Genomic DNA, 144,179 nt, shown 5'->3' with positions numbered 1-144,179 from the left:
ACTCCAGCCTGGGTAACAAGAGCGAAACTCCGTCTCAAAAAAAAAAAAGAGAGAAATACTGGGGGAAAAAACAGATAAATAAGGCTAACGAGAAAGGATGTCACTAGAGCATGTCTTGTTCACATGTATCCAGAAAACACCCCTCATCTGCCAGGAAATAAGTTAGTTGTGAATGGCCAACAGGTGCACAACTGGCCATTGTGATATCTTACAATCTTTTGTTTTTACCATTTTACTTGACTACAGGTCCGTGAAAAAAATTTGTGCCATATCTCAAAGTTAAGTCCGCACCTCTATATGATATAGTCACAAAATTGTGATCTAGAAAGACTATTTCTATACTATTCACAAGATTGAGAGGATCTATCCAACCATTATCCACCCATCCATCCACCCAACCATCCAACCATTCATTCATTATCCACCCGTCCATCCACCCAACCACCCAACCATTCATACATTATCCATCCATCCATCATCCATCCACACATTCACTCACTCATTCATCTATCCACACATCCATCCATTTATCATTTCATGAACTTTTTATTAAATTGACTTCATCCTTTCTTGTGACACCGACTCAGCTGGTGTTGGAGAAATAAGCATAAACAATCCAAGGTTCCTACCCTCTTGTGTAACTCTGCAGAATGGAAAAACCTAACTAAACTGTTGAGTTTCTGGTAGTTTCTTGCTGGTGTCTCATGCCATGCTTCATCAATAGTTTAAATTACAGATTTATTTTACCTTATAGGGTGTAGTTAGGGAACAAATTTGTCAGAGCCACACTTCATAAAATTATTTTTACTACTCATAATTTGAACTATATTTCTTAAAAACTTAGAGTTGAGTGTTTAAAATATGTTTATTTATTTAGCACACATAAAATGAAATCATTTAGCTTATGATTTTATTATAGAGTATCTTACTAACATTTGGGCTTCTCTTTTTAATTTGGTTGAGTTCAATCCAAGTGGACCAGAAAGTCAGGGCTGAGAAGGGTGGTCTGCCAGTGGTGAGAGACTTGGCTTTGCTGCATATTCCCCTCGGAGGCATATGTGTTTGATTGCATGAGTTCTGCGCTGCTGGGAAAGCCCTTTCACTTGATGGGGTGCCGCTCTTTGGATGCACATCTTGGATCAGATGGTCTTGGGGTTCCTTTATCACTTGAATTCTGTATTCTATGACCTAACGTCTCACATATTTAGAAGTCATTAATCAGAGTGGAATAAAGTCCAGAGTCAACACGTGAGCAAAAAAGATCTCCCAAAGCAAAAACAATATAATAGAGTTTGCCTCTGAAATAAAAATGTGAATGTTTTCCTCAAAGATGAACAACTTGGACTCTCATTCAGAGGCTATCATTTTTTTCTGGATTCATTCTAACCCGTTATCTGGTTTCTTAATCCAGAATACATTAGAAACAGCCAAAAAGAGGGGCTGAAACAGTTGTCTTCATAAGAACAAAGTGCTTATGTTAAAAGCAAAAATAACAATTAAAGTCTTAAGTTTTAGTTACCAGTAATGTTTCTTTTCTCATTTCAAATGAACATGAAAAATGAATTATTGATTGAAAGGAAAAAAAGAAGCAAGGAAGAAAAAGAAGGGAGAGGAGAAAACAGAGGGAAGACAAGAAAAAGCCTTATAGGCCTGGCACGTAGTCAGTAACAATGAAGGAAAATTTTAAAAGCAAATTAATGATTGTACGTGTTGGGGAAAAACAACATAGATATTTAGTTTTATTTTATTATGCTAATGAATTGGCATCATATTATTGGGACAAAACCCCAAAATGTGAATATTTCAGGTAGAATACCTTAATTTAAATAAACTATATATAACTATTTATTATATAATTATCCATCCTGCAAAAAAGATATTATGTCAATTAGAAACTTATGCAGGGCATGGTGGCTCACACCTGGAATTCTAGGACTTTGGGTGGCAGAAGCAGGTGGATCACTTGAAGTCAGGAGTTCAAGACCAGCCTCACCAACATGGTAAAACCCCATCCCTACTAAAAATGCAGACATTAACCGGGTGTGGTGGTGCACGCCTGTAATCCCGGCTACCAAGAGGCTGAGGCAGGAGAATTGCTTGAACTCGGGAGGCAGAGTTTGCAGTGAGCCAAGATTACACCACTGCACTCCAGCCTGGGCAACAGAGTGAAACTCCATCTCAAAAAAAAAAAAAGAAAGAAAGAAAGAGAAAGAAATTTACATGGCTCATTTCTTCTCTTCATATTCCCTTTATTGCAGTTTAAATTAGAATTTTATTTCATTTTCGTTCCTCTGATTCAGGTGTGATTGCCAAAAACAAGATCAAAGGTTTTTTTCCTTTAAAGTTGGTTTCGAGGAAGGAAGCTGAATCCTTGTTAATGGAATCCAGCAGAAGAAAAGGCAATGAATAGATGCAAAGACAGGAGAATGCAAACCAGAGGGAGCAGCTGTGCATTCAAGTGCTGGGATTCTTCCAAGATCCATGTCCCCAGAGGTGGCATTTGAACTTTCAGCCATCAGACCATCACATGCCATCCATACATCAAGTCCTCCATAAGTATCTCACATTCTCTTAGAGTATTAAAACTTGAAAGACCTCAAAGATAGTTCCATCTAGCTCCCTCTTGTAAGTAAAATGTCTTGCATGTTACCTCTATGAAGAGGGTTCTTTACACATCACATCTTATTTTAAGTGATTTAACACTTGTCAAAACCCTGAGAGGGAGTTATAGTCCTGCAGTGGATACAGGGGTTGCCACAGAGTGAAATGACAGGCGTTAAACTAGATTAAATTACAGATGAATTGTGAAAAACTGACTCTATTTTTTTTTTTTTTTTTGAGACGGAGTTTTACTCTGTTGCCCAGGCTGGAGTGCAGTGGTGCAATCTCCGCCTCCCAGGCTCAAGTGATTCTCCTTCTTCAGCCTCCTGAGTAGCTGGGACTACAGGTGCATGCCACCATGCCCAGCTAATTTTTGTATATTTAGTAGAGATGGGGTTTCACCATGTTGGCCAGGAGGTCTCCTGACCTCGTGATCCACCCGCGTTGCAAAGTACTGGGATTATAAACATAAACCACCACACCCAGCCAAAACTGACTCTTTAATACAACATTTTCCCACTCGGACAGCTTGATCACTTTCTGGCCTTGAGTAAAATAACAATCATAGTAATAATTCCTCATAGTCATGAAGTGAGACTTTGCACTCCACTTCCATGTGGAACTGTATTTTGGGAAGCCACCTGCCTCTCTGTGCCACGGCACCATCCATCAGGCTCATCCCTGCCTCTGCCAGCCTCCCAGACACTGGGGCTAAATTTGTATTTCGAATGGGCTTCTTCTTTTCTTGTTTAGTCTCTTACTTCTTAAAAACAGGGCCTATTTGTAGCCCGAGAACATTTGTATGGACCCATAGAAATATGCCCCGAGGCCTATTCATAGCCCCGGAATATCCTAATTTTTAGCTTGTTGACCATTGCCCCACAGGAACAATGCAATAAGGGGCATCAGTGCCCTTTTCAGACCCTGCACTGCAGCCCTAAGGACAATGAAAATACATTCTGGGAAGATCCCAATGCCAAAGGTGTTCTGGGTAAGGGAACTGGAAAAACACCAAGTGGCATGTGAGCTCCCCAGCGCATGGCAAATGTCAGGGAAAACAGCACCAGCTAATTCTGATGGGGCCCCAGGACCAGAGGTGTAAATACTGGCTTTCTCCTTCACTGCTGTGTAATTCAGGACAAATTGGTCAACCCTCTGTGCCTTGGTCTCTTTCTCCATGGCTTGGGTCTACTAGTGCCTGCCTGTCTGACAAGGAGGTTATGAGTCAGCGTGTACACAGTACAGTCCATCTTAATATTCACGGATTCACCTACTTGCTACCATTTATTATTTGCATGTTTGTAAACATTTACAACCCCATTTACATTTGTAAATATTTGTAACCCCCAAGTCAGCACTCAAGCTGCTTTCACGGTCATTCACAGACACGTGCGTGTTCAGAGCAAAAAAAACAGGATTCTCCCAACACACACATTCCCAGCTGAGGATGAACGACACTCCACCTTCTTGTTTCAGCTCCTACTGTAAATAAGCTCCCTGCCCCAGTCTTTTGAGGGCCACGTTTTTCACATTTGTTGGTGATTTTGTTGTTTGAAATGGCCCCAATCACAGTGCTGAAGTGCCATCAAATGTTTCTACAAGCAAGAAAGCTGCGATACGCCTTACAGAGAAAGTACATGTGTTGGATAAGCTTCGTTCACACATAAATTACAGGGTTGTTGACCATGAGCTCAATGCAATGAATCAACAGTGCATATTAAATAAGCTATATTTAAACACACATAAAACAAGGCTCAGTATGGCTCAGTTAATAAAACTGGTGACCAGAGGGTCACAGGAACCTGTCTCAGTTTCTCTCTAGAAGCAGCAGGTCAGTATTCACTAGTTCAGCATCCTCGATGACTTTATAGGACATAACTAGCACAAATAACAACCATCAACTCTACTTAGGATGCCTGACACAGAGGAAATGCTCTCTGCACATCACTGATTATCATGTTTATCTGAAAAGATCTCACAGTCAGCGTTTTCTGGTTAACAGACATCAAGTTAGTTGTACTAACCTCATCGGACTTTTTTGAGACAGAGTCTCGCTGTGTCACCGAAGCTGGAGTGCAGTGGCGCGATCTCAGCTCACTGCCACCTCCACCTTATGGGTTCAAGCAATTGTCTTCCATCAGCCTCCGAGTAGCGGGGATTACAGGTGCACGCAACCACACCTGGCTAATGTATGTATTTTTAGTAGAGATGGGGTTTCATCATGTTGGCCTGGCTGGTCTCAAACTCCTGGCCTCAAACTCCTGACCTCAGGTGATCTGCCCACCTTGGCCTCCCAAAGTGCTGGGATTACAGGCATAAGCCACTGCACCTGACTCCTCATGGAACTTACTGTCTACTCACCAGCTAAAGGAATGAATTGGATTCACCTTTGTCACATGGTGGTCCAAGCTTCAGCTCTGGCCTGTACCACCTTCATCTGTGGCCTGGACCACTGCAATGGCATCTTAGCTCTTCTCCCTGCTCCATGTTTGTCTCCAGGGCCTGTTCTCAACCCAGCAACCTGAGCTGTCCTAATAATAGGATGAATAATGGATAATGTTGCTGCTCTGCTCAAATCCTCCAATGGCTTCAATTTATACTTAGAACCAAATGTGAAAGTCTACATAACTGGGCATCATCTCCCCTCCCCAACCCTCTGTGACCTGTCTCCAGCCTCCTTGTTTCCCATCACTGTGCTGCACTCAATCTGAACCAGCCCCTGCCTGAAGTGCTCTACCCCTGTCTCCCCTGTCTCCACGGAACTTGACTTCATCTAGCTCCCCTGCCAAGGTCACCTCCTCAAGACTGCCCTCCCGGATGTACTATGCAAAGCACTCCCCTCGCTCTCCATCCTCTCATCCTGCTCAAGGTTCTATTTGTGACTGTCTCCCTCACAAGACAGGAAGCTCCAGGATGGCAGGAAAACTGGCTCTTGTTCAGTGCTGTCTCCTCAGCACCTGAGTCAGTGCTGGGCAGATAGGAAGCTCTCAATAATCATCTATTTTTGAGCAATCAATAATATTTTGACTGAGTTGACTTGATTTTCTGTCTAAACTGACCAGATGTTTGGAGATTGTTTGCACAGCCAATGCAATACTTGTGGACTGACAAATCCACACCCAGGTGGAGGTGAGTTAGAAACTTAGTGAACTATCTAGAAAGTCAAGATTTAAATGCAACCACCTCATTTTTCTTTCTAAGGACTCATTTGCCTATCTTCCTCTTGGGTCTCCTCTCTTTTTATTTGCCCAAACCCCAGGAGTTTCTTTGGGGAGAACCTGCTCTACTTTCACACCTCCACCCAATGCTGATGCTCAAAACCGGGGACAGTTCTCCCCTCGGCAGAGAGACCTGCTCTCAGTCCCACAGAGCCACAGAGACAAAAACTTAGAGGGGAGATGACCCTTTCTTTGACTCCAGGTTCCCTCTAGGTGTCCCCCGCATCACAGCTTTCATGGAGTCCTTCCATGGGTTTACACACCCAGCCCTTCCTGGGGTCCAAGCTGACCCCAAGAGCCTGACATTAGGGCACAGTCCAGCAGCACCACACCCTATTGCTGCTCCCAGATGTGGACTAGCTTTTTCTTTAACCCCCAGAACAAAAACACTCCTATTCAATCCCAACTGAGTACCCTAGGGCAACCACGTTTGTGTGCCTGTCTCTCAGTAAGCCCAAGATAACCTCAGAAGAGGGCCCATCAGCCCTTCCTTTCCTGAGTTGTAGATGCCTCCTTCTTTCACCAAAGGAAAAAACAGAAAGGAATATTAGCTTGCCATCCAGCATAATACCTCTTTGGAAGGTTCTTGACAACATTTGCAAATAAAAAACAGCTTTTTAAATAACTCCACTATTTTATTTAAGTCCTTGAATTTCACAGGTGATGACACTCATGGCATTTGTTAACAATCTCTTATTAACATATGGGATTGCCTTTATACAAAATTTTAAGATAAACCAAGAGGCCAGGCATGGTGACTCAGCCTGTAATCCCAGCACTTTGGGATTTGCTAGAGCAAATTTGCTAGAGCCCAGGAGGTCGATACCAGCCTGGTTAACATGACAAAACCTCATCTCTATAAAATATGCAAAAATTAGCCAGACATGTAGTCTCAGCTACTCAGGAGGCTGAGGTGAGAGCCTGGGAAGTAGGGGTTCACTTGAACCTGGGAAGTAGAGGTTTCAATGAGCCAAGATTGTACCACTGCACTCCAGCCTGGCAGACAGAGCAAGCCCTGTCACACCACACACACACACACACACACACACACACACACACAGATGCACACACACACAATAAGTCAACTGCAGACCAGCACTTCTCCCTCTTTTCTTTCTTTTCAGTCTCTGGATGTCTTTGGATGAGTCCTTTAACACCTCTAATCCTTGGTTTCTGAACCTATACTATTGGAAAATGATCTCTTCCTTACACACCTTACAAGTTTATTTGGGACCAAGTAAGAATCTGTGTGAACAAAATTCATACACTGTGAACACAAAGGTAAGGTATTTTTCATTTAGACTTTCAGTGCTCCAAGGCAATGGTACCCAAACAGTTGCACATCAGAATTGATAGGAAAGTGTGTCTGAATGGAAGATTCCTAGGTCTTATTTTCAGAAATTATTTATCCAGTTGCTCCGATGCAGGACCCTGTTGTCTGTTCTGTAGGTTCTGTAGTAATGCCTCCCATCCTTTTGGGTTTGGGAATACGGCTGTATGGGCCAAACATCTATATCTTCAAGTGAGCCTGGGTCACTGAGCAACCACTCCAAAAAGTATTTGTACTTTAAATCCTATCTCTATTTGAGAAATAAAGGTTTGGCACTCATTTAAAATTTTAAGGCATCTAAGACCAAGTGGGAAATCTACTTTTCTTGTAGAGAAAACTTGACAATGATTTGAAGTTACCCTATGTGAGAGCTCTGGTGAGTGAGTGTAATTTAGGTAACTTCTGACTGTATGGAACTTGGAAGGTCTAAAAACAACTTAGGTACATGATAGGAAGTGAGGAAGGTCCTAGATTTTTTTGTGGATTGAGAAAATTGGAAATGAGATATACTTCAAAATAACCATATTGGTGAAGATTTGATTATTTGGACATATTTATTTATCCTTAGACATATAAGTGGTTTTAAGGCATTGCTAGTCTGTAACTCGCTGGTGTATGTATATTCATTACACCTGAAAAAATCCTGCTGGGTGAGTGCAGAAGCATTTGGTATACATAAAACCCAAAAGTCATTTTATAAGCTGTCTTCAAACAAGGAAGTTGAATTTTCCCAGAATCAAATTGGCTCACATTTCAAGAGAAACTCAGAACTCACAAAATATCCATTGCATTTTTTTCTATGCGTAGCTAAACTCTTATTTTTTATTTTTATTTTTTTCACTTTTGCTGTAAGTGAGTGTACACTGCTATAAATTCAGGTGGCAGGTCTCCTCGGTAGAGATAAGATTAGACGTTTCGCCTATCAGAGGACTTTGGGGGCTTTGTTAAAGTTCTCTTTCATCAGATTTGAAGGCATAATTGTTAGACTGTTGTAAACCGAGCAGTTTCTGGAGTCACAGAAACAAGTAGAGACTATGTAGCTGCTTGAAATAGGTGGGTTATGCACTAATCCACAGACGCGAGTCAGCAGAGAAAAGGAACTGGATTCTGTCTCCGCAGAATGGGAGTCAGCAAAAAGGAGTCCCCACCACCACCCCCTCCCCCCGCCCCGTGTTTCCTTTAAAGTTGTTGCAACAAAAGCTGGATCATCTAATACTAAGATGGCATGATCAAAGTCCCCAGAAGACACATAAATAGAATTCAGGAGGTTCATAAGGAAAAATCATATTTTTATATTCACCAACCTCACACTGAAATTTAGCATTTCCTTTCTTTGTGAATATAGGGAACAAATAGTAATAATAATAATTGTACTTGTGACTTTGTCCCCAAGAAGAATCACAGATTTTTTTATATCCTATTACAGATGTGAATTATCTCAAAATGTTGCTTACACTCCTTACTACTTGGAAATTTCTGTGGTTATTAGACCTACCTCTTGATCTTATTTATTGTAATCATAAAGAAACACCATGTGTGTCTGCATCACACGTTTCTTAATATTTGATAACTATATATCAACAGAATTGGCTTCCTTGAGATCCTATACGTTTTGGTTTTTGCACTGAAAACATTATTCAAAGAAGGGTTTCCCAGACTAGCAAAGGGCCCATAAATCAGAAGAGGTTAAGAACCCTTAAACTGGAATTTGTTTCTCAGTGGTACATTAAGTGAAACCTGCATTCCTCTTGAGAGGACGGCAGGTTATACAGGTGAACTGATTTGTCAAAATAAGACAACTAATGAGAAAACCTAAAAGTCTTGGAACGGGGGAATGCATAAATAGACATCTCAGCATTAAAAAGGAATAAGCTACAGATACATGCAACGCAACAGATGAACTACAAGGGCATTTATGGAAAGCGAAAAAGCCAGACTCAAAAGGCTGCATACTGTTTGATTCCACTAAAAAGACACTATTTTCAAATCAACACCATCATTGGTCGCCCGAGGGTAGAAAGCGGGGAACGAGGATTGCCAACAAAGAGAGACAGGGAGCTTTGGGGAGCTTGTAAATTTTTGTGTTTCAATATATGCAAATTATACCTTAAAATACTCTAAATATAGTCCACACGCTAGTTGCCTGAATATCCCTCATCTTCTAGCTCTGCCTTGGTCTCACCTGGCTCCCTCTGTTCTAACCACCTGCGCCTGCCCCATCTCAAACCCATCTCCACCTGCAACTCTCTTTGCTCCTCCTCATCTTAGCCCAGGTGAAGGCAGCCTCTTTTCTGTGGTGTTTCTAACACACCATTTCCCAGAAGGCAGTTGGGCATAGTTAGGACATAATTTACAACCAAACCCAAACACGTTTGAGAGTGAAAGTGATTACTCTGGGGCCACAGGTGCAAAGCATGAGGGTATCCTGGGAAAGCAGGATACACGGCCCCCTGCTAGGGGAGCTGCTCACTCAAGGCTTAGGGCCAGTAATGGGCAGCGGGTCGGGGCTGGTCCCTGCCCACCTCAACTCAAATCCTCTCTCAGCTTGCCCACTCGCAACCCCCAAATCCCTCTTCATTTATTGTGCAAAGCAATTTATCAACCCTCTCTCTGCTTCATTCCTCACCCTAGTCCAAAAGCTCAACAAGAGGCTCTTACTAATCAGTTCTGTCCCCTGGTATGAGTGTGCCTGCTCTTGAACCCCCAGAGACAGGAGTGGTCATCGCTAATGGGTCATGATTATTTTAATATGCTGAGCTCTACCTGTGAATTAGGTCACTCTGGCCTTTTAGGCCTCTTTGAGGTAACTAAAATCGCTATCCCCATTTTACAGATAAGCAGACTGAGGTTCAGCAGCATCAAATAACTCTGGAAAGCAACAGAGCTAGGAGTTCAACCCAGGTGTCTGAGACAGCGAGTGACCAGCAGAACCCCTACGACAGGCCAACATTGCCCTTGCCTTGTTCGGGGCACGGAGCGTGGGTGTGCACAGAGCCAGTGATTGCTGTCTGCCCACCCCTCCTCCTCCACCGGCATGATTGCGTTGTTTAAACAACCAAATAAACCCCACAGCTGTCAGATAACCCCGTGGTTTCCACGTTGTAGCTGTGTGAGCTCAGATAATCAGTGATGAGATCTGCCAAAGGTCAGTGTGAGCTCATGAACTCAGGCTCAAGCACCGGAAGGTTTCTCCTCCATGCGTGATAACCTTGTTCGGAAGTGTGAAGACGCTTCCCCTCAAGGCGTTAAAACTTAGAGTTGACACCACACCAGTAATTTCTCTATGTCTCCAGACCTGTGAATGCAAACGGAAAATGTAAATAGAGAATTCAGGTATTAGTGTAACTATTCCACGGCTAAACATGGGGAGTTAGAAATGCCTCCTGGGCAGATTTCACTTTTGCATTTCATCCAAATGCTTGATAGTAAGACAAAAAACACACACACAAAAAAAAACATGGCTTTATATAACTGATCTTCCCTTCTTTATTAATGAATTTGTTAACAAGCTGGAGGGTAGGAATTTGAAATGCGTTTTTCTCATAGAAATGAGATTCATAAATGGTGATTAGGTGTCCAGAAACATTCATTCATGTGAGTCCTGGGAAGAGTCCAACAGGGGAGGATGGAAAAAGAGAGTTTCATTCTCCTATCTTGGACCCAAAAATCAATCTACCATAAATGTTTGTAGAATGAGCGAGTCTCTAGGATCTTCCCACCCACTTCTCTGAGGGCATAACGTTATGCTGGAGAATCCCAGACTCTTGGTTTCCTCTTACACGTGAGGAACTCCCAGCTTCCCCTTCCCTCCCTTCATCATCCCAATCACCTGCTATCCCTCCTGAAATCAAAACTCTTATCCTGTTAGCGAGGGTAAGTTCTATGGAGAGTTTTTAAACTAGAACAGCAAACTCTGATGTGATGCTGACGATATGCCAGGCACCGCCATAAGCATGTAACATACATTAACTCATATGATTAATATAATCCTTGATGTCAATGCTGATGATGTAAAGGTGTGGGATAGAGAGCGTAAGCAATTTGCCCAAGGGCACCCTGTTGGAAAGCAGCAGAGCCCCACAGTGTACCCAGACAGCCAGGCTCCAGAGTCTGTGAACCTAACCCCATGAGCTTAACCCTTCCTAAGGCTGGGGAAGCATGTGCCTGGTTGCAAGCATTGTGCCGTGTGTGCATGCAGTTAGCAGTCATGCAATGGGACCTGCTGGTTGCCAGCCACTGTGCTGGGGCCAAAGACACAGGTGTCACAGGGCCATCTAGCCTATGTCCTTGTGCAGCCTCATTCCTGGAGGGCTTCAGACAATTAGACAAGCAATGACGACATGAGGAAGTAAATGTTCTGCATATGTAGGAGGAGTGCCCAACTGTGACCTGGAGCCAGGCCAGGCAGGTATGGGGAGGGTTGGTCAGCTGTGAGGTACACCTGAAGGATGAAGAGAGGTTTCACTGGCCAGGAAAAAGGTGAGGGATGGCATTCCAGGCACGGAAAAGGCATGGGAAAAACCCAGAGCAAGGCACATGCCGGGGGAAAAAGTCGTCTCTGTGAGAACGGGGCCAAGTGTGAACCGAGAGGCAGGAAAGGGCTGCACTTGGTTCTTCCCTTGTTAATTTCTTTCTTTGTTTAGAGACAGGGCCTCACTCTGTTGTCCAGGATGGAGATGCAACTCTGCAATTATGGCTCACTAAAGTCTTGCGCTCCTGGGTTCAACCAATCTTCTTACCTTAGCCTCCCGAGTAGCTGGGACTAGAGGCACAAGCCACCACTCTTCACTAATTTTTTATTTTCTATTTTTTGTAGAAATGGGGTCTCACTACGTTGCCCAGGCTGATCTTGAGCTCCTGGCCTCCCACCTTAGCCTCATGAGGTATTGGGATTATAGGCATGAGCCACACGCCCGGCCAAGGACTGCACTTTGAAGGGTCCCATGAGCCCCATCAGAAAATCTGGGCTTTATCTGAAAGCACTAAGGTACCCCAAGGGGCTGTCGGCCGTGGGCGGTATGGGCTGCTGTACATGTAAAACATGCACGAGATGAGTTAGGAGGGCACAGTGGCAGTCCCAGGGGATGAAGGTGACCTAGGTGACGCACTGGTCCCCACTCTCTACAAATCTAATGCAACCTCTTCCTGAAAAGTGGAGGCTCCAACCTTGGAAGTCCAGGACCTAAAAACCGTGCTTTACTCACCATCAAAGAGTAATGGGGTGGGGGGTGTGGTCTGAAGAGGGCCTGACCAACTGCGGGACTGTGATTTTTCCACCAGCAATTCTCAGCCAGCGGCAATGTGGCGACGTCTGGAGCCGTTTTTGGTTGTCACAGCGTGTGGGGAGTCCTGCTGGTAACTAGTGGTCAGGCCGGAGATACCACCACACATCCTGCAATGCACACACACAGCCTCCATGGCAAAGAACTACCCGGCCCTAAACACCACCAGTGCCCATGCTGAGAACTGAGGCACTAAACAGATTCCCCAAAGAAAACCATTGGTAAACAATTCAGAAAAGCTTCCCATGGGATTGAGAAGGAGCAGCGTGACCCTCAAGAAGTTGCCAAATTCAAAAAGTGAAAGAAGCAAAACAACCCTTTAAAAAATATCCCAAACAGAAAAATGAAATAGCAAGCCTTTATGCTACCTCAGGGTCTAGCCTTCAGCTTCCTCAGTTCTTGGAGCAGGACAGCCCTGTGGCGGGTGCAGGACAGGCCTCAGGTGCCTGGTGAGATAATGGAGACAACCCTTGTGTCCTGGATATGAGGAGTTCATAGTGCATCACCCACGCAGATGCCTAATAAATGTCAGTCCCTTCCCACTTCTGTCTTCTCCTTGGAAGCCCGAACCATGGAATAACAGAATGTCTGAGAAGATAAGGATCCCATTCAACCTCAAATGGCACTTCCAGAAGCAGGGAAATGAAGAATAGTGGTCCCCAAGCGGTGGGGTGCCCACCCCCCAGGAAGTGGGGGCATGACGCTCTGGGGGAATGAGGAAGAAAGTAAATTCGAGCACATACTGAGAAATCGATGGGAATCAACCTTCCTTAATACACGTTTCTGGTGTAGGTTTTAGAGGAAGCTTGTCCAGCCCATGGCCCATGGGCTACATGCAGCGCAGGATGGCTTTGAATGTGGCCCAATGCAAATTCGCAAACTTTCCTAAAACATTGTAAGATATTTTTGCGATTTTTTGTTTTTAGCTCATCAGCTGTTGTTGGTATATTTTATGTGTGGCCCAAGACAATTCTTCTTCCCATGTGCCCCAGGGAAGCCAAAAGAATGGACACCCCTGTATAGTGAACATGATATATGGGTCTAGTGACATTCTCTATTAACATAAACATTCATGACTAAAATGCTTATATATAAATGCATACAGTGTATTGACATATTTACATGTATTGAGATATTGGCAGTATCTGCTTCAAAGAATTCTCTTTTTTTGCTAATAGAGGCACCTAGTACAGAGCTATTCGCTCTGGGATGAGATTATTGAAGATAATTTGATTTAGGGGGAGTTGTTCTATTTATTCTAGTGCCTTAAAAATGTTTAGATCAAAGGTCTGTACCTTTCCAAAATGTGACTTCGAATGGAATGCTGGTTCTCTCCTTCCCTTAAGGAACTTTTCTGGCTTCTGGCAAAGGTACACTTGAAGCAATTGTGCCAATGATTCGAATTTTCAACAATTGCCAGGTGACTTCTGGCAGAGCCCCAGGCAGGCCTCCATTCCCTGTGCTCACAGGCCTCACTCTGCCTTGCAGAGTGGACCCCTGGTCCAGGGTGGAAAGGAGCCTGCATTTAAACTGCTGCTTCAGGGCCGGGGCTGGAAAGAGTGTTTTGTTCCTCAAGCCTTTATTTATTTATTTTGTTTGTTTTTGAGATGGAGTCCAGCTTTGTTGCCCAGGCTGGAGTGCAGTGGTGCAATCTCGGCTCACTGCAGCCTCCACCTTCCAGGTTCAAGCAATTCTCCTGCCTCAGCCTCCCGAGTAGCTGGGACTACAGGTGCGTGCCACCATGCCTGGCTAATTTTTAGATTTTTAGTAGAGATGAGGTTTCACCATGTTGGCCAGGCTGATCTTGAACTCCTGACCTCAGGTGATTTGCCCGGCCAACATGGCAAAAGCTTGTCTTTACTACAAATTATCCAGGCCTGATGGCTTACCCCTGTAATCCCAACTACTCAGGAGACTGAGGCAGGAGAATCGCTTGAACCTGGGATAAGAAGTTTGCAGTGAGCCGAAATCACGCCACTGAATAAGGGCAACAGAATAAGACTGTCTCAAAATAATAATAATAATATAATTAAAAGAATAACTTTTTAAAGAGATGAGCAATTTGGATTTTCAAATATTGATCTCTTCTGAATTTATTTGTAAGCACTGGGTTTTTCTTTTTCTTTTTGACACAGATTCTCGCTCTGTCTCCAGGCTGTGGTGCAGTGGCGCAATCTCGGTTCACTGAAACCTCCACCTCCTGGGTTAAAGTGATTCTCCTGCCTCAGCCTCCCGAGTAGCTGGGACTACAGGTGTGCACCACCATGCCCAGCTAATTTTTGTATTTGTAGTTGAAACGGGATTTCACCATGTTGGCCAGGATGGGCTCGATCCCCTGACCTTGTGATCCACCCACCTCAGCCTCCCAAAGTGCTGGGATTACAGGCGTGAGCCACCGTGCCCGGCCAACTCTGGGTTTTTCTAATGACCTGTCTTCTTAATGAATCTGCAGCGTCTTTATTAAAACTCCACTCTGGCTGATTCATACACCTCCTACTCTGTACTTCATGCATGTTTCACGTACTTCCTGTAAAATTTACACAGCTGCTGTAGATCCCATTTCTTTAAAAAGGCTCAACGTTCCCTTTAAACTTGACTGGAGCCAACAATGGGCTGGTTTCAGTGAGCCTTGTTTTGTTCCAGGGCCTACCTGTGAATCGCATTTATTCCACCAGGAAGCTTTTGAAAACATCAGTCACCTGATCCCTCCCTGGTATCCATAGGCTCTAGGAGGTCAAGGTTCCTGTTTTCTTCCACTGGCATCATCCTTTCACAAGCCTTTTTAAGTGCCTCTGTGGCTTGTCAGGAGGGCGGATCATATATCCAAAGTATATAAGCCCCCTTTCAGCACGCGTTCACCTGTGAAGGGGTTTGTGGCAGGTGATCAGCCTCCAGGAATTTACAGTCTTGACTTGCTGGCAAAAGCCCTAGATCATGGGACCCAAGCTCCCTGATTTGATGGGTCAGCCTTGGAATTCGTGACGCACCAACCTGTATCAGACAGGCTTGCGTGCTGTTTCTGTGCTCAGATAAGTAGAATCAAACTCTTTCCAAGTTTCCATGGGCTGGCCCGTGGAGCCGGCCGGCTTCCTTAGGAGGTGATGTAAGGCAAACAGAACCCTGAGTCCTAGATATGGGAGCAAAGTGGGATTTGTAACCAAAGAGGGGACTGCATGCTGGGGGAAATTCAACGCCCTGTGCAGGAGGGAGTTTTTCTTTTCTATTGGATTTGAGGAACGTGCAGTGCCCTCATAGGACACTTTGGTACCAGGATTCTTCCCCCTGGGGACAGCATGAATTTTTTCATTGAAATAATTTCAAAGCGCCATAGTTTTAACTATGCTGAAATAGCCAGCTGTGAACACTGGAATTATGGCATTAGGGCCCCTTTGTAAGCGGCAACTTAGTAGCTAAGTTGGCTTGTTTTCATAAACTCATAAAGCTTCATTTAACAGACACACTGAATAAAGCCTGTGATGGGAACTAAAAGCTTGGTTCCGAACCCTTTTTCTCTTGAATGGAATGTTGTGCCAATAAGTAAAACATAAAGTTTCTGGTTTAACAGCATAAGAGAAAGAAACATACAATAAAAACCATGAATTGGGTGGCATTATACTATACAAGGGAACGTGATGTTACCCAGCAAAATTGTATAAGCATTTGCTCTTTGACCCAGCAATTCCACTCCTAGGAACCTTTCTCAAAGTTACTCTGGCAAAAAAAAAAAAAAAAAAAAAACGCAAAGGAGATATATACACAAGCTATTCACAAAAGTGCTGTTTTTAATAGCAAAAGGCGGGACACAAACCAAATGTCCACCAACAGGGAACCGGTTAAGTCAGAAACTGGTGGCGTAAATTAGGGCATATGCACGCAATGGCGATGAGTGAGAAATTGTTCCCTCTATTACTATGGAACCGGGGGACAGTTTCAAGTGAGAAAAGGAAGAGAGAGAAGCGTGAAAGGGCTGAGATGGGGTGCACAGTGAACATTTGCAAATGTGTCCCTGCATTCTGTGAGGCTCTTAGCAAATTAATCAAACCCAAATGCGGTCTCGGAAACCCCAACTTGAAAGCAGTTGGTTATAAGTTCCTGAGACCTGGACTTGGGGCTGGAAGGAAGGAGGGGGCCAGTCTTGTGGGACTGAGCCCAGGCCTGTGGTTTCTGAGACCGTCCCCAGGTAGAAAGTGTCAGAATTAAATTGAATTGGAGGACACCACCTGGTATCTGCTGCAGAATGCAGAATCGATTGCTTGCTTGGTGTGTGGGAAGTTATTCCCATAATCCCCACACATTTGGTCACAGAAGTTTGTTTATTTGTTTGTTTGAGGCAAAGTCTTGCTTTGTCACTCAGGCTGGAGTGCAGTGGCACGATCTCGCTACAACCTCCACCTCCTAGGGTCAAGCAATTCTCCTGCCTCAGCCTCCTAAGTAGCTTGGATAACAGGTGCGCGCCACCACACCTGGTAAATTTTTGTATTTTTAATACAGATGGGGTTTTGCCATGTTAGCCAGGCTGGTCTTGAACTCCTGACTTCAAACGATCTGCCCACCTTGGCCTCCCAAGTGCTGGGATTACAGGCATGAGCCACTGTGCCTAGCCGGTCACAGAAGTCTTCCGTATTTCTTGTTGTTGTGATGCATGGGCTGAGGAAAAATGGTTTGAGGTTTTCCTTCATACCCCCATGAAAGATGTTCATGCCCTAATTTCCTAAAATCTGTGAATGTTACATGGTAAAGAGGAGTGAAGCTCGCAGATAAAATTGAGGCGGCTGATCAGCCAACTTTCAGATTAAGAGGTGATCCTGGATTGTCTACGAAGGACCAGTGTTAATTTTGAGTGTCCCTAAAAGATGACAAAGGAATTCAGAAGAGTTTTCGGAGTCAGAGAAAGAGATGAAGTGGGCCAGGCATGGTGACTCACGCCTGTAATCTCAGCACTTTGGGAAGCCAAGGCGGAAGGATCATCTGAGGTCAGGAGTTCGAAACCATCCTGGCCAAGATGGTGAAACCCTGTCTGTACTAAAAATACAAACGTTAGCCGGGCATGATGGGGGGCACCTGTAATTCCAGCTACTTAGCAGGGTGAGGCAGGAGCATGGCTTGAACCTGGACGGTAGAAGTTGCAGTGAGCCAAGATCATGCCATTGCACTCCAGCCTGGGTGACAGAGCGAGACTGTCTCCGAGAGAGAGAGAGAGACAGAGAGAGAGAGAGAGAGACAGAGAGAGACAGAGAGATGAAGTGATGAAAGCGGAGGTCAGGATGATGGGCTGGCTGGCTGGCTTTGAAGACAGAGGAGAGCTGCAAGCCAAAGGGTGCGAGCAGCTTCCAGAAGCTGGAAAAGGCAAGAAAACGGATTCTGCCTCCAGAACAGTTCACAGCCTTGCCAACACCTTCATTTTAGTGAACCCCAGTGAGACCCATTGGGAACTTTGAATTCCAAAGTGTTAAGTAAATAAATAAATAAGGCCGGATGCGGTCGCTCACACCTGTAATCCCAGCACTTTGGGAAGCTGAGGTGGGTGGATCACGAGGTCAGGAGATTGAGACTATCCTGGCTAACATAGTGAAACCCCATCTCTACTAAAGATACGAAAAAGTAGCCAGGCATGGTGGCCTGTGCCTGTAGTCCCAGCTCCTTGGGAGACTGAGGCAGGAGAATTACTAGAACTTTGGAGGCAGAGGTCACTGTGAGCCGAGATCGAGCCACAGCACTCCAGCCTGGATGATAGAGCGAGACTCAGTCTCGGAAGAAGAAAAGAAGGAAGGAAGAAAGGAAGGAAGGAAGGAAGGAAGGAAGGAAGGAAGGAAGGGAGGGAGGGAGGGAGGGAGGGAGGGAGGGAGGGAGGGAGGGAGGGAGGGAGGGAGAAAGGAAGGAAAGACGGAAGGAGGGAGGGAAGGAAGGAGGGAAAGAAGGAAAGAAGGGAGGGAGGGAGGGAGGGAGGGAGGGAGGGAGAAAGGAAGGAAAGACGGAAGGAGGGAGGGAAGGAAGGAGGGAAAGAAGGAAAGAAGGGAGGGAGGGAGGGAGGGAGGGAGAAATAGTGCATTGTTTTAAGCCGCTAAGTTTATAATGATTTGTTATGCAAGCAATAGTAAAGAAATATAGGCACAATAATTGAAAATGTTTTATAATATTATAATTACAAGTCTACTGTGGGAAACAGTGATAAATGTTATGGAGAAAAATGAATCAGCAAAGTGGGACAGCAGTGTGGGAGGAGGAAGGAGATGCAACAGGTGACACCACTCACGGCTCCAAGTCCTGCCATGAGCACGCAGATGACCCACTTGGCAGAGGAGCCTCACATCTGGGAATCTGCTTGGTTCCCTTTTCCTTTGACTTCTGTGTCACAGCTCTCCCCTTGATCCTACAACCCAACACCTAGGGCATCTCTGGGACCATCATTTTGGAGCTGGTGCTACACATCCACGTTAATATCCCTCAAGGCGGTTCGGTCCATTTGCGGCATGGAGCTCTCTGGTGAAATTGTCCAGATATAAACTTTCAACAGCCTCAGAATTTTTTAAGACATTTTCATGTCCAACGAGAGGCTTTTCAGGCATTTGCTTGGAGTCCCCAACATTAATGGACACAACCCACTTTCCACTGGACACCAATTATTGATTTGCTTCAAGACCAGGATATGATGAACGTTTCTCAGGGTGGGAGCTCCCAGAAGCAGCATAACCACTGTCCACCTGTTAAGATGCAGGGAAGCTGCTCATGGGGAGAGCAAGCTCAGATTTGTTGCAAGCATTGAGGAGCTGCTTGGATGGAACTTCAGCCCCTATTCTCTTGAATGGAGGCATTCATTCTTTATGAGCAGTAACATCACCTGCTGTTTTCTCTTTCATAGGAGTCCATTCAGGTTACCAACAATATATCAGGGCAGCTGTCAACAGGCATGCAGCCTTCCAAGATGGCCCTGTACTGGGGCAGAAAGAGCTCAGCAGACATTCTCCTTAGCTTGAAAGACCTCAAATTCACAGATACACCAGAGGGACAGAAACACCGACACCAAACTGCTGTGTTCTCCTGATGTGACATAACATGCCAATCAAATGTGAAGATGGAGACAGAGGTTGGAGGGATGTGGCCACAAGCCAAGGAACACCAGGGGCCACCGAAACTGGAAGAGGCAAGGAGGGCTCCTCCCTTCGAGCTTTCATAGTCAGGCAGTATGACCCTGCTGACACCTGGGCTTCAGACTCCAGCCTCCGGAACCATGAGAGGGTCAGTTTCCCTTCTTCCAAGCCACGCAGTTGTGCTTGGCACATCCCTGGAAAAGCAATCATAGGGCAGTCTAGGTGTGTACAGCTCAGCGGCGACAAAGGGGCAGCAAAGGCTGGTGCTGCCTGGAATCCTTTCCTCAAAGGAATGCTCCTCTGCTGAGGCAAAGTCACCTAGAACCAGCCACTCGTTAACCAGCTAAAGTACTTCATCAGAGGGTAGTGAATCTGCTGTGTCGCCCTCCACACCCCCGCCTCCCTCAGACCTGAAGCAAAGGCAGGTCGTGGCTAACTTTCCATCACCTCCCTGCTTCATGCCCAGTGGAGCTTCCCAGTCTTGATGGACATGTCCCTTTAAACACACCCTCTTGGCCAGGAGCCCTTCCTAGATCCAGAGTTACCTTCCAAAGTCTTCCTCCCACACACCTTTCATGATCAAGGGATACATCTCTGTGCACCCAGGAAGAAGGACTTGAAAGCTGCCCCTATTTCCAGATGGCTGGGACAGTCTTTTGGATAAAATATTTATCCCCAATGCCTACAGGGGTACCTGGCCCAGAACAGGCACGCCCTACGCACTCATTGCATGAGGGCACCCTGCATTTTTTTGCCTGTTGCCTTCTGTGGGGATTCACATCCAGTATGTGTGGGCAGTACTATAGGGCAGGGGCGTTTTTAAGCAAGCAGGTCCCGCAGGGCCTTATTTGTCACTTTTGTCTGTGTAGCAGCCTCTGAGCTCTCCAGATCTGATGATTTTCCCTAGGTCTGTCGGCCTGATGGAAAATGTTAAGTTCCTAACCATTTGAGCAGCCATGTACCTTTCTCTCCTTCCCCTATTTCTTCTTTCTCCCAGCTTTTATAAAGGATTGTGAGCCCATCCCAGTGTTAGTGGAAAATGAATTGTGCAAAGCCTCAGGCCAGGTTTTTGCAAGTCTGCCTTCTACCACTAGGTGGTAGTGTTTCCACAGCTTCCTCTCACTCATCTTGCAATTTGCTTGGAGTGGCCCCAAAAGACAAATGCATTTTATTCTCTGCACATGTAAGGGGAGAAAAACCCTCACAATTCGCTACTCTAAAATTGAAATCGTTATTTTAACACATGCTCTCTATATCATCCTGAACAGGTGCAGTTTGCAAACTAGTTTGTTCTGGCAGGTTTATTTTCCTGCTTTAAATCAGGTGCTTTGTGGGCATATCACTAGACAATTAAAAAAAAAACTAATAGATTGCTTTTTAGAGAAGTTTTAGGCTTACAAAAAATTGAATGAAAAATATATTGATTTTCCAGGTGCCCCTTTGCCACCCCCAACAGTTTCCCTATTGTTAACATCTTGCATTAGTAAGGAACATTCATTGTAATTGATGAGCCGATGGAGATACATTATTATTGACTGAAGTCCATAGATCACATTAGGGTTCATACTTAGTACTGATATTCTATGGGTTTTGGCAAATGTATAATGGCATGTGTCCACCATTTTAGTATTGCACAGAATAGTTTTATTGACCTAAAAATTTACTCACCTCCTCCTCCCTCCCCCAACTCCTGGATCAATGGTTATTGATCTTGTTACTTTCTCCATTACTTTGTCTTTTCCATCATGTCATGTAGTCGACATTACACACTGTGCAGCCTTTTCAGCTTGGCTTCTCTTACTTAGCAGCATATATTTAAGATTCCTTCTTGCCTTTCCATAGCCGAAGAGAGCATTTCTTTTTATCATTAAAAAACATTTCAGGCCGGGTGCGGTGGCTCACGCCTATAATCCCAGCACTTTGGGAGGCCGAGGCGGGTGGATCACAAGGTCAAGAGATCGAGACCATCCTGGTCAACATGGTGAAACCCCGTCTCTACTAAAAATACAAAAATTAGCTGGGCATGGTGGCACGTGCCTGTAATCACAGCTACTCAGGAGGCTGAGGCAGGAGAATTGCTTGAACCCAGGAGGCAGAGGTTGTGGTGAGCCAAGATCACACCATTGCACTCTAGCCTGGGTAACAACAGCAAAACTCCGTCTCAAAAAAAAAAAGAACATTTCATGGTACGGTACAACTTAGTTTGTTTATCCATTTACCTATTGAAGGACATCTCGGTTGTCTCTACATTTTAGTAATTATGAACAAAACTGCTACAAACGTTGTGTGGATGTAAGTTTCAACTCATTTGGGTAAATACCAAAGGATGTAATTGCTGGGTCATGAGGCAAGTCTATGTTTATTAGGGAAGTTTTAGCAAGGAGGCTGGGAAAAGGAAAAGAATGCTTCGAACATTTTCATCACAGCATCATCTGCAACACCGGGGCTCTAGCTGTTTTCTGAGGAAACTTGGTTGTTCCTGACATAAAAATGAGGTGGCCACAGAAGTCCTGCAAAGGGCCTTTCCACCGTAATAAGGGAGGCCACCTTCTCAGCAAGGAAATGCATCTGCCTCCAACTTGCTGTGTAAAGAGTCTACATTTAAAGTAGAAAATAACCTACAACTCCAACTCTCTTCTGGCCACAACTAATAAAAAAAACAAGTGCATGGTTGTAGTAGAAGGAAAAACATTTATGTTTTTAAAATAAAATGGCATTGGTGCTTCCACATTGTAGGAAGAGGTGATATGGTTTGGCTCTGGATCCCCACCCAAATCTCACCTTGAATTGTAATGATCTTCACATGTCATGGGAGGGACCTGGTAGGAGATACTTGAATTATGGGGGCAGTTTCCCTCATACTCTTCTTGTGATACTGAACAAGTCTCACTAGATCTGATGGTTTTATAAAGCAGAGTTCCCTGCATATGTTCTCTCTTGCCTGCCACCATGTAGGACGTGACTTTGCTCCTCCCTTGCCTTCCACCATGATTATGAGGCCTCCCCAGCCATGTGGAACTGTGAGTCCATTAAACCTCTTTCCTTTATAAATTACCAAGTCTTGGGTATGTCTTTATTAGCAGCATGAGAACAGACTATTACAGAGGGGATGGGGCCTTGGTTGCACCAGTGACTTGGAAACACCCCAAAGAGCCTTCAGGAGTATTTGTGGTTGAGAGACAGGAGGCCCTCTGGGCATAGCCTGCATGAGGATTCAACCTGCCCCTCAACCCAACTTACTAAAAATAAAAACAATTAACACAGCTTTGAAGGGGAATGAGTGTCTCCTCACAGACAGAATTTAGCTGAGAGAACCCAAGAGAGTCCCCAGGGTCTGGATAAGCAGAAGATTGAAATAGGGATACCTGAAGCTTCTGTACAGAAATGACCTGAACAGCTGTACCAGTTGATGTGCATGTGTGAACAAAGATGCACACCTGTGTGCATACATATGCACATATACACATGCATAAACATGTTCTCATACATATATACCTATATACACAGACACTCACATTTGCATATACATATTTATGTATACATACACACATGTACAGAGAGGCACACATTTATTGACATACATATACACATGCTATATATAAACACATTACATACATGCACACATACAAGTATATACCTAGATACACACACTACACATACATAAACATGCATGCTGCACACATGCACATGTGCACATAATATGCATATAAACACATACCTATTCACACACATACACACATATACATGTGTATATACAACACATGGAATCAAGCAAAATCCCAGATGGCTCTTCCAATAAATGGAACAAGCATGTGGCAGAAGCTGAGACATTCCTTGTCAATGCTGCATTCCAAGTGAAGCTCTCTTGCCTGCCACCATGTAAGATGTGACTTTGCTCCTCCTTTGCCTTCCACCGTGATTGTGAGACCTCCCCAGCCAGGTGGAACTGTCAGTCCATTAAACGTATTTCCTTAATAAATTACCCTGTCTCAGATATGTCTTCGTTAGCATCTGGGGGTCCACAGGCTGAGAGCTGACTCACTCTTTCCCTGACTACAGCCAGACAGGTGCTTTACTTGATTCTTCCTCACTTGGAGCTGCCATTCACCTTGGGAAAACGATCTTCCTCAATAGCAAAGGAAATGCATGTTAGCTACCTAGTGTCCTTGGATAAATAAAGCCTCACCAGACATGTAAGCAGAATGCAAGCTAAATGAGAGAGACCAAGACAAATATACCAGCAAAACTGTTTTGGAGGCTGCAGAGAATAACTCCGTGGACCAAAAAACATTTGAATTAAATTAAAACCCCAGAGAAATAAAGATAATAAAGCAATAATTTTAAAACAGGAAATGCATGAAAAAGAAGCAGAAAGCAAGAAACCTCTTAAAGATTAAATATATACTTGCTCAACTTATCAGTTGTGACAGGAAGCAGACTGGGGGAGAGCGGAAGTGGAGGTGGCAGTGGGAGGGATCACAAAGAAGCAGGAAGATACTTCCAGGAGGAAGGATATGCTCACTCTCTCAAAACTCGTCACATTGCACAGTTTCAATACGTTTAGTGTATGTCAGTTGCACCTCAGTAGGTGATTTTAAATATATTCTTGCAGGCCAGGTAATCCTGCAAGCCTGTAATCCTAGCCTATTGGGAGGCTGAGGTGGGCAGTTCACTTGAGGACAGGAGTTTAAGACCAGCCTGGGCAACACGGTGAAACCCCATCACTGGTTAAAAAAAAAAAAAAAAAAAAAAAAGAATTCCAAAACTTAGCCATGCATACTGGCACAAACCTGTAGTCCCAGCTACTCAGGAAGCTGAAGCATGAGAATTGCTTAAACCCGGGAGATGGAGGTTGCAGTGAGCTGAGATTGCACCACTGCACTCCAGCCTGGGTGACAGAGTGAGACTCTGTCCCAAAAACAAACAAACAAAAAAAAACTTGCTCCACAAAAAGCTATACAAGCATTGGAAAATCAATGTGAATTTGAGGAAAGCAGTTAGAATGTAAAGCAACATCACGCCGGTAATCCCAGCACTTTGGGAGGCCGAGGCGGGTGGATCACGAGGTCAACAGATCGAGACCATCCTGGTCAACATGGTGAAACCCTGTCTCTACTAAAAATACAAAAAATTAGCTGGGCATGGTGGCGCGTGCCTGTAATCCCAGCTACTCAGGAGGCTGAGGCAGGAGAATTGCCTGAACCCAGGAGGCGGAGGTTGTGGTGAGCCGAGATCGCGCCATTGCACTCCAGCCTGGGTAACAAGAGCAAAACTCCGTCTCAATTAAAAAAAAAAAAGAATGTAAAGCAACAAGACCAGCGTTTAGGGTCTCTCTAGTGCCCCCTAAGGTGGGGGACAGGTGGACATCTCAGTGGCAACCTCCATACTCATGGAAGGTTGTGTGAAATGCATCCAGTCCAACCCATATACTGGAGAGTACATTTATTCCTGAGTTAAGCCAGATGGAGGACGGCACTGTTGGCTCCCTCAGAACTGCTTTCATTTAACAAATGGGACTTGGGTTAGTGTTCCCCGAGTTGGCATTGGTGGAAACTCTGAGAAGCAACCTTATAAAACCTGCTCTTCTGTTTATTTGAGGGGTGTTGTCAATCATCCATTCATTCCTTCATTCATCCATTCACTTCTTTAGCAGTAAGCTGTCAAGTGCTTGAGGTTGGGGATGCACATGTAATTATAAGAAAGTGTCTGGGCATGGTAGCTCATACCTGTAATCCCAGCAGTTTGGGAGGCTGAGGCAGGAGGATTCCTAGAGCTCAGAAGTTTGAGGCTGCAGTGAGCTGTGATTGCACCACTGCAGTCTAGTCTGGGCAACAGAGAGAGGCGCCATCTCTTTAAAAGAAAATCCTAAGAAGGTGCCTGTTCTCAAAGGACACAGACACGAGTGTCAAATGCACACCGTGCGTCTGGCATCACGCTGTGTACAAGGAAACCACCGCAGTTCCTGCGCTCAGGAGGCTCACGGTTTAGGGGAGAAAAAAGACAAGTGTTCTAATGAAGGATGATTGCTGCGTGTGATAAAAGTAATTAAGAGGGCATCATAGGGTGGGCTGCATCATACAGGGGACCACAGGCTTCATCTGTGAGAGAACTGGATGATCCTTATTTGGATGCCTAGTCCTGGGAAAAGTTCCTGGTAATCATCTCAACCATGGGATGGAGAGGACTCTCAAGTCATCAGCTCTGCCCTCAAGCAAGGGTCAGTCTCGAAACAGCTTAGGTGATCCACGTAAGAAATGATACAGACCTGAGCTAAGAGACCGGGAGTGGGACTCCAGGAGGGGGGATGCGGCGCGTTAATTCAGCAGGGAAAGTCCACAGGACGTGGCAACTGGCTCTGGGGAGTGAGCGTGCAGGTCCGTCGGGGGAGGGGGGGGGGGTTGGGATAAGACAAAGGGAGCAGTTTTCAGTGTTTCTTCCCTAGTTACCGAGCAGCTGTGGGTACAATCAGAACAGAGCAGAGTGAGCAGACCAGATAGGAAAGATGATGGCTTTCATTTTGACCTGTTGTGTTTGCTGTGTTCTTGGGAAATTAGCCTGTGTCTCTGAGCTAGGTAAAGCCCCACAGCCTGAAGTCGCAGTCCAGGAGTTAGAGCGAGATCGTCTGAGGGGAAGCAACTGTCTTTGGTGGAGTCTCGTCCACCATTTCCTGCTTATCCACCCTATAGGTCAAGGTCTCCATGGTGGAAGGTGATGACCTCCGCTCACTGGGATGAGTGAAAAAAAATAGGGCTTCTGTTTATATTAGGTTTTTAATTTTTATTTTTTAAAGCAAATTGTTCCTCTGCTGCTTTATTATGTAGGTTGACCTTGGTGCTTGCTCTTGCTGCAGAAGCCAGACAGGCAGGTGTCAGAGGGGTGCTAGGCGGCGTGGGCTGACATGGTTCCACACACCTTCTCTGCTTCCAGAATGGTGCTGTCATTGCAGATCCCAAATCTTCATTAAGAGAATGCGGGGATTATACTGTCTAGTCTTTAACTGAGCCAATCCTCACGGAAACAAACAAGTGTCTGGCAAGGATGCCTGCTAAGAAATGGTATGAAGCAATTTCTTTTCTTCTTTTTTTTTTTTGAGACGGAGTTTCGCTCTTGTTACCCAGACTGAAGTGCAATGACGCAATCTCGGTTCACTGCAACCTCCGCCTCCTGGATTCAGGCAATTTTCCTGCCTCAGCCTCCCGAGTAGCTGGGATTACAGGCATGCGCCACCACGCCCAGCTAATTTTTTTTGTATTTTTAGTGGAGACGTAGTTTCACCATGTTGACCAGGATGGTCTCGATCTCTTGACCTCACGATCCACCCACCTCGGCCTCCCAAAATGCTGGGATTACAGGCGTGAGCCACCGCGCCCGGCCCGGTATGAAGTGATTTCTAAGGACACAAGCTGAGATGAATGGCAGGAAAGGAGCAGAGCTGGTACACCTCCCCTCCGAGCATGAACAACTGCCAGCCAGGTTACAAGGTTCCAGCCGCGGCGGTCGTTTCACATAAATAAACGAACCAACTTGACCTCGCCTGTCAAGCTCAAGGTGCCAATTAACAAAGGGTGAGAAAGTAACCACTTTCTCCGGAAACTTGCACTACCGTAAGAACGTTTTGAAAACGGAAGTTCGGAAAGTTTCTGTCATTAAGCGATTTTATTGCCAAAGAACGATGTGTGACATCTGTAAAAGCTCTCGTGTCTTGCACTTTAAAGTAGGAAACGCAATTTTATCAGCTGTTTAAAAGCTCCCAAGGGGTTCTGCGAGTTTCAAAACCCATTTGTGATACATAAAAATGAACAACTTCCAATTAATTTGAAAAAACAGCTCATTGCTATCAAGGAGCATGGAAATTTACTCAGTGGTGGTAATAAGAATCCCTCACAGATTTGGCGGATGGGATTGAAAAGTGGATATTGTGACTTAGTAAGAATACCGCTCCATGCCACACATGACTCGCCACGATTTCCTGAAAGGGTAGGCATATTTAATAACATGGCACTCACTAAGGCACTGTTAATATAAGTCATTGAGAATAACAGGAGAGTTTTTTTTTCTTCTTTTCTTTCTTTTTTTTTTTTTTGAGATCGAGTTTCACTCTTTTTGCCCAGGCTGGAGTGCAATGGTGTGATCTTGGCTCACTGCAACATCTGCTTCCCCGGTTTAAGCAATTCTCCTGTCTCAGCCTCCCAAGTAGCTGGGATTACAGGTGCCCACCACCACGCCCAGCTAATTTTTATATTTTTGGTAGAGATGGGGTTTCATCACATCGATCGGGCTGGTCTCAAACTTTTGATCTCAGATGATCTGCCTGCCTTGGCCTCCCAAAGTGCTGGGATTACAGACATGAGACACCACATTCTGCTAACAGAAGATTTTTAAGAAAACAAAATATTTGTGATTCTCAATAAGAGATATATTTTCATTATTTGTTAGGCTTTTGGCTAAGTTCAAGTATAAAATACATTTTTCATTAGTTCGTTTAATAAATATTTATTGAAAGCCCCCTCTAGGCCCAGGACATTCTGGGCTAGGCAGAGTAGTAGTGAAGATAAAGAGCCTGCCTTCATCATGACTCCACTCTAGAGGAAATGAGGATGAGAACTCGAGACACATTTATATTTGTGTTTATTTCTCTTTTCTTACACTTTAAAAATTCCTGTTCCTCTTTGTGTTTTATAACATGCATTACATATATTTTGGATACTGTGAGGGAGACAGATAAATTATAAATATTTGTGTTTTTATTGTACATTATATAATATCACAATTTAATAATACATTATAACATATTATCTGCCTATATATTCAAATATAATGTATAAACATATATTCATAAGCCATAGAGTATATATTAGACACTATAGATTATAATTATGTTGCAACATGTGTTACATTATACATAACATATATACATATATTTGTGTATATCTATAACATATAGTATAATTGTAATCATGCGTAAACATTAACATATTCAATACATCTATTTACATGTTGTATACGTATATGATACTCACATGACGTTGGTGTGCATAATCTTCCTATATTTTTCTAGTCCATTTGTTCTCCCACATTTCTAGAAGATCATGTCACATTTTCTTCTCTTGCCTTCAACACTCAATGCCACCTTTCTCATCCTCACACTCAGCCTCCTCTTTCACTGAGAAGATGGAGGTGACCACGGGCGGCTTTGACCAGCCCTGCCCCAGTTTTGCATCGCCCCACGCACTGACCCCCAAGGTGTGCATTTGTTTTGCCACCTGGGGCCCACCTCTCCGTTCACGTACCAGGTGCCCACTCTTCTGCACAGAGATGGCTCCAGAAATTCCCTCCCCGCCCACCCGAGCCATCATGCTTTCCTCTCTCCTGGATCATCCCCACCTGCAGACAGGCCTGGGGTGCCTTGTCCCATCTTTAACCAAACAAACTCTTCCCTCACTCTCATTACCTCTGCATGTACTATTTCACTCTTCAGTTCCCTTTACAGCACAACTTCTAGAGAGAGTTGCTTAAATTCATTATCTTCCATTTTTCTTCTTCCAGTTGGGCTTTTATTTTCCAGTAATTTTCCAAAATTTCCCTTGCCAAGGTCAATAAGGACCGCCAAACTTGGAAATCAGTTCCCTGTCCCCGCAAAGCTGACCTTTCAGCAGCACTAGCCACAGAGGGCTCTTACCCGAGCTGACTTTCACCAACGCTGGTTTTCTCCTCCAGGAAGACCTTTCTGGCCTTGGCTTCCAGAACACCCCACCTGCCCGGCAGCTCTGAAGCCTCTCGGACTCTCCTTCCCAGGCACCACTACTGGCTGATGTTTAGGTGTCACCTTGCCCCTGGTCCAGACCCCAGCCTCTCCTGTCAACAGCTACACTCACTCCCTAGGGGATCTCCGTGGCCCAGTGGCTTCAGATGCCATCTACAGCTCTGTCCCTCACTGTCACCTCTAAGGGGTCTCTCAATCCTGAATTGCTCCAAAGTGAGCTAAGGATAGCTGTTCCCAACCTGTCCCTCTCACAGTCTACCTTATCCAGGTAAGAGGCAGCTCCTTCCTGTAGCCATGGAGTCAGTCTTGATGCCTCCTTTTCTCTAAATATGGCAGATAGGCTTGCGCGATGGCTCACACCTGTAATCCCAACACTTTGAGAGGCTGAGATGGGCAGATCACCTGAGTTCAGGAGTTCGAGGCCAGCCTGGCCAATATTGTGAAACCCTGGCACTACCAAAAATACAAAAAAAAAAAAAAAATAGCCAGGCATGGTGCCACGTGCCTGTAATCCCAGCTACTTGGGAGGCTGAAGCAGGAGAATTGCTTGAATCTGGAGGTGGAGATTGTAGTGACCCTAGGTAAAAAAAGAGCAATTTTCTTCAGAGCTCACAGAAGAAACACAGCTCTGCTGACCCCATTTTAGACTTCTGCCCCAAGAACCATACATTTGTATTGTTTAGCCACTAAGCTTGTGGTAATTTATTACTGCGTCCATAGGAATCGAATACACTGAAGAAATCCTGTTGCCTGAGCCTTCAAAACATAGAAAGAATCTCACCATTTTCTTACCACTTCTGGGTCTTCTGGATGGAAGACCCAAGTTCCCACCGCTTCCCACCTGGATGATGGCTACAGTCTCCTGAGGGGTCTCCGGTTCCCACACTTGTCCCCATACAGTGTCCTGTGCACACAGCTCCTGAGTGAGTCGTCCCAATAGTCGTATGGAAGACCAGGTTAGCTGCTTTCTGCTCACGCCTCCGCTGGCTCCCTGTCTCGATGAGGATGAAACTCAAACTCCTTTCTGTGCCCTACAAAGTCCTATATGATCTGAACCAATCACTTCTCTGACCTTAACACCACTCAACCCCTAGATCACTCACCCGCCCCAGAAGAAACCCAAACCTACCACAACCCTTGCACTGTTGCTTCAACAAGCTCAACAACTGCTGCCCTCGGCCTTTGCACCTGCTCCTCTGCCTGGAGTGCTCTTTCCAGAAATAGGCATGGCACTCTCCCCCTTCTTGAGTCTTCCCTGGTTGCCAGAGCTGAAATCCTCCCTCCTCCCTACTTCCAATTCCTCTCCCTTCCTCTATTTTGTGCTCCTTTATACTTCACCATGCCTACCATCAACACCTACATGTTGTATTTACTGTTTCATTTATTGTGCACCTCTCTTTTTCCCTCCACTGCCACCACTAGAAAGTACACTTCATGAAAGCTGGGACTTTGTTCTGTGTACTGTCATAGTTCCAGCATCTGGATAACGCTCTGCACACAGCATCTGTATTAGTCTGCTTTCACGCTGCTGATAAAGACATACCCAAGACTGGGTAATTTACAAAGGAAAGAGGTTTAATGGACTCACAGTTCCACATGAATGGGGAAGGCTTACAATCATGGCAGAAGATGAAGGAAGAGCAAAAACACATCTTACATGGCGGCCAGCAAAGAGAGAATGAGAGCCAAGGAAAACGGGTTTCCCTTTTTAAAACCATCAGATCTCATGAGACTTATTCACTACCACAAGAACAGTATGGAGAAAACCATCCCCATGATTCAATAATCTCCCACTGGGTCCCTCCCACAACACATAGGAATTATGGGAGCTATAATTTAAGATGAGATTTGGGTGGGGACACAGCCAAACCGTAACAGCATCCCAGTGGGAGTAGGAGTCCCTTGAGCCAAAGTCTGGCTGAGCACTTGTTAGTGTTGTCATTTTGGCCCTCCTCCGGATGAACACACAAGCATGAAGCCATCATTATTCAACACACCAGGCACTGTTAGATGTCACTGGCAAATATGATATGGCTTCTACAGTGTCGGGTAGAATCAAGGAAGGAACCCACCACAGCAGTTAAAACTGAACCCTGAGGGAGGACACTGGGAGAAGTACCAAAAATGCCCTTTCCCAGCCCCTTAAAGCAAGTTCATCCACCCCGCGGCCTGCAGGCTGCATGTAGCCCAGGGCAGCTTTGAATGTGGCCCAACACAAATTCATAAACTTTCTTAAAACATTATGAGGTTTTTTTCGGCAATTTTTTTAGCTCATCAGCTATCAGCAGTGTTAGTGTATTTTATATGTGGCCCAAGACAATTCTTCCAATGTAGCACAGGGAAGCCAAAAGATTGGACATCCCTGCCTTACAGGAAATCTGTCCTGTTGGAATTATGTCAGTGACATCAGGCGGATCTCAGGACAGGCTGACCCAGCACGCACAGGTGGCTTCTAAAAGAAGCCAGGGAGGCCTGTCAACAGGCGAGAGATGGGGTGGGATGAGTCACTAATATATCTATCATCCATCTTGAAATCCAAAGAACTCATAACAAGCAAAACAGCCAGGTCCTGGATCCAGATTCTGCCCTGGTATTCATCCCTGAGAAGCTGGCCAGAGGGGAAGATCTACTTACCTATTATTTTGTGCTAAGAGACTGCGACATAGAAGGAGATCTTAAAAACCTGGGTCCAAGAGAATTTGATGTACTTCCATTCTGAGCCACTCCTCCATGGCAGGCATTAGCTGGGCATTGTGACTGGCCTCTGCAACACCTCTGGAAGGAAGGTATTTATATGACCTTTTTACACACAGGACCTCAGAGAGGTCAAGTGGCTTCCCCAAGGCCATAGTGGTAATAAAGGACTGAGCTGGAATGAGGGCCAGGTCGATCCGGCTTCTGGAGAGTGTGCAATACACCTGCAGGAGCAGTGCTTTTAGCGTGAAACAAAGGAAGACCTTTTGAACAATGAGCACTCCCTGGAGGTGCTGGGGCTGCCGACTTTCAGAAGTGGAGGCCCATTTGCTTATGTGTCCATTTCCCACCTCTGATGACCTCAACAGGGGCCAAAAAGACAGCCCAGCTTCTACACAGCATCAAGGTCCATCTTCTAGACCCTTCCTGAGCCAGTATTCTCACCTTAGGCTTCCAGAGATGCCCTCCATTCTTAAATTATCTCCTGTTTAAACTGCCTTCACGGGTTGTGATTACTGGCAACCAGAAGACTCCTAACTCAACATAAAAGTCACATGAGTGTCAACACGATTGAAAGAGAACTTAGAGAAACGTCAAAGTCAGTGACCTTCTTTCCCACACTTGGACAAAGTCTCCAAATTCGAATATTTTCCCTCAAATCAAATGTATAACTGTCTTTCTAAATTAAAAAGCATCAAAATACCATCAAAAATAACAGAAAATTTTAAGAGTGAGTTTTAAGAATGAACTTTGAGTAGGAAAAAAAAGTTCCTATTGCTAAAATGAAACAAACCAAAACAATAACAATAAAATAGCATAGCATTTTTATTCATTTTATAGGTGGTAACGAACTAGAGCCTTCCGAATGAATTATTTAAGGGGTTCATTCATTGAAGCAGTCTTTGGAACAGTTCATTCTTTGTAAAAGCAAACACTCAGAAAGCCAGCAATTTGCCTTCTACCTTAAATGAATTTTTTAAATGTCTATAATTTTTCAGAATGTGCAGAAATGCCTTTGGTTCATTTAATAAACACTTAGCAAGAGACTACGGCACACAGAGTCCTTCAATTTCCAGAAGAAAATAGGATGCAACTAAGAGTATCTAGAGTCAAACCTTCCCACCTGGCGAATGAATAGGCTCATTTATCCACACAGAGGCACGTTTGCATAACTGGGCTGCAATTGATGTAAGAGACAGGTGCTAAGAACAAAAATAATCAAACACGGCTTTCTGCACGCCTCTTCTCCTTTTATATTGGGTAATTGCATGGCTGACATGAAGGATATGCAAGGAGAGGAAATGATTGGGAGGTGATAGGATATATTAATTAAAATGTGTGTCCTTCCTCCATTTGGAAAAAAAAAAAGAATCACTGAGATCATTTCTTTACCTATTTTGGTTCCTTCCCATTCTGAGTATCTAAAGAGCTGGATCAAATCAGCTGCTTTGAGCCAATGAAAAAGGAAGGCTCTCTACTTAGAGGCCGAAGCAGGAAGCAGCGGTGGATCTTAGGTCTTGTTGCCATAGCTGGTAAAAGAGACCCAGCTAACAATTCCCAAAGAACTAGTGAGGAATTTGTACACGTTTTATGGCAGCACAGCCTCTTAAGAGATTTCCCCCGGTTTAGTTGATTTCGCCCTTGGAGATGTCTGAAATTGTGTTGAAAGAGCATGTTTTATTTAGTTTCTGCCTGTGCTGTTGACAGCTCACAGATTCGATTTTTTTTCTCTTCCTCAGGAGAGGCTATTGATTGTTATTTTTATTTTATTTATTTTTGAGATGGAGTCTTGCTCTGTCATCCAGGCTGGAGTGCAGTGGCGCTATCTCAGCTCACTGCAAACTCTACCCTCTGGGTTCAAGGGATTCTCCCACCTCAGGTTCCCCAGTAGCTGGGATTACAGGTATGCACCACCACACCCAGCTAATTTTTGTATTTTTAGTAGAGACGGGGTTTTGCCTGTTGGCCAGGCTGGTCTCAAACTCCTGACCTCAGGTGATCCACCTGCCTTGACCTCCCAAAGTGCTGGGATTACAGACATGAGCCACCGTGCCTGGCTTGCTGCTTTTCCTGTGCGAAGGTCATCCATCTCTTTGAGCCTCAGTTCTAAGAATCTGCAGTAATAACATCAGTGTGTTAACATGATGTGAGCTAGTTTATGTGTACACCCATTGATGATTTAAGAGCTACACAGAAGAGACTAATATTATTATTGTGGGGGTTACACAGACAAGTAATTGATCTAATAGGAGAACTAAGAAACGTCACCCTCTTCACTTAGCTTCCTGGGGAAGTGTAGATGGGGAAGGAGAGGAGAGAGGTGGGGATCCACAGATGTGGGGGGAAATATCTGTCGTGGGCTATATCTGAGCAATGACCAGAATGGCCAGCTGCATTCTGGAGTCAATTACCGGTAACGTTGTTCTCACCACTCGCCTGAGGTTGCTCCTGCTCGCTCCTGTCTTAACACATCAGAGAGCCAGCTGCGAGGTTTCACTCTGTGTCCATTTGGCTTTCTGTTTTGTTGGTGCTTTCCTTCCCCTTGAACACTTTGTCCAATAGGCCCACTTTGCATGCTGTAAGCGGCTTATGAAGCTAGCAATGAAAGAGCGTACTGTCCTAAGGATGAAAACGCAGACCCACCCAGCAACAGGCTGGTGGAGCGTTGTTTTTCCAAAACCGGTGCCTCATCCTTTTGTTACCCTTTTCACAGGGCCTGGCTGAGTTTACAGAGAGTTTTTCACTCTGCAATGTCATCCAGTCTGCTGAGTTTCATCCAATGTCATGTGGTCTTTTAAAAATACCAGCCTTACTGAAATACAATTCACATTCCTTGAAATTCATCCTGAAGGTACAATTCCCAGATTTTTAGTGTATTCAGAAAGTTGTGCAAACATCACTACAATTGATTGTAGAACATTGTATTCACCCCAGAAAAAAACCACCTACCCTTTAGCAGTCACTGACTGTTTTCCCCTTTCACAAACGCTGGCACCCACTAAACTACCTTCCGGCTGTGGATTTGCTGATTCTGAACATTTCATATAAATGGAATAACATGTAGTCTTTTGTAACTGCCTTCTTCCACTTGGCATAATGTTGTTTTCAAGGTTCCTCCATGTCATGGCATATTATCAGCACTTCATTTCTTTTTACAGCTGGAAAATATTCCGTTGTATGGATACACTCCTGGTTTATCTATTCTTCAGTTGGTGAACATTCGGGCTGCTTCCACTTTTTGGCTATTTTGGAAAATGATGCTATGAACTTTTGTGTACCGATTATTGTCTGGGCATATGTTTCCATTTCTTTTAAGTATGTACTTAGGAATGGCTGGGTCATACGGTCACTCTACATAGAACTTTTTGAGGAATCACCAAATTGTTTTCCACAGTGGCTGCATCATTTTGCATGCCCATCAGCAATGGACTGTGAACCCTGAAAATTCGAGACAGGTCTCAATTAATTTAGAAAGCTTATTTTGCTGAGGTTGAGGACATACCCCTGACAGCCTCTGGAAGTCCTGAGGACATGTGCCCAAGGTGGCCAAGGCACAGCTTGGTTTTATACATGTTAGGGAGACATGAGACATCAATGAATATATGTAAGAGGTACATTGGCTTGGTCTGGAGAGGCGGGACAACTTGAATCCAAGGCAGGAGGCAGAGGGAGCTTCCAGGTCACAGATAGGTGATACACAAAGGGTTACATTCTTTTGAACTTCTGATTAGCCTTTCCAAAGGTGGCAAATCAGATCTGCATCTGTCTTGGTGAGCAGAGGGGTGACTTTGAATAGAACGGGAGGCAGGTTGCCCCTAAGCCATTTCCAGCTTCAGTTTTCCTTAGTGATTTTGGGGGCCCAAGATTTTCCTTTCACAGTATGATGGTTCCAATTTTTTCACGTCCTCACATCATATTCCATTTTATGAGTTATCTCTGCATGGGTATTATTACTTCTCTTGGGTTTGGCTCCTTGGGGACACGAACTGCCCTAAGACTATCATAATAGTAATCATAGAACCCTGCACATTTCAAGTTCTGGATAAATCTCAGCTGTTGGTAGGATATACCTTCTGTTATAATTACTAAAGTTCCTAACTAGAGAGTAAGCCTACCTACGTTAACGGAAAAAACACAACTCTAATTTCACAACCTCTACAGTACCCAGTGCATACACAGAGCTACCATTTATTAAGCATTTACTGGATTCCTAGTAATATGTCCTCATTTATTTAAGATCAGGAAACTGAGATTCAGGTTATTTGTCCAGGTAGTTAATAGCAAAGCTGAAATTTAGACCCAAGTTCTCACTGTATCACACTGTCCAAAAAAAGAATTCTTTTTTTCTTTTTTCAGGAAGAGAGACATGTCTGCTCATTTGAGTTCCTCTATTTTTCCACTATTCCCCAAAGGAAAGGGGTGATCTCGTCATTCTTTTGTTATCTCCTATGGTACATGATATATAGTGGTAATGCAGAAAAATTAATTCTAATTATATAAATTGTGGACTTTGGTATAGTGACTAATGGTAGAGTGAAACAGAAAAGGCATTGTTATCATGGTATAGTTCAGTCTTTATTGCGATTATAGCTGATAATATACAGTAAGCATCTAACCCCTGCCAGGGGCCACAGAGCCATAGCCAGGGCTAGGTCTCGCTTAAATCCCCAAAAGTGGGCCCCTGTGGTTCAAAACGTCACCGCATGGAAACCACAAAAACGTTGCCTCCCCATTTATCACGCCAAGGGCCCAGGAACCCAAGAACCCAGGACTACCCGGCGCCCTTCAGCTGGCAGCAGCTGGCAGAAAAGCGGAACTGGCGAAGTGGACTTTGCCCTTAACCAACATGGCCGCCCTGAGGCTTCGGGCTTCGGGCGGCAGAAGGACCGTCACGTGAAGAGAATTCCGTTCCTTTATTGGCCTTCTTTCCTGGAAGGGCGGGGTACAATAACCCAACCGGCGCCGGCCTTAAAGGAGCCACTGCCGGATCCGCCGGTGGTCGGCCCTCGGGGTTGGGTAGGCGGGCGCCGCGCCAAGTTTCTGCCCCTCCCTCGCGGAACAGTGGCGGGCGGGGTCGGCGCCGGGAGGCCGCCTCGCCGGGAGCCTTGGTGACCGCCAGCCGCCGGCCGCCGCGCGACCGGGAGAGGGTTAACCGCGGACAGGCGCGGACCGGAGCGCGTGAGGCTCCGGAGCGCGATCCCGGCGCAGCCCGCGGGGGTGCACAGGGGCGCGCGGGAACGGGGATGGAGGACGGCTTGGCCGGGCCCCGGCACGGGGCGGCGGCGGAGGCGACCGAGGCGCGAGCGCGGCCCGGGGCGACGCTGCGGCCCTTCGCGCCCCTCTCAGGGACTGCCGAGGCGGACGAGGGCGGCGGCGACTGGAGCTTCATTGACTGCGAGATGGAGGAGGTGGACCTGCAGGACCTGCCCAGCGCCACCATCGCCTGCCACCTAGACCCGCGCGTGTTCGTGGACGGCCTGTGCCGGGTGAGGGTCGCGGGCTGGCCGTCGGGGCGGAGGGCGGACACTTGTTGCCTGGGGAGGCGGCGCGGGTCGCAGCGCCCAGGTCCGGGCCGCGTGTGAGGCGGGGAGGCAGCGACGCCCCTCGGGCCGCCCGGCCGCGGACCCTGCCCTTCCGGGCCGGGGCGTGGGGGCGGCTCCCAGAAGATCCCGGTCCCGGAGCACCCCAGGGGAGCGCGCAGCTCACCGCGGGGTTCCACAGGCTCGCCCGGCCCGGCGTGCGCTCAGGCTGGTGTGACTAGGGGGGTGAATTTGCTCCCCCAGACGGGGCAGCACCGCGGCCCCACGCGCTCTCGCCCTCGCCCCGCTTTTACGCGCTGGAGAAGGGGGTCACCTCGTTTCTAGGGAGGAGGAAACAGACATTGAGCGGCGACGTGACTCACTGTTCATAAATGGGACGACGTCCCTGCATTCCCAATCTGCACTATTGGAAGAAAAGCCAATGTTTGGGTGAGGATCCGTGGTTGCTCATTATCCAGCGGCTGGCCAATTTTGGTGGAATGGTGAAGGGGACCATCTTTTAGACCTTTAGATATTGAGTCAAGAACCTTGCTCCCTTATGTGAAGGTGTGACATGCCGCCATCGGGGACACCCAGTACATTGGGAGTCGACTCCTTGCCCCCTACTCTCCCCCGTCCCCCCACCCCCCGCAAAATCCACACAATTTAGACACTTTGGAGGGTGAGGGGCCGGTATGAGTAATCGATAATGGTGATGGGGAGGAGGAATTTCTTTCAAATCTGCAGTTATCATGTGGAATACAATTTGGACAACGTGGGCGTCACAGAATGAGACCGGTCTTTGAGAGCTGCCCCATTAGGAGAGCAGCTGTCAAAAAAAGCAGTGCCTTCAGCGCTTGGCTGTGAGTCCACAAATGCCGTCAATGAACGGTAGTTGAAGGCTGCTGCCAATACACTACCTTTGCGGTGTGCGCGTCATTTATTTGTACGTCCACTTACTTCTGAAAGGAATTACAGTGGCCGGGCGCTTAGGTAAGCTTCCAGGCATGCTTTCTAGAGCCAATTGTCAGGAACTCAGGGTCTTACTGATTGATCCTCCTCTAAAACCTTTTCCTCTCCATGTAGGCTAAGTGCTAGCCAGCATTTCAAGCCTTTTCCTTAGGAGCCCTAGGCTTTCTGCTAGAACAAGGGCAAGTCACATAAGACAGCACTTAGTTGCAGTGTTGAAGACAGTCCTGAAATTGTGTTATATGAAAGTTTGCCCACTTCACCAGCTATCCATTTTGACAAGTATTTATTGAGACTTTGCTATGGGATAGGTACTGTCCTGGGCCCTGAGGCTACATCAGTACCTAAGATACAATAAAATTGCATTTCTGCCTCCAGGGCTGACATTTTTTTAGAAGGGTAACAAACAAAGAAATATCAAATATATCAGAAAGTTATGATGCTATTGGAAAAAGTAAGACTTGGAGAGCAGGAGGAGGGAGGGGAGATACGGGAGAGGACAGGGAGATTGCTATTTTCCATAAGATGATTCGGAAAGGTCTTACTGATACGGTGATATTTTGAGCAGAGACAATGGGCTAGCATTGGTTCATTGGTGCCTTGCTGTGGATTGAGTGCTTACTATGTTCCAGGTGATGTTTTAGGCCCAGAGGATAGACTGCGGAACACTAAGCTCCCTGCTTTGCTTTCATGGAGCTTAGGATCCAGTGGTGGAGAAGACAGACAATAGGAAAAGAGCAAGTGAACAAGATCATTTCGGATAGTGATAAATGCAATGAAGAGACTGAAACAGGTGGATAGAGGGCAAAGGGAGGGGGCTTGGTCAGAGTGGTCAGGTCCTAACGCTATGGGAGTTCAGGAGGTTTTGTGGAAGAGCTGCTGAATTGGGGCAGGCCTGAGGGAACCAACAAGGATGTCCAGGCTTGCAGCCATGAGCAACAGCTGGAAGATGGAGCTCGGGAAGGAAGTCATGTGCGTCACCAGAACCCGAGGGGAGGAGCCGCCTGGCAGGAGCTGCAGACTTGAAGGTGTGGAGTTGAGATGCTAAGGCCAGGTATAGGCAGGGAGGAAATTCCCAGGCTTCTCAGCTCATTGACAGGACTCAGAGGGCAGCCACGAGGCCAGGGAGCCCCAGCAGTGGAGTCCATAGGTTGGGTCATCCTTTCAGGTCCCACAAAAGGGCAGAGAATGGCCCTGGGCACAGTGTGGATAACGGGGATTTACACAGAGGAGTCAGCGTGGAGCCACTTTAGATGGCGTGGCCCCGGGAGGCCTCTGCACAGCCTGGACCAGGCTGACAGAAGCTCCCTGGGGAGATGTGTGTGTGTGGCTAGCATCCTGGCAAAGGGACTAGCAGATGCAGAAGCTCCAGTGCAGGGTGAACTCTGCGTATTTAAAGGACCCGAAGGGTTGCATGAGAAGCAGAGGCTGGTGTTGACTGAGGTTGGATAAGCAGCCAGAAGACATCCCATGGAGGGCATTGGGGCCATGGTAAGGATTCAGGTGTGATTCTAACCGCACAGCCTGGTGGAGAATGGCTTTCAGGAGAAAAACTGGGTGGGCTGGAGAGGAAGCAAGGAGACCTGGGAGGAGGCTGCTGCCATCATCCAGAGGAGACTGGAAGACAGTGGGACTAGGATGGTGGTATTGGAGATGGAGAGTGGGGAAGAGCCTCCATTGTAGCCTCTCCTCTCCATTAGGAGAATCTAGAGCTTCAGAATGGGGGTGAGGGAGGACTGTGCACTAGTGTCCAGTTCTAGGGTCCTGTAAGATGGACAGCAATCGGCGAAAACCCAAAACCCAGCTGGGCTAAGGGAGTCCCAGCCTCAGAAGGCAGATAGCTCTATGCAGTGGGCAACCTGAGAGCTAAAGTCATGGCATGTCCTTGGTAAGCCTGAAAAGCAAGTGGGCCATTTCTCATTTAGCTGAAACCAGCCTTCTAGGTGGGAAGATGCAGCTTCTGAGGTTTCAACATGGCAGCCTTATTGTCATCTTTGGATGATGTAATGCAAATGTGAGTCTACTCTAGGTTGGTGGTGTCTCCCCTTGAGTAGACAGATCATTAATTGCAATGCTGACCAAAGTCCCTGGGGTCTGGCCATCCCCTCCTTAGCCAGTTTGTTGGATCTGCGGAGTGATGGTATGAGGAGAAATGACTGGATTAAACTTCTTTACATATATTCACATGCTCTGTAAGCTTAGTCTTTAAGGAAAGAAAAGGATGAGCCTGAACTACAATTTTTTTGAAAATTTACATCGAAAGCTGTTTTGTAACTAATAGCTTGGCCTGATATGTGAGATTTGTTTTCATTGGCTGGCTCAGTATCAATATTGTAAATACTGTATAATGAATCTTTTAATTAAATGTATTAGATTCACACTGTTACAAATGAATGAAAAATTCCATTAAAATATGATTATTTTCTGTTTATACAAATATTTGACAAACGTATTCCATTATAGTACTCTGAGTCTGTTTTTCTGTTCTCTTTAGAAAAGCAAAGCATTGCTTTGAACCAGTAATTACATGTGCTTTGAATGGCTGAAAATGGTTAGTTGATTCTCTAGAATAAGAGTTTATTCAGTCATCATCAAGCTTACCAGGAATTTAAGAGTTCTCAGATAATATTCTGTTCGTTTCCAAGCAGTAAATATAGTTTCATATAGTAATGGAAACGAATACCGTTTTTTCACTTGTCCAAAATGTGAATATATATTTGATTCATAGGGCTTTGCCCAAAGGCTAAGTCAGAAAATTATAGAAAAATTTACTCTTTTCCCTTGAGTAAACTTACTTAAAAAAAACAAACTTAAGATTTGTGATAGATACAGTCCTATCATGACTTTCATTTAATAACAAAATACTCAGGTCAGCATAAAAGGAGTAAAAGTGACATCCTTACATTCTTTATATGAGTAGAGACCTTTGAGCAGAGCTTCCAACCTTAGCTGCGTGTCAGAGTTTCTAGGGAGCTTTGAAAAATTCCCATTTCCAGGCCACTCCAAACCCATTCCAATCTCTGGGTCTGGGAATCGCCTGGAAAGCTCCCCAGGTAATTCTAATTGTTAGTTGAGGCTGAGAACCACTGTGTGAAGTTGCAGGGGTTTGGCCTGACCAGAGGCATCGTTATCTCTTAAAAAGACCACTGAAAAGTTGATGAAGTTCCACTTCTAGCCAGATGACTTACCCTTTTTGTGTCTTGATTGCCTAAAATGGGAGCCAGGCCCTTGGTCTGCAGGTCTCCTTCTGAGTGCTGTTTGACCCTGTGGCCAGCAGGCAGGGTTACTGGCCGCCTGCAGACCAGGAGACAGGGCATCCCTTGGCCTTAATGGATGCTGCTCACTCTCCACCCAAACAGCAGATCACACACTTGGCCTCCCAAAATGTGTTTCCTGGTAGACAGGACATCAGTTTGATGATTGAAGTGTTTTGAAGACCTAAGGTGGCCCTGCTGAGGTACACAGTTTCCGCTCCTGTGGTTGTATATACTTGGCTGTGTTTCTGCCTGTGCCTCTTCCAAGCCAATCTGTCGTAGCATATTGTAAAATGTGACATCCTAGCAGGAGAGTAACAGTTGGGTTCTATTGCATTGGAAAATCCAGGCAGTTTTAGGCCATTTTCACTTTTCACCCTAGTGTGAGGGTAAGGCATGCGGTTTCAAAGACTTAAATTATGAATAAAATTTCCCCTTAAATGATCTTATCTCCAATATGGCATGGTTTATTTGGGAACTTCAGAATGTTGTACATTTTTGAAAGCTACATGTTACATATGTGCGAAGTTTATTTTCAGTTATCCACTATTTCCCTAATTTTAGGCTTTCTGACTCTTAAATCCGATGTTTTTCACATCCAGAGCTGCTTTTAACCCTCCCCGCCACTCCACCCCCTTACAAGTGCTCGGTTCCCCTCTCAGCTCAATCTGCTATCACCTTCATTACTCACAGCATTTTTTCTTCCATAGCAGTAGCTTTAAATGTTACTGCCTGCAACTTCAGGCTTTTCAAGCCTCAGGACAATTACATAAGGGAACAAAAAATAGGCTTTGTGCTAGAGCAGAATAGCTAAAGCAGAGGCTGTTGGTTCCAGTGTTTATATTTCATTCTGTGTCTCTTTGTTTCTCTCCTTTAAAAAAACCCAAGATCCACTCATTTTCTTTTCTTTTTTTTTTTTTTTTGAGACGGAGTTTCTCTCTTGTTACCCAGACTGGAGTGCAATGCATGATCTTCACTCACCACAACCTCCACCTCCTGGGTTCAGGCAATTCTCCTGCCTCAGCCTCCTGAGTAGCTGGGATTACAGGCACGCACCACCATGTCCAGCTAATTTTTTGTATTTTTAGTAGAGACGGGGTTTCACCATGTTGACCAGGATGGTCTCGATCTCTTGACCTCGTGATCCACCTGCCTCAGCCTCCCAAAGTGCTGGGATTACAGGCGTGAGCCACCGCGCCCGGCCCCACTCATTTTCATACATATCACCAAGGGGCCTGTTTGCGCAGGCCTGTGAGTGCATCACTCTTGGTACAGTGATGGTGACTGTGCACATATCAGTGTGGATGGGGTGGGTAGACCCTGGGTGTACATTCTCTATGCAGAATCATCAGGACTCAACTCAAGGATGGTGGGGAAGTGCCGCTCATTTCAAATACAGTTCAGTTGTGAGAGACAAATTTTTCCTTTGTAAGTACTAGTCACTATCAAAGCTTGAGAATGCCGATGAGACAGCCCAACACTCTGCTGTGATCTCTTAGTATTAGGAGGCTATACCATGGCAGTAGAAAGTAAAAATGGCTCTTCTTGGGAAAAACAGAAACGTTTTCAAAGTGTAACATCAGGAGAATATTAAGTTACCTTAACTCAGACTTTGACATTGGGGAAAGGGTTGGCTTCGTGTTGTGTGAATTTCAGTCATCATAGAAATTCTTTACTATATTTGATTTAGTTGGGGCGGGGTTTAATTTATTTTCACCTCTAAAGATTTAATTGGGTGCAATATGCTCACATTCCCCAGTGAGGTCTACGTGAGGAGGCTGGGAAGCATACTGGTTAAGGCTATGGGTCTTAAGCATGCCTTTCACACTTATGCAGTGTGACTCTGGGAAGCTATTTATCCTACCAATGCCTCAGTTTCCCTGCCTGTGAATGGGGCTGTTGATGATACTCATATCTTACCATACACATAAAATGCCTGTCCGAGTGATTGGGTCATAGTAAATATACAGTATAGGTTTGTGTATTGGTTATCTACTGCTGTGTAACAAACAAACACTTAGTGGCTTAAATAGTAAATGTTAATTATGTCACAGTGCCTGTGGGTCAGAAATTCAGGGACAGCTTAGCCTGGTTCCTCTGCCTCAAAGTCTCTCTCGAAGCTGCAATAAAGTATCAGCTGTGGTTTTATCTGAAGGCTGAACTGAACAAGTGGTATGTACTGCCAGGCTCACTCATGTGGGAGGTACTGCACCCTCTCCATAGGGTGGCCTGCAGCCTGGCAGCAGGCTTTTCTCAGAGCAAGCCAGATGGATGGGACCCACTACCTTTTTGTAGCCTAATCTCAGTGACATCTCATCACTTTTGCTGTATTCAATTACTGAGAAGCAAGTCAGTAAGTGCAAATCACACTCGGTGAGGGAATTACACAAGGACGTGCATACCAGGACGTGGGGATCCCTGGGAGCCATCCTATAGGCCAGCGGTCCCCAACATTTTTGGCACCAGGGACCAGTTTCATGAAAGAGTTTTTCCACAGACTAGGGGGCAGGGAGTTAGTTTCGGGATAATTCAATTGCATTACATTTATGGCGTACTTTAGTTCTATTATTGTATTATAATATGTAATAAAATAATTATACAATTCACCATAATGTAGAATGAGTGGAAGCCCTAAGCTTGTTTTCCTGCAATTAGATGGTCTCTTCTGGGAGCGATGGGAGACAGTGACAAATCATCAGGCATTAGATTCTTATAAGGAGCAACCCAGATCCCTCGCATGCGCAGTTCGAAGTATGGTTCATGCTCCTGTGGAACTCTGCTGCTGCCGGAGCTCAGGCAGTAATGTGAGCAATGGGCAGCAGCTGTAAATACAGACGAGGCTTTGCTGGCTCGCCCGCAGCAGCTCACCTCCTGACGTGCCACGGACTGGTACTGGTTTGTGGCCCAGAGGTTGGCGACCCCTGCTCTAGGCTGCCTACCACAGTTAGATATTTGTTAGTAGATTTTTTTCTTTGTAAACTTTTTTGATTTCTGTGGAGCAATCAATGTTTAGAAATGCATATTAAGATTTTTTTCTAAGACCAGGCATGGTGACTCATTCCTGTAATTCCAACACTTTGGGAGTCCAGGAGTTCAAGACCAGCCTGGCCAACGTGGTAAAACTCCGTCTCTACTAAAAAATACAAAAATTAGCTTGATGCGATGGCATGCATCTGTAGTTACAGCTATTTGGGAGACTGAGGCATGAGAATTGCTTGAACCCTGGAGGCAGAGGTTTCAGTGAACCGAGATCCCACCACTGCACTCCAGCCTAGGCTACAGAGCAAGACTCTGTCTCAAAAAACAAAAACAAAAAAAACATGGTGAGCAAATAGAAGTGGATTCCTGACATTATTAAAAAGACTTATTAGACTTATTCGGGGTGCTGGGGGGAAGGATTTTTTTCCAATCTGATTTTTCTTTTTTGTCTTAACTTCAGCCCCATAAAAGAATACAGTTTCAGCTGCTACAGTTTTAATATAAAACACTTCATTGACAGGACTATAGCTAGGTTACTAAGTTTCTAAAGTATTAACAGCAGTTACCCACTGTATTTCTGAACAAAGAACTTGGGAAACTAAACCTTCCGTAACTTGGAAAGGTCTAGTACTTTTCCTTTTGTTACTAATTTCAGCAGGTACTGCATGAAATTCCCATGTGCAGTCATAATTAATGCCAAAGAGAGAGATATTTGAGGTTGGCCTGAATTCACAATTAAGAGATGAACATGTTATTTAATTCAGAAAGGCAATTTTGGATTTTTTTCCCTCAACATAGCAATAGCTTGTCTTATGTTATCACTGTATTAATCTTCTCGGGTTGCCACAAGATACCACTGACTAGGAGGCTTGAACGACGTGAATGTATTTTCCACAGTTCTGGAGACTGCACGTCTGATGTCGGGGTCCCAGCATGGTCCGTTTCTGGTTAGGCATCTCCTCACCAGATGGCCGCCTTCTCCCTGTGTTGCCATATGGTCTTTCCTCAGGGTGTGGAGAGAGGAGCAAGCTCTCTGGTGTCTCTTCTTATAGAAACACTAATCCTATTATATTAGGGTCCCACCCTCGTGACCTCCTTTAGCCTAATTACTTCCTTAGCGGCCTCATCTTCAAATAAAGCCACGCTGAGGATTAGGGTTTCTGCATATGGGTTTGTGCTTTATTTTGTATATTAAGTACCCTATTTATGTAATACATGTCATGGGTGCACCTAGCTGGGGCCAGTGTCACAGGCAGTAAAGGAATTTACCAAGACAGTTGTAGGTAAAGAAAGGCAGATTTATTAGAAAAAGTATGAAAATATGTCGCAAGAGTGCAACAGACAGCACAGCAGAGAAGGGGCTGTCTGCCAAGAGGCAGGGGTGGGAGGAAGTTTTATATGGCTGTGCTGGACAGTTCACTGTGCCCGGGGTTGCTTGTGATGAGCCATTTCTCAGAATTACTGTTCACTGTTCTCCTCCATCTGGGGCCCCTTAGTCATTGTTTTTACTTATCAGGACTCTGCAATATGTATCATTTCATCTTTACATCCCCATTCTCCAGAAGAGAAATCTCAGGCCAAGTAATCTCACGTAGGTCAGATCACATAGGTAAGTGGGTATTGGTCCCTAGACTCAAACTCAGTTTCAGCTAACTCTAAAGCCTGTGCTGCTCATTGTCTTTTTTTTTTTTTTTTTTTTTTGAGATGGAGTCTCGCTCTGTCGCCCAGGGTGGAGTACAATGACATAGTCTCAGCTCATTGCAACCTCCGCCTCCCAAGTTCAAGTGATTCTCCTGCTTCAGCCTCCTGAGTAGCTGGGATTATAGGCACCTGCCACCATGGCCGGCTGATTTTTGTATTTTTGGTAGAGACTGGGTTTCACCATGTTGAGCAGGCTGGTCTCAAACTCTTGACCTCATGATCCACCCTCCTTAGCCTCCCAAAGTGCTGGGATTACAGGCATGAACCACTGTGCCCGCCCTTTGCTCATTATCTTAAAGCAAGGCATTAATGCAAGTGAATTTTTCTTATACCTTTCACATCTCATTTCAATCCTAAGACAGCTCTGTGAAGAGAGTATTTTAATCTGTAGGAAACTGAGGTTCACACAAGTTACGATTCTTCTTTTAGTCATGTATATACATTGTGTTCGGGTTCTCTAGAGGGACAGAACTAACAGAATAGATCGAAATATACAAAGCGGAGCTTATTAAGGAGTACTAACTCAGATGATCACAGGCGAGGTCGGACATAGGCTGTCTACAAGCTGAGGAGTGAGAAGCCGATTCGAGTCCCAAAGTGAAGAACTTGGAGTCTGATGTTTGAGGGCAGGAGGCATCTACCATGGGAGAAAGATGTAGGCTGGGAGGCTAAGTCAGTCTAGTCTTTTCATGTTCTTCTGCCTGATTTTATTCTGGCAGCACTGGCAGCTGATTAGATGGTACCCACCCAGATTGAGGGTGGATCTGCCTTTTCCAGCCCGTTGACTCAAATGTTAATCTCCTTTGGCAATACCCTCACAGACACATCCAGGAACAGTACTTTGCTTCCTTCAATCCAATCAAGTTGACACTCAATATCAGCCATCACGTAGAGGTAACGGATGTTTGTGCCTGCCAGTGGCGTGCCAGGCATTTGTCACCCTGGTGCTCAGGTGGAAGGCAGTGGCTGGACACTAGCACCAGCCAGACCCAGATTTGAATCCTGGCTCCATCATTCATTCCGCTCATTCATTCATTTATTCAACAAATACCTTTTGGGTGCCATCTATGTTCTGAGCACTGTGCTAGCTACAAAACCAGCTGTGGTTTTGCAGACCCAAGGCTGGCAGCCCACTTCCCCGGTGTAAGGATGGCACAGCCCTAGGCAGATCTTGGTGAATGACAAATACTACCTCTACCGTCATGGAATTCACAGCCCACTTACCTGTTGCTCCCCACACCCTCATAAGGTAAATCAGACCTCCAAGTAGGAAGTTGCTCAAAAAGAGCTTTTTTTTTTGTTTTGAGACGGAGTTTTGCTTTTGTTACCCAAGATGGAGTGCAATGGCATGATCTCGGCTCACTACAACTTCTGCCTCCTGTGTTCAAGTGATTCTCTTGCCTCAGCCTCCCGAGCAGCTGGGATTACAGGCATGCGCCACCACACCGGACTAATTTTGTATTTTTAGTGGCAATGGGGTTTCTCCATTTCAGTCAGACTGGTCTCGAACTTCCGACCTCAGGTGATCCGCCCGCCTCAGCCTCCCAGAGTGCCGGGATTACAGGTGTGAGCCATAGCACCTGACCAAAAAGAGCATTTCTTCAGTGTGATCCTAGTTCTATTCCACACAGCTTCTTTGGCTTCCACTCATACCCTGTCTTGTCCAGCATGTGTCTAGAAAGGGGTTAAATTTCAGTCACTTAAACTTTGTGTCTTTCATTGGTCTTGAAAACATGCACAATACTGATCTGAGATGACCCCCGTGTCAGGGAGGATTTCAGTGACCTCAGGATGGCTGGGCATAGTGGCTTACACCTGTAATCCCAGCACTTTGGGAGGCTGAGGCAGGCAGATCACCTGAGGTCAGGAGCTCAGTACTAGCCTGGCCAACATGGCAAAACCCTGTCTCTACTAAAAAATATAAAAACTAGCTGGGCATTGTGGCGCACACCTATAATCCTAGCTACTTGGGAGGCTGAGGCAGGGAGAATTGCTTGAACCCAAGAGGCGGAGGTTGCAGTGAGCCAAGATCACACCACTGCACTTTAGACTGGGCGACAGAGCGAGCTCCATCTCAAAAAAAAAAAAGTGACCCCAGGATGGATTCTGTCCAGTTACTGCTTGAAGATTTGCCAAAAATAGCCTCACAATGCCAGATCACTTGAGTAAAATGTTTTTCAAAACATCTGCCAATCATTGAAGACTTTTCTAAATGTCGTGATAGCAGTTATTGATTGATAAGGTGACATGTCTCATACCACTTTTTCCTGGCTTACGCCTGCCATCAAGGAAAATCATTAGTAGCACACCCCCTTCCACTCTGAAGCTTGAGTGATAAATTATAATTAGTAATTATACATTCAATTATAGGTGCCCCGTTTACTTGGCACTTAACACTTGTACCAGATACTTTAGGTACCTCATCTCTTTGAATCCTTCTTACAACCTTCAGAGACATATTCTATTATTTCCCCATTTCACACATGAAGGAAACTTCTTCCCTCTTTACAAAAATAATAATCACTGTGGAATCCTGGGGTAACTGGATGTCCGCCTCTGGGGTTCTCCAAGTCCTGAGATTGTGCCTTTCACCCCTTCAGCGAGAAATTCGTGCTGAGAAGAGTGATGAAGTGTCCTCAGGGATGCTCCCTAGATACTGGCAGAACTCAAAAGCAGGTCTTTTTCTCTTGCAGCCTGCTGCTTTTTCCTCTGCCCACTTAATTCTCTGAGGAATAATGTTCTCCTCTTTCCCAGCACCATCCAAAAGAACCCAGAGCATACACACCAGGAGGACATCGGGAGGCCAAGCCAGCTGGAACAGGGGTACCCAGTAACATTGCCAGGGAAGGCTGTCCCCAGGCCACAGGTAGGGGGCTGCCGGACAGCAGTCTCCAGTTCGTGGAGGGGCCGGAGCGCTAGTGCAGTGCTGTTCAAAGACCAGCGGTCGCCACCAGGGGGAGGTCACTTCATGTGTGTTCTGCAGTGGAGCTTGCTGCTTGACTTACCCTTTATTTCAGGCATCAAAGGCAAAGTGCACTTTCAGAAGGGAGAAGTCATGCCTCGTGCTGCAAAGAAGCTATTATTACAAAGATAAGTTTGTAACTGAACGTTTCAAGTGAGGAGACACCCCTCTCCCTCTGGCAGAAACCATGTAGGTGAGAAAGCCGCTTCCTGAGTGGACCTGTTCCCTGCTGCTGGGAGAGCTGCCTGCTTTGTTTGGAATACAAATAGGGGAGCGTGTTCACCTGAAGGGGAGACTTTTGAAAGGAATGACCCTCCTACTCCACCTCTGCCTGGGGACAAGTTTGTAAAATTATCTGCCACATACTCAGCTTTGTCGCAACTTATTTGGAAGATGACTGAAATTATTAGCATAATTATATAAAGAATATGGAATATGAAAAGAATGTCAGCATAATGAAATACGGAGAGAGGACTCAGATGAAAACACTTTATTTTAGAGATAATGGGAATTTTCTGAGCGGGCTTCAGATATTAGGTTACTCAGTAGATTACTTTGAGAAGGAAAAGCTTTCACTGGTAGGCAGGTTACCTGGATGATTCCAGAATTATCACCACTCTGGTCAAAAAGTAATAGTGTTCTGGGCTGGAGTCACGATTCTGGGGAATTTGCACAGCTTCACTCACATCCATCCCAACCTGTGGATCTCAGGTGGTCTAGGTCCGCAACAGTAAAACTCCTGTGCAGCCCCTCGAAACTGACCACCCTTCAGAAAAATTCTCTGTTACGGTTCATGAACTGCCTGGAAACACCTGCAGGTGACTGGGAAGTGATTCAGGGATCATTTGTATTGGTATCTCCAGAATAGCCAAATTCACTATGTATCTTTGAAACTAGATACGGGGTGAAATGGGGCGGGGGCAGAGAGCTTGTTGTGGGGGTGACTTTCTGCATTTAGTGGAGGGGGTGGTTGTACAGAGGCAGCACAGAGCATTACGTGTTGCATTCGTGGCGTGGAATGAAGTGGACCCAGCTGGCCGCCTTCAGGGCTGTGCCTAAGATTCTGGGCATCTTCAGCTTTGTGTCTCTAATGAGGTCTAGATGTTGGCTCACTAGGAGGCTGTGAGAATTGCATGGATGGTAACGTTTGTAATCGTATCGAGGGCAGGAGATACTCAGAAAATATTTATTTAGTCCTTATCAAGGATCTTGTTTTAATGTCAATGAATATGTTGCTACAGGTTTTATATTAGGTCATCATTTAATTTTCGCTTATTTTCCTGTGCATTTATTTTCTTTATCCTACGTGCAGGTTTTCTTACTGCTTATTAATCTTAGTTTCATGTCTCAGCTGAGAGTGCAGTGTGTGTGAAGGTGTGTATTCCCACGCTTGTGATCACTCTTATCTCCGAATGCTGAATGGGTGCCCACCCTTCTTTATGGATGGATACCCACCTTAGTTGTTCCTGTTAAACTGTACAGCAGCCAGGAGGGTCAGCCTGGATTCAAATCCCAGCTCTGCCAGCAACCAGCTGTGTGACCTTGGGCAAGTTAAGTTACACTCACATACTCTGGTCCTGCACTTTAGTCTCCTGGTTTATAAAATGGGATTATAAAAGCCCCTACCTCCTGGGGTTGTGGGGTGAGGATGAAAGGATGTAATACAAATAGAGGGCTTAGAATAATATCAGGCTCATTATAAGTGTTTAGTACGAGTTGGCAGTTTTATTAAAATGCAGAGATTACAGTGTCTATATTGCTTGCAGCCTTCTTAATTTGTTCCTGGGACAGTGCCCGCCACATAGTAGGCATTTAATAAGTACTTGTATATCAGTGGAAGTAAAACACTATCATGAATGCGTAAATATAAATAGTAAGCTTTCTTTTCCCAGGAGTAATGGGCACTGTCAGAAACTGCATGCAGTTTTTCAGGGTTTTGCCGCTTAAAAATTGTGCAGTGGTGTGTGCCTGCCTGCATGCATGTTTGTGAACACATATGCACATATTATGAAATGAACAGATTTAGATGCTGAATACTGAGAATACTGTACCACCATATATGCTATGCCAGATGGCTCGCATGGCTTGTTAACATGTCTACATGCTTAGAAAAACCTGTGCTAGTTTCACAATAGTATGTTGAGACTTTACTAAAAGGATGTTTCAATATGAAATGAGCTTTGCTATAAAGTTGCAAACAAGACTCTAAACACTGTTTTGAAAATAAATCTCAACGTAATGAATATGAAAGCCTGGTGAACTGTAAAGCATAAAAGTCATTATTCTGGAAGAAAGAAATCCTAGGCCACTTAGCACAATTTCAAATAAAAATCTTTTAATTGAGAAACAAATGCTGATGCTTGGTGGTGAGGTTTTTCTCCTGTCTCCTCGCCTCCGTTTCTTTATCTCCCTCTCTCCTGCTCTTCGCCTTTTCCTCCTTTCTCCCTTCTCTCTCCTGGTTCCTAGAATGCCTTTTAGAGGAAAAACAGACCTTTTCAGAAATACATTGTCATTTGCTAAAGCTCCACCTATTGCACCAGCCAGCCCCACCCAGCTCCCTGCTAGGAGGTAGCTGGTCATTCTTTGCCATATCTTGCCTTAAGAGGGCAAAATTCACTTGCGATAGTTCCTGTCTCTGAATGCTGCCCTGGTTTCCAACAGATTATGCTGGGGAAGATGACCTTTCTTAATGAAAGTATGCAGCACCCTGTTGTGCTTCTAATTAAATGAACCAATGTTTAAAAATGTGATTCTCAGCCCTGCAGCAGCATGTCACCCAGCAGTCTGTCCCCAGTGACGGTACTGTGAGCCACCTGTGTCATAGGGAGAGACCAGGGGACTGACAATCAGAGTGAAGGGCATTAGCATAGAGTGATCTGGACTCATGGTTGTTGGGGCCAGTTCTCCGTGCTTTAGGTTCAGGGTAACTTATCCGTTATCTACCCTTATAGCCAGAGAACACAACGTAGCCATTACAAGCTGACTTAAGCAGAAAGTTACTCACCAGTTGGAATAAGTCTACACGGTGCTGCCCAGGAGGCTATTTAATGGCACTGGGGAGAAATGTCTGAAGAGCATGACTATTAGTAAGTACCATTTGCTGACAGTAAGCACCAATTATAGATTGTCACATTCGTTAGATGATTTTTGCATCACCAACTATTACTTTGATAGTTCATTACTCCTCAAATCAAGAGGCCTGATTAACTAGCAAAGTAATAGTTGGTACTTCATCTCTCAACCCTTCATTAGGGATAGCCTCTGTTGAGTGTGTGTGTACCCTTTCACACACATGTATCAACATGTGTGTACGGAAAGATACATGCATTTAAATACGTACCATCTGCATGTTTACATTACATAGTATTAGATTGAATACTATATTTTGCTACTTGGCTTTTTGACATGTTGTGGACATCTTGTCAGTAGACTCAATGCATTTCCTTTTTTTTGAGACAGAGTCTCACTCTGTCACCCACGCTGGAGTGCCGTGGTGCGATCTCGGCTCACTGCAACCTCCACCTCCCGGGTTCAAGCGATTCTCCTGCCTCGGCCTTTGAGTAACTGGGATTACAGGCACTGGCCACCACGCCTTGCTAACTTAATGCATTTCTTTTGATGACTACCTGGTGATTCATGATTAGATCATAACACAATTCAACCAGCCATTTCTACTGATTGTCATTTAGGTTGTTTACAGGTTTTCTCCCTATTATAAATCATGTTGCAAACAGCATTCTTTGCTTCCTTATGTAAATGTATTTGTAAGATACATTGCCAGAAGTGGAATTTCTGAGCCAGAAGGTCTGGTTGCTTCACCTTTTGATGTATACTGTCGGTCTGCCCCGCACACTGTTTAAACTGATGTTTTTACCACCAGCATTGCATGAGTTCCACATTCGCATCACTACTGGGGATTAGAAATCATTTTGGATCGATTTTCAAAATTTTTTAAATTTCCAGTGTCTTCGATAGATGTAAATAGTATCTCCCTGTTTGAATTTGCTTCTCCTTAATTAGGAACAAAGCTGACCATCTTAATATGCTTATTAGTCAGTCATGGCTGTTTTCCTCTGTAAACTGATTGTGTATCTCTTGCGCTACTTTTCTGGTGAGTTTGTTGTCTGTACTTAGGAACATGTAAGTTGTTTGATTATTGAGGGAATTAGTACCTTCCTGCATGTGTTACAGATATTTCCTCCAGTTTGCCATTTGATTTTATGGTGTTTTTACTCCATGGAAATTTTTATTATTTTTATTTGTGATTCAGATGCAGAAATGTTGTCTTCCTTTCTCTTGAGGTGTCTCATACCTGGGCCAAGATGTACAGGAGTAGGTTTTCTTCTAGAACTTTTACGTTTTTGTTTTTGATGTTTGCCTTTAATTCACTAGATGTTCTGGGATGAGGAGTGAGTTAGATTCTAGTTTTCTTGTTTGCTTGTTACCTGTGGGGTGTTCCAATGTTGTTTACTAAGCAGTGCTCTTTCTTTGAAAATTTGAAATACTACCATCCTGGTCAACATGGTGAAACCCCGTCTCTACTAAAAATACAAAATATTAGCTGGGCATGGTGGCACGTGCCTGTAGTCTCAGCTACTCAGGAGGCTAAGGCAGAAGAATTGCCTGAACCCAGGAGGCGGAGGTTGCGGTGAGCCGAGATCGCGCCATTGCACTCCAGCCTGGGTAACAAGAGCAAAACTCCGTCTCAAAAAAAGAAATACTACCTAAATGGTCAAATGGACTCTTCCATCAGAATTCTTCTATTGACCCTTTTGTTGATTTCTAAGCCAGTTTCATACTGTTTTCATGACTGTGACCTTTAGCCTTATTTAATAATTAATAGCGTGAATTCTCCTGTTCTTCTTTTTCAGTATTTATATTCTTGGCTAGTGTCATTTCCTTATTCTTTGGGAACTCTAGAAGCATTCTGTTACTTTCAAACTATCCTTGGCTCCCTTACAAGAAAGAAAATGAAAATGGCGCATCCAAACCCAGTGACATTTTGAGTGAGATTGCTTTGGGTTTATAGAGTTACGTAGGGAGAGTTGACGTCTTTACATCTTAAGTTCTTTTAGTGTTATTCTACTTATGGAAGCCATCTTTTATGCTATTCAGCACAGGGTTGAAGTTTTCTTTATATAGACCATATTTTCTTTCTTTCTCTCTTTTTCTTTTTCTTTTTTTTTTTTTTTGAGACAAAGTCTCACTCAGTCACCCAACCTGTAGTGTAATGGCGCCATCTCGGCTCACTGTAACCTCTGCCTCCTGTGTTCAAGCAGTTCTCTGCCTCAGCCTCCCAAGTAGCTGGGATTCCAGGTGACTGTCACCATGCCTGGCTAATTTTTGGAGCCTATGTAAGGTTGAGATGAGGTTTCCCCAGCTTTGCCAGACTGGTCTTGAACTCCTGACCTCATGATCCACCTGCTTCAGCATCTTAAAGTACTGGGATTATAGGCGTGAGCCACCACACCCAGCCGACCCTATCTATTTCTTTATTTTGTATTTATGTTTTAGATTCTTCAATATGAACGTTTTTATGTAAACATAAGAAATTATTTTAAAATGGGATTTTAAAATTACACTAATTTTTACATCTATATAGAGAAAATTATTTCTGTGTATTAACTTTGTAACCAACCATCTGAGTATTTCTAATAGTTGATTCTTTTGCATTTTCTAGATATAAAATAGTATCACCTGCAGAGAATGATGATTTTTCCATCTTGTTTATAATACTCCCAGTACCATTTCAACATTAAATTATTAGAGGCAGCAGATGGGCATTCTCATCTTACGGAAACATGCTAGCCTTTCACCACTGACAGTAGCTTGGGTGGGGCAATATGGTATTTTATCTCACCTTCAGGTATCTTGATGACTTTCCCTGTTACAGACCTAGTTACCCCACAGGCACATCTAGCTTTCTTTCACGCTTTTACATAGGCTCCAAGCTGACACCCAATTATTCTTTAAAGAAGCGGCTTCCCGAATGTTCTGTGAGCCACATCTCCATCTGCACAGTCTTGATGCTGCCCCGAGGAGAACTCTTTAGGGTCATGGGAATGTCCTGTATCCTCACTGTCCATTGCAGGAACCACTGGCCACTTGTGGCCACTGAGTGCTTGAAATGTGGTGGATGTGACTGAGGAACTGAACTTTTCATTTTAATTAATTTTTATTTAAATCATCACATGTTATTGAGCACTTAAAGTGTAGCTAGTACTACTGAGGGGTGTTTACTTTTAATTACTTTTCATTGAAATAGCCTCATGTGGCTGGTAGCTGCAGAATTGGGCCACGTGGGTCCCTTATTCATGGAAGAGTAGGATATGAGTGCTAGAAAGGCTCTGGGGGGCTGGGCACAGTGGGTCACACCTGCAATCCCAGCACTTTGGGAGGCTGAGGCAGGCGGCTCACAAGGTCAGGAGATAGAGACCCTCCTGACCTACATGGCGAAACCCCATCTCTACTAAAATATAAAAAATTAGCCGGGCTTGGTAGTGCATACCTATAGTCTAGCTACTCAGATGGCTGAAGCAGGGGGAATTGCTTGAACCTGGGAGGCAGAGGTTGCAGTGAGCCGAGATCATACCACGGCACTCCGGCCTGGTAACAGAGTGAGACTCCATCTCAAAAAAAAAAAGAAAAAAAAGGAAGTCCTTAGTGGCCACTTACCGTGCCCAGAGACACTGAGATTGGACCCATGTCACACAGCAAGTTCATGACAATACTGAAACTAGCAGCCCAGGATTCTCACTCTTTGTTTCAAGCTTGTGTCACTGTCCGACCCTTATTTTAGTCCTCACCTCCCATTTCCCTTCTGTAAATGATCACCGAATTCCCAGTGTGTGCAGACCAATGTACCACACAGCAAACAGGCCCGAGCCTCGCGGACTCCTTCCCTAGCGTGGGTCCAGCCAGTGGCTGCACAGTTGTTGAGTTTTCAGCCAAGCTCCCTCACTCCGCAGTGCAAAGGTTTTTGCAAGATAAATGCAGGGAGGCAAAGTCCCCAGCCATTTGTCGGGGTGGAAAGCACCTGAGGCACTGTGTTGGTGTTCCACCGTCATCAGGAAATGTCCATCCTGGTCTGAGTACATTTTCTAGTCCTTCTAGTCCTAGAAGACTTTCTGCATCTTCTGTATGGCAGTAGGGGTTGCTCCTGTCCCTGTGACTGCTCTAAACCTTACGAGAACTCAGCCTGTGGTGGTCAGGGAGTAGACAGGAGAATATAGAAAGCAAGGCCTTTGAGAAGGCGCTCAGCCGACGCTCCAGGGACAAGGAGGCTCTCTCAATCGTGAAGGAGCCACAGCCTTGCTTGCCTGTCACTTTGAGTTCTTCCTACTTTAGCCAACTCTCTCTTTCCCTGGTGAAGGGATTCCCTGCATCAGTCCCTGGGCCCCTGTGGGTCTTCTCAGCCTTCCCTTCCAGTCAGTCATTCAAAGGAAGCAGGAGGGAACCATACTACAAACTTTTGGCTTTTTATGGAGGTCAGGAAGGCTTCTGCTTACACTAGAGGTCGCCTGTTAGAGCTTAGAGGTTAAGAATACCAGGCACTTGGGCTTCCTCCTGGCACTACTGCTCCCTGGTAGCATGGCCATGGGTGCCTCAGTTTGCCTACTTATAAGATGGGGCTCGTAATAGCCCTCTCACAGGGCTCTGGGAATGAGGACATGAGTCCACCTTCCACAGATATCAGCACTGATCCACACTGAGGTGTCTCCTCTATCTGCACGGAGGGCAGGTGACCTCCAGGCAGGGATCCCTCTGCTCCTCGGGGAGAATCCTTGAGGCAGCCTTATTTGGGGAGCATGGCCTGCAGATGGACTATGTGGGGGGCCCCAGAGTCCCTTTTTCACAGCTGGACCACATGTATGTCCTGCCCCTACCAGGAATCCCCAGCTGCTTGGGGCAGCCTGTCCAGCCTGCCCAGTGGCCCCCATCAGAGCCATCTAGGCAGCGTTTTAGTGGGTGTTGGGAGCAGTGCCCTTCCAGTGACTGGCAAGGGCAGTGCACATGCCTGAATCTGCTGCCAATGAAGAAGTCAGCTCCTCAGGTGGGACAAGATCCCTGACCCTCCTGGGAACCTGAGCAGATTCCATAGTTTTCCTTTCTCAGCACGGCTTCTGCGCTGGTTTACATAACAGCAGCGACCCGCAGAGCCTGGACTCCAGGGCTTACTCCCAGACACCGAAGTCTGTGATGAATAGATGGGTCTGTACACTCTTAGCAGAGAGACAGCAATTTGCTCGAAGGTCAATCTCAGCTTGATTTAGAACACAAAAATACTAGGATTCTGTTCTTTCTGCAGATGTTGCTCCTGTATTTTTCATGGTCAAGGAAAAGCCCCGAAGCACTTTCTTAGAGCGTAAGAGCTAGGTGATTTTTCCTCCTTTTCTGATGACCCTCTTTTTTTCCTGCATCCCAGCACACCTCCAGATGGGAAAGGGCTGTGATGAATTTCTCCCACCATGTATGTCACACTCACTACATGCCAGTCACTAGAGCATGTGGTTTCCAGGTGTGTGTGTAAGGAAATGCTCTTAGTGCATTTCTTCTGTGTCAGGCACTGTTTTCCATCATGTTTATCCTGTGCCAGATGTTGCCGTAAGTATGGCACTGCCCAGAAGTGTGAACACATTTCATCCTTACATAAACCCTGTGAAGCCGATACTATGACCGTCCCCATTTTATGGATGGAGTCACTGAGGCATCTGGAGGTGAAGTAACTTGCCCATGTTGCACAGCTAAGTTGGGGGAAGGGGCAGGCTTTCTTAACCACTACCCATGCTCCCTGGCCACCCAGGATCCCTGTGAGGTATGCACTTGTTATGATTCCATTTTACAGTGAAGATGCCGAGGCCTGGAGAGTTTGTATGCGGACCAGTGCCTGCTTGGGATTCCAATGCAACGCCTGCAGGTCTGACCCTTAACACTGACTTCCGCTGTGCACCTGGCCCATTGGTTATTGTCATTTCTGAGCACCTGGACCGTGCCTCATCCAGTGCTCCTCACATTATGCACGTCAAATGCAACCAACTGACTTAGGACCCAGGGCTCCCCTAAAGGGGTACCTCTCCATCCTTCTTTTGTCACCCAGGCTGGAGTGCAGTGGTGTGATCTCGGCTCACTGCCATCTCCACCTCCCAGTTCAACCAGTTCACTGCTACAGCCTCCTGAGTAGCTGGGATTACAGGTGCCCTCCCCCACCACACCTAGCTAATTTTTGTATGTTTAGTAGAGATAGGGTTTCACCATCTTGGCCAGGCTGGTCCTGAACTCCTGACCTCGTGATTCACCCACCTTGGCCTCCCAAAGGGCTGGGATTAGAGACTGAGCCACTTTGCCCAGCCTCCACCCTTCTTTTATGAAACATTCTCATCTTCTTCAGCTGTGTCTTTGACTACAGATTATTATGTTTTCCCATTTGCTTATTTACTGATTCTGTTTCTTCTTGTGAATTGACTCTTCATATCCTTTGCCCATTCAGCTCTCAGACTGTTTATTTTATGTAGATCTGCTTTCTAACTCAAGAGTCATGACAGGAACTCCTCTAATATCATCCATCAACATGGAACATTTTTGTCCCGTTTCTGTTTCGCAACAACTCTGAAAATAATTGCTTGCCTATACTGCTAAATAAGAGGGTAAGAATGTGATTTCATCCATCCCTTATGTCTCCAGCCCCAGAATTAAAAAAAAAAAAGAAAAGAAAAGAAAGAAAGAAGTGGAAACTAACAATTTTTTCCTTACACATACTATAGAATTTCTAAGTCTGTCTGGAGCAGTGAGTACCCGGGCATAGCTCACTTCTTTAGACAGAGCACCTGCTCTTTGAGGGCAGGGACTGTACCTGGTTCCGTTTTCCAGATATTTTTTCACTTATTTCCTAAACCTTTATTCTATTCTGGAAACCATGCATACCCTTTCCCCACACATCAGCTGGCCCAGCAGCCAGAGCCTCGGCCCCACGTCCCAACACCTTGAGATCTAGCTCCTTAGTCTCTGGGAGGCCAGCACGTCTGCCATCAGCAGGCACAGGTGTTCTGAGTCCGGCTGCCCCATGCCCCGTCCTGTGACTAAGAGACAGGCCAAGTGGGTCCATGCATAAGAGCTCTTCCAGTAAATGCAAAAGGTGGCAGGTGTACTAGCCTTATTTGGCACTCCTTCATAATTTTGTGAAAGGGTGGCACTTCTGCCTGTGTCATATGAGCCAAGTCTTTTTCATAAAGATTTAATTATTTGATCATTTGTAATGATGTATTGAGAGGGTTGGAGGAGGATGAGCTTTGCATATGTTGAGAACAGTTGTGCCTATTCTGGCAGCTCCAGGCACTCCGTAACCTGTGGTTGGGTGAGGGCTAGTTAGTATTATGTTGAAACACATGAAATTGCCAGGTACTTGAACATTTTTGATGAAAAGCATTGGTGCTTCACTATTGTGTTCCCCTCTGTGATCAGGTTTTTCTTATAAGACCATCTTGTAGTGAGCTTCTTTGTAACTAAAGCAAGATTGGAAACCATGAAAGATCCTAGACTCGAGGTCAAACTTTATTATCCAGGTGAGGAGGATTTAATTCATGTCAGAGCAAAAGCAGGCAAATAGTAATTTTTAATACTGCACAGCATTGGCACTTAGCCAGTGTCCTCTGTCCTCTGTACGGGTCTTCTGTACTGAAGCCCTGGTGGGTACCCAGAGTCCAGTTCCCCATCCTCTTTCCTTCTGTTACACATGCGCTTAGAAGAACCACCAGTGTGGTCCTTTCCCACACCCTTCTGGTGCTCCAATTAAGTAAAGCCACTGAGGTCTTCCTGTAGTTGTAGATTGATATTTCTGAATTAATCACGAGAGAACATAGACATCGTATAGGAAAATCTGGCCAGAAACAAGACAGCCTCAGCCAAGAAATATTTTTCTTGGAATCACAGAACACAATAAACAGATGATTGGGTTCTGTTCACATTTGAAGGGAACATAAATCAACATGGGTTTATTCATAAATGATTCTCCTCTTACAGACTGGAGTCCCAGCATGGAGTAAAGGCAGGTGCGTAGATGGCTCCAGGAAGGGGGCTCCAGGAAAGAAGGAGGTCAGGGATTTGTGAGGGTCAAAATTGCCCATGATATTAACTTGCCACCTAATCCAAGTGCTGAGAAAATGGGACTTTGCTCCCCTCTGCTTTAACTGTAATCACCTCCTGACCAGTGTTTATGTTCAAAGAACAGCAGCCCAGTCCCGATCCTTGGGGTTTATCACAGCTTTTTTTAGCCCAATCAGAGGACAGTGCCAAGAGGGTGTGGGTGTGTGGTGGGTGCTATCATCAGGAACTCATGGGTGCTATACTGTTACAGGGGTGTGTCTGAGCCTAGCATGGCGTTGCACGCAGACCAGGGCAGAGGGTGGGCCTGGTGCCAGGTGCCCAGGTGGGCTGCGAGGCTGAGTGCTGCCCGTTTCTTTCCAGAATGGAAGTTCAGGCACAAATGCATTTGTGTAGTTTTCTCAGGTTTTCTGGCTCCCCATCATTTTTCTTTCATCTGTCTAAACCCAAGCACAGGGAGTTTTGATAAGACAGATCTGAAATGCCGGCAGGGTGCGAGGGAGGGGACGAGTCTTTATCTCATTTGTGGGTACCTTTCCCCCCAGCTTTATTAAGTTATAACTGACAAATTGAACTGCGTCTATTTAATGTGTGCATGCGATCAGAAATGCATGGATACCAAGAAATGACTGCCACAATCAAGCTGGGGAACGCGTCTTGATGGCACTTTTTAGAGCTCAAATCCCAGCATGTTGCAGTTTGCTATGTGACCACTTACACTGTAATTTGGGTGGGGCAGGGAGGACTGGTGCAATGGAATCATGACCAAGTTCCCCAAGCCCGTGTAAAATAATGATGTTTAGATATTAGCACAACACATGGGTCCACCATGAGAGGATCTCAGAGTCCTTCATCTGGATAAAGTTAATCATAGAATTAGAATCCAGTAGCAGTTTAAGAGCCTTCATATGAGCTCTGTTTAGTCTTAAAATAGTTGCACTCCAAGCTCAGCTTTAATTTTCCTCCACTTTATTCTGATCCTCCAGGGTTTCTCATGTCCCACGGAGCAGAAGGCGTCCCTCGTGTGGTTTGCCCGCCCCTTCTGATCTGCTGCTGTGCTCGTCTTTGACTACATCATGTTCCCCACTCAGGCCCCATGCTTGCCTTCTCCTGGAATAGTTTTCGCCCAGAAAGCCATGGCTCACCTCCTTCAACTCTTGGCTCAGATGTCACCTTTGCAGGAAACTGTCCCTGGCCGGCTGGCCCCATCCCCTGCTCTTCTGTCCTTAGCATACTTTATTTTTTTCCCTGTGCCCATCTCGTGGGTCCACAGAGCACACTATATTTTGCTGATTACGAATTGTCCATCTTTTCCTATCAGAATGTGGACAGCATGTGGGCAGGGGTTTCATTTCGTTCACGGCTACATGATCAGCTCCTAGAACTGTGCCTGGTATATGGTAGGTGCATAAATACATATCTAACATAAGCTGGGCAGTGTTTGGGGAGTGAGGACTGGATCAGGGCTCTATCTTGATTCCATGCCCTCCACGAGGAAAATAGCTTTTGCGTGTCCTGACATGTTTCTTCTTCAGGACACTATAGAGGCATTGCTTTACACAGATCATAAGGGCTTTTATTCCATAAGCAAGCCCTTCTTAGGCTCTTCCAGATGAAGACACAAAATATTGCTGTGCCTCAGGATTTCTAGACCATCCAAATCAAGTATTTGGATCACTCCAATATAGAGCTATAAGGTAAACTTAATGTTTCAACTACGATGTAGTTGTATGTATCCATGAGATTCCAAGCTTCTGAGATCTAGTGCTCTTGTACTCGCATCCTGAAGCCCTATGCTCAGGGTCCATCAAGGATGTGACAGATCAGTCTTTCTTAACCCCTGACCCCAGCAGGAAGAAATGCTATGTAAAAGCAAAGCATCCTGGAATGTCAGACCCAGTAAGGGCACTAGGTGCTGAGCAGGCGCTGCGATGGGAGGAGGCTTATTAACATGAAAAGATATATATCAGGGTAATGTGGAGAAAACACTCACTTCAGGAGATACAGTTTAGAAAGGGAATTCAGGACAGCTTTTTGGCCTGTAGGTCTCTAGTTCTTATTACCTTCTGAAGTACTGAGTACTGAGTAGTGAAGTTAATATCCTGTGAGGTGTACTCATTATATATTCATTTATGGATTCATTTGTTCATTCAGCAAATATTTATTGAATTTTTCTAGCAATGTACCTGGAACAGGGAAAAACGAAGCAACATCTTTGCTGTCATGGAATGCACATTTTCATGGGAGAAACAGATGCTGTTTTTTCAGTGTATTTGATTGTGATCACTGCTAAAACTAAGCACATGGGCGCTGTGGTGAACAGTAATGGGAGGTGCTGATAGGGCCCTGGAGTGCCACTCTGAGGATATGATTTTTAAACTCAGCTTTCAAGGGGGAGGTCTGGACCTCTCTGGTAAGGTCCAGGCAGAGGGAACTGTTGGCACAAAGGCCTCTGGCAGACAGATTGTAGTGTGTTCACAGAGGAAGCCAGTGTGAACAGAAGGTAATCACCAAAGGGAAATGAATATTGAAGAATGTTTGCTAGTCTTCTGTATTAATCAGGGCTCCAGGGAAATGAACCAATAGGATAGATATAAACATAGATGTGTATATAGACATATGGAGAAACTTATCAAGCTGTCCCAGCTCAGGCAGGTGGGCAGGAAAAGGGGGCAGACTCCCCCTTTCTCTACCTTTTGTTCTATTCAGGCCCCCAACAGATTAGATGATGGCCACCTACATTGGGAAGGGCAATGTACCTTGTAGAGCCCACCAGAGCAAATGCTGATCTCATCCAAAAGCAAACACCCTCACAGACACTTGCAGAGATAATGTTCAATCTGCGCGTACCGGGGCCAATTTGACACTCAAAATTAACCACCACATCTTCTGAACTACTCTAAGTCTTCTCTTATTTTTTGATGATCATATCCTTTTCCAGGAAAATTAGCATCCTTTACCTATACCTCCTTCTTAAAACTTTAATCACTAATCCTATCAAGATAGTGATAAGATCAGAGTTTAAGAAGCCCTCCAGTTTCAGCATGTTGCTACCCACAAAGCTCTTCTCCAACTGTCACCTAATGAAAAGCAGTGAGAGACCCCCTTTTAATAGTTTACAACTAAATGTGTTCCTCATAATCTCTTTGTATGATCCAAAGTATGAATACAATCTATTGTGCTTTGATTTTTTTCTTTAATAAACTTTTAAAAATTGTGGTAAAATACACATAACTTCAAATTTACCATCTTAACCATCTTTACACGTACATTCAGTGGCATTAAGCATTAAATATTCATATCGTTGTGCAGTCCATCTCCAGAACACTTGTCATCTTGCAGAACTGAAACTCTGTACCCATGAAAAGTCAACTCCCCATTTTCTCCTCCCTCAACCCCTGGCAACCACCACTCTACTTTCTGTGTCTGTGAATTTGACTACTCTAAGTGTCTCAAATAAGTATTTGTCTTTTCATGACTGGCATATTTCACTTGGCATAGTGTTCTGAAGGTTAATCTATGTTGTACATGTGTCAAAATGTCCTTCCTTTTAAAGGTTGGATAATAGTCCACTGTATGGTAGACTGCATTTGTTTATTCATTTTCCCATTGATGGACAGTTGGGTTGCTGCCATCTTGGCTCTTTTGAAGGATGCTGCTGTGGACATGATGCACAGATCTCATCAGGACCCTGCTTTCAATTCTTTTAAATGTATATGCAGAAGGGGCATTGATGAATCATGTGGTAATTCTATTTTCAATTTTTTGAGGAGCTGCCATACTGTTCTCCACAGTGGCTGTACCATTTTATATTCTCATCAATAGGGCACAGCAGTTTTGATTTCTCCACGTCCTTGCCAACTCTTGTTATTTTCTATTTTTGATAGTAGCCATCCTAATAGGCATGAGGTATAATCAATAAAAAGCTATACTTTTCAAATTGAAATATAACATACAGAAAACACAAATCAAAACCTTGCTGAAATTTTACAAAGTAAACACACCCCTATCAGATCAAGAAACAGAACAATGCCAGCACACCTGGAAGCACCCTTCATGTCCCTCCCAGACTTTACTTACCAGTCACTACCACAGCCCACCAAGTTACCCACCGTGCTGACCTCCAGCACCATAGAGTAGTTTTGGCTGTCTGGAACTTTATATAAGTGGAAACATGTTTTTCATCATTTGTGTCTGGCTTCTTTTGTTCAACATTATAAACATTATGTTTATGAAGTGCTTATTGACTACAGCGTTCTCCAGAGAAATAGAACCAATAGGGTGTATATGTATATAGGGAAAAGTTTGTTTTAAGAAATTGGCTCATGCAATTATAGAGACTGGCAAGTCCAAAATCTCCAGGGTGGGTTGACGGGCTGGAGACACAGGAATGAACTGATCTTACCGTTTGAATGAACAGGGTTTCTGCTGCAGATTTCTTCTTGCTTGGGGGAGGCTAGTCTTTTTGTTCTGTTAAGGCCTATAACTGGTTGGATGAGCTCCCCCACCCCCATTATGAGTGGCAGTATACTCACAGTTCACTAATTTAAATGGTAATATCATCTCAAAACACCATCACAGAAACATCCTGAATAATCTTTGACCATATATCTGGGAACCATGGCCCAGCCAAGTTCACACGTAAAATGAACCATTATACATGTCATAGTAGTTCACCTTCATTGTTGTTTCTGTTCTGTGGTGTGACTATATCACATTTCCATTTGACTTTTCTAGTTTGAGAGTGTTATAATACTACTGCAATAACAACCTCCTAAATGTATCTTGAGATATATATATATATATGTGTGTGTGTATATATGTGTGTGTATATATATGTGTGTGCGTGTGTATATATGTATATGTATATGTGTGTGTATATATGTGTGTGTGTATGTGTGTGTGTATGTATATATATGTGTGTGCGTGTGTATATGTGTGTGTATGTGTGTGTATATGTGTGTATATATGTGTGCGCGTGTGTATATATATGTGTGTGTATATATGTGTGTGTGTATATATGTGTGAGCGTGTGTATATATGTGTGTATATATGTGTGTGTGTATATATATGGGTGTGTGTATATGGGTGTGTGTATATGTGTGTGTGCGTGTGTATATATATATGTGTGTGTGTGTGTATATATATATGTTCACTTTCCTTGGTTATAGTACAATATTCTTTTTTATGACTCTGGCTTTGTTTTACTATTATTTTCATGTGTAATTTTATATTTATGTTCATGAAAGATATAGACTGATCACTTTTCTTTTCTGTAATACTTTTCTCGGGTTTCAGGATCAAGATTACGCTAAAAGCATAAAATAAGTAGGGAGGACTCCCTTTATTTTCTCTATTGAAGAGTTTATGTAGGATTTGTATTATTTCTTAGTGTTTGGGAGATTTCACTGATAAATATCTGCGTGTAGAGTTTTCTTTTGAGAATTTCTAAAAGAGATTCAGTTTTACAAATATACATAGAACCAATTGCTTTTCTCTTCTATTATTTTTGTAAGTTGCATTTTTGTAGGAATGAGTCCATTTTATTTAAAAAGCTTAAATATATTGGCATAATATTTATATGGGCTTTCCAGTATCTGCAGGATCTCTAGTTATGTCTCTGTTTGCAATCTGATAGTGACAATTTGTGCTTTTTATGTCATCAGTCCTATCAGAGGTTTATTAAATTTATTAATATTTTGAAAAGTCAACATTTGACTTAATTTCTATTTTTTGTTTGTTTTCTATTTCAGTGTTTTCTTCTTTTTTTTTTTTCTTTCTACTTTCTTTTTTTCTTCAGAGTTTGCTCTTTTTGCCCAGGCTGGAGTACAGTGGCACGATCTCAGTTCACTGCAACCTCCACCTCCTGGGTTCAAGCAATTCTCCTGCCTCGTCCTCCTGAGTAGCTGGGATTACAGTCACCCCCCACCAGGACTGGCTAATTCTTTGTATTTTTAGTAGAGACAGGGTTTCACCATGTTGGCTAGACTGGTCACGAACTCCTGACCTCAGGTGATCTGCCTGCCTCAGCCTTCCAAAGTGCTGGGATTACAGGCATGAGCCACCACTCACAGTGGCTTCTACTTACTTTTGGGTTTTTTCCTTCTACTTTCTTTGGGTTTAATTTGTTGTTCTGTTTTCTTACTTTTTAAGAACAATGTGTAAATCATTACTTTTTAGTCTTCTTGTCCCATATATTCACATAAGGCTAGAAATCTACCTCTAGGTCTAGCTTTTGCTGTATCTTACAAGTTCTGTTATGTTATATCTTTCACTTCAGGATATTTTCTAATTTCCAATTTAATGTCTTTGATCTGTAGGCTGTTTAGAAATGTATCACTTTGTTTATAAACATTTGGGGGTTTTTAAAAATGTTATTGATTCCCAAAGTAATTCCGTTATGTGATCAAAAAACATTCTTAGTCCTTTGACATTTTTTCAGACTTGCTTTGTGGCTCAACAGTAAGTCAGTTTTAATAAGTGTTTCAGGTGCACTTGAAAAAATATGCCTTCTTAAGAACAACATATATAGATGCAGTCACTTAACAGCAACATATATGGACAGTTGGGTTAAATTTGTTATTCCTATTGTTTGTGTCATCTATGGATTTACTGAATTTTTTTTTCAATTTTTATTGTACTTTAGGTTCTGGGCCACATGTGTAGATCATGTGGGATCGTTGCATAGGTACATACATGACAATGTGGTTTGCTTTCTCCATCCCCCCATCACCTATATCTGGCATTTCTCCCCATGTTATCCCTCTCCAACCCCCCACCTGCTGCTGTCCCTCCCCAGCCCCCCTCAACAGACCCCAGGGTGTGATGCTCCCCTCCCTGTGTCCATGTGTTCTCATTGTTCTACACCCACCTATGAGTGAGAACATGCAGTGTTTGATTTTCTGTTCTTGTGTCAGTTTGCTGAAAATTATAGTTTCTAGATTCATCCATGTCCCTACAAAGGACACAAACTCATTGTTTTTTATGGCTGCATAGTATTCCATGGTATGGTACATATACACCGTGGAATACTAGGTTTTACTGAATTTCATCTGTTCTTATCAGCTGCTGAGAGAAATGTGTTAAAATTCCCCATCATGATTTGGATTTGCTTATTTATCCTTTTTGTCCTGCCAGCTTTTCTTTCATATAGATTTGAAGCTATATTATTAGATAGGTACAGATTTAGGATTGTTGTATCACTCTGGCCTTGTTTATTATTAATTGTCCCTCATTTTTGCTAGTAATGCTTCTTAAAGTCTATTTGCGTGATGCACCAGCTCTTTTTTGGTGAGTATTTTTATGGCGCCTTTTTCCATTCTTCTATTTTCTTTCATCTTACTGTTCATTTTCTGTTTGCTTTACTTGTTCTATATTCCTTTTCTTTTCTTTCTTATCTTCTTTTGAATTATGTATTTCTTAAAATTATTTCATTCTCCCCCCTCTACTAACTTGTCGGTTAGACATTACTGTTCTTTTAGTGGTTATTCTAGATATTACAAAATGCATCCTTGACTTATTTTATTATGGTCTAACATGAATTGAAAATTAGAACTGCTGTCTTAGCAAGTGCTGCTTCTGTAGCTAATGCATCAGTCCAGGAATGCTTATAAAGGTGGTTCTTTTTTTGTATATCAGCATGGTTCTTAAAGACCTCTTAGAGCTGTTAACGTTATAAATAATCAACAAGGTAAGTGATTATTACCTTAAATACATGAAAAGGGTGACGTTGAAATCTTAGGTAATCATTAGAAATTATTCAACTTTTTTGAAATTCTGTTGCTAATTCTCCTAGAAAAAATGAAAATTTGTTTTAAATAAGAATGATTTATAAATTATCCTTTATAATAAAGTACACAATTTGTGGAAAATATTAAAACGCTTTGAGCATGTAGAAGTGATATCCATTAAATGCATAGCAAAACATGACCAAAAAACATAAGTTTTGTTTTTAGTTTCTAATGCCACAGATTTACATGAAGCGATTACGGATGGGTGGTTAGTGTGTATTTCATTTTGTTGTTTGGATTCAGGATGCTTTTAGGAATCCTCTGGTGAAAGTCAGAAAGCAGAATTATGGGTACAGGTTGATTTTCAAAAAGACTGTCACCAGGCAGGCAGGTCCATGCTTCTGCAATGGTTTGAGGAAGGTATTATCTTTTCAGTGTTTACCACCTGTGGACTGACGTCCTCTGTGTCCTTTGTAGTTTTCCCCCAGCTGTCCTTAATTACACCATCCCATCTAGCAATTTGATGAAGACCTTAATAGGTGTTACTATCCACAGGATTATGTTTCATCGTGAATGTAATTTTCCACTGCAGTCAGTGATGGAAGAAGAGCGGTCAGTAAGAGAAAACCTTTTTTGCAAGAGGGATGTATTTGAGGAGTTATTCACAAGAACAAACTATCATTATGAAGTTTTATTTTTGTAAGGTACAATTTCTTTCTTTTTTTTTTAACCATGGTGACATCTGTTTTCTTAAATGTGGTAGAAACATTCAAAAAAAGAAATACTCTGGTGTTGGAAGGCTTATTTTTCATCATCATTTTGCTTTGAAGTAGTTTGGTGGATGCATTCTGCGTGAGACATTTTGGCTATTTCTAGCACAATTGAGTTTCTGATTTCCCTTTGGATTCTTAATATGTTTTGAGGGCCAGGGAGGGATATTAATAGAGATTACTTGAAATAAGCTGTGAGATTTTTCTGCCTCTAGAATACAGGCAACAAATTGTTACATGATGATAGCAGCAGACTGGGGCACTCCAGGAGACTGTTCCAGGCTGTCCTTGGCCATTCCTATCCTCAGGAATCCAAGTAGGAGCAGAACAGCCATTCCCTCCAAGAGAAGGCTCAAATAAAAGTTGTCCTAAAGTAATTGGGAGTAAAGAGAAGCTCGTGGTTAGTTTATTATTATAATAAATAACAAACGTGTGTGGTGGTGTGTGTGTGTGTGTGGTGTGTGTGCACATGTGTGATGTAGCAGGGTATAGTTTTTTCAGTGGTCAGGCTTCAGGTCTCTACAGTGGCTGATATTGTCATGGAGTCTCTCCAAATTGTGTAAACTGAACTTAAGAGTTTAGTTAACTTTGTCAACTTACAGAGATTCAAAGCAAAATAGAGGCTTTCTCTATCAGTGTGCTAGGGCAGCCCTAACATAATACCACAGACTGGGGACTTTAACAAACCTTTATTCTCTTACAGTTTCTGGAGGCTGCAAGCTCAAAATCAAGATGCCAGCAGCTTTGGTTCCTCCTGAGGCCTCTCTCCTTGGCTTGTAGATGGCTGTCTTCTCCCTGTGTCCTGACATGGTCTTCTGTCCATGTGCGCACATGGCTGGTGTCCCTTTATGTGTCCAAATTCTCTCCTCTTATAAAGACATCAATCAGATTGGATTGGGGCCCCACCCTAATGACCTTATTTTAACTTAATTGTCTCTTTAAAGGCCCTGTCTCCAGCTGAGGCAGGTGGAACACCTGAGGTCAGGAGTTCGAGACCAGCCTGGCCAACATGGGGAAACCCCATCTCTACAAAAAATACAAAATTAGCCGGGCGTGGTGGCACATGCCTGTAATCCCAGCTACTTGGGAGACTCAGCCAGAAGAATCGCTGAACCCGGGAGGTGGAGGTTGCAGCGAGCCGAGATTGCACCATTGCACTCCAGCCTGGGCAACAAGAGTGAAACTCCGTGCCTTGCAAAAAAAAAAAAAAAAAAAAATCCCTGTCTCCAGCTGTGTAGTCCAGTTCTACGGTACTGGTAGTTAGAACTTCAACACATAAATTTGTGGGGGGTGAGGGACATGAACAGAGTTCCGCCCATAACACTGTTCAAGTTGGCTGAGCTCTCTCGGTTATATTCAGTGTCTTCAGGAATGTATTAGCAAACACCGTTGTTCCTAAAACAACCAGCAAGAGGCTGTCTCTCTCTGACACTCTTCAGAATGGCATCAGCCTCCGTCTCCACACTGCACAGTCAACCCAGCAGCCAGTCCTGGGTGCCTCTTCAGATGATGTTCTAGCTCCCCTGCTTTTCACCCTCCCACTCTCACCCCGTCTAAGCCAGCGTCCTCCCCTGCCTGTGTTATTGCAGCAGCCTCCCCATTCTCACCTCCTTCTGTCACCCTGGAGCTTTCCCTATCCATCGAGCAGCCAGTGATGTTTTTAAAACGTAAATCAAACCTGTCCACTCTCTTGCTCTGAGTCCTCCCAGCAGCACTTTTAGCTCAGGCTCCGGACGCCTGCCTGGGCCTGTGAGGACCTGGCCCGCTCTGCCCTCTCCTGATTCAGCTCCTCCTCATGTCTCCAGTACCACAGCTGGGCCACTCTGGCCTTGCTGCTACTGCTCCCGTGTGCCAAGTGTGGTTTCTTCCTCAAAGCCTGGAATTCCTGGAAGGTTCTTCCCCGAGATACCCACACTGCACACTCCCTCACTTCCCCCAGGTCGCTGCCCAGATGCTACTTCCTGAGAGACATCGTCTCAAGCCCCTAGTCAAGCCAGCGCACTGTCCCTCCACCCTAGGCCATCTGTCCTCAAAGCATCTTCATAGCACTGGTCACTCCCTGACATCAGGATGCATAACTGCCTATTGTCTGTCTTTGCTATAACGTCAGCTTCACGAAGGCTTTTGTCTTGTTTACCACAAAGTACCCAGTACCTTAGAAGCTTGGAAGTTCTTAGTACCTAAGAATAGCACCTGCTTCATGACTATGTATTAAATTGATAAATGACATTCTGTGGCTCAAGTGAGTCTGTGGTGTCAAAGGATATGCTGGACAGACTGCTTTTGGCGATGAGCATGGACTCCTCTTTAGGTCCAAATTAACCCCCGGGGGGAAACTTGTATCTTTCCCTACCTCGTGCCCAGAATACACCTTGCCTGAGGTGATGAGTTGAGAAGCTTCCCACAAGGGTAGGTGACTCATCTGTCTTGAAAGAGATTGACCCTGTTGGCATTTTGATAGCAACTTCAGAGTTGGGAGGTCACTGACAAGGCTAGTCCCCGATTCTGTGACCTAAATGGAAGGGCAGTTACTTTGCAAGAGTGCAGCAGAGCCCGTGGGAGACTCTTCTCAGCCTGCCTGGGTCCACGTGGAGGACAGCCACTTCCTGGGCTGCCTATTTTAAAAGATTTTTTCATTCATACTATATTGAAACTTTCATGCAAAGTATCCTGATGGTGTGTAATATTTTTAGGGCCCATAGGGAATGGAGGCTTTTCATTTTTAATGATTTTTTTCTTCCTCCTATACACTGGCATTGACCCTAGGGATGATGGCTGTTTTTCTTTTAGGCTTGCTTGGCTGCCATAACCAAAGTTTAGCAAATGGAGAAAGGGAGTTGGGGACTCGAGAATTGGGGAATTTCTTCTATTTCCTTCTCCTCTTTCTTCTTCCCCTTCTTCCTCTTCTTTGATTTGAGGGAGCCTTTCAAGTATGAGGACAAAGGGGCATGAATAATACTTCCTCAGATTGAAAGAATCTTCTGGGGGCAACATGAAATCATTCTTCGACTCTCTGAGATGCTCATTTTGTTTCATCTTTGAATAAAGCTTCTCTTCTCATCTTCCTTTCTCTACCCAGTCCTGGAACTGCCTAAGCAGAGGCAGTTTGGACCCTAGAAACAGCATCTTGATTTGGTTGGGATGTTGGAATAGAGATCTTTCAATTCTAAGACACTTAAAAAAATAGTTATTAGGGAAATGCAAACATTTTAGTTATTTGGACTTTCCAGTCTAGAAGGCATTTTCAGTGGGTTTTCCTGTAGAGACTAAGGCATCTCTGATGCAACAGTGAGTCCATCTCTACAAGAGCTAAGAACTCCTGACTTGTGACTTCTAGGTTCTTCTAGTGCTTGCCTGTAGAAAATTTTTGAGGTTTTGACCTAAAACTCTCTTCTTCCTTCTTACCCCTCCCTGTTCACAGACCTCCCCTGCATTGCTTGCCTGTCTGTGCTTTGCCTTAATATACAGCATGCATGTGCTTATGTAGGTGCACGAGACAGCCAGGTGCTGGAAAGTTTGCAAGGCCAGGTAGGAAATCACAGGGTCCCAGATTTGGGTCCCTTCTTCTGGCAACCACCGGCCAGGCACTTGACCTCTCTAGGAAGGATTCCCTCATCTACCGAGTGGGGCGGAGATCATGGTGAGCCATGCACAAAGGTGAGGAACTGTGGAGAAAGCATCCGGGAGCCACGTCAACCCTTCACAGGTGTCTTTCTGTACAGGCAGTCACCACACCCATCCCTCCACCCAGCTTCAGCTCCACGAGCCCGCCTGGCCTGCTTTTGTAAACACTGTCTCCAGCTGCCTTGGGTTGCAGCATCTCATTCCTGAAGCCTGGAGGACGTGACTGGATAATAGCTGGGCAAGTGAGCTGCAGTGATATTTTAACACAGGCCTGATCTGATGATTCTTCACTCATTCAACCCTAGGCAAGCCTGGATTCATACTTTCCATGGCTGCCCGCGCCAGCCGGTTTCCATATCAGCCAGGGCCTCAGGAAGGTGGAAGGACACACTGTCATTCTTTCCATTCACGCTGACCCTGCCTGCTATCAGGCCTGAATGCCAACAGGTTTAGCTAAAGAAAGTTACAACCGCTGACCAGGCTGTGCAGCCTGGCCTGTCTCCAGCACACCCAGGGGTAGATAAGACGGCTCTCTATGCTCTAAAGCCGGGCTTAACTCCCGGAAAAGTAAATCAAACAGGGCCTCCTCCATTCTCGCTGGGCAACCTTGGTTGCGCTTTTATTTTGAGCCATTGAAGTAACTAGTGCAGACACTGAGTCTGAAAGTACACTGTGACACTTTCCCCTCTGTTCTCTAGCGCTGGGTGTTAGTGGGAGAATCAAACTGATAACAAATTTTCTGTGGATTCTCAGCAGCCCTGGGAGATAGATTAGCAGTAGTTATTCTGTTTTACAGAGTGGAACGGCAATTTTAAAGAAAAAAAATGTTCTGCTCAGGGACACAACTGCAAACCAGTGGCCCAGCCCATGGCTCTGGACCTGCCAGCCTGCCACCCTCCTCTTCTGAGGACTGGCTTGTGGCTGGCACTGTGTTTCAGTTTTAGAAAATTTATTTGAAGAAAACGGGACACTGGGGTCTATTTTGGGACCCCAGAATAATTCATTTTACGCTATTTTCTATGAAGCAGAAGAGTTATTCATTAGCAAGCATGAGTAATGTCTGAGTGATGCAACTGTACCAGGTTAGGTTTGGGGACCTGGTTATGGAATTGGTCATGAACATTGGTCACATACATGCATTGAGTCATACGTTGTTAGAGATGGAAGGCAGCTTAGTAATCATTTAGTCCAGTGGGTCCCAAATCTAGCTGTTTATCAGAATCACCTACAGAGCCTATTAAAAATTCGGATGCCCTGGTGCTACCCAAGACCTGGGGTCAGAGATCTGGACCCTTTATCTTTAACATTGCATGTTTTGGGGGTGGGACTCTCACTTTGTCACCCAGGCTGGAGTGCAGTGGTGCACTCTCGGCTCACTGCAGCCTCTGCCTACCAAATTCAAATGATCTTCTCACCCCAGCCTCCCAAGTAGCTGGGACTACAGGCATGCACCATCACACCTGGCTAATTTTTTGTATTTTTGGTAAGAAATGAGGTTTTGCCATGTTGCCCAGTCTGGTCTCAAACTCCTGAGCTCAAGCAATCTGCCCACCTCAGCCTCCCAAAGTGCTGGGATGACAGGCGTGAGCCACTGCACCCAGCATGACATTGCCTTTTTAACAAACTCCTCCAGCTGGCTTAAAAACCTTCAAGGGACCCCACATTTGAGAATCACTGGATGCAGGGTTGTTTTTTCTTGGCTTATTTTGTTTGCCTGTTTGTTTTATGTGTTGTCATTCAGGTGAGGAACCAGGGGCCCAAAGGCTGGATGATCTTGCCCGATGGAGTCACACAAATGTGTCACTCTTGGAGTCAGGATGCTCTGCTCGTCGCAGGCATCCATGTGACCACAGCCCAACTGAGTGGCCAGGTGGCACTGCTCTGTTGGGCACTGTATTTAGAGCAACCCGACCGCTTCTTTTGTAACATGTCCTGGGCTCTTGGCAAGGCACTGTGGCCAGGGTGGACGTCTCAGAGGACCACGAAGTTCAGGAGATTCTTCCCAGCCCTTAGCAAAGGGCCATCTACAAAACCTCTCTTCCTCCCTGGGCAGGTCTGTCCCCCTCAGGGCCTAGAGTGGGGCCACTAAGACCAGAGCAGACACCAGGAATCGACCCTAGTCTAGAACTGGTCTGTCTGTTCTGATCTGCTGCCCTGCGACAACCAGAACTGGTCTGTCTGTTCTGATCTGCTGCCCTGCGACAACCAGAACTGGTCTGTCTGTTCTGATCTGCTGCCCTGCGACAACCACCTGCCTGGGAACCCTGCTCACTGATGACCAGGTTGGTGGAGAGATGATAAGAATAGGTAGTTTGTTCTGATGCAGATTCCTAGGGGGTCTGGCTGATTCTGGCTGTTGGCTGCTCAGAGCAGGAGACCTGCTGACCCATTGTCTGATACATTTCCTAGTTTTCTCCTGCTAGACAATTCTGATGTCTGCCTCCCGTCCATTCTCCTCCTCAAGTTTCTCAATCTAATATTCTTAGTTCTGGATCAAATTTCTGGATCCTGTCTATTCGTGGAACTCATTTAATATGGAGGACGTTATGATGCTCTCGTCTGCTGCTCAAGTTGCATATTTGCAGGTGAGGGGAGAAGAACCATAAGGTGAGCACTCAGAGAGATATAGGGGTCAAGGAGAACATAAATCCTACATTTCCTAATGCATATCTTGCTCTTTCATGTTTTTGCATGTGACCTTCATGCTGGTTGTCCTCTGGACTGTGTGACCTGCACCCTCGGTTTCATCATCTTATTGGTCCCTGTACTTCTAGTGGTCAGTGGGCTGACAGTCCACCCCTCTCTGCAGGGCTCCAGACCTGGCTGGCTGACTTCCCAGCACACTGATCACGCTGTGTCTGAAGCTGAGCCATCGTGTCTGTTCCTGAACTTGCTGTCCCTCTTTTGTCCTCTCCCATCCACTCCACTGTTCCTGCTAGAATCTGGGGAGATGTTGTTGGCACTTTCTGTCTCACTCCCACTTATTAGCCAAAGATTTTATAGATTTCACACCTAAGCAGTGATGTTTCCACTTTCCCGTGCACAGGATAACTGCCTTGATTCAGTCTCTTTCCTGAAACACTCCTTGCCTGGAGTACGCAGCAGCTCCCACCTGGTGTTCCTGCTCCTCTCTGGCACCCCTCAGTGGCCCTCTAATCTTCTTCCTGAGTAATCTTTTCTTTATTTGTTTGTTTGTTTGTTTTGAGACAGGGTCTGGCTCTGTCACTCAAACTGGAATGCAGTGACGTGATGACAGCTCACCGTAGCCTTCACCTCTTGGGCTTAAGTGATCCTCCCACCTCAGCCACCCAAGTAGCTGGGACTACAGGTGCACACCACCATGCCTGGCTAAGTTTTGTATTTTTTGTAGAGACAGGGTTGCCCCATGAGCCCAGGCTGATCTTGAACTCCTAGACTCGAAGGATCCACCCACCTCCACCTCTCAAAGTACCGGGATTCCAGGCATGCACCACCATGGCTGGCCTGAGTAATCTTTCCAAAAAACATGTTTATGTCATCATGTCACTCCCCTGCTTTTAGGTACTCTTCAGCACTTGTCTGTTGTTTATAAGATGAAGTTCAAAATCCTTAGGTTGTGAATAAGGCCTTTCATTTGGCCCCTGTTGTGTCTCAGCTCCTGTTGCTTCCTCACTCAGTTCATCCATGCGGTGGCGCTGAAGGATGGAAACTGCAGTCGCCTCCACCTGGGATGCTCCAGACCACTTACTTCCCCATGGAGCTGACCCCTGCTGGCCTTCAGATGGCCTTTCCCCAGTCAAGGTCGACTCCTTTCCCAACTAATCTCTGATGTTCTGGAATGAAGAAATGATTTCAGTTTTGCCAGCTCCTAGCACAGTCATTGATGTTATATGTGATCAATAAGTGTTTGATGGGTGAATGAATGAGTTAGCAACTCCTTTAAACACCAAGTCCTATAATCAAACCAAAGAGAAAGTATTATCCGTTAGGTATCTTTGGATCTTCTTCCACCTGCTTGTTTGTGTTATAATATTGATGTGATTATATAGATTTCTTGCTGAGCAGTGATTACAGTCTCAGTAAACTTCATCCAGTTTAAACTTTAAAACATCCACAGACATTGACCAAAATGTTCAGACTTCTCCAGTGCTAGTACATTGTTTTCAACCTGCTGTGACATTTCTTCTGAAGACTACTTGCTGGCTGATTTGCGTTTTGCTTTTAATATTCATCATTCTTCCTGTGTGCACACAAAACAATCAAAGACTGATTTAAAGTAAAGGGACAATACCATCAAGCCTGGAACCTGTCATAGCTGCCCACCCCACACTTGGGATTGTGTGCAAGTGGGACAGTGTCCCCGGGGCTCTTTTTTCCATGTCCCAGCTTCCTCTGGAAGCCGTCCAGAGCCCTACCCTTGGAGGGGCCCTGACTCTTATTGCCAGAAAGAACAGCTCAGGTAGAGAACACAGCCTCTAGAGAGGAGTGGTGCAGGTACAAACCTGCAGAGCTCTGTGACTGGCTTATTGCCTTTATCTGACAAAGATAGTGCAAAACCCTGTGCTATTATTAGGAAACAGAAGGAAGAACTTGTTGGACAATTATGGAATCAGAGAATTTTATCACTGGGTGGTACCTTAGGGATCGTTCTTGAGCTCTTGGATATGAATCAGAATTTTCAGCAACCTCTCCTATATTTTGTTTTTCTTCTCCTCCAGCCGTCATTTGTAGGGCACAGCAGTTTTGGAGAATTTCACAGGACCCTGGCTCACTCGCTCATTCACTCACTCACTCACTCAGAGTAACCAAGAGTTAAGGATCCCATGCAGTGTGATGGAAGGAACCCAGACTCTAGTGCTAGACAAGCCTGAGTGGGACCTATTCAAGTTCTTTGAGTTTATTTCCTCATTGGTAAAACAATGCCTACCTCAGAGTTGTCCTGAGAATTAAATGACACCTTTTGGGGTCACTAGTGGTCCCTTACCACACTGCTGTCTTGTCTCTTCTTCTGAAGTTCAACTATGGGAGTTTGTTTTGCATGTGTCCTTGCTGTTAATGGAACTGTGCTTGGGAAGTCCAGTCACCAGTCTTCCTCTATTAAATCTCGGTGGCACACATCTGTAACCCCAGCTGCTCAGGAGGCTGAAGTGAGTGGGTTGCTTGAGCCCGGAGGTCGAGGCTGAAGTGAGCCATGATCGTAACACTGCACTCCAACCTAGGTGACAGAGTGAGACCTTGTCTCTAAAAATATACATATAAATAAAATAAAAAACACTTTATTATGCCAATAATTGTGCTTAATAATGGCCGATCAATATTTCATTTAAACCTATGAGTAGGTGTGATGTGGTACTGACAAGAATGTATATTTTGTGTATTTAGAGTGGAGAGCTCTATAAATGCTTATTAAGTTTACTTGTTCCAGATCTGAGTTCAAGTCCTGGATATCCTTGTTAATTTTCTGTCTCGTTGATCTATCTAATATTGATGTTGAATGCACTATTATCGTGTGGGAGTCTAGGGAGTCTAAGTCTCTTTATAGGTCTTATGTATCTCGGTGTTAGGATCATTAGCTCTAATTGTTGCATTGATCCTTTTACCACTATATTTTTATTGCTTTAAAATCTATTTTATCAGAGGCGAGAATTGCAACTCCTGCTTTTTATTTATTTGTTTTTGCTCTCCATTTGGTTGGTAAATCTTTCTCCATCTATTTGTTTTGAGTCTTTGTATATCCTTGCATGTGAAATGGGTCTGGATGTAGCATACCATTGGGTTTTGGCTGTGTCTTTTGATTGGGGGATTTAGTCTATTTAAATTTAGGATTACTGCCATTTGATGTTAACTGACTATTTTGTCCATTCATTGATATAAATTCTTCATTATGTTGATGCTCTTTACTTTTTGGTATATTTTTAGAAAGGCTAATACTGGTTGTTCCTTTCTATGTGTAATGCTTCTTTCAGAAGCTCTTGTAAAGCAGGCCTGGTGGTAATAAAATCTCTGAGTACTTGCTTGTTCATAAAAGATTTTATTTTTCCTTCAGTTGTGAAGCTTAGTTTGGCTGGATATGAAATTCTGGGCTGAAAGTTCATTTCTTTAAGGATGTTAAATATTGGCCCCCACTCTCTTCTGGCTTGTAGGGTTTCTGCTGAGAGATCTGCTGTGAGTCTGATAGGCTTCCCTTTGTGGGTAACCTGACCTTTCTCTCTGGCTGCCCTTAGTATTTTCTCCTTCATTTCAACCCTGGTGAATCTAACGATTATGTGCCTTGGGGTTGTTCTTGAGGAATATCTTTGTGGTGTTCTCTGTATTACCTGGGGTTGAATATTGTCCTGCTTTGCTAGGTTGGGAAAGTTTTCCTGAATAATATCCTGAAGAGTATTTTCCAGCTTGGATTCATTCTCTCCGTTGCATTCAGGTACACCTATCAAATGTAAATTAGGTGTTTTCACATAGTCCCATATTTCTTGGAGACTTTGCTCATTCCGTTTTATTCTTTTTTCTCTAATCTTGTCTTCTTGTTTTATTTCATTAAGTTGGTCTTCAACCTCTGATATCCTTTCTTCTGCTTGATCAATTTGGCTATTCAAACTTGTGCATAAAAGAGGTTTCCAATACCCATTTTTGGAATAAAGCAACATTCCCGTTCTCTCTCCCTCTTTTTCTTCCTCTTTCTTCCTCTCCTTCACTCCTTTTTTTCTTTCTTTCCTTCTCTCCTTAAAAAAATAAATAAATAAAAAATAAATAAATAAATGATTTTCAGATGAACCCATGTTACTGCAAAGGACATGATTTCATAAAAAAAAAAAAAAAAAAAAAAAACACTTTAACTTTGTATATGCTGCTTTCTCACCCCAGACATCAATTCTCTGGGCTTTAGGTTTGGCCTCCTTTAGACGGGCTTGCCTTGAGGTATTCTCAATAAGACCATCTCAACCATAGAGCCTGGCATCCTCTAGAAGCTCAGTAAGTGGGAGAGGCAAGAGGGAAGGAGAGAGAAAAGGAGGGAAGCAGGAAATGCTGCTACTAGCAAATGCGCATAGCTGCTCCAGATGGGGAGAAGGTGAACTGTGTTTGTGGTCCCACGTAGCCCTGTGGTGCCCGCTGTGCAGGCTCCGATCACAAAGAAGGGCCAGGTAGCTGTGCAGAGCGAGGCTCCTTCTGAAGGAGCCTCACATCCTTAGAGAAACCCCAGGACCATATTTGGTAGAGTGGCCCAAGGGTGCTATTCGAAAACATCTGATGTCAATGAACTGGTTTAGCAGATGCCCTCACGTGGTGGAGCTGTGAGTTTCCTCTCATGCCTTCTTGATTCCGGTCTGCGCAAGCAGTTCTGCCTCCACCCACCATGCACTGACATTTAGGCGGTTAACACCAGGTGCTATACCATTGTCCATGTTTTATTCATAATTTGACTCTAAAAACTGAAAAGTTGTCAGTACGGTTTACGCTATTACAGCTATAAAAATGTTTTTCAGTGCCAGCTAAGCAGCTGGTGAGGATTACATTCCTTCTGAGTAGGTCCAGCTCTTGACGCGGAGGCACCCAAGGAGAACGTGCTCAGCCACAGAAGCAGACAGACGCTTCATGTTTACACTCAAACAACTGGTAAAAATCATGTCATGTCATGTTTTACTTCATATTTGGATCTGACTTCCTTCGATAGCATTTTTATTTTTCTTAGAGTTTCTATTATCTTTTTGTGATTCGTTGTGTGCTTTATGAGAACCTCAAGTTTTTGTATCTTCTCAAGTATGGCAACCATTCTGTTATTCACGTTTCCCATTCTGGACTGGATTTCCCAGGATCTGAGGCTGAGCTGCCTCCCTTCTTCACTCTGTCCCTGAGTTGGGTCTAGTACATCCTAAATCTCATGTCTTTCTCCTTTATGGTTTATGCCCTCATTTTGCTGGATTACATTTATATTAACTTTCTCCCCCAGAAAAGAGAATGTAAAGTCAATTGTCTGATTTCTTGAAAATGTATGTAGTATCTCACCCTCACACCTGATTGATGGCTTATCTGCATGTAGACTTCTCCAGAGGACCTTGTTTCTCAGAACTTCTAAGGAAGCTCATTGGCCTCTAGTGTCCAATTTGGCTGATACAAAGACTGCTGTCAGTCCAACTGCCACTCCCCTGCAAATGGCTGATTTTTTTGTTTCTCGTGAAACATTCTTCTTTGTCTTGGGTATTCTGAAATGCCTTGTGGCTGTGTCTTCACATGGGTCTCTATTCATAGTAGTCTTCATTTGGTGAGTGCTTTCCATTGGAAAATTCATCTTCATTAGACCTGAGGATTTTTGTAGCACTCTTGAAGCTCTTCCCTTTGATTGATTTGTTTTTTCTGGGCCTCCTCATAATGCTGGGCCTCCTGAGTTGGAACTCTGTATGTCTTATACTTTCCTCCTTTATATGTTTCCATGACACAGATAATTTTGACAGTTTTCGAATTAGAAAAGCAATGTATACTGTAACAGCAATAACAAAAAAATTAGAAGTAGGTGTGATTATAAGATGAAGTAAGGCCTTGGAGGCGGCAGGAGGAAGCAGAATTGAGGGAACAAAAGAGGGCATTGTCTTTGAGAAGGAAGAAGAATGCTTCTTATTGACATACCAGAGAAGGGGCGGAGGAAGAGTCCAGATGCAGGAACATGTGGCAGCACTCAGGGCAGTGGGGAACTCGCATTACTCAGCCTTGCTGCTTTCATAAAGTGGAAGTTGAGGTCACCTACTTAGACTGAAGACTTAGGGTCATAAGGAGGTGCAAAATATGTACAGAGGAAATAAGTGGTGACTGGCAGTTCAACCCAGAGCCTTGAAGACCCATCTGAACTTATATAGGATGCGTTTATAGTGGGACCACTTGGCCTGGTTTTATAATGTTCAATTCTTGGAAGCTATGAGCAAGAGCAGGGTTGAAATTTTGCAAGGCAAGCATGGTAACATAGGACATTGATGAGGGAACTCAGCGAAGGCAAAATATTTCCATAAGTGATGGTTAATATAAAAGATTTGCTTCCCCTTCGCCCTTCTGCTGTTATTATACATTTCCTGCGGCCTCCCCAGCCGTGCTTCCTGTACAGCCTGTGGAACTGTGAGTCCATTAAACCTCTTTTCTTCATAAATTACCCAGTCTCTGGTAGTTCTTTATAGCAGTGTGAGAACAAACTAATACAGCAAATTCACCCTTTTTCATGGACTTTAGGATGTTGAGGCTGGAAGAAACCGTAGAGACTGTCAAGCTCAGTGGTTTTGAAGCGGTTTCCTTTTTGTTATTGTTGTTTTTCTGAATGTCTGATCTTTTTTTAAGTGAATTCTTTCACTGAACGCCAACACATAAAACAGCAAAGTGGAGCAGCCCCATTCATGAAGTAGGGGTCCACCCTGGAGCCCCCTGATTAGCTCCTAGTCACTCCCTGTGCCATCTCCACCAGCCCCAGGATGTCCCTTATTTTATAGTTAATGGAACTGAACCAGAAAGAGGGCACATGCTGTCGGAGCTAGACGCACCTCCGGTATTCTGTGATCTTCTCCCTGCCACTGGAGAAGCAGTGGGTCTGGGACCCGAAAGGCATGTGGATGAATCCAGCCCTCAGACATCCTAGTCCTCACTGGGCGGAGGGAGCCATCTCCTGGGATTTTCAGTCCAAGATGTTTTTGTGAAATCTCTGGGCCATAGCAGGTTAACTGCTTGTGTTCTGGTCCCACCAATGTTCTGTGTTCCCTTCAGAGAAGGTGGAGGTGAATTCTGCAGATTTTTCGTCCTACCATCATTGGAACAACGGGGTACCCTGTCTCCCTAGTGATAAAAGAGAGATCTTCTTGAAATAGGATGATCATTTTCCACAGTTTCTTGGCTAACCAATTATACTAGTGGTAATTAAATTAGGTCTTTGACAGGCTTGCAAGTAAAAGCAGTTTGTTATAATTTAACAATATTGAGCAAATTGTCTAAGTGATTTTAATGTCATTTAAATTTTTTATCTGGCAGCACAGTGGCTCACACCTGGAATCACAGCACTTTGAGAGGCCAAGGTGGGAGGGTGGCTTGAGCCCAGGAGTTTGAGACCAGCCTGAGCAACATGGTGAAACTCCACATTCACAAAAAATTAGCCAGGCATGGTGGCACACACCTGTAGTCCCAGCTACTCAGGAGACTGAGGTGGGAGGATCAACTGAGCCTGGGAGGTAACGCTGCAGTGAGCCATGTTTGTACCACTGCACTCCAGCCGGGGCCACAGAGCAAAACGCTGTCTCAAAAAAAAACTTATCTGTATTCTCTGCATAGTTCTAATTTAAAACTAATTGATTGACACTGTTAGGGAAATTTGCTCTCTTTAATTAAAAATACATTAATATTTTAACACAATACTTATATTTAAGAGGGAGATACAAGTTTAAATTTTGTAGAATGTATTTAATTGATTTTAAGTGGTAACTTTTTTCAGGATAATTTGGCAACTATGTCATAAAACTAAGTAATGTGACAAACTTAAACATGTTCCATTTATTTTATTTGTTTTATTTTTTTTGGAGATGGAGTCTTGCTTTGCTGCTGGAGTGCAGTCGTGCAATCTCAGCTCACCACACCCTCCGCCTCCTGGGTTCAAGCAGTTCTCCTGCCTCAGCCTCTCGAGTAGCTGGGATTACAGGCATGCACCACCACACCTGGCTAATTTTGTATTTTTAGTAGAGATGGGGTTTCTCCTTATTGATCAGGCTGGTCTCGAACTCCTAACCTCAGGTCATCTGCCCGCCTTGGCCTCCCAAAGTGCTGGGATTATAGGCATGGGCCACCGCCCCCTGTCACATGTTCCATTTATTTATAAAGGGACTCTCCTCTGAGAATAGATCCTTTTTACCCTTCGTCATCATTAATTTTTGTGAAAGTTTGTAACTTGCTGGAGTCTATAATTGGGGAAACATTTTTTTAAAAAAATACATTTCATACTAAGTCATGTAAATTTCTATTTAAAAAAAGCATATTCCAGCCATGTGCTAAAAGCAATTTGCAGCTCTTTTAAATTGTATTTGAAGCAAGTGAACTCCATGAGAAAATTAGACGTGGATTCTGGTCACATTCTATTTTTGATTTTCCATAGTGTTACTGGGTTGATCGTGCACTTCGTGTATCATATTTTGGTTTCGAGTGTTTCCAAAAAAAAAAAATGAGTTCACTATCATCAGAAGACAGAGATGTATCATCAGAAAAAATGTGTTCTAGATGTAGGCAAGAAGAGTTTTCAGCCACTCAGCGTGGATATGTGGAAAACATGCTTCAAGTATTTCAGTGGTAGACCACTAATTCAAGATGTCAGTCATGCTGCTTTATAATCTTAACTCATGTTGCCTAAGAGGCTGTCATTTACATCCTGTTCTTAGGATGTTTTTTCCATACTTACCAGACCTCTTACACAACTGGTACGTAATGAAAGTTACATGCAGGAGCAAATCACTCTAGTCTCTTGGAGAATTCTTGTGCCTAAAAAGCTCCTTCTTTCTTTTTTCTTATTTATTATTCCCTTACTTGTCTAGTTCTCTTATTTTCTCCAGATCATATTTTACCTATAACAATTTTTAACCTTTACATCTATAGAAAGGAAAGGTCCTTTTTCACTGTATAACATTTTATAGATTTATTGTTTTTTTAAAAAACATCTCTACAGATACCACACTTATTAAACACTCAATTCATATAGGGGCTTAGGGTCCTTCAGCTGCCCTGGGGGGCTTGGCCCTGGGCCCTTCCATCTGTCCTTCAACTTTAGTGTGTGGTTGGGCTGTGCTATGAGCTTCCAGGAGAAGCCATGGGCAGTCCTACCACTACCTTCACCCCCACTTCCTCCAGCCCCTTTGCCTCTACCAAACCCCACCTGAGGCCCTTGAGTGGGTCTTGTCCTGAGCTCAGTGGTCTCTCTGCATTCAAAAACTGGATCCAGGAAGGAATTAATCAGTGACCTTGGGCAAAATCTCGAGTCCTTTATTATTTGAGATTATGACGTGAGATTGTTTCCTCGTCTGTAATATGTAAATAACACCTACCTCAGAGCCAAGATGAGAAATTTAAGAAGATGATATATATGAACACCCAGCACAGCTACTGGCATGTAGAATGTGCTTAAATTGTTAGTCGCTTTTCCCTTCCCTTTCCTTCCTTTTCTCTCCAGTTATCCCTCCCCTGCATCCCATCATGTGCTCCATCCTGAAACCTCTGCCACCGTGATTTCTCCACTTTTGCCTTCTGGCAGTGACTGCAGGGTGGGGCAGTGGAGGAAGGACGGGCCCTGCCTTTCTGTATGAGCTCATGGATGCTCTCATAAGTGGGTTTCTAATCCAGGATATGGTAACACATACAACATCACCACAGAAGGAAGCTGCCTTTGTTAGTATTTGTATTAAATTATTTTTTAAGAGAAAGGAAAAAGGCTCTTATTTGAGGCCCAGTCTTTCAGGATTTATGGCGATTTCTACACAGCAGTTCTTCCAACTTCAAAAATAAATTTAGTCCAAAAAAATTCTCTCTGTGCACTTGCTGTTTAGTGCTGGAAGGTGTTTTCCACAGAGACAGTGCTGTGTTCTCAAGCCCACTGAAACCTGTGCAACCCATGGTGTGACTAAATGATACTGTGCAACCCATAGTGTGACTAAATGATACTGTGCAACCCATAGTGTGACTAAATAATACTATGCAACCCATAGTGTCACTAAATAATACTGTGCAACCCATGGTGTGGCTAAATGATACTGTGTAACCCATGGTGTGACTAAATGATACTATGCAACCCATAGTGTGACTAAATGATACTGTGCAACCCATAGTGTGACTAAATGATACTGTGCAACCCATAGTGTGACTAAATAATACTGTGCAACCCATAGTGTGACTAAATGATACTGTGCAACCCATGGTGTGACTAAATGATACTGTGCAACCCATGGTGTGACTAAATAATACTGTGCAACCCATGGTGTGACTAAATAATACTATGCAACCCATAGTGTGACTAAATAATACTGTGCAACCCATGGTGTGACTAAATAATACTTTGCAACCCATAGTATGACTAAATAATACTGTACAACCCATAGTGTGACTAAATAATACTGTGCAACCCATAGTGTGACTACATAGTACTATGCAACCCATGGTGTGACTAAATAATACTGTGTAACCCATAGTGTGACTAAATAATACTATGCAACCCATGGTGTGACTACACAATACTGTGCAACCCATGGTGTGACTAAATAATACTGTGTAACCCATAGTGTGACTAAATAATACTATGCAACCCATGGTGTGACTACACAATACTGTGCAACCCATGGTGTGACTAAACAATACTGTGCAACCCATGGTGTGACTAAATAATACTGTGTAACCCATAGTGTGACTAAATAATACTGTGCAACCCATGGTGTGACTAAATAATACTTTGCAACCCATGGTGTGACTAAATAATACTGTGCAACCCATAGTGTGACTAAATAATACTGTGCAACCCATGGTGTGACTAAATAATACTATGCAACCCATAGTGTGACTAAATAATACTGTGCAACCCATGGTGTGACTAAATGATACTGTGCAACCCATAGTGTGACTAAATAATACTGTGCAACCCATGGTGTGACTAAATGATACTGTGCAACCCATAGTGTGACTAAATAATACTATGCAACCCATGGTGTGACTACACAATACTGTGCAACCCATGGTGTGACTAAACAATACTGTGCAACCCATGGTGTGACTAAATACTGTGTAACCCATAGTGTGACTAAATAATACTGTGTAACCCATGGTGTGACTAAATAATACTGTGCAACCCATGGTGTGACTAAATAATACTGTGTAACCCATGGTGTGACTAAATAATACTGTGCAACCCATAGTGTGACTAAATACTATGCAACCCATAGTGTGACTAAATAATACTGTGTAACCCATAGTGTGACTAAATAATACTATGCAACCCATAGTGTGGCTAAATAATACTGCTGAGAGGCTACTCTAAAATTTATACACCAAGTGATATGGTTTACTTCTTTGTCCCCACCCAAATCTCATCTTGAATTGTACTCCCATAATTCTCATGTGTTGTGGGAGGGACCTCGTGAGAGTTAATTTTAATCATGGAGGTGGTGTTCCCCGTGCTTTTCTCATGGTAGTGAATCAGTCTCTCACGAGATCTGATGGGTTTGTCAGGGGTTTCTGCTTTTGCTTCCTCTTCATTTTTCCTTGCCGCCACCATGTAAGAAGTGCCTTTTGCCTCCTGCTATGATTCTGAGCCCTCCCCAGCCACGTGGAACTGTAAGTCCAATTAAACCTCTTTTCCTTTCCAGTCTTGGGTATGTCTTATCAGGTGTGTGAAAACAGTCTTATACACTAAGAGAGATCTTGCAGAAAGGAAAATGTTGAAGAAAAAAGGGATGAAATGAAATCAGACTTGAAATGGCTCTTAGCATCTTCAGAGCTACTGGAAAGCAGGCCCCACCAAGTGCATCCTGCTCTGCTGGTTCTGCCCCAGTCATTCATGAGTGCAGTTCCTCAGAGAAGCAAGGCTCCTTTCCTCTTAAGGAGCCCCTTCATATATGATTAACATGGAATTCCTCCAGTGGATGTAAGGAGAGCCCTCTAAGGGCTCGTTCTGCTGTAAACACAGGGAACTAAGGTGGCACAAACACACCATGACTCTGGGCATCGCTGCCATCTTGCCAACAAACACACTTTTTAGACTAAAAGTTACAAGCTCACTTCATTGTGAAGTTGGAAAACCAAATTCTCAAAAGTTAACTGAAGAGTTAAAAAAAAAACATTTGAGGTCAAGCTCTGCCAGCTCATCTAATTATATATAGCAAGGCCCTGTGTTGGATTTGTGGGAGGCTGGGGGGAGATTTGCATCAAAGGTAGAGCACTTTTAGTTCCCCTTTCTAACCTGGGCACAAAAAAGTGTCTAGATTTCAAGGCTGAATTCTGATTGTAGGGGCCGTTGAGGAGGTCAGCGGAAGTGGCCCCAGGCAGCTGCAGTGCTGATTGAAGCAGAAGTCAGCTTTCAATGTGCACCTCAGGCTTCCTTCTAAAGGGACCAAGGCGCGCTATCGAAGCTGGGGTAGATGCCCGGAGCAGGAGGCTCACACCCTGGTGGAAGCTGCCTTAAGAGCATTGCCATACAGATCCACCAACACCCTCACTGCTGTCCTCTCAGAGCCGAGCCCTTCTGTGCACTTAGCCATCGAATTTGGTCCTTACTTTGACATTGGCCAACCAAATGCAGGAGAGACTTAGGGAAATATCCATTTCACTCCAGTTATCTTCTGTCCATGTAGCAGAATGAACTCTGGCAGATAAGTGGCAAAAGCAAGCCTCGTGGCTCCAACCCTGTTCTCCTCTTATGTTGCAATTTCATTGCATCAGCAGCAGCAGCAACAAGTGGGAAATTCCAGTGGAGCCCATGCTGCTAGGGACTTCTTAGGTGTACATGAAACCTTGGCGCTTTCCCAGTCAGTAAATAGACCAAAGTTCTGAATTTGAAAATAGATTTTAGATTAGCATGAGTGGTGAATTATTTTTTTCTAACAGAAGGTTACCTGTTAGAGTTCATGTTCTCAATCTTAGAAGTGTTCGGGGTTTCTTTTTCGTGGAAATTACCTACCTATACCTTTCTTACTTAGAAGCATTTTGTTTGTGTCTACACAGAGGTTTGAAATTGTACACATACAGAACCACAACGGGATTTCGGGGTTGGGGAGGTGGGAAGTGAAGCAGCACCATTGATCAGGTTTGTTAGCTTAACGCTGTCGTAGTTGTCCCCCTCCAGATGTCATGTTGAAGTGTGATCCCCAGTGTTGGAGGAAGGCCTGGGGGAGGTGTTTGGGTCTTGGGGGTAGATCCCTCATGAATGGCCTGGTGCTGTTCTTGCCATAGTGAGTGAGTTCTTACTCTGTGAGTTCACAGGAGAGCTTGTTAGTTAAATCTCTTTGCTTTGTAAAGTACCCAGTCTCAGGTAGTTTGTTTTTTTTTCTTTTTTGAAACAGTCTCACTCTGTCACCCATGCTAGAGTGCAGTGGCCCTATATGGGCTCACTGCAACCTCCACCTTCTTAGTTCAAGCGGATTCTTCAGCCTCAGACTCCTGAGTAGCTGGGATTACAGGTACCCGCCACCATGCCTGGCTATTTTTTTTTTTTTTTAATTAGAGATAGGGTTTCACCATGTTGACCAGGCTAGTCTGGAACTCCTGACCTCAAGTGATCCAACCCCCTCGGCCTCACAGGGTGCTGGGATTACAAACATGAGCCACCATGCCTGACCATTGGGCAGTTCTTTCTAGCAGTGTGAGAACAGGCTGATACACTGGCTCACCCCATGGGCTTCAGCCATGCTCAGCTCCATACTGTTCTGGGAGCCTTTTCACGCTTCCCTGCCCTCGGTGCTATAAACCAGAACTCAGCGCTGACTGAACGGTGACTGTTTCTTGTGGAGAACGAGCTACCCATTTTGCTTCATTTCCCTACATGTTTTTCTGACATAAACATCTTTATACAGTTTTTCATTTTTAATGTAGGAATTAATTTCCCCAAATGGAATTACCAACTCTGAAGACTATGGACCCTTTATAAATATTGTTGCATATTGTCAAATGCTTTTCCAGAAAGGTTGGATCACTTTTCAGTGTCCACATCAATAAACCCTAAATTTTAACTCAGAATTCTTCTGTCAGATTGGCCCCAAGTTCCATTTTACACTGGATTTTACTTTGTATTCTCACGTTTCCGGTGGCTGAAGTGAGTGAACTGGCTTTCTGTTTTAGATGTTAGTTCTTTCAAGGGGGGGTCTTTGTCTGCCCACATTCCTTTACCCTGAAAACAGCAGACACAACAATCAATACTGATGGCAATGGTATGTGTGCGAAGGTGAGGGGAAGTTAAAAGGTTAATTTATGGAAGAGTTCCTGTCCTCTGTGGCAAACAAAGGTAGAAATGAAGGGGAACAAAGTAGCCAACTGACTAAATAAGATACACTGATGGCATGCTGGTGGCAGCAGACTGCTGTGGATGCAACACAAATAGGGTCTCTATCATGGATGAGAATGTCCTACTGTGTGTCATTTTACTATCACTGGGCACTGTGAGCATTTTACACCTATCTCACTGAATCCTCATCACCACTGCACAAGCCAGGTACCGTGGTATTATTATTATATTTTATGGATGAGAAAACTAAAGTACATGGAGACAAATAACTTGTTTAAGGTGGTGAGGGCTGAGCGAAGCTGGTATTTTATCCTGGGTAGCCCAGAGCCCTGATGCCACCTGTGACAATGAAGAGTTTAACTTTTGCATTTGCCTAAGTTGATATAAAAGTGTCCTTTGGAAAGTATTCTAGCCTTTCAAAGTCTAGGGTAAGTTTCAGATGAGTCAGAGCACCTTGGGAAGAGAGACTGAGGTGGCACCATCCACGCTGCCTCTGCTGTCCCACATCACTCCTCAGGGACGCTACGTGCATGCTCCCCTCACCCACAGCATTTGTCACCTGGCACATGGTGGGCATCTAATCAGTGATGACCAAATGGAGCAGAATATCCAGGATAGTCATGAAATATAGAGCGTTTGATTTTCCAGGAGCATAAGAATGTACCAGAAGATTTCACTGCAGAGTAAATCAGTGCTCCATAAAGTCTTTATTGATTTTTAGCCAAAACGTAGCCTTAAGAAATTGCCCCTGAGGGAAATGGAGTGAGATGATTGTTTTATGTGCCTTCATAATGGAAATCACAGAGCATTCAGTCAGATTTTCTTGAAGTGCTTGTTCAGTATGACCTCACAGAAAATATGGAGCAGATCTGGGAGTGCCCCCACTCTAGTTAATGCAGTCACATGGAAGGAAATGTAATTGAGTGTGGCACTAGTGCACTGCAGTGATAAATGACTGGGGATTTTCTGGGTAGTCCCTGAATGAGAAGGGATAGGATCTGGAGCCTTTTAAGAGCCAAATCCCCAAATCTTGTGCACCTATGGAAAATGCAGCAGTCAGGAGCAGCCCAGTGTGCTCCAGCTGTCCTCAACTGTGGGGCCCTGAACATGGGGCCAATATTGACGGAATATTCTTGAGTTAAAATCGAAGTCTATGGACATTGACACTGTGTGTGGATTCATATTTAGCTTCTCTTTTTTTCATAAACAGACTACTGAGGTAGCTAACTTCTTTGCATTTGAAATTATCCAGAAAGAGGTCAACTCTTTCCAAAAAGTGCTAGTTCTTTCAGTTCTGCTTTCAAGTATTCAAACCAGCCAAGCAAAACTAGCTCCAATATTTTGAACTCTTGGAGGAAGATTTAACTATTTCACATGTATTTTTGTTTATGTAGAGAGCAGTAGGATAATATCTAAAATAAGTTGGATATTAGGTGCAGGTGGATCTCAGTTCCTGGCGTCAACAATAATCCAATCATAGCTTACAAGTACACTTTTCGGATCATTTTCCCTTGTACTAAAAATTAAGTTTTAAAGTAACCACTTGCCAAAAAAAAAAAAAAAAAAAAAGTTCATGGTGCTGAAGACAGTTGCATCGTTTGGGAACTTTTATCCCGTATTTACTCGGATCATGAGGTTGACACAGCACTAGTTCGTCCATTCTCATGTTGCTATAAAGAGCTGCCCAAGAATGGGTAATTTATAAAGGAAAGAGGTTTAATTGAGTCACGGTTCCTACCTACATTGCTGGGGAGGCCCCAGGAAACTTACAGTCATGGCGGAAGGCAAAGGAGAAGCAGGCAACCTTCTTCACAGGGCGGCAGGATGGGGTAAGTGCAAGCAGGGGAAAGATAGGCACTTATAAAATCATCAGATCTCCCAAGACTCACTCATTATCACCAGAACAGGATGAGGGAAACCGCCCCCTCCCCCAATTCAGTTACCTCCACCTGGTCCCACCCTTGACATGTGGGATTATGGAGATTACAATTCCAGGTGAGATTTGGGTGGTGACACAGAGCCAAATCATGTCAATTTGTAAGGAGTATAGTCAGAATGACTTTACTGGACGTTGCTCTCCTTCGTTTCTTTATTTGACCACTAATTCCCCATTTAGCTTCACCCAGGCTCTCACTGTGCTTCCCAAACAAACATATCATTCTTCTGATGTCTTTGTGAAATCATGCCAATATTTTCAATTTTTCACACATGATTTTCTTTTTCCATCATTTCAACCAAACTTTATTCTGCATCATTCTAAATTATTAAGTGTTAAAATTATTAAAGAATTGAGAAATAGTTTCCATTATAAAGCCCTGTTTTCATCGCTTAGAACTTTACAACAATCCTCTTTTGTAAAGTTTTCCAGGAAATGGATGTTCCACAAAAATCAACAATATTAAAATAAATATGAGTATGGGCACTATTGTTTGCCTCTGTTCTTTCCCCTTTTTATTCTTATTCTTTGTTACTTCTTTGTTCTAAGCGTAAAAGATGGAAAAATGATAAAGGAAGATTCTGCTTTCAAGTTCTTAGGGAAGTCTAGGTTGTTATGCTTATATGGAGTAGTTCACAGAAGGAACTTTAAACTGAGCCCCCTTGCCCCTCCCAGTGTGGACTTCTTTCCCTGGGACTTTCATGGGCTGCCTGCATCTACCCTAGAATCTGCCTGTATCAGCAACCCCTTCAGATTAAACCAGGCCTGTTACAGTCCTGACTTGTGCAATCTCTTTTGCTCGCTTAGGCAAATTCTCAGTTTGTGTTAGAGTGGTCAGAAATGCCTAGATCCTGACTTAGATTAAAAGATAAAGTTTTTTGGGAGGCCGAGGTGGGTGGATCACGAGGTCAAGAGATTGAGATCATCCTGGTCAACATGGTGAAACCCCATCTCTACTAAAAATCAAAAAATTAGCTGGGCATGGTAGCGCGTGCCTGTAATTCCAGCTACTCAGGAGGCTGAGGCGGGAGAATTGCCTGAACCCAGGAGGCGGAGGTTGCAGTGAGCCAAGATCACGCCATTGCACTCCAGCCTGGGTAACAAGAGCGAAACTCCATCTCAAAAAAAAAAAAAGATAAAGTTTTGGGGAGAAATGATTTTTAATGGTCTGAACCTTTTCTCAGTTTAGAGCCTGAGACCTGCATGAGCTTACCAGCTTTCTCTTTAAGTAATGTTCACTGACTCACCATGGAAATGTGAAGGCACATCAGTGTACCTGAACCATGCCTTTTTTAGGACTCACTCAAAGACCTTCAGGAAGGAATATTTGGGTACAGCCTTCCTGAACTACAGACAGGAAGGAATGTGAATGTTGATGCTGCCGATTGTGAGCTACCTGACTTTAGGTGAGGAGTCTGAATTCACCAAGCCTCCTTTCTGCAAAGGTAAGGATGGTAACACCTTCCCTATATCCTCACCAAGTTTCAGGGAAACTTGAATGAGTTAATACATGTGAAATGACCTTGCAAACTGCAAAGTGTAGGTTGACTGTAACAGAATTATCATCAGCCAGAACTTGCATAATAAACTGGAAAATGTGAGCTACGTTCCGAAGAACATCAGGACCCTCTGTGGGACCCAGTTCCGGATACTTTGGCTGACTCAATCCACTGAAACAAAGGGTTATTTCAGCACATGGCATTTAAATCATTAGGCTTATTAGACCATTACCAGCAGGACATTTGTGTACCTTACAAATGAGTTCTTTATCTTCTTCCTTGCCTGTGAAAGTTAAGGAAGCGCTTTGGTGGCTGCCTGCTTAATTGGATTCATCGTGGAGTTCTACTTTTAAGCTGTACTTGTCTGAACTCATTCTTGAACATATAAGCCACTGCCCAGAACAAACACAGCTCTTCTTACAGAAAGAATCTTGCACTGTGAATCAGTCATACATTGTATTAAACTTCCCAACACTACTTAATTTGTCAGGCAAGTATTCTTTTATTTTTTTCCCTAATCCTGGCCGTGTTCCAAATTTTCCAGCTATTCCTGGAATAAGTAGACTACATCCATCCATCTTTGCATTCTCACAATTTCCAGTGACCCTAGTGGGAATTTCATGTAGCTAGACTGACAGCAATTTATATTTTTAAAATCATGATTAATTGGAAGCCCATTTTTAGCATTTAGATGGAATGTTTTTTATAGTATTCCATTATCATAGATATTAATACACTTGAGTGCTAATATCTCTGTCTTGCTTTCCCACGCTTTGTTCACTTATATAAGCTGAATGATATTATCCGTGATTACATTCTTTCCAGTCACATCCTTTTGGATTCCCTGATTTCCACTGGAGCTGAAGGAGCCTTTACCATTGATTTTGCAACAGACAAGGCTGAGATCCGGGAGGTGAAATGTTCTGCCTGGTGCAACTCAGTCTGTTACTAGAAAAGCCAGGACTAGAAACCAGGACTTCAGACTCCTAGAACAAGTGTCCTTTGGAAGATGCCATGATTCCTTGGAAAACTAGAGTAAAACTCTACGTAATCCAAATCCTTTGGAAACAGGTTAAGTTATTTGAGATGGCCAGATTTTCGATAGAGCTGAAGGGTACATAGCCTCTTGGTTGTTAGAAATGTAGTGTTTAACCATCTGGGGAATCAGTGTCTAAAATGGGCAGTCCAGCCCTGCCTTCTTAAATAAAGATGAACATTTTCTTCTTGATCTTTTCCTTTCTTGGTAATTCTTAGCAATGCCTTTCTTGATCGTTCCAGCTCATCAGTCATCCTGTGTCTCAGTCATTGTGGAGGTGGTGTCGGGTGTCGGTTGAAACAGGTCTGTACCTGAAACCTGCTTTCCTAGAGGAAGTCCTGGCCTGGCGAACCTTTCCGTCTCTGACTGTCTCATGGAATTCTTTGTCGGATTGTTGGTACAGGGCTCCTGCATAGGGTAACAGGGCACCTCATCTGCAAAGTGGTTTGGTGACGGGAGCCTGAAGCAGCCTTCTCCCTGGGCATTCTCTCACCTATTAGAATGTCTTTTATGGAATAGCCAAATATCTTGTGAATTGTCAGCAGCATGAAAAGCATTATCCTTTTCTATCAGTAATGCACAAGCACCTCCTCAACAGCTCGAACTTGTCAACATAGTTCGTCACAGGGTTGATGGATTATTCTTCACTATTTTAAGAATCTGTGTTAAGCTGGTACAATTTCATTGTCACTTTGCCTCAAATTCTGATCCTGGGTCAGACTTCTGATAGAATTAAGCACAACATGTAGCCTTAGTTCCTCACCTATAAAAAAGAAATAGTACCTGTCTCCTAGAGTGGCTCGAGGGTTACATGGGAGAGTGAGTGTTGGCTACTTACATCTATACCTGATAGGTGGCCAGCACTCAATTTCAGATCACTGCTATTTCTCATCATCTTCATCATCGCCATCTTCATCACTGGTTGCTGCTAAATCTGTCAGCATCAGCTATTTTTATGAAAGATGGCCCCACCTTTCTCATCTTACAAATATGTTAAATGAAAAAGTTGTGTGGATGATTACTATTTTTAAAAATTATCTCAAATTGTAAAAAGCCACCACATGATACTCACTAATATAGCTGAATATGTCACTCATTTTAGCATCTTCCCCAGGCTTGGCAAAGGCTCAGTGTGATAGTTAAAGCTGCTTGCTGGGATCTCAGGGTGTTGAGTTGGACTCTCTTTCTAGCCTTCCCTTTGATTCATTCCCCGACTTGAGCAATCACATGATCTGCATTAGCCTTCCATAGATGGAATAGAAGCATGTGGGTTGCCACCTCCACACCTCAGTGGGGCATTGTGGGAATTATGAGTTAGAGTTTCTTAGCTAGGCGGCTGGAGTGAGCCATCCAAGTGTGAGGTGTCCACATGACTTATCTGGCTGAATGGACATTACCTTCACCAGGGGCTCTGATGTGGTCTTCACAGCTTTTATTTTATTTTATTTTATTTTTTGAAACAGAGTCTCTCTCTGTTGCCCAGGCTGGAGTGTAGTGGTGCGATCTTGGCTCACTGCAACCTTTGCCTCCCAGGTTCAAGCAATTCTTCTGCCTCAGTTTCCCGAGTAGCTGGGATTACAGGAGTACGCCACCACACCTAGCGAATTTTTTTATTTTTAGTAGAGTTGGGGATTCACCATGTTGGCCAGGCCGGTCTCAAACTCCTGACCTCAGGTGATCTGCCCACCTTGGCCTCCCAAAGTGTTGGGATTACAGGTGTCAGCCACCAAGACCTGCCTTTCACAGCTTTTAAAGGACCATAAATGTGTCCCAATATTTTCATCAGGAGTACAGTGAGAGCACCCTTATCAGCATGGCCCTGCACCCTCTTAGGTACTGTGATTGACGTGACGCCACTGGGCTCATATTCTTCTGTTATATTGGAAGAAACAAAAACCTCAATAGTATTTGGTCTTAACCTGAATGGTGCACTGAAATGTTTCTCTTATATTTTTCTAACCTTTTGAAAATTGTTCTAAATATTTTTGCTACTGACTGTATTATAATGATTGCAAAAATAAACTATTTCCAAGAGAGTTATGTTGTATATTTTTAATATCATCAGAGTATAAGAGGTCTCACTCCAAAAGTCATTAAAAATTAAATTACATATTTTCAACTTGTGTGAATTGTATATTTTATTATGAAAACCATCTTATGCCACAATCCTTTAGAATTAGTATAGATAGTGCTGACCTTACTTTAAACCCATTCTTATTATATATATATATATATATATATATTTTTTTTTTTGAGATAAGGTCTCAGTCTGTCATCCAGGCTGGAGTGCAGTGGCACAATCTCAGCCCATTGCAGTCTCAACCTCCTGGGCTCAAGTGATTCTCCTACTTTAGCCTCCCAAATAGCTGGGATTACGGGCACACACCACCTGTAATCATGCCTGGCTAATTTTTCTATTTTTTGTAGCGATGGGAGTTTCTCACCATGTTGCCCAGGCTGGTCTGAAACTCATGAGCTCAAGCTGCCCTCCCACCTCAGCCTCCCAAAGTGCTGGGACACCAGCTTATTTAGCCTCGAGTCTTTATTCGTCTTTTGCTTATTTTTTTTTAAATGCCTTTTTATTATGGAGGTTGTCAAGGGTACACAGAAGCACAGAAGATATCCTAATGAACTCCCTATACTCAGCTCCTCGCCCAGCTTCAACAATTATCAGTACATGGAATCCTCCTTCCCTCACACCATGGGGTAATTTTATTTTTTAAATGTTTATGCTTTTTTTTTTTTTTTTTGAGACAGGGTCTTGCTCTGTTGCCAGACTGAAGTGTAGTGGCACAACTACAGCTCACTACAGGGCTGACCTCCTGGGTTCAAGCAATCCTCCTGCCTTGGCCTCCCAAAATGCTGGGATTATAGATATGAGCCACCCTGCCAGTCATGGGGTCATTTTAAACATACCCTAAGCATCGTATAATTTCATTTGTATGTATCTCTAAGAGATAAGGACATTTAACAAAAATCGTGTACTTTCTTAATATCATCAAATATTTATTCTGTGTTCAAATGTCTCCAGTTGGCTCATGAATATCTTTTTATAATTAGTGTGTCTGCATTAGAATCCCAGTAAGAGGGACTCATTCATTTCAGTGATCTGTCTCTTCTGTCTCTTTTCATCTGGGTTCTCCGTCCTTTGTCATAGGTCCCCAAAGAAACTGTTTTAATCTGTCTCATAGGTCATCCCAATCTGGAAATGGCAATTGCACCCTGTTAGCACTGTTTAGCACATGTCTGCATTCACTCTGATATGGTTTGACTCTGTGTCCCCACTCAGATCTTATCTTGTAGCTCCCATAATTCCCATGTGTTCTGGGAGGGACCCAGTGGGAGATAATTTAATCGTGAGGTCAGGTCTTTCTCGTGCTGTTCTCATAATAGTGAATAAGTCTCATGAAATCTGATGGTTTCCCTGCACAAGCTCTCTCTGCCTGCTGCCATCCATTTAAGACATGACTTGCTTCTCCTTGCCTTCCACCATGATTGTGATTCTTTCCCAGCGATGTGGAACTGTGAGTCCAGTAAACCTCTTTCTTTCGTAAATCGCCCAGTCTCAGGTATGTCTTTATCAGTATCATGAAAGCGGACTGCTACACCCCTATGTAAACTCAGAGGTCTGGGAGCTTGCTCAAAAATCAGAGTGTTTTGTTTTTGTTTGGAGAAGACTACTTCACATGAAATATTCTGTACCGACTATTGCTGTACACCAAGAGGCATGTGATCACTGGTTGTCTCCTTTTGTGATGTTAACAGCGCCGTCCTGGAGTTCAGGTGTGGTCAGTCACACCCAGCTTCTGCAATTCCCCCGTCTGCCTCTCACCTGATAGTTTCAGCAGCCAGTGTTTATCGTAGCCTCCAGATGTATCAGCAGCTCTGGGGTTTCAGCACCCAATACAGAACTCACTTTGGAAGAAAGATTTCTGAGAAAGAATTGCTAGTAGGTCGTTAGAAATACTGAGTGATTCTAATAAAGTAATGATTTCGGGGTGAAGGCAATGGCATAATTCAAAATGTGTTTACATATTTTCCATAGAAACACATTCTTCTCTGGATACTAACTAGGAAAATGAAAAGAATTCTGTCTCAAAGAAAGAAGATGAGTATGAGAATCAGCCAGTAGAGTTAGCTTGTTTACTCTCCTCCCATGAGCTCCAGCTAAAGATTTGAATAGTGCATTGTTTCTGAGATTTTTGTCTTAATCATAAGTAATTCTAAAGCGTACATCTTCCTTAAAATGCCAGCAACTTGAGGCAAATTAAAGTACTCCAGTTCCTTTAGGTAATAATGTAAAAAAAATCACTGATTAAAAATGGAAACATCCCTTTGAATAAGGTCTAATGGCATGCCGTCTTACAGAGCAGGGCTGGATCTGCTGCTTCTTACCCCTTTGCATCCTAATCATGTTTCTTCTGATTTCAGACCTCTCTTTGGCCTGAAAAGATTTCACGCTCCAGCTTATTTGTTTCATCACAAGCAGATCTCACTCTGGAATGAACTCAGTGCATTTTGATCACGAGCCCAGCACTGTGCCACAGGCTCGCCTACTGTAACAGACAGTGTCCTTTAGAATCCAGAAACAGTGGTTCATCTGAGGAATGTATGGCCAAATGTTGATTTGAGACTTAGATTGACGATTTTTAAATTGTACCTAGGTCTCTGGGTTTTATATATCGTTCCACTTTTTATGTGGAATAAACTTCATCAGAATCATTTCAGGAAATGAGAAAAGTAGGATATGGTTGTGAATCAGCCATGGAAAACTACGGTATGGAATGAGTTAGTCAGAAAAAAAGGTTTCAGTGGCCAGCGTGAGCCATGTGCTATCAGGAAGTGGTGTGACTTTCCATGATTTTGTGTGCCATAAATCATGTGGCATACTGATCCAGACACCTGGAGTCTTTTTTTTTTTCGTTAAAATTTTTGAAATAAAACCGAAAAGCACCGATGGAGCAAAAGCACCAAAGCCCTTTCAGTAGGTGCTTGTTCATCCTACTATCAGCCAGAGTGGATCTCCACCCCTACTGTGAGCTCCGCTGGGGAGGGATCATTCATCTAAAAGCCCATTGTGGCTGCTGGGTCAGGTTTGAGAAGTTGGCTTCAGCAGAGTTGCTGCTACAAATAAGTGGCATCTATCTGTTTCTTTTGTTTGTAATACTTTTTCTCATATCCCTGTCCTAGACACTCCTAGAGCTCTTCCATTTATGGTCTAGAAGGTAGCTGCTTCTCCCTGTGTTATGCTGTGTCTAGAGAGGTAGTCTGAAATTCAGAATTAGACAGTTGTGTTCCAGTCTCCTATCGTCCTATTAAAGAGAAAAAGAAAAACTTGTGCAAATGGGGTAGATTAAAAGTTTGGGTCATGTGAAGTTCATAAAACTACATCTCCAAAGGAAAATGCTAAAAATATGCTCAACAATGGAGGGAAATAAGTGTATTGCTTTATTGGTCATGTAAATCAGTTAAAATATAATCAAGTCAGCCTCCTCCTTGTCTTTTATGATTGATATGTCCATGCACAGGCATTCAATAATGACAGCTTGGAATGTGTATATGTGTGTATGATTGGCTTTTTTTAATAGGCACATGTAATGGGATAATTTGGTTAGGAATGGAGTCTGCATGTGAGTGGCTGCACTCCTTTTCAACATCGATGTCGTTCCCGTTGATCCTGGTGCCCTTGGCAACCTGGTAAACATTTTCTCTGGAAAAAATCTTGTAAACCAGGTTCACCCTGTTTCTCTGACCTGTCTGCCATTTGTGGCAACCTGGCAAGCTTCCTATGGAGAATCGTTAGTCTGGACATAACCCAAGTTAGCATCTCATAGGGTGTCACTTAGCAATCAGATGGTAAAAATCAACATGTTCTTCCTCCCCCTCTACCCTCAGCCAGTGTCTCTCAAACCTTACTATGCACAGGAGTCACTTTGGATCTTGTGAAAATGAAAATTCTCCTTGAGATCTCAGGTGGGGCTCAAGGTTCTGCATTTCTAGCAAGCTCACAGGTGATGCCACTGTTCTCAGACACAATCAACTGAATGACATCTGTAGAGTTCAGCAAGCGCCAAACCCTAAAGAGTTCATCATGCCTCTAATGACAGTAATGCAGAGCCAGCCCTTCTGTGTCCAAGACCTCAAACCTCTCTACGTCATATAAACACCAGCCCCCCAGCAGGACTGAGGAACAAACACCCTAGGATGGAGAGGAACCCTGATGGGGACATTGCGTGAGTCCTACCGCCTTCCCACCTTGTATCTTAAACTTCACTCGATCCTCTGAGCACACAGCCACCCGTCCCAAACTCTGCCAAAGCTTCATCAAGAGCTGGTAATTCCTTCCTTTCTCCATGGACTGGATGCTTTCTTAGCAAGGAACGTCATTAGAACTGTTGGTCACCTAAGTTCATCCTCCAACATGCAAGGACAGTTCAGAAAGTTTAGTAGGATAAGAAGGGATTTTGACATTAGTGGCAAGGGAAAAATGCTGGAAGTCCAATGAACAAAGGCTTAGGAGGCTTTAGAATTCTTTAAGACTGACTTAAAGAATCAAAAAAGAATGTTCACTGGAGGAACTGTCCTAGCGTGGAAACTTCAGCAGCTGTATTTCAGAATCACCAATCCTCAAAACGTGGGTTTTGGACTAGCTGAAGCATTGTCTAACCAGTGAGAGAGTTGCCTTCTGCTTTCCCCTGTTTTCTCCCAACTGCCCCAGTAAAAGTAGGTATCTTTAATGGGTTACTTTATTACCATGGAATTTTCAAATAAACCCACAAATCAACATCATTATTTAAAAATTTTAGGAAATATGATTCAGGGTTTGTCATTATTTTTTCCAAGGAAGAAACGATTACAGATATTTTCTGCAAGGGTAAATATCTGTGACTTTTCAGTTAGAAGCCAGCCACAGACCTTCATACACACCATCCAAAAAGGAAGAGTGTTCAGGACATAAGATTAAAAATAGTTACTGTTGGCATGCATACGTTCTTGATGTTTTCTCTTAGTGTCTTGGGTTCCTGTAAAAGCCTTTCTACTGTTTTCCTTGGGTCTTCAGTTTTAAAAACAAGAGCCCCATTCCAGATGATTGCCAAAATGTAGCATTTGAAAAGGTGAGGTTAATCATTGTCATAGAATAGCTTATCTGACTTTATCAACATCATTGGGTTATGTGGTGGTGCACATGTGAATGAGTTACTTACGGCTTGGTATTAGTTGACGGCAGGATACAGATTCTATCAGCTGTATGATAAGCTCTGGCCCCTCCACTGGATGGGCATGGACCGAAGCGCCATTCATTACATTCCTGTCTCATCATTTGCTTTCAGAGGCTTTTCCTTGAGAACATTAAAGCCAGCTGTAGATAGGCACTTGTGCTCCTGCAGAGACCTGTAAGGATGAAGGTGGTAGTTCCAGCTGGGCATATTTTATATTGTTACGTGCTCTTAAGTTGGAAGCGGTATTAGTCTGCTTGGGCTGCCATGCCAAGTACTATAGACTGGGTGGCTTAAACAACAGAAATGTGTTGCCTCGTAATCCTGGAGGCTGGAAGTCCAAGATCAGGGTGGTGGCAGGGCTGCTTCCCTCGGAGGCCTTGCTCCTTGGCTCGTAGCTGACACACTCTCTCTGTGTCGCCCCATGGTCTGGTGTCCAAATCTCCGCCTCCCATAATGATACCAGGCAAATTGGATTAGGCTCCTCCTTAATGGCCTCAATTTAACTTCGCCTATTTAAAGGCCCTACGTCCAAATACAGTCACATTCTGAGGTACCAGGGCAGTTAGGACTTCAACTTATGAAGTTCTGGGAGGCGTTCACTTCAGCCAAAACAAAGTTCATAGAAGCCACTTTGAATTTGCAAAACTTTCTCAAATGGAGATTATTTCACGGTTCTTCCATTTCTTTCTGAGAGTAGTTCTGTCTTCATCTTCGCTGGGAGATGGCAGACCTGCTGTTTTATCGTGGAAGTAAGAATTGAGACAATAATAGCATAATTCTCTCAATGATATTTTAGGCCATCAGAGGTGGTTTTGCTCTGTGAGAAGCCTTCTCTAGAAATACCACCAGGTTATCCTGCAAAGAATAGAATGGACGGACCTCTGCCACTTAGGAGTCTTTGTAGTGCTTCCATTCTTACATACTCTGCCGACAAGCACATCTCAGGGAAGGAGCAGGGTGGGCCTCAGAATTTCATGTGGGCCTGTGTATAGTAGCTTCTGGAGTCAGTCTGGGTGGCATGGTTGTCTCTGGGTTCCAACAGCTGGCACAGTCAGTGCCTGTAGGTGTTCAGTGGATGGATGGATGGATGGATGGATGGATGGATGGACAGACGGACAAATGAATGAACTGATAATGTTGGCAAAACACTCAGAAATATTTTAGAACATTGAAGCTGCTGACATCCTTCTGGTCCCTGTCATTGTCCTCTGCCTTAGAGAGCTGCCGTAGATGCCATGGATAGAGTTAAACCTTGTTTTGCTTGACATATATTGAAAACAAGGCAAATATTTTGCAGTCCTGTTTTAGCCTGGACTGGAGGGTTACCAGCGCCACTCTGGCTGTGAGAGAGTATTAATTTTCTAAGTTTCCCTCCATAATTTTTCATTTTGGGATCCTTAGTATTCACCACCTTGCCAGCCACCATGAATCATCTGGTAGATGCATTTTCAAACTCAAAAGCAGATTAGAACATCACCTGAACCACCTTCAGGTGAGAAAATAAACATGGCTATAAAAAAATAAAAATTATAATTACATAAAGGTATAGGTTAAGTCCTTGAAACTGCCTGCATGGCAGATTTTACATGTTTGAATGGAGGCTGCCACAGCCGTGGCTAGTGGTTGTCTGACCCTATTCTTTCACCTGGTGCCTTCGAGGACCACTGAGAGGACGAGTCAGAGCACACCAATACCCAAACAAAGCACACGTGCTCATGGCACCTTAGTCCCTGGCGAGAGACACGCCTCTCTTTCATCATCTGGGATGGAGACAGTGAAGAGCCTGAGCAACAGAAGACTGAGGAAGAGCTTCCGGCATCGGATGACTGGGCCCCACCCAGCACCCGGCAAACAGTCTCATAGTCCCTTTCCTGGGTGTTGGACTACAGCGAGCCATTTGCTGACCGTGCAATTGGGCGAAACCATCACACCTACACAAAACAAGAAACGAGCACAAAATAAGTGCAGAGAGGAAAAATATGCATTTTTCTGTAACTGCTTTATATTCCGGCATAGCCCTTTCCTTTGTTTACAGAACTTAGAAGAAATACGGTTTTATTTAGATGGCACTAAGACAGAATTTAACATTCTGTTGCCGGCATATTTTGCACTATTCTTTAGTAGATTTACTGACAGATGAAGAAGTTAATAGCGACTTTTTAAATTATCACAAATAATGTTTTCTATTAAAACAATATTTCTTATGATGTTATGCAAGATGTCAATGATCACAATACAGTTAAAGACAAAGATTTTACAAGTACTAACACAGGATGTAAAGCATACCTCCAAAGTTTTATATTTCAAAAATGTTGACATTGCAGAGAATTTAAATTCTGAGTGCCTTATCTCTTTTTGTTATTATTTTTACTCCTTTGAAAATGCTACTTTCCCAGCTTTCCCAGTTTGAGAGGACATTGAAGAGCTTTTGCAGAAATCACACGTGTCATTTTATTAGGAGAACTGATTTGATTATTGATATGTTAATTATAAAATTCTTAATCACCCAGCACATATCAAGCCAGGCAAAACAAATTTCATACATAACTTTGAAAGCAAAAAGTCCACTGTAATGAAAATCAATGTGAAAATACATTGATTGTTTTAATTTAGTTCTTCTTAAAGAGTAGTAAAATGCAGTTGTTGAGAACAGAGGATCTATAGACTTCAGTTCAGAATCCTGGTTCCAAAGCTGAGTGCTGGTAGGTGTCTTCATCTGCTCAGGCTACTGTAACAAAATGCCCTGTGCTAGGTGCCTTAAACAGTAGACATTTATTTCCCACAGTCCTGGATGTTGGGAAGTCTGAGATGGGGCTGCCAGCATGGTTGGTTCCTTGTGAGGAGGAGGGCTCTCCTCCTGGCTTGTAGACTGTCACCTTCTTGCAAAAAGGACCCTCTTCTCCTGACTTCACCTAACCCTAATTACCTCCTAAAGGCCTCCAAATGCCATGCCTGAGTCCATTTTCCGTTGCTATAACAGAATGCCATGGACTGGGTAACTTACAAAGAAAAGAGATTTATTTGGCTTGCAGTTCTGGAAGCTGAAAAGTCCAAGAGCATGGTGCTGGCATCTGGTGAGGGTCATCCCATGGCAGAAGGCAGAAGCTGAAGCGAGCACAGGAGACAAGGAGAGAGCATCGAGCCAAACTTGTCCTTTGTATCAGGAGCCCACTCCCGCGAGAACGAACCCACTGCTGCGGCAATGGCATTAATCCCTTTGTCAGAGCTCTGCCCTCATGGCCTGCTCACCTTTTCAAGGCCCCGCCCTTGGCACTGTTAAAATGGCAATTAAATTTCTAACACGTGAGCTTTTGGGGGACACATTCAAACCACAGCGCCATTGCATTGGGTGCTAGGGCCTTAACACGTGAAGTTCAGGTGAACAGAATTCAGTCCATAGCATTGGGCAACGTACTTAATTGATGTCATTCGCCTGGCCTCTTTGTGGCAGCCTTTTTCCCTTGGGATGATTTTTTTTCCAAATTGTTTGTCTCCTGAGGTACATTACCTTAGGTGGCAGCAAGCAGGTGAGGGAGGGGGAGAAAAGTGAGGGGAAGATGTGGCGTGGAAAGAGCAGTAGAACTAGGAAAAGACCTGGCTGCTGTGATGGGCCTGGACTCCTGGATATATGCTGTTCCCTTGGCATGTGGGACTGTCCCCACTCCCAGGCTCAGGCTCCTGTAGCACCTGGGTGATGGGAGCCCAAACCCTTCACTGAATCCTCAGCTACTCAATTTTGCTGAGGGTGGTGGCTGCAGCCAAGTGGGAGTTTGTTTGCAGCCTTTTATGTTCCAAGAAAACACCAGCCACAGAATTCACTGTCTTGCTCACTGTAGACCTTGCAAAAATATGGACCACAGACTAGGGGTTGGGGGAGATATACATTCATGTAGGTATGTCTCTGGTCTCTATTACCCAGAAAGTCATTTTTACTAAGTCATGCACTTGTGACTAATTATTTTCTCCACTTAAAAAAACTTTTTTCCAGATAGGACATAATAATGGATCAAGCTACTTATACTTTTCCTGTTTCCTCCTTTTAATGGGAAAACCACACTGTCTTTCCATATCTAAAATGGAATTGAATGTTTCTTGTAAAATGTACATCTCAGGGAAAAACCCATTGCTATTCTAAACCTGCTTCCTCCTATTCTTCAGTTCCTGGTACTGTGGATGTCTGTTTGTGACTTCTACTTTCTGAGTTGGAGACTTGTATTTTGTTAGGATGTGAGCGTGCAGTGTCTGTCTCTAAACTACTAACACAGAGCTGCTTTTAAACGAGTGGTTTTTTTTTTCTTGTTCATGTTTGTGCTGTCTTCTTTGCATCAGCTTCTAGAATAGAGGGGAGTTATGTACCTGCTAACAATGTGTTAACAGCATTGTTGGGGGTTTTCAGACAATTGAATTATACTAGTAAATTATTTTAAGTTAGAGCCTATTCGTTTGAACCAAAGAAAATGGTTTTTACAGGCCGGGCGCGGTGGCTCAAGCCTGTAATCCCAGCACTTTGGGAGGCCGAGGCAGGTGGATCACGAGGTCAACAGATCGAGACCATCCTGGTCAACATGGTGAAACCCCATCTCTACTAAAAATACAAAAAATTAGCTGGGCATGGTGGCGCGTGCCTGTAATCCCAGCTACTCAGGAGGCTGAGGCAGGAGAATTGCCTGAACCCAGGAGGCAGAGGATGCAGTGAGCCGAGATCGTGCCATTGCACTCCAGCCTGGGTAATAAGAGCGAAACTCCATCTCAAAGAAAAAAGAGAAAAAAATAGTTTTTACATTTCTAAAAAAAACAAAACAAAACAAAACTAATGATAGGAAACCGCCAACAAATGCGATACTGTACGTTTGTACTATAAAGTGGGCATTTTAATGTTATTTTCTTCGAGCCAGAGTTTAATAAGTTCTTGGCCTGCTGGAAAGAAATGCTGTAGGGAAGGGAGTGTTGTTAGTGGGGGAGTTTTTAACGCTAAAATGTAAACTTGCTTGATGTGATTTCTTGCCATTTTCTAAGTCACTGAAATGTTTGTTATCTATTTTATTTCAGTAAGTCACTTTCTTTTAGCATCCTTCAGATGGTCAAAGGGCATGCTGTATCTCTGAGGAATTTCATCTTACTAAGGATTGACTAAATCCTTCAACGTTTCTCTGGGTGTTTTTCAGCCCACAGAAATCCGGTTAAGATGCAGACAAATATAAAGTATCTCCTTAGAGCCTGTTTGAAATGACACGTTTCCAAGGAGCTCTGTATCAAAAGAGGTCAATCTTTTCCGTTGAACAAGAAATTAAATGAATGTATTTGGTGTGCTGGGACTATTCTTAGGACGTTAGGGCAACCTGCTTAATTTTAGGGCCCAGGGTTATTATTCTCCAAAGGTGCTACCACTATCCTCCCAAGGGCATTTGAAAATCCCTGGGAGACTTTGGGGTTGCAGCAAGGACTGGGGGAAAGCTGCTGGCATTTATGGGGAGAGGGGACTGACCAGCAGGGAGGCTAAACAGTCTAGAAAGCAAGGGGCAGAGCCGTGCAAGGAGAAGCCCCATAGTGTCGCTAGTGCGACTGCTGAGAAACACCGGGAGAAGTCATAGGCTCACGGATCACAAAGGATCTTTGTATCTAGCAGCCCCCTACTTCTTCAGGGAAGCATACCGGGTGTCACATCTGTTTTTTCAGTGTTTTCCTTTCACGCATGCCCCACATTGCAGTACTTTTCATCAGAAACCACAGGAGCCCAAAATATACTTCCTCATTGCTGAGATGCCTTTCTTAGTCAGGGCTGAAATTAGTTTTCAGTGCGCTCCCACACTTGGGCACTGTCCTAGCAAAGCCTTTTGTTAGAAACGGTCACACTGGTGTTCAGATTGTCCTCTGCCCGAGTTTTGGAAGGGTGGGTGACAAGTGCCAGCAGATAGTCAACACTGCCTGTGGTCCAGTGCTGTGACCTCCCTCTGGGAACAAGAAGCAAACTTGAGGTGACACTGAAACAAGGGGCAGGGGCTCAATGATGGCAGGCATGTGACTCAGGAGAGGTGGTCCCGGCGGCTCTCGCTTCACTGGTGGTGAGGAGTGAATGACACAGCAAGCTTTGCAGATGTGAAGTCACAAGTCATAGGGTGCCATCTATTCAACCACTCCCTGGTCTTCAAGGGTAGATCTTGGAGTTCACATCCTACAGCCTTTAAGAGGTTCTCCTCCCCACAAGGTCCCCTCACCACCCCATCCTCCACGTGCATCCCTCACGCTGCTGTTTGCTCAAACTTACAGCCTCATCCCACGTGTGACCTTTACTCCAACCTCAGGTGGGTGCTTCCTGACAGCAGAGCTGGGTCTCCTTTACTTTCTGTCTTGGGGACCAATGGACTTCTCCAACAAGGAAGAGGTTTGGCAAAGTCTCATTGAGACCAGCCTGGGTGACATGGTAAGACCATGTCTCAAATAAACAAAAACCAACAGAGTTTCTGATTCAGTAGATATGTATTAGTTTTCTATTGCTGTGTGACAGATTACTACAAATCTAGTGGCTCACAATGCTCGTTTCTCAGCTGATAGGTCTGTAGGTCAGAAATCAGCATGAGCACAATGAGGTCTCTCCTCAAGGTTAACAAGACTGGAACCGGTTCTCCCCTGGGGTACGTTCCTGAATGGAGGCTCTGAGGGAGAATCTGCTTCTAAGCACATTCAGATCCCCATTTCCATGTCAGGGGCCACTCTAGCTCCTTGAGGCCACTCTCAGTCCTTGCCACATGGCCCTCTCCATCTTCAGAATCAGCAACAGAGAATGTCTCACACCCTTTCTCTGACTTGGAAAGGAGCCCGTTCCCATTTAAATGTTCACCCTGCATAATCTCCCAGGGTAATGTAACCTAACCATGGAAATAGAATCCATCGTAATCAGTGTCCCGGGATCATGCAAAGCATGTCCACCAGAGGCCAAGATATTGGGGGCCATCTGAGAATTCTGCCTGCCATAATAGGTAGGGCAAGAATTCTGGCAAATTCCCAAGTAAGGCAGATACTGCTACTGTGGGAGCCACAGTCTGAAAAGCACTTTCCTGTGCAAATTCTACAGCAACCTTTGCCTTAGATTGTTCCCAAATTGCAAATAAGGAAACTAGAGTTCATAGGATTCAGTCTAGAGGCAATATTCATAGTACTTAGTGACTGGTACCTCATGGGCACTGCCTACCCTGAATGGCTAGCAAGGCAATTGACTCTGCCTATCAGTGCCATTGCAGCCATCCTGGCTGGCACCACCAGCTGAGACCTCCAGCAAGTAAGGGCTGCAGCCAGGGTTTCTGCCCAGACCCACTGACGCCCATGCCTCTTTGGCCACTTCATATGCTGGGTTTAAAAAGAAAACGTCACCCCTAAAGCCTAAGTCAGGAGAAGAAATAAAGAGACAGCAGTTTGTTGATTCCAAAGCCCAACTTCTTTTGAACATTCTAGCTACTGGATGTTCTATAAAGCTACCTTTCTCCAGCCTTAAATTCATATTCATTTCCTCTTGCTGATACAAGAGATTACCAAACAATTTTAGTGGCTGAAAATGAAACAGATTTATGACAGTACTGTTGTGGAGACTGAACTCCAAAATAGTCTCAGCGGGCTAAAATCAAGGTGTCAGCCTGGCTGCGTTCCTTCTTGAGCAAAATCCGTTTCCTTGCCTTTGCCCAGGTTCCAGAGGCTCCCGCATTCCTTGGCTCATGGCCCCACATCACTGGAATCTCTGCTTCCATTATCCTGTCTCCATCTCTGACCCCAACTTTACTGTATCCTGCTTATAAAGACCCTTTGATTACATTGGGCCCACCCTCATAATCCATCATCTCCCAGTCTTGAGATCCTTAGCTTAATCACACCTTTAAAGTTCCTTCTGCCATAAGTTCCACAACATATTTGCAGGCTCCAGGGACTAGGGAGGCGCTGTCATCCAGCCCACCTCACAGTCTGAGGCCCACACCTATGTGGATAACAGCAAACGCTTTCTTAGAAACTTCCTATGCACCAAGCCTCAATGTAGGCATTAGGTCAGTTTGTGCCACCACCACCACATGAGGTAGTTCCTGCGATTACCCTCTTTACAGATGAAGAACCTGAAGCACATGCAACTTGAGAATCTTGCCCAAGGTCACACAGCTAAGAAATGGAACACCAGGTTCAAACCCAGGTGGCTTGGCTCCAGGGTTTGTGCAAAGTGGTGGAGAGTCCACACTCCACCACTCTGTTTTACACCTCTCACAGATGTGCTGGTAAAAGGCAGACCCTATATATGTAGGTGGCGAGAAGCCCCACACCCACCCATCTCTCCGTCTTACGCCCACTCTTCCACTAAGGACCCTGCTCGCTCAGGTGATCTCACCTTCTGAGTCTAATTAGTTACAACCCTTGCCACTTATGCCCATCTCAGAAATGTTCCAGTTAATATTGCTGCACAAGCTACCCAAAACGTAATGGCTTTAAACAGCAACAGTCATCTGTTTTGCTTGTGAATCTGCAGTTTGCACAGAGATGGTTCTTCTCTCTTCCATGCATCATCTTTGGGTTTGCTGGGCTGGGACCTAGAGGATCCACTCCTAAGATGTCACACTTACATAGCTGGCAAGTTGTACCAGCTGCCAGTGAGGAGCTCAGCCAGAGTTTTGGGCCAGCAGCCTCAGTTCCTCTCTGTATGGGCCTCCTCATGAGCTGCTTGGGCTTCCTGACAGCATGGTGGGCAAGTGGATTCCAAAAGGAAGTGCCCCGAGAGAACAAGGCAGAAGTTCATGGCTCTTTATGACCTAACCATGTGTCTTTTCCATCATATAGGATGAGTTGAGGCACTCACAAAGGTCCTCCACATTCAAGGGCAGAGGACATACATTCCTCCTCCCAACAGGAATGGCAAGGCTGTAGGAGAGCATGTGGAGTTGGAGACAGTGTTGCAGCCATCTTCAGAGAATTCATTCTTCCAGAATTGTCTTTATCATAGCTGCCTGTGACATCCCACCACACCACACCCCACCTCACCTCTGTTTATAGGCACTTTCTTCTCCAAGCCCGAATTTTGGTATAGGTCTAACAGAAGACTTTGTCTAATATATTTATTTATTTTGATGTCCTTACCAAAATTTTTTAAATGTGTTGCATGAATAACTTTCATTTTTTAAATAAAATATGCCCAGGTAGGATTTCCTAAGAAATCTAGGACATCCATTAATGGATATTGGCACTTACCCAATGCCATGCCAAAAAAATACAAGCCATCAAATTTGTTCAAAATGAATGAAGTATATATGCTCTTTAATAAAAGAAGCTGTTTATTTGATGCCACATGATAGTGGATAATAGTGATACACTAGGATAAGCACCTACACTGAGCAGATTCTTGTGTGGGTTGATTGGGAAAAGCTTTCCTTATACCTTTTCTTTTCAGATAGACATGAGGAAATGCAGAAATATATCCATTTCCTACGTATTTAAAGCTTAACCCTATTCTCAAGTCCTTCATCCATACGACTTTTTGCAACTGGGCTGATTGGAGGTTGAGATGGGATTCTTACATACCTGGCTAGACTTTTCCAATCACTATGCTCCACCTCCAGTATCCTGAGCTCTGAGCATCTGCAACACACAAGAGAGGTCATTTGTATCATCACTGGCGCTGCAGTCTTGTTACTCAAGCTTCCATCTTAATCCCCTGTAGGGACAGGAACTGAGGCTTTTGGAGGCCCTAGTAGACTCCAATGAAGAGTCAGTTATTTAGCTGAATACATTCATTCAACAAATATTTACAGAGGGTTTTAAGGGTTCCAGGGCCTCTGGCTAGGTCTACCCTTTGTTCAGTGGAGGAAATCAATTAAAGTGTGGTAAATACTAAGAACTAGAGGTAATTTTACCCAGCCATGGAGTTCAAGAAAGCACATGGCAGATCTTTAACAAATGGTGGTTGAATGGAGACATGAGTGATTTCTTGGAAGTCTGCTCTTAATCCCAATCAGTCCACAGAAGAATCTGCTCAGTGTAGGTGCTGGAACATGTAGGCAGCACCCAGACCTGGAAGAGCCCACCTGTGTAGGGAATTTTCCCCTGTAACTGACTTACTGCCTGGAATTTTCCCCTTAGTGATGCATTCCTTTGAGATGCAGACTGATCTCCAGAATTTCTTGGAAGCTTGTTACCCAAGCTTCCATCTTAAGCCCCTACACAGACAGGAACTGAGGCTTTTGGAGTCCCTAGTAAACTACATGGCTTAGTATTTCTGGATTGATTTCACGGTGAGCTTTTTGAAGGAATAAACAGGACTTCCTCCTCTTTGTATCTCCAATGAAGTCAGTTATTTAGCTGTCTCTGGGAAGGCCTTATATATTAAACAACTGTCATCCTTAATGCTGTAATGGGTAAAAGCTTATTACATAACATTCCAGTCTTGTTTGAAAGAAGATTCAGAGGAAGGGGCCATCCAGGGAGAAAGGAAAGGGGACTGGATGTGATTCGGGGACTGCAAGAAGAATGGGGACCATAACGCAGGTAAGCAAGAAGTAGATGTAGGAACATGGCAGTGACAAGAAACAATTCAGAAGTTTGTCTCAGAGAAGGCATTGTACTAGGGGTCATTGCAATGGCTGGATGGGAGATTTTCCCGAGAGCATCAGATGCCCTCTGCGGGCCACGCTGGTCACGCTCTGCAGCCTGCAGCTCAGGCTTTGTGCTGGGTGCAGTTCGTTCACGCTAATGCAGAGCTGGGCCTGCTGTGTGGCAGGACAGAATCAGATGAGTGTCCCCTGGCACTCAGACAGCCCTGACTCCAGTGAGAACGGCTCAGCCAGCACTACTGATTAAATGGGAATTTCACCAGATAAAGATGGAGGGCAGGAGACATAATCAAAGAAAGACAAAAGCAGTATTTTCTGGTGAAATCCCTGTTTCTAGCTATGAAATGGGATTCTTCCAATAACTAGCACTCCAAAACGTTAATGGGTTAAAAACAGCAGGTTTAGGGATTGTGCATAACAAACACAGTGCAGGCAAATCAAAGGCCATGATACCAAACCACTGTACAAAAGCAGGGGAATCTGATTTTCTCTCCAACTAACCTTTACCGTTGCATAGCGTTAACTGCAGTTACCTTGACCATTGCTAGATAACATCTAGTGGGGGGAGGGGAAAGGAAAAACTTTTTTATTATTATAAAAGTAATTAGTGTTCATTGTGGAAATTCTTAGTAGAATCTAAATAATCCAAATAATCAAAAACACCAGAGTCTTCTAATGCTATCATGCATATTCTTTTTTTTTTTCACTAAAATGAGAACAATAAACATTGCTTTGTAACCTGTTCTTTCCTCTTCACAGCAAGTCTTGTACATCTTCGTATGTCATTAGTTTTCACCTCCTTACTGTGAGTGGCCCCACAGTCTACTGAATGAATTTAGCTTGTATATGATCTGATCACAGATCTTGATGTATTTTATTTGCATAAAATGATATTATTTGCATATTTTATTTACCTTGCAGGAACATATTTGCATCTAAATGTTTGCCCACAGTCCTGAAGATTTCTTTTTTTTTTTGGAGACAGAGTCTTGTTTTGTTGCCAGGCGCCAGGCTGGAGTGCAGTGGCAGGATTCTCGGCTCACTGCAACCTCCGCTTCCTGGGTTCAAGCAATTCCCCTGCCTCAGCCTCCCGAGTAGTTGGGACTACAGGCGCATGCCACCACGCCCAGCTAATTTTTGTATTTTTGGTAGAGATGGGGTTTCACCATGTTGGCCAGGATGGTCTTGATCTCTTGACCTCATGATCCGCCCCCCTTGGCCTCCCACAGTGCTGGGATTATAGGCATGAGCCACCGTGCCCAGCCTGAAGATTTCTTTAGAATGATTTATTTCCTAGGAATGAAAATTGTTGGGGCAGTATCCAGGATTTTAGTTGATGCCGTTTATACTGAACGTTTAAACTGTTGAATGTACCGCTAATCTTCCCAATATTCCTTTTGAAGCTCCTTACATGGATGATGAGCTAATGATCTGCAGTGGAATCAGCGACATTTTTGTGGTGTTCAGTTTAAATGCTGTCACATTTCTGAGATTTCAGATGATTAACTTAGGGTGCATGTCTGGAGCCTTCGAATTCCTGGAGCTTGAGCCTCGTGGGTGGGTCGGTTAGCTGGTTGGTGCACTGGTCACAGTGACACGCCCCAGGTCACTTCAGAAAAACAGCATTTGTCTCCCGGCCTCCCTTGACAGTCAGCCCCCTTGGGTCAGAGCAAAGCCACCTTGTCCAAGTTCCACTCCCTTCTCAAGGTAACCTCTTCCTAGAACTGACCAATGTGGAGGTATCAAGGCCCAGTCCTCCTGCTCCAACAAGAGTCGTCTCATCCTCAGAGCTCCCTGTAGGGTTGGCTAGGCTTCTACTAAGACCGCTTGGTAGCTTCACTGTCCCTCTGCCCAATTTCCTTCCCCCTTCCCCTCCACTTGCCCTAATAACCTCCCCTGCACAAGAACCTCTGTCTTCAGAGTCTGGAAGCAGCCAGTAACCATTTTGAGGAGTGGGTGGGGAATTGGCTGGGGAGTTGGCAGGTTGCTGTGATTGATCATAGTATGTGCCACATAATGTCACCTCTACAGAGGACAGGAGAGCCACTGTGTCCTCCTTCAGGATGGAAGAGCCCAGGGCAGCTCGGACCAACAGGGAGGGGTTCTTAAATGGACGAAGCAGGCACAAACTTCCTATCATTTTCAACGTAAGAAACAAAATGTACCGTAGATATTTACAAGAGAGTTTAAAATGCTGTCTTCTCAGAAAGGTCTTTTAAAAAACTATCTTGAAGACCGCACCCTAAAAACACCTGGACCTCAGACTCCTTTCAGATTGTTTTTCTGTGTCTTCTAATGCCAGTCCTGACAAAAATTTTTTTTACCTCCATGAATCATAAGCTAATTCTGTAGAAATCTGTAAGTGAATTACAGCTTAGATTCTCAGGCATGCTGTCTGCCTCTCTGGTATGGCCCGATCATTTCTTAATAACAGCTAAAGAAACCAACTGTGGCTTATGTTTGAGCAGAATCAAGATCGTCACTATAACCATGTCACCACGATTCCCCAGTATTTACAGTATAATTTCAGGAGTGGAAGAGAACATTTTGCAGATGCCCAGGGAGTCATCCATGGGACTGTGCTGTTGTGATATGTCTATAAAAGGACTAGCTAAAACAACAACAATAACAACTACACACACACACACACACACACACACAATTGCTGTGTGGGAGTGAGGGCCATGCCCTCTACATGTATAATTCAGTGTAAATAGTGAGACATAGAACAGCTTGAGCCCCAGGGCTGGATAAGCTTCTCTGCCTGTACACCTGGCATCTCGCACCATGGCTGGCCCTAGCAGGTGACTAATCTGTTTTTGATGAATTACCAAATTAAGCCACAAATTGAAATGCCCTGGGGGCTGGTCAGCCAGCAGCCATCATTGGTGGAGGGGCACGTAGACCACAGACAGCAATGGGGCCTGGGGTATTTGGAGAGCATGGCTTCCCCACAAGGGGCATCTGCTCGACCATCGCGAAGTGCTCTGGGCCCAGGGTTGCCACATCTCCCTCCGCCACCACCATCAAAATAAGTCAGAAATTCTATTTCTGTGTGGCACCTCTCAATTTTTAAATATTGATAACTAAGTTTCCCTTAATGTTGATGGGCTACAGCTCACCATGAGAAAACTAACTGAGCCATTCTAGGCCTGATGGAAAGGGGACAGCTCCTAGGTATCAGCTACTCGGTGCAAAGATGTGTCCCCACATTTTAGCCACTTGATAGGAACACCTAGATTTTCCTGATGAACCAGATTGGCACAGTTGTTCTCTCTTTGGGTAGACAGAGTTAATTTCCAGGTTGTGATGGGGTCTTGCTTGTTTTTTGTTTATTGTTCCTTAAGTATCTTTTGAATCACTGGTGACCCTCATGAAGATGACAGAACATGTTCCTCGTGTGACTTGTTATCAGGCTTTTAAGTCACCAGCAAAGATTACAATGAAAGTGTAGAAAGAAAGCGCAGGCAGTGGCCCGGTTGGGACGTCTCAGCCACAGACCTGGAAACAGGGTGTGTGGATGGTAATGGAAATAGCAGGTAAGAGCACATAACTCACTTTTCTCCCAGCACTTGGTGGGGGGGGTGGGGGGGTGGGGACCATTTCTGAGCTGCCTCCTGAGTTTTAAAACTGGATGTGGATAGAAACAATACTTAGCAAAGCCATTTTCGGTCTTTATTGAAGAGCTGCAGATTTTGATCTTGCCCATTTTTGTTCCCTTTCCTCCTCCTTCTCACGTTTACTTCTCCTCTGACGTTCAGCCAGCCATTTGCCAGGGACCAGTGTGGCGTGTGCCCGGACCCCCGAACTATGCCAGCCTCCCTGGGAGAATCTCCTGGAACGAGATTTATAAACCTCTGCTCTCCCAGGAAGTCGTTGTGTCACTTCTTCCAAAGAGAGTCCGGAATGTCACAGTGGAAGGAACATGGTTTTCCAGGCAGCATTAATCCTAGAGAGAATTCCTACTTTGAGTGTGAAAGACTGACTGGCTGAGAATGAACCAGCCGAGGGGTTGTGAAAGCAGCTTAGCCCAGGGATGAAGGCTAACCAGACGCTGGTGATCCCTGGGCCTCAGTGGACCACAGCCAGCCCGCTCCTGGGCAACCGCTTTTGCCCAGGTTTTTGCCGCTGCAGTACTGCACCCCTGGCTGAGAATGGCATCAAGGAGAACTTAAAGTCAGTAATTAAAGCAAAGTGGGTCTAGAAAGGGCGAGCAAATAAGGAGTAATTAATTAGGGTGGCTTTGGCCCGAGTAGTCTTTAAATAAATACTACCTCCCTTAATCCTCATCTGCTGGTCTCCAAGTCATTAAGTAGAGTTTTGATTTGCCTATGGCTATTTTTTCATCTTAAACATTGCAAGCAGTGCGTTTCCAAGAAGTTACAGTGGAGTAGTTAACCTTTATATATTAAGGAAAGATTGAGGCAATAAGGAACAAGAGTTAATGGAATTCTGAGCGCACATGGAATTTAACAAACAAGATGAAATCTAGTACAAACTATGACCTCAGTCTTAAGATGTACATTTTTACGCTCTCTTCCTCCCTGTTTTTCTCCCAAGTATGGATTTTCTTTTCTTCTTCTCTTTCACATTATTTTTTCTTTGTAATTAGAATTTTTCTTTATTTCTACTATAAGTTTTAACAGATCATGATCATCATTCTGCTAAAAAAAGTCTTTAGCATTTTCACTTTTAACAACATGAATTTAGAGCGGGCACCATGGCAGCCATCATTTCGGTCACTGGCATAAATCAGCCACTCAAATTTTTTATCTAAGGAGTGAAAGTTCTGTGTTTTCCCAGAAATACATGTTTGTAAACTCCCTTGTACTAATTCATGCAAAGCGTCAAAAGATACTTCAGGGTTTCTTATTTTTTTCAAAGTATCAGAATTGTGCCTGGCTGAAGTTTAATATCAGTTCTTGTGTTTTTTTTACAGAAGATTAATACTTACTAAATTTCAAAGTGTTTTTTTTTAACAATGTTATTATTTCAGATTTAGAATTCCTAGTCTTGTATTCTCTGGTTGGAGAACGAGCACCTCCCTTATTTTCTCCAGGGTGTTCAGGTTAACGCCTTCAAACCCCATCAGAAAAAAAGGTTATGTGTTTTGCTTTATATTTTCTTTGAAATGGTGGCCCTTCCCCGTGGCCAAGCAAATTTTACCAGTAAGAAAGCAATACTAAGAGAAATAAATTCCTGAGCCCGTTTCCTGATTTCCCTAAAAGGGAACAAAAATAGATATTCCTTTAAAGATATCAAGAAGAATATTCTTCTGTTCTCTAACACTTGCTTATCGTGAAAAAGCCGAAAGAAAATTGGGAATTTAATCACACTACTGCTTAGACACATGGTCTCCAAATGCTTTGGATTATAAACCTCATTGGTAAAAGATTTTTTAGTATATCTGCCACTAAAGCATTTTATTTGTAAATTCTATACAAATTTTCCTCTATGCTGAATACTTTCTAAAACATGCCCTAAAGACAGGTCCTTAAGGTGGCCATGCATTCAGTTGAGTCTGCCCTTCCTCATGTCCTGGGGTTGGTGCTGGAGAGCTCTGCAGTGTACCCATAAGAAGAATCCTGGGCCTCTGCAGTGCCCATGTAGTCGGGCCCCCCGGTCTCCACGTGATGGTGCAGGCCAGTGCCTGGCACCCTGCTAGGCTCCCCACAGCAAGGACATGGGAAGCAAGGACATCCAGGATTGTGGCATGCACTAAGCACACATGTGTCCCTGAAGCACAGCACTTCCCCTGAGGCCTTCGAGAAACATTATCACAACCCTGCACCACCGCCTGTGACCAAAATGAATGGCCTGGCATTTGCTCAAACCAAAGACAATGGCTGCCCTTCAGTCTGTCGCACCAGCAATGGCCCTTTGAGGCCCTGGTGAATTCTGGCTCTTGGCTTGCATCAGATGAGCCCCCGCTGATGCAGTTCTCTGAATTTTGGTGTCAGTAACTTGCATAAGCTTTTATCTACATCTCTGGGGAGCTGCAGAACAAGCCATGTTGTCCTCATGAAGATTTTCTTGTAGTGGGAAGATTGCCAAGTCTCAACTGACTATGATGGCAAGCAGACTGTGGTGATGGCGGGAGGCGGGAGTCACCAGGCTAACAGAGGGAGAGAACTCTTAGTTGGGGGATGGGAGTCTTCCTGGAGGAATGGACTTCATGATGGGCTTTAAAGGATGAACAAGAGTTCAACAGGCAGAGATGAGACAACAGAGGAGCTGGCTGAGGAGCTGTAGAAAGTGGGTACTGCAGAGGGAGTCCCTGGAGGGGCGTGGACACATGGCTGATGGAGAAGGTCCCACTGCCCTGCCTGTCCCACCCGCCTCCTCATGGACGTTTTGCTTCTCCCGCTCTGCCCCTTTGCTGTATTCCGAATGCAGGCATCAGAGTGCTTCTGTCATATGGAAATCACCTCCTAACAGACCATGCTTACCTTCACTCAAACCCCCTTATGGCTCCCACTTCAGTAGGATACAAGCCAAGGTCCTTCTAGAGGCTAAAGTTCTCTCTTGTCCTCATTCCCAACCACTTTTTCCACAACCCACCTCCTCCTCCACCCTGAGCTTCCTTGCTGGGCTTTGCAGCATGTCAGGATTCTCCTGCCTCAGGGCCTCTACACCTGCTGTTCTCTGGGCCAGAATGCTGTTCCCCAGCATCCCTACCTGCTTCAGGTCCTCATGCACTTGCATGTCCCCTTCTGAGGGATGCCTTCCTTGGCCGGGCTTGCTTTACCACTTCTCCAGCTTTTCTGCCCCTCCATACTGCTCTGTTGCTCGTACTCAAGGCTGCCGTGACATACTGTGGGTTGTACCCATCTATCTTGTTTTGTGTCTTTTTTCCCCATCTGGAATATAAGCTCCAAGAGGGCAGGGAGTTTCGTCTGTCTCGTTCATCTTTGAATTCCTAGTACCTAGAAAAGTGTTTAGATGAATGAATAAATGGAGAGATGAGTGAATGATTATGAACCAGAAGGCTCAGGTTCAACCTCAAGAGCAAAGGGAAGTCATTGAAGGTTTGTGTGTTTAAATAAAGCATGTTACCTTTTATTTACTTAAAGTGGGGGACATAAAAAATATATAATGACTTTTATTTGATAAAGAAACCCCAAAATAATAAAAAAGAGTTTTGAAAAATGAGGTTACACCTACCAGGCAGAGTGAGAATGAAGTAGACAGGGACAGAAGTAGGAAAAATCTTTTTCAGTGTATCCTATTTAAGCATATTTTGTTTTCATCATTTAACTGTTGTTTGTTGGTTTGTTTTTTGAGACAGTGTTTCCCTCTTGTTGCCCAGGCTGGAGTGCAATGGTGTGATCGCAGCTCACTGCAACCTCTGCCACTCGGGTTCAAGCGATTCTCCTGCCTCAGCCTCTCAAGTATTACAGGCATGTGCCACCGTGCCTGGCTAATTTTGTGTTTTCAGTAGAGATGGGGTTTCACCATGCTGGCCAGGCTGATCTTGAACTCAACTCCTGACCTTGTGATCCACCCACTTTGGCATCCCAAAGTGCTGGGATTATAGGCGTGAGCCACTGTGCCCAGCCATGACTATTATCCAATTAAAAAAAAAAAAAATGTGTTTAAATGAGACTGATGAGGTAGGCGGGCGGGGGAAGTTGGGATTTACAGTGGAGAAGGTAAGATCCAGGAAAACTATCCAAAGTTATATTCATCCCGTGGCAGGGTTTATACTTCATTTATCTATTCTTTTCTAGAGTATCTGTAGTCACACCTGTCATGTAAAAAGCTATTCAGTATTTGCTGATCAAATGAATGGATATATGAATGAGATGACATCTGTCGTCAAATGTATGAAAGACTCTTAAGTCAAAGAGGAACTAGTTTTGAGTTCTGTGTGATCGAAGTAGAACCAGTGGATGACAGTTAGAGGAAGAAACAAATCAGCTTGTTCGTTTAGATGGCATTTCTGAGAGACTATTTTGTACCAGCACCGGGATTATCAATGGAATAAGATGTGGCTCAAGCCGTTAGGAGGTCCCTGGTTTAGAACCAGGGTATCTTCACATAGGTGGTCACCTACTGAAGTGAGCACAGTGCTAGGGACAGACATCGGAAGTTTGGAGAGCGCTGAACGGACCTTGGACAAGGGTACGTGAGTGGGTTTGGGTGACAAAAATGTTTTGCTTGGCCAAACTTGGGTCAGGCTTCTGAACCTTTTCCTAGGCTCGCCTGTGCACTTCCTTATAAAATCCAGTTTTAGGCCGGGTGTGGTGGCTCAAGCCTGTAATCCCAGCACTTTGGGAGGCCGAGGCAGGTGGATCACAAGGTCAAGAGATCGAGACCAACCTGGTCAACAGGGTGAAACCCCGTCTCTACTAAAAATACAAAAAATTGGCCAGGCATGGTGGCGCGTGCCTGTAATCCCAGCTACTCAGGAGACTGAGGCAGGAGAGTTGCCTGAACCCAGGAGGCGGAGGTTGCGGTGAGCCGAGATCATGGCATTGCACTCCAGCCTGGGTAACAGGAGCAAAACTCCATCTCAAAAAAAAAAACAAAAAATCCAGTTTTAGCAAAGAACCCCGTAAAGAGTTTAACAGGAACCCTCACCCTCAATATCTGATTGGGTTCTTAATCATCTACCATCCCCAGGTGATGTCCAATCACCCAGGCCTGTCTTCAGCAAGAATCCTATTAGGTCAGTTTAGCCAGAGTCCCCTTTACCTTGAAGCTTCCTCTTAGTAATTTCCCACCACTGATGCTGACAGTGCTCCTTGGCCATGAATTGCCACTTGCCACACTGTATTCAGAGTTGAGCTCCATCTACCCCCACCCCCAGCCCCCACTGCAAGACCTGGTTGTGGTGGTCCCTGTCCCCATCGTGGTGGTCCCTGTCCCTATCGTGGCGGTCCTGAATAAAGTCTGCCTCACCATCCTTTAGCAAGCACCATTGAATAATATATTTTTTAACACAGTGTTCATGGTTGGCTTCCTGGAGAAAGCCATGCCTGAGCTCAATCTTAAAATAAGGGAAGAAAGGAAAGGGGAGAAAGGAGAAATAATCCAGGGAGAGGGAGCGCAGGAGCAGAGACTCAAGGAAGAGAAGAGGGGAGTGTGTTGTGAGGCACATAAGCCATTTGTCTTGGAGGAGCATAAAGGTGAGAGCAACACTGGCAGCGTATGTGACAAGAAAGACACAAGACGACCGTGAACAGTCTGCCTGGCCTATAGCAGGAATGATGCTTATCACCGAAGTTTGTATAGCAGGAGAGAAATGTGACTGAGCTTGGTCAGCATCAGGGATTTTTGTGTGTGAGATTTGCACACTATATTGCAGTGGTAAGACACTGGCCTCAGCGAGTTGCCAAGGGCTGCCTGCAGCACTGTGCAAGGTGGAGGATGAGATAGAGAACCTACAGGGCTTTCTGTGGACCTGCAAGGCACACAGGAGGACATCCAAGATGCCCTGGACCACCCAGAGAGATGGGGAAATGAGCTACAGTACCACAGGGCATTGGCACTAGGAGGCCCAGTTCCTTGGAACAAGTGAGGAATCTGCAATCAAAGGTCCAGAGTGAGTGCTGGCTCTCCCAAACATAGTGTGCCACTCCGAACCTCAATATCTGTCTCAATGAAATGGGAACTCGAAAGCCAACTCACCTGTGCTTCAGGCATTGTGCTAGGCAGTCTGCCTCCATCACTAGATCAATCCTCACCATAACTCTGAATTTTATATTAATCCCTCTTACAAGTCAAGGATAAGAACCCTCTCCGTAGTTCATAACACCTTGTAGACTGCAAAGTGGTAAAGATGAATGAGGAAGAGAGCAAACCCTTCTGTTTTTGTTTTTTGGAGATTTTAAATAGTTACTTAGGCTGGGGAACAATGCTTCACATTCTATAGGGAACAGCTACACATATGGTAACAGTAAAACTATTTCACTATCTTAGAAGCAAAAAAACGGAAACAAAATGTAACTCTCTTCATTTTTGTTCACAAGAGCCTTTGCAGATTGCCTCACTTGTTGCTCAGTGTTCATTTGCACTTCTAAGTCAAAACTCAGTTTCTGTCTTTGATCAGTTTATGTTGTAGACAGTCTCACAGCAGGCACATTCTTGGTGCAGTTGTCAACTCCTTAGAGTTAATAATGGATGTGCTGCAGTCATCCGAACTGTGCTTTCAGAATGCTGTAATGGGAATGATGGAATTCACCATAAAGCTTCGTTTTTTTCCTCACTGAAAATAGAAACTTCCTAATGGAAACATGCTCTAACTGTTTGGAGCCAGAGGAGGCAAATGCAGGTTAAAGAGACTCATTTATGATTTTTATGGTGTGAATGGAAGAAATGCAAAACATCTAAAGCTTTGAGTTGGCTAATACATTCATCTATTTTAACTGCTGCGTTCAGTTTTACCATGTTTACTGCAGTTTTTAGAATGCTTACCAAGAGCACTAATGAGACTGTATTAGTCCATTTTCACACTGCTGAGAAAGACATACCAAAGACTGGGAAGAAAAAGAGGTTTAATTGGACTTACAGTTCCACGTGGCTGGGGAGGCCTCAGAATCATGGCAGGAGGCAAAAGGCGCTTTTTACATGGCAGCAGCAAGAGAAAAGGAGGAGAAGGCAAAAGTAGAAACCCCTTATAAACCTATCAGATCTCGCAAGACTCACTATCACAAGAATAGCATGGGAAAGACCAGCCCCCATGATTCAGTTACCTCCCCCTGGGTCCCTCCCTCAACATGTGGGAATTCTGGGAGATACAATTCAAGTTGAGATTTGGGTGGGGACACAGCCAAACCCAATCAGAGGTCTTGCTGTGGGCTTTCTTCAGGTCACTCGCATGCAACCAGCAAGCAACAATCAGGAACATACTTGTCTCCAAAACCACAAGGAATATACCAGTAGGAAAGTCAACTTTTTAAATACTTGCTTTGGATCCCTTTTTATTCTCAGTGGGGAGAATCACTATTTATAACGTAAATTCATTTGCATGGGACCTTTAGAAATTCAAGTTCATGTATAATAGACAAGCAGTCAAAGACAGACATTCTTAGCAAGTGTTGTCAGATGAGCAGATGAGGGGGCATTGACATGAGCCTAAGGCAGTTTTACCTGTGGGTACAGGGACAGACGTCCCAGGAAACCCTATGCTTTGCCCTGTTGGCCAACCAGAGTGTCCAAGTGCCACTAAGGATTTCTGCTACTCAGCAAGGCACACTTTGAAAACTCAAATCTGCTCCATACCTCTCATATTTTAGCCAAGGAAAACCAAGGTAGCAGATCCTAAGTGCCTTCTCCCTGGCCCAGAATTTGTGAACCAGTGACGTTTTGCCAGAGAACATGCATTCCAACCTCCTTGCAAAGTGGCCACCATCATTTTGACCAGCTCTTACTTTTGATCTAAAAATGGAAGTGTTCAAGTTCATTAGATTCAATTCAGAAAAATGGAACCAATCAATTCAAAGGCAGATACAGAATTACTGGTTTGGGGCAAGCTAGTGAAAGATTTATCATTTCTATGAGCAAAGGCACTTGGACAATCTTCAAGCACCACACTGTTCTGTTTTTTTTTTTCCATCCATATTACAAAATCAAAATTGTAAATTTGGATGAGCCCATACTGTTGTCTCAGATAAATAGGGTTGCTTGAGATTTGCTTACAAAATTGAGCTGGAACTTTGTGTCATGATTTTAAAAGAAAAAAGAAGACAGTGAAATTAGCCTCTTTTGTCTAAATTAGCCTCTTCTGTCTCTTCTGTCTCTTTGATCGCCTTTGAATGGAATTTGCCCAGGTGTGCACCAGGAGAAGAGAAAAGGGGGAGACAAAGAGTTGGAATGGGGGAGGGAACATCAGAGAACTTCCAGCCCCTCTGGAGGAGTGGAGTATTGAACTATGTCTGCTGTTCCCACCTCTGTTGCCCCATCGCCTCTCCTGCCCACCACCACAATCTTCAGGTGCCCACCAGACAGACAAAGGCTCCCTGTACTGAAAATGAAATGCAGCTCGGCAAGCACACATGTGCCCTCTCGAAGCATCATGGCCACTTCCCTGTGGTGTTTGATGGATGTTGCACTGTTCAGTGTTCTATACTTTTTGGGAATACACGCCTGTATGTCTTTTCGGGTTGGGAGTTATGGGTAATTTGGCAAAGCAAACACCGTAACTGGTTTCTTACATAACTCTACAGTTGGCAGCAAGGCACAGTGTGTTGAAATTAAGCAACACTCACTCATCCAAGAGGACTTTGCTTTTCCTTTTTTGGAAGGCTAAATGCCCTTTTTTTTTTTTTTTCTGTTACATGTATTTTAAATTATTGGCTGACTTTAATGATTCTTTGAAGTTAATTTTTAAATGTGAATGGCAGGATTCCATTTAACTTCTGGAAGCTTGAGAGCTGTCCCTGTGTGCCCCTAAATTAGAGAATGCTTAAATAACTTGAGTACTTTTAGGTGATAATAAAATTGGAGAGGATGAGAAGAACATAGGACCCAGGCTGCCATAAAGATCTAAATTGGTAAAATGCTTAGAAGGTTCAAGAGTTACAACCTTTTGAAAGAACTGGAGCCAGTCTTGCATCCCAGTGTACTTCTCCAAACCAGGAATCTTCGTTGCATCTTCCCTTTCAGTTATAGCGTACATTCTTTCCATTTATTCTTCCCTTCCTTTAAGCAGGACCTCTTAACCCATTTATGCCTAGTGTTCCATTATTGGGATGCTAAGCATGTGGGCATTATTTATATCCTGCTGCTCAAGGTCATTGCCAAGGTCTGATTGCAAATATTCAAAAAATTGCAAGGTCTGGCCTAAATGGGTTAATGCTTCTTTGCTCAGTTTCAAAGGCTAGATTCTCTCAAGTGTTTTTGTGTCCTTTGCCTGAATTCAATAGAGGTTTGAAAATGAACAAAGTGTTGCATATTCCCAGTTCTCAAATTATAATAATAAAGTTTTCAAATGAAAATCCTAGGATTGTTTGAGGTTCTCTTTGCTCCATTCCACTGTGGGATACAAGTGGAAATTGGGACATTCATCCAATAAAATGTTATTGGAAAAAAAAAAATTTAACTACATTTCAAAACGATTCCTCTCTTTTTCCTTTAAAATTTTTATTGACCAAGACAGATTTCAAAATGTTTTCTCTAATATCCCAAAGTGAAACTTTGATTGAGGTTTTCAGGAAATTCCAGGGATCCAGCATGTCACCCAGACTTTGGTTTCCAGGTTTCCCAAAGCCTTGAAATTTCCCTAGAGTCTAATTGCTGTTTACTGTCACAAACCTTCATCCTTTTTCTTCTGTAACATTTTCCATCTTAAGAAGGGTCGTCCCATTCGGCCGAGGAGCGTGTTGTCTGAGTAGTTGAATGGAATTACTACCAGTGGAAAGTATGCTGCAAGAGGGGTTGATAAAGCAGCTGCGAAGCAAACCTCAGCTGTTTTTTCCATTCTCCCCAAGCAAAGTTAATTAGCATAGGGAAAATGACTAAAGTGTTGACGTCATCTCTTTCCAGTAGAAACTTACACTTTGTCCCTGTCTGCCTGCAAGCATGCAGGACTTGACTCAGGAATTTGCTGTCCAAACAGGATGCTGTGGAAGCTGCCCTTTTTTTTCCCAGGGAGTGGGGGCTGGCCCTCACTGCTTTATAAGCACCGGCTCTAGAAGAAACCTACAGCCTCTTGGAAAGGAATCTCACTAAGGGCTTGACTGCGTGGGTCTCTAGCGCTTTCACTGTAAGAAAGCAAGATGCATTTTAGAAACTTTAACTACAGTTTTAGCTCCCTGATAGCCTGTGTGGCAAACAGTGATATCTTCAGCGAAAGTGAAACCAGGGTAAGGCTTCTAATATAACGTGATTTTCTTTAGTTTTCAAAGTATTCTGCTAAGTGGGACTTTTAACTGAAATACGGGGGGGAAGGTGGCTCTCTTGTGGGTTTGGGGGTTTTGAAAGAAATCCAAAGTCTTTTGAGCCTTGAAAATCAAAAGCTGTTGCCTGAGGAATTAACTGAGGGAGGAATTTGTGAAGATTTCAGTATTTGACAACCTCCAGGTTCCTGAACCAGCTAACTAGGAAGGCAAGAGTCGGGGAACTGAGTTTTTTTCATTCTGTGTATGTTGTAAGTAAACTTTTCAGAAGGAGGCCTCTTCTGACATGAATAGTGTTGTACTTTTACAGCCAGAGTGGTGAATCTGGGAGCCACTTCATCTTAGGAAATAAATGTTATAAAGATATTTGTATGTTTGTAGTAATTACAAGGGCCTGGCCTCAAGCTCCCAGATTTCTCTAACAGAGAAAATGCAGCTAGAGCAAATAATGAAACTGGAGAAATTAAGCTGAGATCAGTGTGCCTCCTGGGCAGCAGCTCTCTTTGATGGTGATTAACAGGGTCATTTTAATCACTATACTTTTCTTCTTCATTGGATTAAAATGTAAGTTTTTCATCAGTAGCTACCCAGCTATCTAACTGAGCTTCGGTAATATTGTACAGGAATGAGTCTTGTATGTTCTATTTGAGGGGTGGTGTTTGTGCTTGGTGATGTTACATGCTTTGTACCCAAAGCCATATTGGGACATGCAAAGGTTTCTTTTTTAAAAAAATCAAATTTAATACTTACCTAGAAGGGAAGATACCATGATCACGAGGGTGCTTTTCCCAGGACGAGGCTTATCCGTTGAACTCTGGATATGTGGATCCCTGAGATTTCCCAAAATGTGGGGAGCTTGACTGCATAATTTGTGGTAGTGCGGGAACTGCATTTGCGCTTTCCCCTAAAAAAAAAGAACAAAAATCGAATGTAACTCCATAATTGTATATGATGCTTATGAGCTGGAACATAGTGTTTGGACTAGATCACAGAGCACATTCTGTGTTTTTAAAGTTAGTGTATGTTACTCACATTAGCATTATGTGAGTAAAATCATTTTTTTAATGAAATAGAGATGCCATCCAACAAGTATAATAACTATACATCAGTTATTAGAACAAATAAGATTTTGTAAGAGAATGGCATCATAGTAATCTGGATTGTAAAGATACTGTGCGTTCTCTTTTGTTCTGGTACTAAGCCCTGAACCTGTATTCTAAAAATATTCTTCAAAGTCATCTGTCCCAAATTCTGAGTCATAACTTCAAAACTACACAGTGGGTCACAGTGCCGATTGATGAGGTCATGCAAAATTCTAGATGTACAAAGACACACTTTTGCCAGAAACTTGCCCATGCTCAAGAGAGGTGGGGGGAAAAGTGAGAGGCGCCAGCTGAACTCCACTATCCGCCAGCTCTGCACTGTTTCGCACGTGCCTCTGCAGGACCCCTCGTGGGAAAGTCTCAGAAGTGTTCATAAACTGAAGAAAAGCTGGGGAATGCAAGGAGAGCAAGGTCATGGGTTCTTCTCACTCCCCCTTAAGGAACTGCCTGGCAGAGACCGGCTACCGGCTACTACCCGTTCCTATCCTAAACCTCATGTGGAGCAGGAACCATCCGCCCATGCACCCACTCCCCACCCGTCCCCGCACGCTTCCTAGCAGTAACATTCCTGAAGACATTCTCTTCTCTTATCCCAAATCCTCGCTCCCATTGCAGCTACACTGCGCCTTCCATAGCTTTTCCAAGGTCCTCAGTGAGCACTGCCCACGCTGCCTACCATCCATGCCCTGCGCCATCCCCTTCTTCCTGGCCAGCCTCTTCTGCCTTTCACATAGGCTCCCACAAACTCTCCTAAGTGTTTTTGCCTGGTGAAAAGATTCACAAAACCCGGCGACTAGATGCCCATGCGGTCTTCCTTGGAGCTCTGACTGTCCACCAGTTACACTCCCTCTCCGAGGAGTTGCAGTGGCCCCCTGCTCCCCACACCAACATCCACACTCCAGGATCCAGCCCAGGGGGCTCTCCCCTGAGCAACCTAAGCTTGTAATCCCCCACCTCAGGCTTTGCATTCTAAGAGCTCATGACATCTAATTCTCACCAGCCCTGTGGCACCGGAGCGACATGTGCACAGACATGAAAGCCAGGATGCAGGAAATGGTCCATTTGCAGAACATTAATTTTTAAACCAGTATCATTTTAGAGAGTTAAAAAGTAACAGACTGAGATAAAAACAATCATAGAAAATTTTAAAAACTACGTATTTTAAGAAGTGCAAAAAACTTTCTATCAACTTGGTTATTTTACAAGTCAGTATTGTTTTTCAAGTTACCTGTGGTGCTTTTAAGCCTTAAAGAAACATTTGATGTACACATTGCTCGGAGCTGAACAGCAGTATTGGAGTTGGTGGGCCAGGGAAGGCTATAAGACAGAGAAACATGGGCAGGGGCGCAGGGGGAGGTCATAGGGCAGAGAAACCTGGGGGGGGATGGGGCACAAATTACCAAACTGTACCACCCTGGAAAATGCTCATCCTACTTTTATAAAAAGTTTGTTACCATAAGAAGTATCTATGTATTGGCAACTGTTCTGCTGATTAGATGAATGGAGTAAATCACACCTTCTTACCTTCTTGTAAAATTACCTGCATTAGGACTAAAAGGCCACGGTCCCCTAAAATGGGAAAGGCTTTTCTCTAAGAAAGAAGTTAGGAGTTCTTGAAAGGGTTGATGATCCACTTCCTCATTTAAGAAATGTATTGAGGAAGCCCTGGGCACTGTGGCTCATGTCTGTAATCCCAGCACCTTAAGAGGCTGAGGCGAGCGGATCACCTGAGGTCAGGAATTGACCAGCCTGGCCAACGTGGCAAAACCCCGTCTCTGCTAAAAATACAAAAGTTAGCTGGGTGTGGTGGCAGGCACCTGTAGTCCCAGCCACTCTGGAGGCTGAGGCATGAAAACTGCGGGAAGCGGAGGTTGCAGTGAGCCAAGACCATGCCACTGCAATCCAGCCTAGCTGACAGAGTGAGACTGTCTCAGAAAGAAAAAAAAAGACATCATCTAGTCAAAGGTCATTTGCAGGTAAATTTCAACTCCTTTTATTTTTATTGTCATTTTACAGGCCAAATTTGAGTCTCTCTTTAGGACATATGACAAGGACATCACCTTTCAGTATTTTAAGAGCTTCAAACGAGTCAGAATAAACTTCAGCAACCCCTTCTCCGCAGCAGATGCCAGGCTCCAGCTGCATAAGACTGAGTTTCTGGGAAAGGAAATGAAGTTATATTTTGCTCAGGTGAGTTGGGTTCATTGCTACGCAAGCTTCTCCCTCTACCTTCCCTCCCTTTTGTAAAGTAGCTTCTATGTAGCTTATGTTGTATGCTGATTAGAAACTCTAGGACTTCATCTTGAGAAAGGCAAAATTCCTACTCTGAATGTTCAGCGTCTCACCTGTTTTAAGCAGATATCAAGGGGCATTTGAAAGCAACCTCAGAAATCGCCCCTGACCTTCCTAGGTTGATAACGATGGGGGAAAGAAAAAGCCTTCCCTGTTCATCAGGGAGCTTGCAGGGTGCAGCAGATGGACATGGCTACACAAACTCCCTAAGATTTGCACAGCAGGTTTCCATGAATTTGCTCGAGGATTGGAGCTAACAACCCACTCTAGACTGTGCAGACCAGAGTGGTTCCCAGCTCATGTGGTGCTGGGAGCACTCAGCAAAGAAAGAGGAATCTGCAGAAGATGCCTGCAAATCCACCCAGGGCTGCTAGGCCTGGCTTGAAAGGAAAATATGGAGTAACCAGACTGGGCACAGATGCTAAGAAACCCTCTGGCTGGCAGGGGTCCCCGCCCCAGGGTACCCACGGCAGGGAGAGGGTTAGCTGGGAGTGGGTTTGCTTTTTCTCCTGCCTGTTATCATTTTGACCCTCCTCTGGGAAACTTAGGACAGGTGACCCACCTTCAGGGAAGCTCCCAAAGTTCCGTTTGATGTCCTTGGGGGCTGACAGATTGTCAGAGAAGAGGAAAGGAGTTTCTAGAATGCGGCTGCCCGGTGAAATGAGCCTCCCTCAGGCTCTGAGCACCCCCTGCTTCACACACACACACACACACACACACACACACAAAACACACACCACATACACAAAACACACACACACACCACACACAGACACAAAACACACACACACCACACACAGACACAAAACACACACACACACACACACACACACACACACACACACGCCTTGCTGGGATGGGGAAGGACCCTGTCAAACGGCTTCCCAACAGTGAAAGGAGTCTCATCTGGCTCCACGCCAGAGAGCCCAAGTGCCTTTTCTTCCCCAGAGTGAGGACAGTGAACTTGCTGGGCCCCTCAGGTACAAAGTAAAGCATTTGGGACCCCGCCCCACCCCCAGGCTTTCTGCCCGGGGAGGCACAGGCTGAGTTGTGACCTTGGCTGCCTAGGGCTGCCCTTATGAGTACACTCTTTTCTGCCCTGGATGAGATTTTATGCAAAGAATTACTCATTACTCCTCTGACCTTTTCTGGTTGTGAAATAATGCACATTTGTTGTGAAAATTTGGGGAAGCCAATAGCAAAGTGCAGAGAAAACCTATACCTCACAGCTGTGAGGTGAGATCTCTGGACGGCCCTCTCATCGCCGTCAGCCTTTTTAAAACCAAAGTAGGAGCATGGGTTATTGTTCCTTATTGGTTTTTTTTTTTGGTTTTTTTTTTTTTGAGATGGAGTTTCGCTCTTGTTACCCAGGCTGGAGTGCAATGGCGCGATCTCGGCTCACCGCAACCTCCGCCTCTTGGGTTCAGGCAATTCTCCTGCCTCAGCCTCCTGAGTAGCTGGGATTACAGGCAGGTGCCACCATGCCCAGCTAATTTTTTGTATTTTTAGTAGAGACGGGGTTTCACCATGTTGACCAGGATGGTCTCGATCTCTTGACCTCGTGATCCACCCGCCTCGGCCTCCCAAAGTGCTGGGATTACAGGCTTGAGCCACCGTGCCTGGCCCCTTATTGTTAATTTTTACAGTCTCCTGAGAGGTGGCTTTTTTTTGAGAAGGGACTCTGAACAGCAGTCCAGGGACAGAGGCTCAGGGCTGCTGCTTGGCAGGGAAGCCTGAGGTGGTGGGAGCCCTGGCTCCCTGTCCCTGAAAAGCTGTGTCCTCTCGGAGCTGCTGCTGAGTCTTCAGACTTTCAGAGTGTGCCCCGGTGGTTTGAGGAGCAGGGAGAAATTGATTCCAAGAGCCCTCCTGACCTCAACGACAGCGATTTAACTTTCCACATATACTAAAGTCACCTCTGCTGATTTTCTATCCGTCTAGGGCATAATTACTTGCAGTCCCTGTGCCAGTGAGTCCCACACCCCTGGGAGGGGCTGTTATCCTACCTGCACCATAACCAGAGTCCAGGCGTCCTTTTACCCTCCCCCTTACAGACTGTATTACAATAGGTCCTGGAATCACAGCTGTCCTGACGCCCGGACATTGACCTGCCCATCTCCCGGGAGCTGTCATCGGTGCTGCTACCTCACTGCAGGTCTTCCCGGGCTACAGCTGACCTGTGCTTCTTGTCTCTCTCCAGACCTTACACATAGGAAGCTCACACCTGGCTCCGCCAAACCCCGACAAGCAGTTTCTGATCTCCCCTCCCGCCTCTCCGCCAGTGGGGTGGAAACAAGTGGAAGATGCCACCCCAGTCATAAACTATGATCTCTTATACGCCATCTCCAAGCTGGGGCCAGGTGAGCAGGGCCCTCAGGTGGGAGGGAGGCAGGGGGAGACACAGACGCTTCCCTGCAGTGGAGAGCAGTACCCCCACTGCTCCAGTAGCTCTTGTGAGCTGGTGCAGGCGTGTTTTGTGAGCTGTCTCTCTCTGTATTCTTCTGCGCCACTGTCCCTTGTGCTGGGAGCGTGCCTGCCTCTTGGTGCCACCTGCAGGGTTAGAGAGACTGGGCTGATCGTGGGGACCCTGCACCATGGCCCCGCTAGTAGTGTCCCCTCTTGTCCCCAGGGCTCAGGCCTCCCATGCTGGCTGTGCTGAGTGGAAAGGGGCATGGGAGGCCTGAGCCCACAGCCAGCATGGGAGGCCTGAGCCCCGGCCCCAGGCCCTGTTGCCCCAGATAGGCATGAGGGATTGGACTTTGCAAAGGGAAAATAGATGCCCCTTTAAGAAATGTTATTTTTAATCAAGGTAAATTCACTCTTCCCTGTGACTCTTGCCTGGCCTTTTTTTTTTTTTTTTTTTTTAAGATGGAGTCTTGCTCTGTCCCAGCTGGAGTGCAATGGTATGATCTCGGCTCACTGCAACCTCTGCCTCCTGGGTTCCAGCTATTCTCATGCCTCAACCTCTGGGGTAGCTGGGATGACAGGCGGGCACCACTATGCCCTGCTAATTTTTGTATTTTTAGTAGAGACAGAGTTTCACCATGTCGGCCAGGCTGGTCTTTAACTCCTGACCTCATGATCCACCCACCTCAGCCTCCCAAAGTGCTGGGATTCCAGACATGAGCCTCACCTGGCCTTCTTAAAGGAAGGAGACCCATAGGCCACAGTGAGGGAAGAGCTGCAGTCAGGCTGCCCCACCCCAGGGCCCGTGGGCTGGTCCCCTGCAGACCTTGCCAAAAAGAGGTTCCCATCCTCTGGAGGGACAGAGTGTGAGCACTTGGGGGAGGGGGCAGGTTCCTCAGGCTCTTTGTCCAAAATGTGGGCCTTCCCTGGTGAAATCATGAGCAGTAGATGAGCGCATGGAGTGAAAAGCACTTCAGTCTGTGACTGGCTCACAGGCAGCCCTCAGGGCAGGTTTTTGGAAAACCATAAAATATAGGTTGTTCCTGTCCTGTCTGCTAGGGTTTGAGTGAGGAGGCAGGTGTGAGGGAGGGTCTTGGGTTGAAGAGGTGTGGGCCTTGTCCTGCTCTGTCCCTGGAGCACATCAGATAAATGCTGAGACCATCAGCTCCTCGTTTCTCCTTGACCAGCAATCTGATGTTCCCTTGGGTTGAGGGTGTTATTTTCTTGGACCATCAGCAGTTTCATACTGAAAACATTACATTTCTGAAAAATGGAAATTCCCTGTGTGGGAGAAAGCAAGAGTCACATTACTTACTGCTAATTGTGGCGTGAAGGTCAAGCTCAGAAATGATCAGTGTGAGGAAGCGTGTGCTCCCCCCATGGCAGCGCCTGGCCAGGGGGCATGAGCAGGGCTGAGGGTGTGGAGTCTCTCCCTAGGTCAGGGATGGGAGGAAACAGGGTCCCCACTTGCAGAGAGGTGTCAGCTGTTCCAGAGGCAAGTGCTGCTGATAAAAATTCTTCATACTTCGGAATCTACCACTTCCTTCACAGAGGGCTTCTTAGAGAAAGCTTTTTAGGAAACAGACATAATAAACTCAATCTGTCCTTGGTTCACTCAACAATAAGCTTAAGTGAGATTTCATATTTCACCTGTGCTTTTCAGCCAACAGGATTGCAGAGATTTTGCAAATTGTGATCCTAAACCCTGAGCTTTCTGGATTTGGGCTGATGAGGAGTTAGATAAGAGACTTGCAAAGAAGGAGATTTATAAGGGGCTCTTAACCGGCATTTCCAGCAATCCATCTGTCTCCCCATGCCCAAATTCTCTCTCTCAGAACAATGAAGCTCCTTTGCTTTTTTGAATGCAGTTATAACAACATTTCAGTCCCATATACGAAAGAGAAAAGACCACCACCTTCTTTATGAGTAAAAGTCCCTTCCAGGTTTAGAGGAGTAGCAGGTGCAGCTGGAGGTGGGAAGCTCTTGTCTGGTGGAAATCAGTCAGATGATGGTCACACAATGGCTGGCGAGGTGCCTCCTCAGTTACCCAGAACTACAAAGGGATCCCAAGACCTAGAGGACAACTCGTCCCGGGGCCGCCCTGGGAATGCAGCAGGTTGAAGCACACCACCTGCCCCAAATGCAGGTCCCTGGCATTCTGTTACAACTCCCAGCATCACACCAGTAACGACGTATCCTCCATTCTTTTTTTTTTTTTTTGAGACGGAGTTTCGCTTTTGTTGCCCAGGCTGGCATGCAATGACGTGATCTCGCCTCACTGCAACCTCTGCCTGCCAGGTTCAAGCTATTCTCCTGCCTCAACCTCCAGAGTAGCTGGGATTACAGGAATGCGCCACCATGCCCGCCTAATTTTGTATTTTTAGTAGGGACAGTGTTTCTCCATGTTGGTCAGGCTGGTCTCGAACTCTCAGCCTCAGGTGATCCGCCCACCGTGGCCTCTCAAAGTGCTGGGATTACAGGTGTGAGCCACTGCGCCTGGCCACCCTTCTTTCTAGGTGACATGGATTGGACCAGCATGTGGTGAGCCACGTTCTCAGTGCCTTGGGCACTCACTCATGCTGTTAGCTCCATGAAGTCAATACCTTTACTGTCCCCTTCACTGACGAGGGAACTGAGGTGCCCAGGGAAGCAGAATAAAGTGGCCATGAACCCTGGGTACTAAGGAGTCAGGCTCAGAGCTGCCTTTATGAGCCACAGAGATGCACACTCTTTCTGTGGCCAGAGCAGCACCCCAGCGGGAGGCCCCAGCCCCTTCACTCTGCATTGCCGGATTCTTCAGTTGCAGAGAGCTCACCCCACCCTTGCCCGACCAGAGTGGCCTGAACTTGGCCAGCCTGGTAGAACTCAGGCTGACATAGAGCAGCAGGGCACCCCTGGTCTGGGGATTAGAAGTTGTCCTAAGCACAAGGATCCCGAGGTCAAAAACGTTTCCAGAGCACCTGGCTCCATGCAGTACCCCCTGCGTCTGCTGCAGGGTCTCCCTTGGCTCCTTCCCTGGCATGCACTGAGACCCTCAAATAGGAGCCCTGGGAGGGAGGCCCGGGGTTCTGTTTCCAATTGCATATATTCGTCCATCCTTTTCCTGAACCGAAGTTTCTCACGTTCACACCTGAGGAAATGCTGACAGAGGGGGAGTTCTCTGGGTAGTTTAGGTGCCTGGTGGATGTGCGAAGTTTAACTAGAAAAATGCATTCCCTCTATACCTTTCATGTGCCTGGACTCCCAGAATGTTTGACTAGAAACAGTCATGGGCAATGGAAATATCTCTTTTCCTGAATGGGCCAGCAAAGAAATACAAATCCAAAATACGTCTGGCTGTGTCTCTCAGCCCAGCTGAATGGACACGAGCGGCTGGCCCAGCAGAGCCCTGAACGCTCCTTTGTGTTTGCCTTTAGACTCCCAAAGACTCATCTGAGTGACCCTGCAATTATTTCCTTTCCTTAGGGGAAAAGTATGAATTGCACGCAGCGACTGACACCACTCCCAGTGTGGTGGTCCACGTATGTGAGAGCGATGAAGAGAAGGAGGAAGAAGAGGAGATGGAGAGAATGAAGAGACCCAAGCCAAAAATTATCCAGACCAGGAGGCCAGAGTACACGCCGATCCACCTCAGCTGAGCTGGCACACGACGAGGATGCATTCCAAATCATACTCACAGGAGGAATCTTTTACTGTGGAGGTGGCCGGTCACAACTTCTTCGGAGGTGGGAGCCGAGATCGGGGTGGCAGAAATCCCAGTTCATGTTGCTCAGAAGAGAATCAAGGCCGTGTCCCCTTGTTCTAATGCTGCACACCAGTGACTGTTCATGGCACCCGGGAATGGCTTGGGCCAATCCCCGAGTTTGTGGTGATTGCACAAGGACATTTGGGACTGTCTTGAGAAAACTGATCATGATAGTGTTTTGTACTTATTGTTCTCTGGTAGGTTCTGTCTGTGCCAAGGGCAGGCTGGTCAGTGGCTTCGGGAGAGAGCTTCCTGTTTCTAAGCAGCCTGCAGGGTCTACTCTCTACTAGTAGGAAGAGGTACCACAGGAAGCCACCTAGTGCAGAGAGGTCGTGAAAACAGCAGCAATGCAGCGTGGAAATTGTCGCGTTTCCTTTCTTCCCTCATGTTCTCATGTTTGTGCATGTATATTACTGGTTTTGAAAACTAACCTTTGTTCGTATATGAAGTTACACTCTTAATTTACATCTTTTGGGAAGCCAGGAAAGCATCTGGAAAACATATCATCTTTCCCAGATTCTTGGATTCTCGACGCTCTTTGCAACAGCACTCGCTGGTGGAACTCTTCCTGGAATACATTCACTCGGCGTCCTAAACTGTGCAACATGTAACCTGCGCTTCTGCAAAAGCAGTCGATCTGAAGTTCCTCTGTAGTGTTTAGTTATACAATTCAGAGAATAGCAGTTTCACTGCCAGCTTGTAGTGGGTGAGACATTTTAGTTTAGGTGTTCGGGGTCGGATATCAGTTTCTGTTATTTCTTTGGTGTGGTGGTTTCTATACACGAATCATAGCCAAAAACTCTTTTGGAAACTGTTGGTTGAGATAGTTGGTTTTTTTACCCCACTAAAGGCATCAAGAAAAAACTTGTAAATAAAGCTGATAGCATACATTCATACCTGTTGTACACTTGGGTGAAAAGTGTGGCAGTGGGAGACTGAGTTGTATTAACCTACCTGTGACTCGTATGTTGTAGAAAATGCTGTCCCCATGTCTAACAGGACTTGAATTCAAAGCATGTCAAGTGGATAGTAGCTCTGTGGTGATACGAGAGGGATGCAGTGCCTTTCCCCATTAATTCCTGCTGGAATTCTTATACTAGGTTCACATTTGTAATTTTTTTCTAGTTGTAGCGTGTATGTCTGGTAAATAGGTATTATATTTTGGCCTTACAACACCATAACAAAGTTTGTCATTTTGAAATACCTAACGCCAAGTAGCAGTGCATGCTTTGGAAATTTGGAAGATGGTTTTATTAAATGCTTTGATTGTTTATATCAAGAAATTGATTGAACGTTCTCACACCCTGTTTATGGTACTTGGTATGAGGAAGCCTATTTGGGAGAGACCATTGCATCACCGTGCAGGTGTTTCTAGTTAAGTGCTTTTAAACTGGAGAGGCTAACCTCAAAAAATATTTTTTTTAACTGCATTCTATAATAAATGGGCACAGTATGCTCCTTACGGAAAAGTTGTTTGTCATTTGATTTCTAGGATAAATCCGTGAACCTTTCAAATTCTGCAGTCTCAGGAGGACACATGCCTTTGTCTGTTTGAGCTTACAAACTCCTAATTCTGTGCTGGGGTTCACAGAGGGTCCACCACACTAAGAACGTATCACTTGGAAGAGAAGAAAATGGATAAAACTGAGATGAGAAAACTGTGGGTGTTTCCTTTGTATAGGTGGATGCTACTGTGATGGAAACCCTGTTCACCAGTACCTCCACGAAACAGCAATGGTTTTTGTCATTTGAAGGGCTTCCTTTCATTAGAAGAGGGTCCATGGAAGATGCTAAGTTATAGAAGCCAGTTCTCTTCAGAAGATGCATCGATAAGCCTTCTGTTTAATCTCTGGCAGCTTTTTCCCTGGAACTCTCATTTCAAATGGTGGTGACCTTCCTGGGAAGCCCACAAAAGCCTAAATAACCCAGTGTTTCTTTGCCAAACTCTAGCAAATGACATTAACCCTGATCAAGATTAGCATTAGGTGTTCATCTATGAAAATCCACCTGCTACTTTTTTCCCCTTTCATGAGAACCACCATCCTGTCATTTCCAAGAGCATTTGCATATTTTCAAGCCATATATGTTCAAGGGTTAATGGTGCTGGAAAATCGCCACATCAATCAAGTTGGTCAAAGCTGATTATTGGACAGATTCAGGCATTGACCCCTCTAAGGAAGACAGGAAATATCCAAATAGAGACCCCCAGCAGGTCCCTTTAGATAAAGTAAGGAAAAAGTCAGTGGTCCCACTGCCAGTGAAGCCAATAGAGCTTAAAATATAAAATACAAGTCAGACTGGGTGCAGTGACTCATGCCTGTAATCTCAGCACTTTGGGAGGCTGAGGTGGGTGGATCATGAGGTCAGGAGTTCAAGACCAGCCTGGCCAAGGTGGTGAAACCCTGTCTCTACTAAAACTACAAACATTAGCCGGGTACAGTGACAGGCACCTGTAATTCCAGCTACTCGGAAGGCTGAGGCACAAGAATCTCTTGAACCTGGGTGGCAGAGGTTCAAGTGAGCTGAGATCGTGCCACTGCACTCCAGCCTGGGTGACAGAGTGAGACTCCATCTGAAAAAAAAAAAAAAAACAAGTCAAGGAACAGGCTCACTCAGGACACCCTATTGTCTTTTGAGTTGTTCTGTGGCAGCCTCAGCTGAAATTGTAAAACCAATAATGCACAAAGTTCCTGGTTCCCAGGTTGATGGGCCTGACAGTCATTGAATCATGAATGTGCCCAGGACCTAAGCATGGCTTTGTGGGAGAGGCGTTCAGTAAAACGCGAAACGCCCGACATTAAACAGGCAGAATCATGCAGAGTGCGCACTAGAGTGCACACTTTGCCATTGATTGAAAGTGATTCTTCAATAGGTGTTGATAGAATATATTACTAATTTGAGGCGAAACAGCTTAGGGCCGTGGAAGAAAAGAAAATCGGCCCCTGGAAATGAGTGCTAAATCAAATCAAAGGGCAGTAGATGGAGAGGAGCTGAGCAACTCATGGAGTTATTCAGATGCAGGCTATAAACACTGATTTGAAGTCAGCAGGCATTTAGGATTTTACATTTCCAGAATATTGTGTGTGAATTACTGCCCACAGGAGATTTGGGTTTTCAGAGAGCTTTGGTTTTACGTGAGATGTGCAGAACTCACTACAGAGTAAATTGATTTTCTCCTATGTTAAATTGCAGGAGATTAAAAGCACTCTGGGCATGTTATGACCAAAAGTGAATGGGCAGCCAGAGCCTGTCATATTTCACAGTGCCCGCAGAACCCGTGGAAAGTTTGCCTGGGTATCACAGGTGCATATCCAGTAACATTCACCTAAAGGTCAGCGCCTCAGGTGGAAACTGCATACCTAATTATCCTAAAAATTGTTCCGGAAGAAAGTACACTGTGAGTAACAAGTATTCTTCCCTCCTGCTTCTCTGGCCTCGTGATTTGAAAGTAGAACATGGAGAAAACTGTTTTCAAGTTTGTCACCATGCTTGGCAATGCTTAATTCACATCTCAAATTCTCACTCTGTTACTCACCCAAAGTTACATGGCAATCAGGTAGATGGATTTGCTTCTCACATACTTCATTTTCTTCTGCAGTCCTTCCCTGCTGTTCGTGAAAGGTCATTTCAATCATAGCTATGTTTATGAAAGACAGAAGGAAATTACTCACAAGTGATTGAGAAATGCTACCTGCGCCCACCATTTCTCCTTTCAAGATGCTGATGAGGGACTTGGTGACCCTTCCACAGCAAACCAGTGCCAAGTAGATGCGGCGGCCACTGCTCAAATCCCTCTTTCAAGAGTGTCAAGGCCCCCATGGCTGACATTTGTACTCAGGCAGTGCAGAATTTTCAGTGTTTTTAACTTACCATGTTATGTCTGTTCTCTGCCTAGAAAATAATCTCACTGTCCTAGCCCGGCCCTGCTAACCCCACAATGAGGCCCACGATGTCCTGCTCACCCCTGTTTAAATCACCAGCGGCCACCTCTGTGCCCAGCCACACAGTTCTAGGGGCTGATTTTCTTCTTTTGCATGGCCCTAAGCTGTTTCCCATCAGATTACTAATAAATTCTATCAAAAGCTATCGAAGAAACGCTTTCAATCAGTGCCAAATCATGCACTCTGCACGATTCTGCCTGTTGAATGTCGGTCATTTCACATTTTACTGAATCCCTGCCTATAAAACAGTGCATGGGTCCTGGGCACATTCATGATTCAGTGACTTTTGGACCCATCAGCCTGGGAACCAGAAACTTTGTGCATTATTCCTGTCACAAGAAGTGTTACTGAAATAATTGCCTCTTTAATATTTCTCCTGCAGGTGTCCATTAGGAATGTTTCTTCCCCTAAGAATCGTTGCCTGCTACTCCCGCTAGGTCTCCTGTCATGCCCCGTTATTTCCCATTTTATGGTATATTTTCTCTTTTTTAATCATAATTGTCAAATTGTCTGTCTTCCCTGTTGAAACATAATTTGGGTGGAAGTGGGATTCCTGGTAGCCAGTGGCTCACAGTAGACATTCCACATGCAAGTGGTTTGGCTAGATGGAAGGATGGATGGATGGATGGATGATGGATGGAGGATGGATGGATGGATGGATGGATGATGGATGGAGGATGGATGGATGGATGATGGATGGAGGATGGATGGATGGATGATGGATGGATGGATGATGGATGGATGGATGGATGGATGGATGATGGATGGATGATGGATGGATGATGGATGGATGGATGATGGATGGATGATGGATGGATGGATGGAGGATGATGGATGATGGATGGAGGATGGATGGATGGATGATGGATGGATGATGGATGGATGGATGGATGATGGATGGATGATGGATGGATGATGGATGGATGGATGGAGGATGGATGGATGACGGATGGATGGATGGATGGAGGATGGATGGATGGATGGGTGGGTGGATGGATGGATGGATGGATGGAGGATGGATGGATGGATGGAGGATGGATGGATGACGGATGGATGGATGATGGATGGATGATGGATGGATGGATGGATGGCGGATGGATGGATGGATGGATGGGTGGATGGATGGATTGGGATTTTGGAGGAATAGGAGTGAGCAATCACTGAAAAGAACAGAAAAATAATGAGGCTTGTTCCCGCTCCCTAGTCAGAAGAGCCAGTGAGCAGCTTAGAGCTTTAATCCCACAAATTGTCAGGCAGCTGGTGCAAGAGCAGTGAAAAAGAAAAAGACCCTGTGGTAGGTTATGCTCATCGGTGAGAAAGAACAAAAACCATTGTTTTAAAACTCTTCTCAAAACAGATGATTGGCTAGATGGTGCAGCACAAAGGAACTTGTCAGGGTGAAGGAGACACTCTGTATCTGGACTGAGCAATGCAGGAACCTAGGTAAAGACACAGTCATGGTAACAGCTGTACACATCTGTCAAAAACTCATCAAACTCACAATATTTAGAAAGGATACATTTTGCTTCATGTAAAGCATGCCTCAATAAAGGGTATTTGATTTTAAAATCAGGATAAAGGGGGAAAAATGTTTATCTTGGATAATGGGCAGGAGTTGGGGAGAAGATCTTAATTATCATCATGTCCTTTTAAAAACATTTTTCAAGTGTGTAATGCTTTGATAACATTCTTAAAATACATTATACAGCAAGGCAAAGCAGCATCCCAAATTAGAGAGTGAGCATTCCAATTAATATTTTCTGTACGACACTGATATGTCTATGATCATTTGCTAAATTTAAAAATCAACTTGTACCGTCCGGGCGCAGTGGCTCACGCCTGTAATCCCAGCACTTTGGGAGGCCGAGGTGGGTGGATCACAAGGTCAAGAGATCGAGACCATCCTGGTCAAAATGGTGAAACCCCATCTCTACTAAAAATGCAAATAATTTGCTGGGCTTGGTGGTGCGTGCCTATAATCCCAGCTTCTCAGGAGGCTGAGGCAGGAGAATTGCCTGAACCCAGGAGGCGGAGGTTGCAGTGAGCCGAGATCGCACCATTGCACTTCAGCCTGGGTAACAAGAGCGAAATTCCATCTCAAAAAAAAAAAAAACAACTTGTACCATATTTACTTCCCAGTCTAATAGATAACTAATTTCTTATATGGTCAGAACCAAGATGTTGCTACTTTAAGAAGAGCATACATAGGTGTGGTTGGCCCCCTGTGCCTATGGCTTCTGCATCTGTGGATTCAACCAACCATGGACTGAAAATATTCCAAAAATAAAATTAATGAAACAACAATAAAAATAAAACAAATAAAAATGCTGTTAGCAACTGCTTACATAGACTTTACATCATATTAGGTGTTATAAATAATCAAGAGATTATTTCAATCACCATCTATGATTGGCTGATATGCATAGGTTATATGCAAATATTATGCCACTGTATCTAAAGGACTTGAAATCTGCAAATCTTGGTATCTGTAGAGGATTCTGGAACCAAACCCCATGGATACCAAGAAACGACGCTATATAAAATGCTGAGAGTCACAGGGAGTGATTTTCCGACTTCTGCCTAAAGCCCTGAATATTAGAAATTACTGAATTTCTTCTCAGAAAGGAAATTACACCATAAAACAATATTGCCACACACTCAGAGAATGAGATGACCCAATGTCCCAGCCTGGTGGTGCCACATGAGCTGAGCAGTGGGTGGGCCACTGAGCCAGTGATGGAAATCACAAATTACAAAACATCAGAGTGCTTTCTGGAAATAAGTCTTCCTCCCCTCCGGGAACAAGGCAATTTGACTCCTGACTGAGATACAGTACCAGGATGCTTCGAGGGTGACAGTTCTGAAGAAGGCAGAAGTAACGGTGACCAGCAGACCTCCTTAAAGACTTAGATGCTGGGGACCTTCCTACTCCTATCGACCAATGCCAGGATGACTGCAGCAGAGCCCCCAAGTCCTTTGAAGCAAGGGTCTAGGTGAGTTCGAAGGAGAGCAGTACATGGCCAGGCAGACAGACCCATGGGAATGGCTCGCCACCCTGGTCAGGGGAATTCTAGATTTGGGCCATGTGCTAAGGTCACCTTGAGGGACATGCTTTGCTCTAAGCTCAGCTCAAGTGTGTCTGAACCCCCCCTCACCCCTTTCAACTGCAGAAGCACATGGAGAAGGGGAGAAAGGGTTGCTAACCTCCAAAAGTGAGGGCAGCAGTGAAGATCCTCATCATGGCCCAGCAGGGTCCCGTGTGCAGCGCAGGGCAGTGCCTACTCAGCAGGCCGGACCTCAAACTGCTGCTCTGTAAGATGCCAAGGCCTCACATGCAGGCTTCTACAGGCTGGCTGTCTCGGCAAGAAGGCCCTGGTACAACACTGTCTCATCACGGAAAACCACACCCGGGTAATTTGTAACAGACAGAAATGCACTTGGCTCATGGTTCTGGAGACTGGGAAGCCCAGGAGTGAGAGGCCACATCTGGCAAGGGCCTGCTTGCAGCAACGGGTGGAAGGCATCACATGGTTGCGGACAAAGGGGCGGGTGGGGCGGGGAGAGAGAGAGAATCCACACATAAGGGTGGAGCCCTCAGAGCTGAACACCAACACTGTTGCTTTAAGGATTAAGTTTCCAACTGGTTTTTTTCAAACCTTAGCAAGCATCAAACAGACAATCCCCTCGGCCTGTCCTGGAGGGCGTTGAATGGCGTGGCCTGGATCTCACCCAAGGGAACCGTGCTCAGGAGGAAGGGACCAGAAAGATAACTGAAAAAGTTCTGAGAAGTTCCTAAGACCACCTGAAGAGAAGAAGCCTGCCGCCAATGACGTGGACACTGCAGTGCGCTCGAGGGGTCTTCAGAAACGAGAACAGGGTAGGAGAAGGAGAACGAGAAAGGAGAAGGGGTGGCACAGGCCCTTTCCTCAGCTAGGCACCCTCTGCCCCCACTCCCATGCCCACCCTGGCCCCAGACATCCGGCTATGGGGAGACGCTCATTCACTGACAGGTGCCAGGCTGCCCTGCGCTGGGCAAATCCTGGCTTTGTGCGCCCACTCTCCACGCCTCTGCCCCCACCCTCCCAGGAGCAGGGCCAGGCTCCCCTGCAGAGACACGGGGCAAGGAGGGAGAGAGGAGGCCTCAGGTCTAGCGCCTCCGAGCACCAGGTCCTGACAGCAGGAGAGAGCTGGAATCAAGGAAGGTGATCCTGGGCCCCAGACAGATGTGGGTGAGCTTCACCCGCTGGTGGCTGCATTCCAGCCAGGGCCGCAGCGCCCCCTGCTGCCTGCGTTGAGCTGTGCGGGCTGCAAGAGGACTAAGGAGAGACAGGAGGCAGGCAGTGGGGGAGGAAGTGTCCCAGGTGGAGGCTGGAACTTTAAGGAGGATGGCAGGGGAGTCTTCACCAGGAAGGGGCTTTGGGAGCAAGGGCCTCAAAGAAATGGGGGAGAGAGCCTGAGTATCTTTGATAACTGGGAAGAGAGCATTCCAGGCAAAGGGAAAAGAAGAGAGACCACCGGGCAAGTGTGCACCCACCGTGTCTGGGCATGTCAAGAAGGACCCCCTGGCAGTAGGGAAGGAAGAAGGGGAGAATGAAAAGCAAGGCCAGAGGTGACCTGGACAGGGCCTTTGGGGTCGTGTGGGAGAAGGTGAGGGGTTCAGCTGGTGGGCGTCCCGGGTGCAAAGAGGTAGGTCCCTTGTCACCAGTCACCAGAGCGTTCCCTAGACTCAGCTGAAGACCTGCTGGAGTCTGTGCCCCCTGGGCTGGAGGGGACAGGATTGGTGGGAATAAAGTGAGTTTGGCCGGGGGGTTGTGGTGAGCAGAACGCTAAGCAAGCCCCCAACACTCCCACTTCCACGCAGGGGGTGAACTGGCCCTTATAACCCTCTCCCCACGAGTGTGGGCAAGACAATCCTCTGCCTGCAGCGGCTCAGCACTCTACTACAATGGGGTAGTGCTTCTGTGACTCCATTCCTTTGTAAGAAAATGGATCTTGCAGATGTGAGTAAAATCCGGACTCGTCTGACTTTGAGTTCATCAAGAAGGAAG

At 44.6% G+C, this 144,179-nt stretch overlaps 1 protein-coding gene and 1 non-coding gene across 3 annotated transcripts; both read left to right on the top strand.

The window, feature by feature from the left end:
- The first annotated feature begins 37,195 nt into the window (after positions 1 to 37,195).
- RCAN1 (regulator of calcineurin 1) lies at positions 37,196 to 136,659 on the top strand. 2 transcript variants are annotated; one of them, XM_002761405.6, is made up of 4 exons: positions 37,196 to 37,462; positions 128,767 to 128,940; positions 131,240 to 131,399; positions 134,911 to 136,659. In XM_002761405.6, exons 1-4 carry the CDS (start codon positions 37,220 to 37,222, stop codon positions 135,081 to 135,083), a joined length of 750 nt encoding a protein of 249 aa, XP_002761451.1. In that variant the 5' UTR covers positions 37,196 to 37,219; the 3' UTR covers positions 135,084 to 136,659. The 2 variants fall into 2 exon arrangements, with proteins under 2 accessions (XP_002761451.1, XP_003735440.1); XM_003735392.5 differs by lacking the exon at positions 37,196 to 37,462 and adding an exon at positions 125,455 to 125,614.
- On the top strand, positions 126,390 to 126,554 carry LOC118150025 (U1 spliceosomal RNA). The gene has a single exon (XR_004737793.1). It is a non-coding gene; the product is annotated as a U1 spliceosomal RNA (small nuclear RNA).
- Positions 136,660 to 144,179: the final 7,520 nt, after the last annotated feature.

Source organism: Callithrix jacchus, chromosome 21 (genome assembly GCF_049354715.1).
Source record: "Callithrix jacchus isolate 240 chromosome 21, calJac240_pri, whole genome shotgun sequence".
Classification (NCBI taxonomy): Eukaryota; Metazoa; Chordata; class Mammalia; order Primates; family Cebidae; genus Callithrix; species Callithrix jacchus.
The sequence above is the reverse complement of the archived record's forward strand: the minus strand, read 5'-3'. Positions and strand labels throughout refer to the sequence as shown.

Excerpts from the sequence above, each read along its gene's own strand:
- RCAN1 (XM_002761405.6), top strand. The coding sequence starts at position 37,220 with ATGGAGGACGGCTTGGCCGGGCCCCGGCACGGGGCGGCGGCGGAGGCG. Across the intron at positions 37,463-128,766 it reads TCGTGGACGGCCTGTGCCGG|GCCAAATTTGAGTCTCTCTT; the intron begins GTGAGGGTCGCG and ends GTCATTTTACAG. Across the intron at positions 128,941-131,239 it reads TGAAGTTATATTTTGCTCAG|ACCTTACACATAGGAAGCTC; the intron begins GTGAGTTGGGTT and ends GTCTCTCTCCAG.